Below are 140,722 nucleotides of genomic sequence, written 5' to 3'. Positions count from 1 at the left end.
AGTGCCTTCCTAGTCTAAGGACGGCTCCCACGCCTACTGACTGAGCTAGGTACACAAGATGGGAGGGAACATAATCAGGACAGCCAGCCCAGATGGCTAATGGGGTATTCCATACCATGTGACGTCATGCTCAGTATATGAATGGTAGGCGTGATCCAGGAAGTACCGATCGCTACTTCGTTATCGGTCAGTGCGGGTGGTGAGCAATTGCATTGTGCATCACTCATTTTGTATATTTTATCATTATTATTTTCCCTTTTTCTGTTCTATTAAACTGTCTTTATCTCAACCCACGAGTTTTTCTCACTCTTACCCTTCCGATTCTCTCCCCATCCCCCCGGCGGTGTGGGGGGAGTGAGTGAGTGGCTGCGTGGTATTTGGCTGCCTGCCAGGTTAAACCATGACAGAACGTTAACATAAGACCAAGGAGCATGTATCAACTGAAGTTTCCTTGAAAGCAAGGCCCTGTCCTGGAGGAGGAACTAGATGAGAAAAGGGGTTCCAACTCACCTGGTTCCCAAGGAGAAGGAGGTGACAGGAGGGGTTGAGAGAGTGACCAGTTGAACTGGCTTTTATACTGGCCTCAGGGCCCAAAGGCAGCTTCTGCACAAGCCACAATTTTCCTGCATGCTCCTAATGAATGGAAACATCTCAGGGATGTGTTGCTCTTTCCCTCTATGCTGCCTTTGCATTTCCTCCTTTATGTCATGCCCATTCCATCAGGACGCTTCCTTTGAATGCTGGGATGAGAGGCCCCATGATTTCGGGGACAAGGATGCGTCAGTGCAGGCAGAAGACCCGGACTAATTGCCAGAGGGGTCCAGTGGAGGCAGGTGATCTCCGCGTGGGGCACTCTGGTGGGTGTTTTTTCTGATCCTGCTGACAGGAAGGGCCCCAGCTGCTCCCAGTCCTGCAATCCTTGGCTCATGACCCAAGGGCTCCTGTGAGTGTGTGCCCTGTCCTCCTCTTTCCTTCCCTCCCGGCTCACTCCAACAGTCAGTGGCTGTTGTCTTCCCAGGCAGGCGTGCTGCACTTCAGCTTTTCAACTCTCTTTTTCACCTTAAGCTGCCCTCAGGAGGAAGTTGCCAACCTCTTTGGTCTCCTCCTTTCTCTGGGCAGTCCCTGAGACTCCTCTAACAATGCTGCCCGTGCATCTGTCCTGCTTAGAGTCCCCCCGTTCCTGCTCTAGCAGGGAGGTCCCCAGCAGCCCCTCGTTCACACCCCTTCCTATCGCCTCTGCTCCCACGTGCTTATCTGCAATAATGTGCGTGGGAGCGTGATTGTGTACCAGCCTGGGTGATTATGTGCATGCGCATCTATGTGCTTGTATGCTTGTATGTACGCACACCTGTGTGCCTCTGGTGAGACCACGTTTCCGTGTACACGTGTATTTTTTTGCACAGGTATGGGTACTTGTATGCAACCACACATATCTGTTGTCTGAGGGGACACGGACAGGGCCACAGCACTCAGGTCTCACTGAGGACAACCTTGAACACAGGCCAACTCCTTTCATGCTGCCTCCAGGCAGCCTCGAGGGGCTGAGCTGTTTCCCAGGGTTCTCACTCCTGCCTCATGTAAAAGCTTTGAGGCTACAGGGTTCTGCTGGCTCTGGGGGGATGGGAGAGCCCTCTCCCCCGACTGACCCTTGGCCAGAGCCAGGAGCTAAGGGAAAAAGAATGAGAGCCTGGGGAAACTGAGAGGAGGAAGGTGGTGAACATCAGGGCTGGAGCCAATGACACCCAAAAACAGCACCTACACGGCATGAGGTGTTGCCAGCATCACCTGGCATCTCCAAACAGGGGAAGTCACCCACTGGCTCTGCTCTGAAAAGCTTTTCCTTAAAAGCAAGCACCCTGGCAAAATAGTTTGGCATTTGCCCAATGAAGCCTTTCATCTGGAGAAGCTGCAGCCGCATGCTCTGACTCCTCCAGTGTGATTCCTGCCACGCCCAGCTGGCTGTGTTTCCAGTCAGTGTTTCCAGGCTGCCCCAGCTTCCCTTTCCCAGGAGGCTTACTTTCCTGGAGACACCACTGCCTACATTTGTTGCATCCTGTCCCTAGCTCTTCACCACCTCAACAGCTTCCTCCTGCAGGGAGAGAGCAAGAGAAGCTGCACCCCGTCTGGGTCCTGGCAGACACCTACCCTGGCAAGGGCAGGTGAGACACCGTGGTGCCTTGGCTGCTCCCCTCAGCTAGACGGAGGAGCAGAAACCCCTCAGGTTCCTGAGAGGCGTAGGGAAGCAGCCGTGTGGCATCAGCCTGGGGCCATGTGCATAGGGGATTCTCTTCCTCTGCCAGTCAGATTCCTCCATGATGCCTTCAGTCTGCCATCCCAAGCTCTCTGACATTCCTGTTGATGTTTCCCCTCCTAACCGGGCAGCAGGGGGACCAGGAAGTGGAGACCTTCTGGCTTGTCTGGCCACGGGTCAGCAGGGGACTGCGGTGGACACAAGGCTGCCATGCCTGCCCCAGTCCCCAGGTTGCCTGTGCAACAGAGAGGCACATAGAAAGAAGGCTCAAGGGGGAGCTCACCAACGTGCGTAAATACTGGATGGCTGGGAATGAAGAAGAGGGAGCCAGACTCTTCTCAGTAGTGCCCACTGGGAGGATGAGAGGCAATGGGCAAAAATTAAACCACATAACATTCCATCTGAACACAAAGAAAAACCTTTTCACTTTAAGGGTGGTCAAATACTGGAACAGGTTGTTCAGAGAGGTCATGGAGTCTTCATCTGTAGAGACAGTCAAAACCTCTCTGGACATAGCTCTAGACAACATGCTCTAGCTGACCCTGCTTGAGCAGGGGCATTGGACTAGGTGATCTCCAGAGGTGCCTTCCAGCCTCAGCAGGTCTGTGATTCTGTGAAATGCTTACCTCAGGGCACAGCAGCAACACGAGCCCCTGGCCACCAGGAAATTCAGGTTTCCTTCAGGGCCAGCACACAGCAACCCTGAACTCAATTTCCCCCCATCACCCCAATGGCCTTCTGCCCATACCCTCCCCAGGGCTGTGCTGCAGTCCAGTGCAACCCCTGTGTCCGCCCCTTCAGGAGGCACTGCTCCAGCACTGCCCAACATGTCTTTCCAGAGCAGCTCTCACTTCTTAGCCAAGCACCCTTGACAGGGCACTCCGGGCACTGTGACTTCTCTCCCCTCCTTTCTCCCAAAGATGTTTGGGAAATACCTCTCCCCCTCAGAGAGGACAGACACCATCTTCATGGCCATCCAGGGCTCCGCACCGTTGGCAGCATCCTCAGCTGTGATGGAGTGCCCATCAACTGCTGGGTGCTGTGACCTCTCCTGCATTTACAGCCACTACTGTGGCAGCAGAAGGTGCCCCTCCTGCTAAAGCCCAGGCAAGGGGGCTTGTGACAGCCCAGACAAGGACCCCCGGGAACCCAGAAGATGAAGCCAGACTGAACGACAGAGATTGTGGTCATTGCTTTGAGAGAGGCTGGGTATGCCCTGCTCCTCCTGCTAAGGGTGTCAGCCCTTTGGAAGGAGCCAGCTGGGCTCTCTGAAAACATGGTCAATGCCTCTCACTCCCTTCCTCCATTCTCTCCTTCCCCTCCTTTTCCTCAGTTGTCTTCTGCTCCCCTGGGCCATGAGGCCCACCAAAGCCAGCTTAGGGTGGACCTGACTGCCCCTCTCCCTCTGTGGGGCTCTTGGCTGCCCATGGAGATCCTTTCACTGTGGCCTCCTCTCGGAGACATCTTGTTTCCCTCTTTAGATTCATTAAACTCTGCTGCATGCCAGCCTCTGGCTCTGTGTGGTCCTTTCCTCTCTGGGTGCTCTCTAAAGCTGTACAGGGAGAAAAAAGATACGGTGGGGAGGAGCAAATGGGTGAGCAAGTGGACCCTTTCTGATTCCTAGAGGAAGGGGAGGGCAGGACATGCTGCCTGTGGGCCTCCTTCAATCACGGTCCCTTGGAGCTGGGAATGACATCTCTGGCTCCTGCACAGCCAGTGACCATCAGCCCTTCCCTTGCTGCATCTCTGCCCAGAAATATTCACCTTGGCCTCACAGATGGTGATCCCAACTTGTGCTGTCTTCATGGGAGGACCCCAGTGCTGCAGGAGGTCCTGGGAGGTCAGCAGCCCCACAAACACTCAAGGCAGTTCCTCTTGCTCTGGAAGGAGCTGTGCTGGGGGAGACGGCTCAGACCCAAGATGGCCATGAGGAAGGAAGGAGGGCATGGTAGGAGAAATCGCTTTGGTTAGAGCCCAGAGCCTCCTCCTCCTCACCTTCCCACCCATCTCCAGAAGGAGGGGGCATGGCATGCACCCAAGGGCAAGGATAGCTAGGGCAAGCCTCCTATTCTTCCGTCACACCCATACGGTGCTCCGTGCAGCCCAGCGGTTGGTTACACAGGTTTGCAGGACTGAGGTGTCTTGCAGACTGCTCCCATCCCCAACTCCCATCAGACAGAGCAGCTCCAGGACAGACAGGTTATTTGCATGGGCCTGCAAGATGACACAGATGAGCGTCTGACAGTTCCTCCCATGGTACTGTAGAGAGAGCACCGATCAGAACAGCCCATGCTCGCTCTCTGCAGTTCATGGCAAGTGCAATCCCATCCGGGGGTGAAGGGGAAGAACAGTTCCATGGCAGAAGCTCTCTCACCACCTTCCCCTTTTCCCTCAGGCCACTACCCCCAACCCCTCACAGAAAGAGCCTCTGTGGATCTGCAGTGGAAATAGGGGTGCCAGGGGAGAACGGAGGGCCCTTTCCCCAGAGCTCAGCCTTGCCCAGAAGGGCCTCCTGCCAGCATGCCAAGAGAGGAGAACTCTACTGGGTTTCTCCTCCTAGCTCCCTCCTCTCCCAAAGCCTAGAGCTCATGGGGAACAGCTTTGGTGCTTGAACCGCGGAAATTTGGTTCTACAAAGACAGCCGACATCTTCTGCACTGACCTATCTGTGAAACATTGAGAGGGAATGGGCTGGAAAAGAGAGGTGATAAGGGATGGATGGTTGGGGAAAGAAATGCAGGTGAACGGGGTCTAAGACAACCAAGGGAGCAGGTGTTTCTTCTCTGTCATCAGTTCTCATGCAGGACCCTTGCTAACAGAGGCAGAAAGAGCTGAAGCAAGCAGGTCATCAGCACAGTAGCTCCCATTCACAGCTTTCCTCCCACATGGTCTTTGGGGTCTCCTTGTTCACTGGAGGCTACGGCAGGAGGGTTGGTGGGCTGTGCTCTGCCCATGGCTGTAAACCTGCCACTAGTTCCCAGGTACACAAGCACAAAGGCCAATTGACATCATTGCCCACCACCCTCTGAGGGGAACAACAGTGGGAGAAAGAGACTGCTCCTGATGGCACAGATACAAGCAGAAAAAAAGCATGTAAATGACAAATGCTCATGGCACTTCTGATTACCATAGTTGTTGCAAAACCAAAAAGACCTTGGCTGGCTTCTAGACACCCACCCAGCTGCTTGCTCTCTATTTCTCCCTCCTCTATGGGACAGCACGAGAAAGTAAGATTGTCGTGGTTCAACCCCAGTTGGCGAGGAAGTACCACACAGCTGCTCCCTCTCCTTCCCCCTGATCCCGGTGGGACGGGAGAGAGAATCGGGAAAAAAATGTAAAATCCGTGGGCTGAGATAAAGACAGTTTAATAGGACAGCAAAGGAAAATAAAATAATAATAATGATGATGATGATAAAAGAATACACAAAAAGTGATGCACAATGCAATTGCTCACCACCCGCCGACCGATGCCCAGCCCATCCCCGAGCAGCAATCGCTGCCCTCTGGCCAACTCCCCGCAGTGTATATAGTGAGCATGATGTCATATGGCATGGAATATCCCTTTGGCCAGCTTGGATTATCTGCCCTGGCTATGGTCCCTCCCAGCTTCTTGTGCACCTGGCAGAGCATGGGAAGCAGAAAAGTCCTTGACTACTCAAGCACTACTTAGCCACAACTAAAACACCAGGGTGTTATCAACATTATTCTCATACTAAATCCAAAATAGAGCGCTACACCGGCTACTAGGAAGAAAATTAATTCTATCCCAGCCAAAACTAGGACAAAGGTGAGAAAGGTTGTGGGTCGAGATAACGATAGGGGGTTTACTGGCCAATTACCGTCACAAGCAAAACAGACCTCACTTGCGGAAGATTCATTTAAATTATTACCAATGAAAAACAGAACAGGATGGTGAGAAACAGCAAAAAAAAAACCTAAAATACCTTTACTCCATCCCCATCTCACAGTCCCAACTTCCCTCCTTCATTCACTGCTCTTCTATTTCCTCAACCCATAAGCAGCGTGGTGGGATGCAGAATTGGGGGTTGCGGTCAGTACACAACAGTTCATTTCCGCACAAAGAGGGACTTGTCCCGATCTGCTCATGAAAAAGCAGCAGAGTTTTAGTGATTTGCCCTAAATCACATGTCCCTGCCTTCACAGACACCGTTGCTGGGCACTCAGATTCATTTTTTTATGGGGGACATGGAAGTCCTGGTGCTGGAACACCAAAGGAGTTTGACCCAAAGCTGTTTGACTCCCCCTGTGCCGTGCAGAAAGTCTGTCCTATATCTCACAGCAGAGCAACATCTGCACCCCGGTCCCTTTAGTCCAATACCCATTTGGTGCAAGGTCTCAGCCTCTGCTTCTGCCTCAGCACCAGGCTGATGAGCTCTAGAGGTGCATCTGGCATTGGCATGGACATAAGGAGCCTTAGTCCCATCCCAGTCACCAGCAACACTGCATTATAAGGGAATACATTCAGGGATGATGGCCTGCATAGGTGGGCAGGCTTTCTTGGCCTTTCTCCGTGTACATAAAGCAAGAAAGGGAGGGCACAGGAGGCAGAGACTACAGTTCAGTTCTCTGGGCACCTCTCTGCCAGGCCAAAGGCTCCACCATTCAGCTGTAGATGGGCTCCTTCTGGCAAGGGCAACGTGCTACTCTGCGGTGCTCATGGACACACCAGGGCAAAGTCCCCCTCCTATGACCTGCCCATGCCCTCATGATGAGGCTCACCCAAGTACAGACTGACACACGTGTGCTCATGCATGCCTGCATGGAACCATGCAAAACTCTGTATGCTCACCTAAAGCCAGGAAAATATCAGCAACTGTGGACACTGCTGAGGAGATGCTGGGGACCACAGTGGCAGAACAGGACTCAAGTACCGCAGGGAAGGACCGGGCCCCAGACATGCTCATGGTGTTGCCTGAGGAGCCACAGAGGCTGCACAGAGAGGGATGAGGCAAATGGGCCCAGCAAAATTGTCCTGAAACTACTAGTGTTAGTGTTGCAGCAGTGTCAAACCATCCCAGCAGAAGCCCACCTGCGTGAGTGACCTTCACAGAGAGATGGGGGGAGCAAGAGAAGAGGATATGGCATCTCCTCTCACATGGCAGTCCGTGGGCATCTGGACGAGCAATATGAGAGCGGTGCCCATTTCTTGACAACTTGGTCACAAACAAGCCCACAGGAATGACCCAGGTGCACATCACCTGCCTGCATGGGATGTCATCAGGACTTGAGCTGAGTCTTCTGCCTGCGCTGACGTGTTTCTGCCCCGGAAATCCTCGGGCCTCTCATCCCGACACTTACGGAAGCCTTCATATGGGAAAGCATGTGGCATGAGCTGGTCAGAAAATTATTACTTCCACAAAGGGTGCCTCTGGGCCTGAGGCAGTGCAGGACTACTATAAAAGGCAGCCCTGCTCTCTGCTCTCTCATCCACTTCTCTCGCCTCCTTCTCCTTGGGAATCAGGTGAGTGTGAAGCCTCTTCTCCTCCTCCTTCAAGACCAGGTCTTTCCTCCCTGTGTGTCTCAGCTGACAGGGGCTGTCCTAGCCCAGGGCTGGGAGCTGCTTCTCATGGGAGAGGGAAGGGGAGAGCAGGTCTTCCGCAGAGAGAGGCTGGGACTTAGTGAGGAGTCTCCGGGGCTTTGAGCTGGGCAGCGTATGCTGGGCCAGGAGGTATCTTGACTCCGCTGTGGTTGGATGCAGTGCTGCTCCCCATGTGTCCTCATTTTCTGCTTCTCCCTGCCCTCTCTCCCAGGTGCTCCTCTGACCCAGAGACATGTCCTGCTACGAGAAGTGCCAGCCCTGCGACCCCTGCAAGTCCTGCCAACCCTGCGAGCCCTGCAAGTCCTGCCAACCCTGCCAGCCCTGCGAGCCCTGCCAGCCCTGCCAACCCTGCCAACCTTGCCAGCCCTGCCAGCCCTGTGGCCCGACCCCGCTGGCCAACAGCTGCAATGAGCCCTGTGTCAGGCAGTGCCAGAACTCCAACGTCGTCATCCAGCCCCCTCTCGTGGTGGTGACCCTGCCCGGCCCCATCCTCAGCTCCTACCCACAGAACACTGTTGTGGGATCCTCCACCTCTGCTGCTGTTGGCAGCATCCTCAGCTGTGATGGAGTGCCCATCAACACTCCGTGCTGTGACCTCTCCTGCATTTACAGCCGCTACTGCGGCAACAGATGTCGGCCCTGCTAGAGCTGCTGGCAACATCCTTGGGCAAGAACCTCCAAGACCTCAGAACATGGTGCTGGACAGGAGATAGAGTTTCAGGGCATTGTATTTAGAGCTTTGGGACTTTGTTTCCTTCTTCTACTCTCTTCTCTCTCTTCCTTACCTTTCCTGTTGCCACCTCCCAACGCTAGCCTTGTGGGGACCTGTTGGTCTCCCTCCCTCTGCAGGGCAGGACACCCTGCAGGAGTTCCACCGCATCTTAGTGGCTGCCCCTCGTGCTCCCTGTGAGCCACCTCCTTTTCTTCTTTAGACTCATTAAAGTTGTGCTGCATTCAAGCCTGGGCCTCCGAGTCCTCCTTCCTTCTGTGGCAACTCTTCCAGTCTGCTGAGGGAAAAAGGGGGAGGAAGGGGAGGGTGGGACTCCCTGCAGTGGATTTTGGTTTGTGCCCTTGCCCTTGGAGCTGAGGAAGACACCCCTGGCTGCTCCACATCTAACGGCCATCAGTGAGAGGCTGGCTCCAAAGGATGGCAGGAGTGGGGATGGGGACACAATAATGCCTGGGGACAGTCCACAGCCTCATCTCTGCTCCCCTCCGTTACCCGATCTAGTGTCCCTGGCCAGCACAGATGGGCACAGGCAGATGAGATAGGTACCTCATACAGTCCTTCAGTACCTGGCAGGGCCCAGGAGCTCTCCAGATATGCAGGGCTGAGGTAATTCACAAGTTAGGACTGCTATCAGCCACACTCAGGCTACACAATGGAGTCCCCACTCCCTGTCAACCCAACACCCCCATGGGCCACTGCAGCTCCAGGATAGCACCCAGTGACCAAAGACCCACTTTCTGGCCACCACCCCATTTACAGTCGGATGGTGACTGGGCAGATGGCAACAGTGCACAGAGCATCCCCACAGCGACTTGGGCTCTATGCGGTCCAATGACCCCTGCCTTCTCATGGCTTGTTTCAGGTGTCCATTTTCCTTATCCAAATGACTTGTGGCTTCACTATTAATGTCAACATTTAGGTATGCTTTTCATAAGCATACTTGAAAATTTCTTTTTAGACCTTGGCCTTCAGCCCTGGGCAATGCTCTAAATCCTGGCCTCCCTTGGGTATCGGTGGTCTTCTGGGTGCAGAAAAGGAACTTCTGAAGGCACTGCTGGGCTCAGTATAAAGGCTCAGGCACACAGCACCCTGTGAACCACGTGAGGTTCCCTTCATGCTCTTCCTGCCCATTGTTTGGGGCAAAGACACCATCGTTCTCCATCTCACTGGGTGCTGGGTTCCTTCGGTGGTACAGAACAGGCACCAACCCAAGGATAGCACAAATTCTGAGGATGACCCTGCCCGTAGTCATCTTCCCTGGCTCCCCAAGTGCTCTGAGGCAGGGCCAACCTGAGCTCTGCTCACACCACCACTGCTCCTCACTTGCAGGCCAGGTTCTTCCTAGCACTGCAGTCCCTGGCCGTTGGAGATCTGTCCTCCAACAGACCCTGCACATCACTGGGAACCACACGGGCACACCGAAGGGCAGGGCTGTGCCCTCACAGTAGGACACCTCTTCCCATGCTGCGCTCTGCAGGGAACAGGACCAGTCTGGGCAGTTACGCTGGGGGAAGGAGTACTGCTTCTAAGCCCAGGAAGGCACAGCCCCAGCATGGGTCCAAGGCCACGCTCTGCCCTGGGCCCAGGCAATGGACCCCAGGATGGAGCCCTTCAACACACAACAGAGCTATCACCTAGAACACCCAGATGATCAATGCACTCCTCTGGGTACCTGTATCTGCCACCTTAGAGAGAAGTCTAATATGGACCTGCTGACTCACCCTTTGGGGGTTCTCATTTCTCTTGGTTGTAACAAAAGCCTTCTAGAGAAGAAGTTCACATGTTCATGTCCCGCTTTGCTCTTCCCTGCCTGCAGTCTAGGTCTCTTTAGGTGAACAAGTGTAAGAAATGAAGAGGATATTAGCCATGCAGCATGTCATTGTCTCGGCAAATAATGCTAGTCTCAATTGCAATCAACTCTTTTGGAATGCAGATTTTCATTCACATGACAGTGGTGCAGTGGAGCAGTTTGCATACGGTGACACCACGATTGCAGGACATCACTGAGAGGATCATAGAACCATAGAATAGTCCAGGTTGGAAGGGAACTTGAAAGACCATCTGGTCCAACCTTTCATGGGAAAGGGAGCCTAGGTGACATTATCCACCACCTTGTCCAATCGCACCTTGAAAACCTCCAGCAATGGGGACTCTACCACGTCCCTGGGGAAGTTGTTCCAGTGAATTATTGTTCTTCCTGTAAAAAATGTATTTCTTCTGTTGAGATGAAACCTCTCCCAGTGCAACTTGTACTCATAGCCCTTCTCTTCTCCATGTGGCTCCTTGGGATGAGAGAGCCTCCATCCTCTTTGTAGACACCCTTTAAGTACTGGAATACTGTGATGAGGTCCCCCTCAAGCCTTGTGTTCTCCAGGGAGAAAACATCTAACTCCTTCAGTCTTTCTTCATAGGACAGGTTCTCCAGCCCTTTGGTCATCTTTGACACGTACAAGGTGTACATGGCAAGAGGTGCTGGGTGAGGGTCAGCAGAGGCTGAGTCGGGGGACGTGGATCCTAGCGGTGGCTTTCTTGATGGAGAACGGCCAGTCAGCAATAGAGCCACCTGGGTGAAGGTGACCACAAACCCAATGCCCACGCTACCAGCGCTTGCAGGAAGCAAATTTTCTTTTTCGTCAGAGTGGTGTAATGGAGCAGTTTGCATATGGTGACGTCACGATTAAAGGACATCACTGAGAGGATCATGACCTCGGTGATAGCCAGGAAGAAGGGCAAAACTGACTGTGCCAGCCAGCAGGCAACACAAATGGTTTTCCTGATGACAAGGAAAGTCATCATCATTTTTGACACAATGGTGGTGGTGTACCAGATCTCCCCAAAGGAAACCTGATGAGGAAGAAGAAATGCAGCAAGGTCTGCAGGTGCCGATTGCTCCACGCAGTGACAATGAGGAGCCATTCCCCACCAGGGTAAGAGGATACATGGAGAACATAATGGCACATGGGACCATGTGCCCACCTGGTGAGGTCTGGGAAGCCCAGGGGAATGAGATCAGTTACAGGTGTCTTGTTCTCCTTTGCCGTGGCCCAGTACATGACCAAAAGGAATCAGCTGCCCAGACAAGAGTGAAGGAAGAAAGCTGTGGTGAGTTGAATCTCCTATTTCTCCTGCTGTCAGAGGGACAAACCAGCCCCTGTTGCCGACTGACAGAACCCATTTACCCCAGAAGAAGGTCTGACCATGCCTGGTAGTAGACAAGAGCACAGAGGACCTGGCAGATTTCTGACCGACATTTCTGGTTTGCTGGAACAGACCATTGCCATGAAATGCTACCACAGTAGCAGCTGGTGATACAGGAGAGGTCACAGCACCCAGAGGTGATGGGCACTCCATCACAGCTGAGGATGCTGCCAACAGCAGCAGAGGTGGAGGATCCCACAACAGTGTTCTGCGGGTAGGAGCTGAGGATGGGGCCGGGCAGGGTCACCACCACGGGGGAGGGCTGGATGACAACGGTGGAGTCCTGGCACTGCCTGACACAGGGCTCATTGCAGCTGTTGGCCAGCGGGGTTGGGCAGCAGGGCTGGCAGGGCTCGCAGGGCTGGCAGGGCTGGCACTTGTTGGAGCAGGACATGTCTCGGGGCTGGTGCTGCACCTGGGAGAGAGGGCAGGGAGGAAGCAGAGCACAGGGACACCTGAGGAACAGCCTGCAACCCCACCAAAAGCAAGCCAGACACCTGCTGGGTGGGGAAGTGGTGGCTGTGAAGGCGGGAACAAGGGCTTCTTTGCCCAAGCCCAGAAGGATCATTCAGATAACAGCCAGGCCAAGGATGCTCCTGCCTAGCCTGTAGTCAAAAAGCTACCTCAGCCCAGCCTCAGCCTCTTTCCATGACAGACCATCTCTCCTCTGTTCTCTCCCATGACCATGATCTCAGAACGTGTCCTGGTTTCGGCTGGGATAGGGTTAAATTTCTTCCTAGTGCTGTGTTTTGGATTTAGTATGAGGAGAATATTGATAACACACTGATGTTTTCAGTTGTTGCTAAGTGCCTTCCTAGTCTAAGGACGGCTCCCACGCCTACTGACTGAGCTAGGTACACAAGATGGGAGGGAACATAATCAGGACAGCCAGCCCAGATGGCTAATGGGGTATTCCATACCATGTGACGTCATGCTCAGTATATGAATGGTAGGCGTGATCCAGGAAGTACCGATCGCTACTTCGTTATCGGTCAGTGCGGGTGGCGAGCAATTGCATTGTGCATCACTCATTTTGTATATTTTATCATTATTATTTTCCCTTTTTCTGTTCTATTAAACTGTCTTTATCTCAACCCACGAGTTTTTCTCACTCTTACCCTTCCGATTCTCTCCCCATCCCCCCGGCGGTGTGGGGGGAGTGAGTGAGTGGCTGCGTGGTATTTGGCTGCCTGCCAGGTTAAACCATGACAGAACGTTAACATAAGACCAAGGAGCATGTATCAACTGAAGTTTCCTTGAAAGCAAGGCCCTGTCCTGGAGGAGGAACTAGATGAGAAAAGGGGTTCCAACTCACCTGGTTCCCAAGGAGAAGGAGGTGACAGGAGGGGTTGAGAGAGTGACCAGTTGAACTGGCTTTTATACTGGCCTCAGGGCCCAAAGGCAGCTTCTGCACAAGCCACAATTTTCCTGCATGCTCCTAATGAATGGAAACATCTCAGGGATGTGTTGCTCTTTCCCTCTATGCTGCCTTTGCATTTCCTCCTTTATGTCATGCCCATTCCATCAGGACGCTTCCTTTGAATGCTGGGATGAGAGGCCCCATGATTTCGGGGACAAGGATGCGTCAGTGCAGGCAGAAGACCCGGACTAATTGCCAGAGGGGTCCAGTGGAGGCAGGTGATCTCCGCGTGGGGCACTCTGGTGGGTGTTTTTTCTGATCCTGCTGACAGGAAGGGCCCCAGCTGCTCCCAGTCCTGCAATCCTTGGTTCATGACCCAAGGGCTCCTGTGAGTGTGTGCCCTGTCCTCCTCTTTCCTTCCCTCCCGGCTCACTCCAACAGTCAGTGGCTGTTGTCTTCCCAGGCAGGCGTGCTGCACTTCAGCTTTTCAACTCTCTTTTTCACCTTAAGCTGCCCTCAGGAGGAAGTTGCCAACCTCTTTGGTCTCCTCCTTTCTCTGGGCAGTCCCTGAGACTCCTCTAACAATGCTGCCCGTGCATCTGTCCTGCTTAGAGTCCCCCCGTTCCTGCTCTAGCAGGGAGGTCCCCAGCAGCCCCTCGTTCACACCCCTTCCTATCGCCTCTGCTCCCACGTGCTTATCTGCAATAATGTGCGTGGGAGCGTGATTGTGTACCAGCCTGGGTGATTATGTGCATGCGCATCTATGTGCTTGTATGCTTGTATGTACGCACACCTGTGTGCCTCTGGTGAGACCACGTTTCCGTGTACACGTGTATTTTTTTGCACAGGTATGGGTACTTGTATGCAACCACACATATCTGTTGTCTGAGGGGACACGGACAGGGCCACAGCACTCAGGTCTCACTGAGGACAACCTTGAACACAGGCCAACTCCTTTCATGCTGCCTCCAGGCAGCCTCGAGGGGCTGAGCTGTTTCCCAGGGTTCTCACTCCTGCCTCATGTAAAAGCTTTGAGGCTACAGGGTTCTGCTGGCTCTGGGGGGATGGGAGAGCCCTCTCCCCCGACTGACCCTTGGCCAGAGCCAGGAGCTAAGGGAAAAAGAATGAGAGCCTGGGGAAACTGAGAGGAGGAAGGTGGTGAACATCAGGGCTGGAGCCAATGACACCCAAAAACAGCACCTACACGGCATGAGGTGTTGCCAGCATCACCTGGCATCTCCAAACAGGGGAAGTCACCCACTGGCTCTGCTCTGAAAAGCTTTTCCTTAAAAGCAAGCACCCTGGCAAAATAGTTTGGCATTTGCCCAATGAAGCCTTTCATCTGGAGAAGCTGCAGCCGCATGCTCTGACTCCTCCAGTGTGATTCCTGCCACGCCCAGTTGGCTGTGTTTCCAGTCAGTGTTTCCAGGCTGCCCCAGCTTCCCTTTCCCAGGAGGCTTACTTTCCTGGAGACACCACTGCCTACATTTGTTGCATCCTGTCCCTAGCTCTTCACCACCTCAACAGCTTCCTCCTGCAGGGAGAGAGCAAGAGAAGCTGCACCCCGTCTGGGTCCTGGCAGACACCTACCCTGGCAAGGGCAGGTGAGACACCGTGGTGCCTTGGCTGCTCCCCTCAGCTAGACGGAGGAGCAGAAACCCCTCAGGTTCCTGAGAGGCGTAGGGAAGCAGCCGTGTGGCATCAGCCTGGGGCCATGTGCATAGGGGATTCTCTTCCTCTGCCAGTCAGATTCCTCCATGATGCCTTCAGTCTGCCATCCCAAGCTCTCTGACATTCCTGTTGATGTTTCCCCTCCTAACCGGGCAGCAGGGGGACCAGGAAGTGGAGACCTTCTGGCTTGTCTGGCCACGGGTCAGCAGGGGACTGCGGTGGACACAAGGCTGCCATGCCTGCCCCAGTCCCCAGGTTGCCTGTGCAACAGAGAGGCACATAGAAAGAAGGCTCAAGGGGGAGCTCACCAACGTGCGTAAATACTGGATGGCTGGGAATGAAGAAGAGGGAGCCAGACTCTTCTCAGTAGTGCCCACTGGGAGGATGAGAGGCAATGGGCAAAAATTAAACCACATAACATTCCATCTGAACACAAAGAAAAACCTTTTCACTTTAAGGGTGGTCAAATACTGGAACAGGTTGTTCAGAGAGGTCATGGAGTCTTCATCTGTAGAGACAGTCAAAACCTCTCTGGACATAGCTCTAGACAACATGCTCTAGCTGACCCTGCTTGAGCAGGGGCATTGGACTAGGTGATCTCCAGAGGTGCCTTCCAGCCTCAGCAGGTCTGTGATTCTGTGAAATGCTTACCTCAGGGCACAGCAGCAACACGAGCCCCTGGCCACCAGGAAATTCAGGTTTCCTTCAGGGCCAGCACACAGCAACCCTGAACTCAATTTCCCCCCATCACCCCAATGGCCTTCTGCCCATACCCTCCCCAGGGCTGTGCTGCAGTCCAGTGCAACCCCTGTGTCCGCCCCTTCAGGAGGCACTGCTCCAGCACTGCCCAACATGTCTTTCCAGAGCAGCTCTCACTTCTTAGCCAAGCACCCTTGACAGGGCACTCCGGGCACTGTGACTTCTCTCCCCTCCTTTCTCCCAAAGATGTTTGGGAAATACCTCTCCCCCTCAGAGAGGACAGACACCATCTTCATGGCCATCCAGGGCTCCGCACCGTTGGCAGCATCCTCAGCTGTGATGGAGTGCCCATCAACTGCTGGGTGCTGTGACCTCTCCTGCATTTACAGCCACTACTGTGGCAGCAGAAGGTGCCCCTCCTGCTAAAGCCCAGGCAAGGGGGCTTGTGACAGCCCAGACAAGGACCCCCGGGAACCCAGAAGATGAAGCCAGACTGAACGACAGAGATTGTGGTCATTGCTTTGAGAGAGGCTGGGTATGCCCTGCTCCTCCTGCTAAGGGTGTCAGCCCTTTGGAAGGAGCCAGCTGGGCTCTCTGAAAACATGGTCAATGCCTCTCACTCCCTTCCTCCATTCTCTCCTTCCCCTCCTTTTCCTCAGTTGTCTTCTGCTCCCCTGGGCCATGAGGCCCACCAAAGCCAGCTTAGGGTGGACCTGACTGCCCCTCTCCCTCTGTGGGGCTCTTGGCTGCCCATGGAGATCCTTTCACTGTGGCCTCCTCTCGGAGACATCTTGTTTCCCTCTTTAGATTCATTAAACTCTGCTGCATGCCAGCCTCTGGCTCTGTGTGGTCCTTTCCTCTCTGGGTGCTCTCTAAAGCTGTACAGGGAGAAAAAAGATACGGTGGGGAGGAGCAAATGGGTGAGCAAGTGGACCCTTTCTGATTCCTAGAGGAATGGGAGGGCAGGACACGCTGCCTGTGGGCCTCCTTCAATCACGGTCCCTTGGAGCTGGGAATGACATCTCTGGCTCCTGCACAGCCAGTGACCATCAGCCCTTCCCTTGCTGCATCTCTGCCCAGAAATATTCACCTTGGCCTCACAGATGGTGATCCCAACTTGTGCTGTCTTCATGGGAGGACCCCAGTGCTGCAGGAGGTCCTGGGAGGTCAGCAGCCCCACAAACACTCAAGGCAGTTCCTCTTGCTCTGGAAGGAGCTGTGCTGAGGGAGACGGCTCAGACCCAAGATGGCCGTGAGGAAGGAAGGAGGGCATGGTAGGAGAAATCGCTTTGGTCAGAGCCCAGAGCCTCCTCCTCCTCACCTTCCCACCCATCTCCAGAAGGAGGGGGCATGGCATGCACCCAAGGGCAAGGATAGCTAGGGCAAGCCTCCTATTCTTCCGTCACACCCATACGGTGCTCCGTGCAGCCCAGCGGTTGGTTACACAGGTTTGCAGGACTGAGGTGTCTTGCAGACTGCTCCCATCCCCAACTCCCATCAGACAGAGCAGCTCCAGGACAGACAGGTTATTTGCATGGGCCTGCAAGATGACACAGATGAGCGTCTGACAGTTCCTCCCATGGTACTGTAGAGAGAGCACCGATCAGAACAGCCCATGCTCGCTCTCTGCAGTTCATGGCAAGTGCAATCCCATCCGGGGGTGAAGGGGAAGAACAGTTCCATGGCAGAAGCTCTCTCACCACCTTCCCCTTTTCCCTCAGGCCACTACCCCCAACCCCTCACAGAAAGAGCCTCTGTGGATCTGCAGTGGAAATAGGGGTGCCAGGGGAGAACGGAGGGCCCTTTCCCCAGAGCTCAGCCTTGCCCAGAAGGGCCTCCTGCCAGCATGCCAAGAGAGGAGAACTCTACTGGGTTTCTCCTCCTAGCTCCCTCCTCTCCCAAAGCCTAGAGCTCATGGGGAACAGCCTTTGGCTTCCAGACAGCCACCAGGCTGCTTGCTCTCTCTCTCTCTCCCGCTCCTCAACAGGACAGGACGAGAAAGTAAGGGGAAAAAGGTTGTTGCTCGAGGTAAAGACGAGGGATTACTTACCAATTACCGTCACAGGCAAACCAGACTTGACGACGGGAAGATTCATTTAACATATTGCCAATTAAAAGTAGAGGAGGATGGTGAGAAACAGCCAAAAAACCCCTAAAATACCTTCACTCCCTCTCCACCTCTTTTTTCACCTTCCCTCCTTCATTCACAGCTCTTCTACTTCCTCCTTGGTAGATCCTTTAGGAAGTGGACCAGATGGAGCTTGTTATGGTGATTTCCTTAACGTTATTACCATCAGATCTTAACTGCTGTATTTCACATTCCCCCTGGGCTTCTTTGACCCCCCAGGGCACTTTCCCAAAGGATTCTGCCTGGCAGGACCCTGAGGGGACAAAAATCTGCTCTTATGGAGGGCAGGGTTGCAATCTTGCCTTCTGTTTTGCAGAGCCACTGCACGCTCCAGACATGAGAGCTATCTGTCCTGGTTTTGACTGGGATAGGGTTAAATTTCTTCCTAGTGCTGTGTTTTGGATTTAGTATGAGGAGAATGTTGATAACACACTGATGTTTTCAGTTGTTGCTAAGTACCCTCCTAGTCCAAGAACATCTCCCGTGCCTACTGACTGAGCTAGGTACACAAGATGGGAGGGAACATAATCAGGACAGCCAGCCCAGATGGCTAATGGGGTATTCCATACCATGTGATGTCATGCTCAGTATATGAAGGGTAGGCGTGATCCAGGAAGTACCGATCGCTACTTGGTTATCGGTCAGCGCAGGTGGTGAGCAATTGCATTGTGCATCACTCATTTTGTATATTTTATCATTATCATTATTGTTTTCCCTTTTTTTTCCCCTGTTCTGTTAAACTATCTTTATCTCAACCCACGAGTTTTTCTCACTCTTATTCTTCCGATTCTCTCCCCGTCCCGCTGGGGGTGGGGGGAGTGAGTGAGCGGCTGCGTGGTATTTGGCTGCCTGCCAGGTTAAACCACGACACTATCCCAGCTTTTCTCCAAAACCCCAGTAAGATCATAGGGCTGCAAGTGTGCACAGACTTTTAGGCTGTCCTGCTCGTGTTCTGGCTCAGGCTCTTGTCTTACACATGTCTGGGGTCAAGCTGGAAAGGCAAGTCAGTGAGTGGACTGGTTTTGCCTGGGACAGAGTTAAGTTTCTTCATAGTAGCTTCTATGGGGTTATGTTTTGGATTTGTGCTGAAAATAGTTTTGATAATACAGGGATGGTTTTTTGTTGTTGCTGAGCAGTGCTTGCACAGCATCAAGGCCTTTTCTGTTGCTCAGACTGCCCTGCCCTGCCCTCAGTGGGTAGGCTGGGGGTGCACAAGAAGTTGGGAGGAGACACAGCTGGCACAGCTGACCCCAACTGACCAAAGGGATATTCCATACCGTATAACGTCATGCTCCACAATAAAACTGGAGGGGTGAAGTTGGCAGGGGCTGTCGTTGCTCGGGGACTGGCTGAGCACCTGTCGGTTGGTGGTAAGCAACTGTTTCCTTTTGCATCACTTCTTTGTCTTGGTTTTTGGTGGTGTGGTTTTTTTTCTCTTGCAATTGTTTTTTAATTACTAAACTGTCTTTATCTCAACCCATGATTCTTCTCACTTTTACCCTTCCGATTCTCGCCCCCATCCCACTTAGGGGGAGTGAGTGAGGGGCTGTGTGGTGCTTAGCTGCCAGCCGGAGTTAAACAACAACAACAACAGTGCGTCAGGGAGGCATGGGAAGGGGAGTTGGCTGAAGCCTCCCAGCAGCACCATCTGGCAATGATCCCAGCAAGGCCAACAAAAAGAAGGGGGCAGCCCTCAGCTACGCTACCTCTAGGTTGGGTTGGTCCAACTATCCTACCTCTCACAGCGCAGCAACATCTGGACCCCAGTCCCTTTAGTCCAATACCCATTTGGTGCAAGGTCTTGGCCCCTGCCACACTCAGCACCAGGCTGATGAGCTCTAGAGGTGCATCTGGCATTGTCAGGGACATGAGGAGCCTTAGTCCCATCCCAGTCACCAGCAACACTGCATCATAAGGGAATACATTCAGGGATGATGGCCCGCATAGGTGGGCAGGCTTTCTTGGCCTTTCTCCCTGTACATAAAGCAAGAAAGGGAGGGCACAGGAGGCAGAGACTGCAGTTCAGTTCTCTGGGCACCTCTCTGCCAGGCCAAAGGCTCCACCATTCAGCTGTAGATGGGCTCCTTCTGGCAAGGGCAACGTGCTACTCTGCGGTGCTCATGGACACACCAGGGCAGAGTCCCCCTCCTATGACCTGCACGTGCCCTCATGATGAGGCTCACCCAAGTACAGACTGACACACGTGTGCTCATGCGTGCCTGCGTGGAACCATGCAAAACTCTGTATGTTCACCTAAAGCCAGGAAAAGAGCAGCAACTGTGGACTCTGCTGAGGAGATGCTGGGGACCACAGTGGCAGAACAGGACTCAAGTACCGCAGGGAAGGACTGGGCTCCAGACATGCTCATGGTGTTGCCTGAGGAGCCGCAGAGTCTACACAGAGAGGGATGAGGCAAATGAGCTAAGCAGAATTGTCCTGAGAGCCCCGTTAGTGTTGCAGCGGTGTCAAACCCTCCCAGCAGAAGCCCACCTGCGTGCAACAGTGGGTGACTATCAGAGAGAGATGGGGGAAGCAAGAGAAGAGGGTATGGCATCTCCTTTCACATGGCAGTCTGTGGACATCTGGATGAGAAGCATGAGAATGGTGCCCATTTCCTTGTTTCCTTGACAACTGGGTCACAAGCAAGCCCACAGGAATGACCCAGGTGCACATCACGTGCCTGCATGGGATGCCACCAGCACTTGAGCTGAGTCTTCTGCATGCGCTGATGTGTTTCTGCCCCGGAAATCCTCAGACCTCTCATCCCGGCACTTACGGAAGCCTTCATATGGGAAAGCACGTGGCCTAAACCAGGAAATGAAAAGGCAGCAGTGTGGGAAACCAGAAAACAGCCCATACCATTAGCTGGGATGTTTTGCATTTGACATGAGCTGGTCAGAAAATTGTTACTTCCACAAAGGGTGCTTCTGGGCCTGAGGAAGTGCAGGACTACTATAAAAAGCAGCCCCACTCTCTGCTCTCTCATCCACTTCTCTCGCCTCCTTCTCCTTGGGAATCAGGTGAGTGTGAAGCCTCTTCTCCTCCTCCTTCAAGACCAGGTCTTTCCTCCCTGTGTGTCTCAGCTGACAGGGGCTGTCCTAGCCCAGGGCTGGGAGCTGCTTCTCATGGGAGAGGGAAGGGGAGAGCAGGTCTTCCGCAGAGAGAGGCTGGGACTTAGTTGAGGTGTCTCCTGGGCTTTGAGCTGGGCAGCGTATGCTGGGCCAGGAGGTACCTTGACTCCACTGTGGTTGGATGCAGTGCTGCTCCCCATGTGTCCTCATTTCCTGCTTCTCCCTGCCCTCTCTCCCAGGTGCTCCTCTGACCCAGAGACATGTCCTGCTACGAGAAGTGCCAGCCCTGCGACCCCTGCAAGTCCTGCCAACCCTGCCAACCCTGTGAACCCTGCCAACCCTGCCAGCCCTGCCAGCCCTGTGAATCCTGCCAGCCCTGCGAACCCTGCCAGCCCTGCCAACCCTGCCAACCTTGCCAGCCCTGCCAGCCCTGTGGCCCGACCCCGCTGGCCAACAGCTGCAATGAGCCCTGTGTCAGGCAGTGCCAGAACTCCAACGTCGTCATCCAGCCCCCTCTCGTGGTGGTGACCCTGCCCGGCCCCATCCTCAGCTCCTACCCACAGAACACTGTTGTGGGATCCTCCACCTCTGCTGCTGTTGGCAGCATCCTCAGCTGTGATGGAGTGCCCATCAACACTCCGTGCTGTGACCTCTCCTGCATTTACAGCCGCTACTGTGGCAACAGATGTCGGCCCTGCTAGACCTGCTGGCAACATCCTTGGGCAAGAACCTCCAAGACCTCAGAACATGGTGCTGGACAGGAGATAGAGTTTCAGGGCATTGTATTTAGAGCTTTGGGACTTTGTTTCCTTCTTCTACTCTCTTCTCTCTCTTCCTTACCTTTCCTGTTGCCACCTCCCAACGCTAGCCTTGTGGGGACCTGTTGGTCTCCCTCCCTCTGCAGGGCAGGACACCCTGCAGGAGTTCCACCGCATCTTAGTGGCTGCCCCTCATGCTCCCTGTGAGCCACCTCCTTTTCTTCTTTACACTCATTAAAGTTGTGCTGCATTCAAGCCTGGGCCTCCGAGTCCTCCTTCCTTCTGTGGCAACTCTTCCAGTCTGCTGAGGGAAAAAGGGGGAGGAAGGGGAGGATGGGACTCCCTGCAGTGGTTTTTGGTTTGTGCCCTTGCCCTTGGAGCTGAGGAAGACACCCCTGGCTGCTCCACAGCTAACAGCCAGCTCTCACCAAGCGTTCTCCCCTCTTCCCAATCACACTTGATGAAATCTCCGCTCACAGTCTATATTATAGGTGCAACGGGAGTCAGCCATTTCATGGCAATGGTCTGTTCCAGCAAACCAGAAATGTCGGTCAGAAATCTGCCAGGTCCTCTGTGCTCTGGTCTACTACCAGCCATGGTCAGACCTTCTTCTGGGGTAAATGGGTTCTGTCAGTCGGCAACAGGGGCTGGTTTGTCCCTCTGACAGCAAGAGAAATAGGAGATTCAACTCACCACAGCTTTCTTCCTTCACTCTTGTCTGGGCAGCTGATTCCTTTTGGTCATGTACTGGGCCACAGCAAAGGAGAACAAGACACCTGTAACTGATCTCATTCCCCTGGGCTTCCCAGACCTCACCAGGTGGGCACATGGTCCCATGTGCCATTATGTTCTCCATGTATCCTCTTACCCTGGTGGGGAATGGCTCCTCATTGTCACTGCGTGGAGCAATCGGCACCTGCAGACCTTGCTGCATTTCTTCTTCCTCATCAGGTTTCCTTTGGGGAGATCTGGTACACCACCACCATTGTGTCAAAAATGATGATGACTTTCCTTGTCATCAGGAAAACCATTTGTGTTGCCTGCTGGCTGGCACAGTCAGTTTTGCCCTTCTTCCTGGCTATCACCGAGGTCATGATCCTCTCAGTGATGTCCTTTAATCGTGACGTCACCATATGCCAACTGCTCCATTACACCACTCTGACGAAAAAGAAAATTTGCTTCCTGCAAGCTCTGGTAGCGTGGGCATTGGGTTTGTGGTCACCTTCACCCAGGTGGCTCTATTGCTGACTGGCCGTTCTCCATCAAGAAAGCCACCGCTAGGATCCACGTCCCCTGACTCGGCCTCTGCTGACCCTCACCCAGCACCTCTTGCCATGTACACCTTGTACGTTTCAAAGATGACCAAAGGGCTGGAGAACCTGTCCTATGAAGAAAGACTGAAGGAGTTAGATGTTTTCTCCCTGGAGAACACAAGGCTTGAGGGGGACCTCATCACAGTATTCCAGTACTTAAAGGGTGTCTACAAAGAGGATGGAGGCTCTCTCATCCCAAGGAGCCACATGGAGAAGAGAAGGGCAATGAGAACAAGTTGCACCGGGAGAGGTTTAATCTCAACAGAAGAAATACATTTTTTACAGGAAGAACAATCATTCACTGGAACAACTTCCCCAGGGACGTGGTAGAGTCCCCATTGCTGGAGGTTTTCAAGGTGCGATTGGACAAGGTGGTGGATAATGTCACCTAGGCTCCCTTTCCCATGAAAGGTTGGACCAGATGGTCTTTCAAGTTCCCTTCCAACCTGGACTATTCTATGGTTCTATGATCCTCTCAGTGATGTCCTGCAATCGTGGTGTCACCGTATGCAAACTGCTCCACTGCACCACTGTCATGTGAATGAAAATCTGCATTCCAAAAGAGTTGATTGCAATTGAGACTAGCATTATTTGCCGAGACAATGACATGCTGCATGGCTAATATCCTCTTCATTTCTTACACTTGTTCACCTAAAGAGACCTAGACTGCAGGCAGGGAAGAGCAAAGCGGGACATGAACATGTGAACTTCTTCTCTAGAAGGCTTTTGTTACAACCAAGAGAAATGAGAACCCCCAAAGGGTGAGTCAGCAGGTCCATATTAGACTTCTCTCTAAGGTGGCAGATACAGGTACCCAGAGGAGTGCATTGATCATCTGGGTGTTCTAGGTGATAGCTCTGTTGTGTGTTGAAGGGCTCCATCCTGGGGTCCATTGCCTGGGCCCAGGGCAGAGCGTGGCCTTGGACCCATGCTGGGGCTGTGCCTTCCTGGGCTTAGAAGCAGTACTCCTTCCCCCAGCGTAACTGCCCAGACTGGTCCTGTTCCCTGCAGAGCGCAGCATGGGAAGAGGCGTCCTACTGTGAGGGCACAGCCCTGCCCTTCGGTGTGCCTGTGTGGTTCTCAGTGATGTGCATGGTCTGTTGGAGGACAGATCTCCAACAGCCAGGGACTGCAGTGCTAGGAAGAACCTGGCCTGCAAGTGAGGAGCAGTGGTGGTGTGAGCAGAGCTCAGGTTGGCCCTGCCTCAGAGCACTTGGGGAGCCAGGGAAGATGACTACGGGCAGGGTCATCCTCAGAATTTGTGCTATCCTTGGGTTGGTGCCTGTTCTGTACCACCGAAGGAACCCAGCACCCAGTGAGATGGAGAACGATGGTGTCTTTGCCCCAAACAATGGGCAGGAAGAGCAAGAAGGGAACCTCACGTGGTTCACAGGGTGCTGTGTGCCTGAGCCTTTATACTGAGCCCAGCAGTGCCTTCAGAAGTTCCTTTTCTGCACCCAGAAGACCACCGATACCCAAGGGAGGCCAGGATTTAGAGCATTGCCCAGGGCTGAAGGCCAAGGTCTAAAAAGAAATTTTCAAGTATGCTTATGAAAAGCATACCTAAATGTTGACATTAATAGTGAAGCCACAAGTCATTTGGATAAGGAAAATGGACACCTGAAACAAGCCATGAGAAGGCAGGGGTCATTGGACCGCATAGAGCCCAAGTCGCTGTGGGGATGCTCTGTGCACTGTTGCCATCTGCCCAGTCACCATCCGACTGTAAATGGGGTGGTGGCCAGAAAGTGGGTCTTTGGTCACTGGGTGCTATCCTGGAGCTGCAGTGGTCCATGGGGGTGTTGGGTTGACAGGGAGTGGGGACTCCATTGTGTAGCCTGAGTGTGGCTGATAGCAGTCCTAACTTGTGAATTACCTCAGCCCTGCATATCTGGAGAGCTCCTGGGCCCTGCCAGGTACTGAAGGACTGTATGAGGTACCTATCTCATCTGCCTGTGCCCATCTGTGCTGGCCAGGGACACTAGATCGGGTAACGGAGGGGAGCAGAGATGAGGCTGTGGACTGTCCCCAGGCATTATTGGGTCCCCATCCCCACTCCTGCCATCCTTTGGAGCCAGCCTCTCACTGATGGCCGTTAGATGTGGAGCAGCCAGGGGTGTCTTCCTCAGCTCCAAGGGCAAGGGCACAAACCAAAATCCACTGCAGGGAGTCCCACCCTCCCCTTCCTCCCCCTTTTTCCCTCAGCAGACTGGAAGAGTTGCCACAGAAGGAAGGAGGACTCGGAGGCCCAGGCTTGAATGCAGCACAACTTTAATGAGTGTAAAGAAGAAAAGGAGGTGGCTCACAGGGAGCACGAGGGGCAGCCACTAAGATGCGGTGGAACTCCTGCAGGGTGTCCTGCCCTGCAGAGGGAGGGAGACCAACAGGTCCCCACAAGGCTGGCGTTGGGAGGTGGCAACAGGAAAGGTAAGGAAGAGAGAGAAGAGAGTAGAAGAAGGAAACAAAGTCCCAACGCTCTAAATACAATGCCCTGAAACTCTATCTCCTGTCCAGCACCATGTTCTGAGGTCTTGGAGGTTCTTGCCCAAGGATGTTGCCAGCAGGTCTAGCAGGGCCGACATCTGTTGCCGCAGTAGCGGCTGTAAATGCAGGAGAGGTCACAGCACGGAGTGTTGATGGGCACTCCATCACAGCTGAGGATGCTGCCAACAGCAGCAGAGGTGGAGGATCCCACAACAGTGTTCTGTGGGTAGGAGCTGAGGATGGGGCCGGGCAGGGTCACCACCACGAGAGGGGGCTGGATGACGACGTTGGAGTTCTGGCACTGCCTGACACAGGGCTCATTGCAGCTGTTGGCCAGCGGGGTCGGGCCACAGGGCTGGCAGGGCTGGCAAGGTTGGCAGGGTTGGCAGGGCTGGCAGGGTTGGCAGGGCTGGCAGGGCTGGCAAGGTTGGCAGGGTTGGCAGGGCTGGCAGGGCTCGCAGGGCTGGCAGGGTTGGCAGGACTTGCAGGGCTCGCAGGGTTGGCAGGACTTGCAGGGGTCGCAGGGCTGGCACTTCTCGTAGCAGGACATGTCTCTGGGTCAGAGGAGCACCTGGGAGAGAGGGCAGGGAGAAGCAGAAAATGAGGACACATGGGGAGCAGCACTGCATCCAACCACAGCGGAGTCAAGATACCTCCTAGCCCAGCATACGCTGCCTAGCTCAAAGCCCCGGAGACTCCTCACTAAGTCCCAGCCTCTCTCTGCGGAAGACCTGCTCTCCCCTTCCCTCTCCCATGAGAAGCAGCTCCCAGCCCTGGGCTAGGACAGCCCCTGTCAGCTGAGACACACAGGGAGGAAAGACCTGGTCTTGAAGGAGGAGGAGAAGAGGCTTCACACTCACCTGATTCCCAAGGAGAAGGAGGCGAGAGAAGTGGATGAGAGAGCAGAGAGCAGGGCTGCCTTTTATAGTAGTCCTGCACTGCCTCAGGCCCAGAGGCACCCTTTGTGGAAGTAATAATTTTCTGACCAGCTCATGCCACATGCTTTCCCATATGAAGGCTTCCGTAAGTGTCGGGATGAGAGGCCCGAGGATTTCCGGGGCAGAAACACGTCAGCGCAGGCAGAAGACTCAGCTCAAGTCCTGATGACATCCCATGCAGGCAGGTGATGTGCACCTGGGTCATTCCTGTGGGCTTGTTTGTGACCAAGTTGTCAAGAAATGGGCACCGCTCTCATATTGCTCGTCCAGATGCCCACGGACTGCCATGTGAGAGGAGATGCCATATCCTCTTCTCTTGCTCCCCCCATCTCTCTGTGAAGGTCACTCACGCAGGTGGGCTTCTGCTGGGATGGTTGACACTGCTGCAACACTAACACTAGTAGTTTCAGGACAATTTTGCTGGGCCCATTTGCCTCATCCCTCTCTGTGCAGCCTCTGCGGCTCCTCAGGCAACACCATGAGCATGTCTGGGGCCCGGTCCTTCCCTGCGGTACTTGAGTCCTGTTCTGCCAATGTGGTCCCCAGCATCTCCTCAGCAGTGTCCACAGTTGCTGATATTTTCCTGGCTTTAGGTGAGCATACAGAGTTTTGCATGGTTCCATGCAGGCATACATGAGCACACGTGTGTCAGTCTGTACTTGGGTGAGCCTCATCATGAGGGCATGGGCAGGTCATAGGAGGGGGACTTTGCCCTGGTGTGTCCATGAGCACCGCAGAGTAGCACGTTGCCCTTGCCAGAAGGAGCCCATCTACAGCTGAATGGTGGAGCCTTTGGCCTGGCAGAGAGGTGCCCAGAGAACTGAACTGTAGTCTCTGCCTCCTGTGCCCTCCCTTTCTTGCTTTATGTACAGGGAGAAAGGCCAAGAAAGCCTGCCCACCTATGCGGGCCATCATCCCTGAATGTATTCCCTTATGATGCAGTGTTGCTGGTGACTGGGATGGGACTAAGGCTCCTTATGTCCATGCCAATGCCAGATGCACCTCTAGAGCTCATCAGCCTGGTGCTGAGGCAGAAGCAGAGGCTGAGACCTTGCACCAAATGGGTATTGGACTAAAGGGACTGGGGTGCAGATGTTGCTCTGCTGTGAGATATAGGACAGACTTTCTGCACGGCACAGGGGGAGTCACAGCTTTGGGTCAAACTCCTTTGGTGTTCCAGCACCAGGACTTCCATGTCCCCCATAAAAAAATGAATCTGAGTGCCCAGCAACTGTGTCTGTGAAGGCAGGGACATGTGATTTAGGGCAAATCACTAAAACTCTGCTGCTTTTTCATGAGCAGATCGGGACAAGTCCCTCTTTGTGCGGAAATGAACTGTTGTGTACTGACCGCAACCCCCAATTCTGCATCCCACCACGCTGCTTATGGGTTGAGGAAATAGAAGAGCAGTGAATGAAGGAGGGAAGTTGGGACTGTGAGATGGGGATGGAGTAAAGGTATTTTAGTTTTTTTTTTTGCTGTTTCTCACCATCCTGTTCTATTTTTCATTGGTAATAATTTAAATGAATCTTCCGCAAGTGAGGTCTGTTTTGCTTGTGACGGTAATTGGCCAGTAAACCCCCTATCGTTATCTCGACCCACAACCTTTCTCACCTTTGTCCTAGTTTTGGCTGGGATAGAATTAATTTTCTTCCTAGTAGCCGGTGTAGCGCTCTATTTTGGATTTAGTATGAGAATAATGTTGATAACACCCTGGTGTTTTAGTTGTGGCTAAGTAGTGCTTGAGTAGTCAAGGACTTTTCTGCTTCCCATGCTCTGCCAGGTGCACAAGAAGCTGGGAGGGATCATAGCCAGGGCAGATAATCCAAGCTGGCCAAAGGGATATTCCATGCCATATGACATCATGCTCACTATATACACTGCGGGGAGTTGGCCAGAGGGCAGCGATTGCTGCTCGGGGATGGGCTGGGCATCGGTCGGCGGGTGGTGAGCAATTGCATTGTGCATCGCTTTTTGTGTATTCTTTTATCATCATCATCATTATTATTATGTTATTTTCCTTTGCTGTCCTATTAAACTGTCTTTATCTCAGCCCACGGATTTTACATTTTTTTCCCGATTCTCTCTCCCATCCCACCGGGATCAGGGGGAAGGAGAGGGAGCAGCTGTGTGGTACTTCCTTGTCAACTGGGGTTGAACCACGACAATCTTACTTTCTCGTGCTGTCCCATAGAGGAGGGAGAAATAGAGAGCAAGCAGCTGGGTGGGTGTCTGGAAGCCAGCCAAGGTCTTTTTGGTTTTGCAACAACTATGGTAATCAGAAGTGCCATGAGCATTTGTCATTTACATGCTTTTTTTCTGCTTGTATCTGTGCCATCAGGAGCAGTCTCTTTCTCCCACTGTTGTTCCCCTCAGAGGGTGGTGGGCAATGATGCCAACTGGCCTTTGTGCTTGTGTACCTGGGAACTAGTGGCAGGTTTACAGCCATGGGAAGAGCACAGCCCACCAACCCTCCTGCCGTAGCCTCCAGTGAACAAGGAGACCCCAAAGACCATGTGGGAGGAAAGCTGTGAATGGGAGCTACTGTGCTGATGACCTGCTTGCTTCAGCTCTTTCTGCCTCTGTTAGCAAGGGTCCTGCATGAGAACTGATGACAGAGAAGAAACACCTGCTCCCTTGGTTGTCTTAGACCCCGTTCACCTGCATTTCTTTCCCCAACCATCCATCCCTTATCACCTCTCTTTTCCAGCCCATTCCCTCTCAATGTTTCACAGATAGGTCAGTGCAGAAGATGTCGGCTGTCTTTGTAGAACCAAATTTCCGCGGTTCAAGCACCAAAGCTGTTCCCCATGAGCTCTAGGCTTCGGGAGAGGAGGGAGCTAGGAGGAGAAACCCAGTAGAGTTCTCCTCTCTTGGCATGCTGGCAGGAGGCCCTTCTGGGCAAGGCTGAGTTCTGGGGAAAGGGCCCTCCGTTCTCCCCTGGCACCCCTATTTCCACTGCAGATCCACAGAGGCTCTTTCTGTGAGGGGTTGGGGGTAGTGGCCTGAGGGAAAAGGGGAAGGTGGTGAGAGAGCTTCTGCCATGGAACTGTTCTTCCCCTGCACCCCCGGATGGGATTGCACTTGCCATGAGCTGCAGAGAGCGAGCATGGGCTGTTCTGATCGGTGCTCTCTCTACAGTACCATGGGAGGAACTGTCAGACGCTCATCTGTGTCATCTTGCAGGCCCATGCAAATAACCTGTCTGTCCTGGAGCTGCTCTGTCTGATGGGAGTTGGGGATGGGAGCAGTCTGCAAGACACCTCAGTCCTGCAAACCTGTGTAACCAACCGCTGGGCTGCACGGAGCACCGTATGGGTGTGACGGAAGAATAGGAGGCTTGCCCTAGCTATCTTTGCCCTTGGGTGCATGCCATGCCCCCTCCTTCTGGAGATGGGTGGGAAGGTGAGGAGGAGGAGGCTCTGGGCTCTGACCAAAGCAATTTCTCCTACCATGCCCTCCTTCCTTCCTCACGGCCATCTTGGGTCTGAGCCGTCTCCCTCAGCACAGCTCCTTCCAGAGCAAGAGGAACTGCCTTGAGTGTTTGTGGGGCTGCTGACCTCCCAGGACCTCCTGCAGCACTGGGGTCCTCCCATGAAGACAGCACAAGTTGGGATCACCATCTGTGAAGCCAAGGGGAATATTTCTGGGCAGAGATGCAGCAAGGGAAGGGCTGATGGTCACTGGCTGTGCAGGAGCCAGAGATGTCATTCCCAGCTCCAAGGGACCGTGATTGAAGGAGGCCCACAGGCAGCGTGTCCTGCCCTCCCATTCCTCTAGGAATCAGAAAGGGTCCACTTGCTCACCCATTTGCTCCTCCCCACCGTATCTTTTTTCTCCCTGTACAGCTTTAGAGAGCACCCAGAGAGGAAAGGACCACACAGAGCCAGAGGCTGGCATGCAGCAGAGTTTAATGAATCTAAAGAGGGAAACAAGATGTCTCCGAGAGGAGGCCACAGTGAAAGGATCTCCATGGGCAGCCAAGAGCCCCACAGAGGGAGAGGGGCAGGCAGGTCCACCCTAAGCTGGCTTTGGTGGGCCTCATGGCCCAGGGGAGCAGAAGACAACTGAGGAAAAGGAGGGGAAGGAGAGAATGGAGGAAGGGAGTGAGAGGCATCGACCATGTTTTCAGAGAGCCCAGCTGGCTCCTTCCAAAGGGCTGACACCCTTAGCAGGAGGAGCAGGGCATACCCAGCCTCTCTCAAAGCAATGACCACAATCTCTGTCGTTCAGTCTGGCATCATCTTCTGGGTTCCTGGGGGTCCTTGTCTGGGCTGTCACAAGCCCCCTTGTCTGGGCTTTAGCAGGAGGGGCACCTTCTGCTGCCACAGTAGTGGCTGTAAATGCAGGAGAGGTCACAGCACCCGCAGTTGATGGGCACTCCATCACAGCTGAGGATGCTGCCAACGGTGCGGAGCCCTGGATGGCCATGAAGATGGTGTCTGTCCTCTCTGAGGGGGAGAGGTATTTCCCAAACATCTTTGGGAGAAAGGAGGGAAGAGAAGTCACAGTGCCCGGAGTGCCCCGTCAAGGGTGCTTGGCTAAGAAGTGAGAGCTGCTCTGGAAAGACATGTTGGGCAGTGCTGGAGCAGTGCCTCCTGAAGGGGCGGACACAGGGGTTGCACTGGACTGCAGCACAGCCCTGGGGAGGGTATGGGCAGAAGGCCATTGGGGTGATGGGGGGAAATTGAGTTCAGGGTTGCTGTGTGCTGGCCCTGAAGGAAACCTGAATTTCCTGGTGGCCAGGGGCTCATGTTGCTGCTGTGCCCTGAGGTAAGCATTTCACAGAATCACAGACCTGCTGAGGCTGGAAGGCACCTCTGGAGATCACCTAGTCCAATGCCCCTGCTCAAGCAGGGTCAGCTAGAGCATGTTGTCTAGAGCTATGTCCAGAGAGGTTTTGACTGTCTCTACAGATGAAGACTCCATGACCTCTCTGAACAACCTGTTCCAGTATTTGACCACCCTTAAAGTGAAAAGGTTTTTCTTTGTGTTCAGATGGAATGTTATGTGGTTTAATTTTTGCCCATTGCCTCTCATCCTCCCAGTGGGCACTACTGAGAAGAGTCTGGCTCCCTCTTCTTCATTCCCAGCCATCCAGTATTTACGCACGTTGGTGAGCTCCCCCTTGAGCCTTCTTTCTATGTGCCTCTCTGTTGCACAGGCAACCTGGGGACTGGGGCAGGCATGGCAGCCTTGTGTCCACCGCAGTCCCCTGCTGACCCGTGGCCAGACAAGCCAGAAGGTCTCCACTTCCTGGTCCCCCTGCTGCCCGGTTAGGAGGGGAAACATCAACAGGAATGTCGGAGAGCTTGGGATGGCAGACTGAAGGCATCATGGAGGAATCTGACTGGCAGAGGAAGAGAATCCCCTATGCACATGGCCCCAGGCTGATGCCACACGGCTGCTTCCCTACGCCTCTCAGGAACCTGAGGGGTTTCTGCTCCTCCGTCTAGCTGAGGGGAGCAGCCAAGGCACCACGGTGTCTCACCTGCCCTTGCCAGGGTAGGTGTCTGCCAGGACCCAGACGGGGTGCAGCTTCTCTTGCTCTCTCCCTGCAGGAGGAAGCTGTTGAGGTGGTGAAGAGCTAGGGACAGGATGCAACAAATGTAGGCAGTGGTGTCTCCAGGAAAGTAAGCCTCCTGGGAAAGGGAAGCTGGGGCAGCCTGGAAACACTGACTGGAAACACAGCCAGCTGGGCGTGGCAGGAATCACACTGGAGGAGTCAGAGCATGCGGCTGCAGCTTCTCCAGATGAAAGGCTTCATTGGGCAAATGCCAAACCATTTTGCCAGGGTGCTTGCTTTTAAGGAAAAGCTTTTCAGAGCAGAGCCAGTGGGTGACTTCCCCTGTTTGGAGATGCCAGGTGATGCTGGCAACACCTCATGCCGTGTAGGTGCTGTTTTTGGGTGTCATTGGCTCCAGCCCTGATGTTCACCACCTTCCTCCTCTCAGTTTCCCCAGGCTCTCATTCTTTTTCCCTTAGCTCCTGGCTCTGGCCAAGGGTCAGTCGGGGGAGAGGGCTCTCCCATCCCCCCAGAGCCAGCAGAACCCTGTAGCCTCAAAGCTTTTACATGAGGCAGGAGTGAGAACCCTGGGAAACAGCTCAGCCCCTCGAGGCTGCCTGGAGGCAGCATGAAAGGAGTTGGCCTGTGTTCAAGGTTGTCCTCAGTGAGACCTGAGTGCTGTGGCCCTGTCCGTGTCCCCTCAGACAACAGATATGTGTGGTTGCATACAAGTACCCATACCTGTGCAAAAAAATACACGTGTACACGGAAACGTGGTCTCACCAGAGGCACACAGGTGTGCGTACATACAAGCATACAAGCACATAGATGCGCATGCACATAATCACCCAGGCTGGTACACAATCACGCTCCCACGCACATTATTGCAGATAAGCACGTGGGAGCAGAGGCGATAGGAAGGGGTGTGAACGAGGGGCTGCTGGGGACCTCCCTGCTAGAGCAGGAACGGGGGGACTCTAAGCAGGACAGATGCACGGGCAGCATTGTTAGAGGAGTCTCAGGGACTGCCCAGAGAAAGGAGGAGACCAAAGAGGTTGGCAACTTCCTCCTGAGGGCAGCTTAAGGTGAAAAAGAGAGTTGAAAAGCTGAAGTGCAGCACGCCTGCCTGGGAAGACAACAGCCACTGACTGTTGGAGTGAGCCGGGAGGGAAGGAAAGAGGAGGACAGGGCACACACTCACAGGAGCCCTTGGGTCATGAGCCAAGGATTGCAGGACTGGGAGCAGCTGGGGCCCTTCCTGTCAGCAGGATCAGAAAAAACACCCACCAGAGTGCCCCACGCGGAGATCACCTGCCTCCACTGGACCCCTCTGGCAATTAGTCCGGGTCTTCTGCCTGCACTGACGCATCCTTGTCCCCGAAATCATGGGGCCTCTCATCCCAGCATTCAAAGGAAGCGTCCTGATGGAATGGGCATGACATAAAGGAGGAAATGCAAAGGCAGCATAGAGGGAAAGAGCAACACATCCCTGAGATGTTTCCATTCATTAGGAGCATGCAGGAAAATTGTGGCTTGTGCAGAAGCTGCCTTTGGGCCCTGAGGCCAGTATAAAAGCCAGTTCAACTGGTCACTCTCTCAACCCCTCCTGTCACCTCCTTCTCCTTGGGAACCAGGTGAGTTGGAACCCCTTTTCTCATCTAGTTCCTCCTCCAGGACAGGGCCTTGCTTTCAAGGAAACTTCAGTTGATACATGCTCCTTGGTCTTATGTTAACGTTCTGTCATGGTTTAACCTGGCAGGCAGCCAAATACCACGCAGCCACTCACTCACTCCCCCCACACCGCCGGGGGGATGGGGAGAGAATCGGAAGGGTAAGAGTGAGAAAAACTCGTGGGTTGAGATAAAGACAGTTTAATAGAACAGAAAAAGGGAAAATAATAATGATAAAATATACAAAATGAGTGATGCACAATGCAATTGCTCACCACCCGCACTGACCGATAACGAAGTAGCGATCGGTACTTCCTGGATCACGCCTACCATTCATATACTGAGCATGACGTCACATGGTATGGAATACCCCATTAGCCATCTGGGCTGGCTGTCCTGATTATGTTCCCTCCCACCTTGTGTACCTAGCTCAGTCAGTAGGCGTGGGAGCCGTCCTTAGACTAGGAAGGCACTTAGCAACAACTGAAAACATCAGTGTGTTATCAACATTCTCCTCATACTAAATCCAAAACACAGCACTAGGAAGAAATTTAACCCTATCCCAGCCGAAACCAGGACACGTTCTGAGATCATGGTCATGGGAGAGAACAGAGGAGAGATGGTCTGTCATGGAAAGAGGCTGAGGCTGGGCTGAGGTAGCTTTTTGACTACAGGCTAGGCAGGAGCATCCTTGGCCTGGCTGTTATCTGAATGATCCTTCTGGGCTTGGGCAAAGAAGCCCTTGTTCCCGCCTGCACAGCCACCACTTCCCCACCCAGCAGGTGTCTGGCTTGCTTTTGGTGGGGTTGCAGGCTGTTCCTCAGGTGTCCCTGTGCTCTGCTTCCTCCCTGCCCTCTCTCCCAGGTGCAGCACCAGCCCCGAGACATGTCCTGCTCCAACAAGTGCCAGCCCTGCCAGCCCTGCGAGCCCTGCCAGCCCTGCTGCCCAACCCCGCTGGCCAACAGCTGCAATGAGCCCTGTGTCAGGCAGTGCCAGAACTCCAGCGTTGTCATCCAGCCCTCCCCCGTGGTGGTGACCCTGCCCGGCCCCATCCTCAGCTCCTACCCGCAGAACACTGTTGTGGGATCCTCCACCTCTGCTGCTGTTGGCAGCATCCTCAGCTGTGATGGAGTGCCCATCACCTCTGGGTGCTGTGACCTCTCCTGTATCACCAGCTGCTACTGTGGCAGCAAAAGGTGCCACCCCTGCTAAAGCCACTGCTGACAGCCTAGACAAGGACCCCCGGGAACCCAGAAGATGATGCCAAACTGAACAACGGAGATAGTGGCCATTGCTTTGAGAAGGTCTGAGCATGGCCTGCACCTCCTGCAAAGGGTGTCAGCCCTTGGAAGGGGCCAGCTGGGCTCCCTGAAAACATGGCCAATGCCTCCCATTCCCTTCCTCCATTCTCTCCTTTCCTTCCTTTTCCTTAGTGGTTTTCTGCTCCCTGGGCCATGAAGCCCACCAAAGTCAGCTTGGGAGTGACCTGCCTGCCCCTCTCCCTCTGTTGGGGAATACCAGCCAGAGGAATATCCAGTGGGAACTCTCCCTTGATCATGGGGCACTGACTCTTGGCTGCCCATAGGGATCCTTTCACTGTGGCATCCCCTCAGAGACATCTTGTTTCCCTCTTTAGACTCATTAAACTCCACTGCATCCCAGCATCTGGCTCTATGTGGTCCTTTCCCCTCTGGATGTTTGAGGGATGCTAGCGAGGTCCTTCAGTGTGCCATCTCAGTGAAGGCAGGGGATGGAGATTCATGTGGCAGCAAAGATGCAAGGGTTATTGATGTGTTAGAAACCATGGAAGCGCCTGAGAATGGTTGTGGCGAACGAGGGCACGGACTCCGTCTGAGAGGGCACAAAGACGAAGACGAAATTCCGTTATTATACAGCACAAGTGCCTTTTTATACCTCACATTATGCCACGTATACACTTCAAAGAATTCCCTAGTACATCCCCTAAGCAAAGGTCATCTTGACACTCTTCCGCTGATCTCCTTATCTTTGTCACGCCCTCAGAACCGTTAACTGCCACCTCTTATCTCCCTTTTTCCCACGGCTTCTTTCACTTCCCATCTTCCCATGGCTTCTTGTTTACCAACGCCAGGATACTGCTTGTACTCTCAGACATTGATTCCTCCACAAATGGTTAGGTAGGAATTAGGACTTCTCCCCCAAAAAAGGTGGCAGGATCAATAGCCCAACTGAAGTGCAACAAACAGGAGGTGCTGGAAGCCATTGTACAGCAGGAAAACTATGATATAGTTGCCATCATGGAAACATGGTGGGATGACTCGCACAACTGAAGTGCTGCAATGGATGGCTACAAACTCTTCAGAAGGGATAGGCAAGGATGGAAAGGCAGTGGTATGTATGTTAGGGAGTGTTTGACTGTCTAGAGCTTAAGGATAGTGACGATAGGGTTGAGTGCTTATGGGTAAGAATCAGGGGGAAGGCAGATATCATGGTGGGAGTCTGTTATAGAGCACCCAACCAGGATGAAGACAAAATATTCTATAAGCAACTGGGGGAAGTCTCAGAATCTCTAGCCCTTGTTCTCGTGGGGGACTTCAACTTACTAGATGTCTGCTGGAACTACAATACAGCAGAGAGGAAACAGTCTAGGAGGTTCCTGGGGTGTGTGGAAAATAACTCCTTGACACAGCTGCTGGGGGAGCCAAGTAGGAAAGGCGCCCCACTGGACCTGTTGTTTGCAAAACAACTGGTGTTCAGTGTACAGTACTGGTGTGCTCGCACCTCGAGTACCGTGTTCAGTTTTGAGCCCCTCACTACAGGAAAGACATTGAGGCACTGGAGCCTGTCCAAAGATGGGCAACGAAGCTGGTGAAGAGTCTAGAGCACAAGTCTTATGAGGAGCTGCAGAAGGAACTGGGATTGTTTAGCCTGGAGAAAAGGAGGCTCAGGGGACACCTTATTGCTATCACTCTCTACAACTACCTGAAAGGAGGTTGTAGCGAGGTGGGTGTCGGTCTCTTCTCCCAAGCAACAAGTGATAGGACAGGAGGACATGACCTCAAGTGCCCCAGGGGAAGTTTAGATTGGATATTAGGAAAAATTTCTTCAGTGAAAGGCTTGTCAAGTGCTGGAACAGGCTGCCCAGGCAAGTGGTGGAGTCACCATCCCTGGAGGTACTTAAAAGACTTATAGATGGGGTGCTCAGGGACATGGCTTAGTGGTGGACTTGGCAGGGCTAGATTAATGGTTGGACTTGATGATCTTAAAGGTCTTGTCCAACCTAAACGACTCTATGACTCTAAGATTCTACAGGTGTCCAGAGAGAAAGAAGATGAGCTGGGAGGGAACAAATGGGTGAGCAAGTGGACCCTTTCTCATTCCTAGAGGATTGGGAGGGCAGGACACACTGCATGTGGGCCTCTTTCAATCACGGTCCCTTGGAGTTGAGGACAGCACTGCTGGCTACTCCACAGCCAGTGATCATCAGCCCTTCCCTTGCTGCATCTCTGCCCAGAAATATTCACCTTGGCTTCACAGATGGTGATCCCAACTTGTGCTGTTTTCATGGGAGGACCCCAGTGCTGCAGGAGGTCCTGGGAGGTCAGTAGCCCCACAAACACTCAAGGCAGTTCCTCTTGCTCTGGAAGGAGCTGTGCTGGGACAGACGGCTCAGACCCAAGATGGCCGTGAGGATGGAAGGAGGGCATGGTAGGAGGAATTGCTTTGGTCAGAGCCCAGAGCCTCCTCCTCCTCACCTTCCCACCCATCTCCAGAAGGAGGGGGCATGGCATGCACCCAAGGGCAAGGATAGCTAGGGCAAGCCTCCTATTCTTCCGTCACACCCATACGGTGCTCCATGCAGCCCAGCGGTTGGTTACACAGGTTTGCAGGGCTGAGGTGTCTTGCAGACTGCACATCCCCAACTCCCTTCAGACAGAGCAGCTCCAGGACAGACAGGTTATTTGCATGGGCCTGCAAGATGACACAGATGAGCGTCTGACAGTTCCTCCCATGGTACTGTAGAGAGAGCACCGATCAGAACAGCCCATGCTCACTCTCTGCAGCTCATGGCAAGTGCAATCCCATCCGGGGGTGCAGGTGCTTCCATGGCAGAAGCTCTCTCACCACCTTCCCCTTTTCCCTCAGGCCACTACCCCCAACCCCTCACAGAAAGAGCCTCTGTGGATCTGCAGTGGAAATAGGGGTGCCAGGGGAGAACGGAGGGCCCTTTCCCCAGAGCTCAGCCTTGCCCAGAAGGGCCTCCTGCCAGCATGCCAAGAGAGGAGAACTCTACTGGGTTTCTCCTCCTAGCTCCCTCCTCTCCCAAAGCCTAGAGCTCATGGGGAACAGCTTTGGTGCTTGAACCGCGGAAATTTGGTTCTACAAAGACAGCCGATATCTTCTGCACTGACCTATCTGTGAAACATTGAGAGGGAATGGGCTGGAAAAGAGAGGTGATAAGGGATGGATGGTTGGGGAAAGAAATGCAGGTGAACGGGGTCTGAGACAACCAAGGGAGCAGGTGTTTCTTCTCTGTCATCAGTTCTCATGCAGGACCCTTGCTAACAGAGGCAGAAAGAGCTGAAGCAAGCAGGTCATCAGCACAGTAGCTCCCATTCACAGCTTTCCTCCCACATGGTCTTTGGGGTCTCCTTGTTCACTGGAGACTACAGCAGGAGGGTTGGTGGGCTGTGCTCTGCCCATGGCTGTAAACCTGCCACTAGTTCCCAGGTACACAAGCACAAAGGCCAATTGACATCATTGCCCACCACCCTCTGAGGGGAACAACAGTGGGAGAAAGAGACTGCTCCTGATGGCACAGATACAAGCAGAAAAAAAGCATGTAAATGACAAATGCTCATGGCACTTCTGATTACCATAGTTGTTGCAAAACCAAAAAGACCTTGGCTGGCTTCCAGACACCCACCCAGCTGCTTGCTCTCTATTTCTCCCTCCTCTATGGGACAGCACGAGAAAGTAAGATTGTCGTGGTTCAACCCCAGTTGGCAAGGAAGTACCACACAGCTGCTCCCTCTCCTTCCCCCTGATCCCGGTGGGATGGGAGAGAGAATCGGGAAAAAAATGTAAAATCCGTGGGCTGAGATAAAGACAGTTTAATAGGACAGCAAAGGAAAATAAAATAATAATAATGATGATGATGATAAAAGAATACACAAAAAGTGATGCACAATGCAATTGCTCACCACCCGCCGACCGATGCCCAGCCCATCCCCGAGCAGCAATCGCTGCCCTCTGGCCAACTCCCCGCAGTGTATATAGTGAGCATGATGTCATATGGCATGGAATATCCCTTTGGCCAGCTTGGATTATCTGCCCTGGCTATGATCCCTCCCAGCTTCTTGTGCACCTGGCAGAGCATGGGAAGCAGAAAAGTCCTTGACTACTCAAGCACTACTTAGCCACAACTAAAACACCAGGGTGTTATCAACATTATTCTCATACTAAATCCAAAATAGAGCGCTACACCGGCTACTAGGAAGAAAATTAATTCTATCCCAGCCAAAACTAGGACAAAGGTGAGAAAGGTTGTGGGTCGAGATAACGATAGGGGGTTTACTGGCCAATTACCGTCACAAGCAAAACAGACCTCACTTGCGGAAGATTCATTTAAATTATTACCAATGAAAAATAGAACAGGATGGTGAGAAACAGCAAAAAAAAAAACTAAAATACCTTTACTCCATCCCCATCTCACAGTCCCAACTTCCCTCCTTCATTCACTGCTCTTCTATTCCCTCAACCCATAAGCAGCGTGGTGGGATGCAGAATTGGGGGTTGCGGTCAGTACACAACAGTTCATTTCCACACAAAGAGGGACTTGTCCTGATCTGCTCATGAAAAAGCACCAGGGTTTTAGTGATTTGCCCTAAATCACATGTCCCTGCCTTCACAGACACCGTTGCTGGGCACTCAGATTCATTTTTTTATGGGGGACATGGAAGCCCTGGTGCTGGAACACCAAAGGAGTTTGACCCAAAGCTGTTTGACTCCCCCTGTGCCGTGCAGAAAGTCTGTCCTATATCTCACAGCAGAGCAACATCTGCACCCCGGTCCCTTTAGTCCAATACCCATTTGGTGCAAGGTCTCAGCCTCTGCTTCTGCCTCAGCACCAGGCTGATGAGCTCCAGAAGTGCATTTGGATTGTCATGGACATGAGGAGCCTTAGTCCCATCCCAGTCACCAGCAACACTACATCATAAGGGAATACATTCAGGGATGATGGCCCGCATAGGTGGGCAGGCTTTCTTGGCCTTTCTCCCTGTACATAAAGCAAGAAAGGGAGGGCACAGGAGGCAGAGACTGCATTCAGTTCTCTGGGCACCTCTCTGCCAGGCCAAAGGCTCCACCATTCAGCTGTAGATGGGCTCCTTCTGGCAAGGGCAACCTGATACTCTGCGGTGCTCATGGACACACCAGGGCAGAGTCCCCCTGCCATGGCCTGCACATGCCCTCATGATGAGGCTCACCCAAGTACAGACTGACACACGTGTGCTCAGGCGTGCCTGCATGGAACCATGCAAAACTCTGTATGCTCACCTAAAACCAGGAAAACAGCAGCAACTGTGGACTCTGCTGAGGAGATGCTGGGGACCACATTGGCAGAACAGGACTCAAGTACCGCAGGGAAGGACCGGGCCCCAGACATGCTCATGGTGATGCCTGAGGAGCCGCAGAGTCTACACAGAGAGGGATGAGGCAAATGAGCTCAGCAAAATTGTCCTGAAACCACTAGTGTTAGCGTTGCAGCAGTGTCAAACCCTCCCAGCAGAAGCCCACCTGCGTGCAAGAGTGAGCGACCACCAGAGAGAGATGGAGGGAGCAAGAGAAGAGGATATGGCATCTCCTCTCACATGACAGTCCTTGGGCATCTGGACAAGAAGCATGAGAGCGGTGCCCATTTCCTGACAACTTGGCCACAAACAAGCCCACAGGAATGACCCAGGTGCACATCACCTGCCTGCACGGGATGCCATCAGGACTTGAGCTGAGTCTTCTGCCTGCACTGATGTGTTTCTGCCCTGGAAATCCTCGGGCCTCTCATCCCAGCACTTACGGAAGCCTTCATATGGGAAAGCACGTGACATAAGGCAGGAAATGAACAGGTAGGAAAACCAGAAGCAGGAAACCAGAACACAGCCCATACCATTAGCTGGGATGTTTTGCATTTGACATGAGCTGGTCAGAAAATTATTACTTCCACAAAGGGTGCTTCTGGGCCTGAGGCAGTGCAGGACTACTATAAAAGGCAGCCCTGCTCTCTGCTCTCTCATCCACTTCTCTCGCCTCCTTCTCCTTGGGAGTCTGGTGAGTGTGAAGCCTCTTCTCCTCCTCCTTCAAGACCAGGTCTTTCCTCCCTGTGTGTCTCAGCTGACAGGGGCTGTCCTAGCCCAGGGCTGGGAGCTGCTTCTCATGGGAGAGGGAAGGGGAGAGCAGGTCTTCCGCAGAGAGAGGCTGGGACTTAGTGAGGTGTCTCCGGGGCTTTGAGCTGGGCAGCGTATGCTGGGCCAGGAGGTACCTTGACTCCACTGTGATTGGATGCAGTGCTGCTCCCCATGTGTCCTCGTTTTCTGCTTCCCCCTGCCCTCTCTCCCAGGTGCTCCTCTGACCCAGAGACATGTCCTGCTACGAGAAGTGCCAGCCCTGCGAACCCTGCCAGCCCTGTGAACCCTGCCAACCCTGCCAGCCTTGCCAACCCTGCCAGCCCTGTGGCCCGACCCCGCTGGCCAACAGCTGCAATGAGCCCTGTGTCAGGCAGTGCCAGAGCTCCACTGTCGTCATCCAGCCCCCTCTCGTGGTGGTGACCCTGCCCGGCCCCATCCTCAGCTCCTACCCACAAAACACCGTTGTGGGATCCTCCACCTCTGCTGCTGTTGGCAGCATCCTCAGCTGTGATGGAGTGCCCATCAACACTCCGTGCTGTGACCTCTCCTGCATTTACAGCCGCTACTGCGGCAACAGATGTCGGCCCTGCTAGACCTGCTGGCAACATCCTTGGGCAAGAACCTCCAAGACCTCAGAACATGGTGCTGGACAGGAGATAGAGTTTCAGGGCATTGTATTTAGAGCTTTGGGACTTTGTTTCCTTCTTCTACTCTCTTCTCTCTCTTCCTTACCTTTCCTGTTGCCACCTCCCAACGCCAGCCTTGTGGGGACATCTTGGCCTCCCTCCCTCTGCAGGGCAGGACACCCTGCAGGAGTTCCACCGCATCTTAGTGGCTGCCCCTCGTGCTCCCTGTGAGCCACCTCCTTTTCTTCTTTAGACTCATTAAAGTTGTGCTGCATTCAAGCCTGGGCCTCCGAGTCCTCCTTCCTTCTGTGGCAACTCTTCCAGTCTGCTGAGGGAAAAAGGGGGAGGAAGGGGAGGGTGGGACTCCCTGCAGTGGATTTTGGTTTGTGCCCTTGCCCTTGGAGCTGAGGAAGACACCACTGGTTGCTCCACAGCTAACGGCCATCAGTGAGAGGATGGCTCCAAAGGATGGCAGGAGTGGGGAATGGAGACACAATAATGCCTGGGGACAGTCCACAGCCTCATCTCTGCTCCCCTCCGTTACCCGATCTAGTGTCCATGGCCAGCACACATGGGACAGGCAGACAAGATGGGTACCTCACACAGTCTGCTTCGAGGAAGCGGAGGGTGGGACTCCCTGCAGTGGATTTTGTCACTTGGGAACATGGTAAATTAATTTCATGTTTTTGTGAATAAAGTGATCGTAATTGCTTCCGAGGAATGTTCAGCTTAGTAGGTGTCCTACCATAGTTTATCTTCCTTGGGCAAAGGCAATGGCTGCTCTCACCCAGTGTTCTCCCCTCTTCCCAATCACACTTGATGAAATCTCCGCTCATGGTCTATATTATAGCTAAGAGGCACCTGGAGCATCTGAAGTAGGCAATTAAGAATGAGGCAATTAAGAAACCAATGCACCCAGGAATTACCACACATACAATGAGGTGCAACGGGAGTCAGCCATTTCATGGAAATGGTCAGTTCCAGCAAAACAGAAATGTTGGTCAGAAATCTGCCAGGTCCTCTGTGCTCTGGTCTACTACCAGGCATGGTCAGACCTTCTTCTGGGGTAAATGGGTTCTGTCAGTCGGCAACAGGGGTTGGTTTGTCCCTCTGACAGCAAGAGAAATAGGAGATTCAACTCACCACAGCTTTCTTCCTTCACTCTTGTCTGGGCAGCTGATTCCTTTGGTCATGTAGTGGGCCACGGCAAAGGAGAACAAGACACCTGTAACTGATCTCATTGCCCTGGGCTTCCCAGACCTCCCCAGGTGGGCACATGGTCCCATGTGCCATTATGTTCTCCATGTATCCTCTTACCCTGGTGGGGATGGGGACACAATAATGGGACCCCCTGGTGGGGATGGGGACACATCCCTGGTGGGGATGGGGACACAATAATGCCTGGGGACAGTCCACAGCCTCATCTCTGCCTTGCGCTCCCCTCCGTTACCCGATCTAGGGTCCATGGCCAGCACAGATGGGCACAGGCAGATGAGATAGGTACCTCATACAGTCCTTCAGTACCTGGCAGGGCCCAGGAGCTCTCCAGATATGCAGGGCTGAGGTAATTCACAAGTTAGGACTGCTATCAGCCACACTCAGGCTACACAATGGAGTCCCCACTCCCTGTCAACCCAACACCCCCATGGGCCACTGCAGCTCCAGGAGAGCACCCAGTGACCAAAGACCCATTTTCTGGCCACCACCCCATTTACAGGCGGATGGTGACTGGGCAGATGGCAACAGTGCACAGAGCATCCCCACAGCGACTTGGGCTCTATGCGGTCCAATGACCCCTGCCTTCTCATGGCTTGTTTCAGGTGTCCATCTTCCTTATCCAAATGACTTGTGGCTTCACTATTAATGTCAACATTTAGGTATGCTTTTCATAAGCATACTTGAAAATTTCTTTTTAGACCTTGGCCTTCAGCCCTGGGCAAACAGGTATCGGTGGTCTCCTGGGTGAGAAAAGGAACTTCTGAAGGCACTGCTGGGGTCAGTATAAAGGCTCAGGCACACAGCACCCTGTGAACCACGTGAGGTTCCCTTCATGCTCTTCCTGCCCATAGTTTGGGGCAAAGACACCATCGTCCCTGGCCATTGGAGATCTCTCCTCCAACAGACCTTGCACATCACTGGGAACCACACGGGCACACCGAAGGGCAGGGCTGTGCGCTCTTCCCATGCTGCGCTCTGCAGGGAACAGGACCAGTCTGGGCAGTTACGCTGGGGGAAGGAGTACTGCTTCTAAGCCCAGGAAGGCACAGCCCCAGCATGGGTCCAAGGCCACGCTCTGCCCTGGGCCCAGGCAATGGACCCCAGGATGGAGCCCTTCAACACACAACAGAGCTATCACCTAGAACACCCAGATGATCAATGCACTCCTCTGGGTACCTGTACCTGCCACCTTAGAGAGAAGTCTAATATGGACCTGCTGACTCACCCTTTGGGGGTTCTCATTTCTCTTGGTTGTAACAAAAGCCTTCTAGAGAAGAAGTTCACATGTTCATGTCCCGCTTTGCTCTTCCCTGCCTGCAGTCTAGGTCTCTTTAGGTGAACAAGTGTAAGAAATGAAGAGGATATTAGCCATGCAGCATGTCATTGTCTTGGCAAAAAATGCTAGTCTCAATTGCAATCAACTCTTTTGGAATGCAGATTTTCATTCACTTGACAGTGGTGCAGTGGAGCAGTTTGCATACGGTGACACCACAATTGCAGGACATCACTGAGAGGATCATAGAACCATAGAATAGTCCAGGTTGGAAGGGAACTTGAAAGACCATCTGGTCCAACCTTTCATGGGAAAGGGAGCCTAGGTGACATTATCCACCACCTTGTCCAATCGCACCTTGAAAACCTCCAGCAATGGGGACTCTACCACGTCCCTGGGGAAGTTGTTCCAGTGAATGATTGTTCTTCCTGTAAAAAATGTATTTCTTCTGTTGAGATGAAACCTCTCCCGGTGCAACTTGTACTCATAGCCCTTCTCTTCTCCATGTGGCTCCTTGGGATGAGAGAGCCTCCATCCTCTTTGTAGACACCCTTTAAGTACTGGAATACTGTGATGAGGTCCCCCTCAAGCCTTGTGTTCTCCAGGGAGAAAACATCTAACTCATTCAGTCTTTCCTCATAGGGCAGGTTCTCCAGCCCTTTGGTCATCTTCGACACGTACAAGGTGTACATGGCAAGAGGTGCTGGGTGAGGGTCAGCAGAGGCTGAGTCGGGGGACGTGGATCCTAGCGGTGGCTTTCTTGATGCAGAACGGCCAGTCAGCAATAGAGCCACCTGGGTGAAGGTGACCACAAACCCAATGCCCACGCTACCAGAACTTGCAGGAAGCAAATTTTCTTTTTCGTCAAAGTGGTGTAACGGAGCGGTTTGCATATGGTGACGTCACGATTAAAGAACATCACTGAGAGGATCACAACCTCGGTGATAGCCAGGAAGAAGGGCAAAACTGACTGTGCCAGCCAGCAGGCAACACAAATGGTTTTCCTGATGACAAGAAAGACTTCATCATTTTTGACACAACGGTGGTGGTGTACCAGATCTCCCCAAAGGAAACCTGATGAGGAAGAAGAAATGCAGCAAGGTCTGCAGGTGCCGATTGCTCCACGCAGTGACAATGAGGAGCCATTCCCCACCAGGGTAAGAGGATACATGGAGAACATAATGGCACATGGGACCATGTGCCCACCTGGGGAGGTCTGGGAAGCCCAGGGCAATGAGATCAGTTACAGGTGTCTTGTTCTCCTTTGCCGTGGCCCACTACATGACCAAAGGAATCAGCTGCCCAGACAAGAGTGAAGGAAGAAAGCTGTGGTGAGTTGAATCTCCTATTTCTCTTGCTGTCAGAGGGACAAACCAACCCCTGTTGCCGACTGACAGAACCCATTTACCCCAGAAGAAGGTCTGACCATGCCTGGTAGTAGACCAGAGCACAGAGGACCTGGCAGATTTCTGACCAACATTTCTGTTTTGCTGGAACTGACCATTTCCATGAAATGGCTGACTCCCGTTGCACCTCATTGTATGTGTGGTAATTCCTGGGTGCATTGGTTTCTTAATTGCCTCATTCTTAATTGCCTACTTCAGATGCTCCAGGTGCCTCTTAGCTATAATATAGACCATGAGCGGAGATTTCATCAAGTGTGATTGGGAAGAGGGGAGAACACTGGGTGAGAGCAGCCATTGCCTTTGCCCAAGGAAGATAAACTATGGTAGGACACCTACTAAGCTGAACATTCCTCGGAAGCAATTACGATCACTTTATTCACAAAAACATGAAATTAATTTACCATGTTCCCAAGTGACAAAATCCACTGCAGGGAGTCCCACCCTCCGCTTCCTCGAAGCAGACTGTGTGAGGTACCCATCTTGTCTGCCTGTCCCATGTGTGCTGGCCATGGACACTAGATCGGGTAACGGAGGGGAGCAGAGATGAGGCTGTGGACTGTCCCCAGGCATTATTGTGTCTCCATTCCCCACTCCTGCCATCCTTTGGAGCCATCCTCTCACTGATGGCCGTTAGCTGTGGAGCAACCAGTGGTGTCTTCCTCAGCTCCAAGGGCAAGGGCACAAACCAAAATCCACTGCAGGGAGTCCCACCCTCCCCTTCCTCCCCCTTTTTCCCTCAGCAGACTGGAAGAGTTGCCACAGAAGGAAGGAGGACTCGGAGGCCCAGGCTTGAATGCAGCACAACTTTAATGAGTCTAAAGAAGAAAAGGAGGTGGCTCACAGGGAGCACGAGGGGCAGCCACTAAGATGCGGTGGAACTCCTGCAGGGTGTCCTGCCCTGCAGAGGGAGGGAGGCCAAGATGTCCCCACAAGGCTGGCGTTGGGAGGTGGCAACAGGAAAGGTAAGGAAGAGAGAGAAGAGAGTAGAAGAAGGAAACAAAGTCCCAAAGCTCTAAATACAATGCCCTGAAACTCTATCTCCTGTCCAGCACCATGTTCTGAGGTCTTGGAGGTTCTTGCCCAAGGATGTTGCCAGCAGGTCTAGCAGGGCCGACATCTGTTGCCGCAGTAGCGGCTGTAAATGCAGGAGAGGTCACAGCACGGAGTGTTGATGGGCACTCCATCACAGCTGAGGATGCTGCCAACAGCAGCAGAGGTGGAGGATCCCACAACGGTGTTTTGTGGGTAGGAGCTGAGGATGGGGCCGGGCAGGGTCACCACCACGAGAGGGGGCTGGATGACGACAGTGGAGCTCTGGCACTGCCTGACACAGGGCTCATTGCAGCTGTTGGCCAGCGGGGTCGGGCCACAGGGCTGGCAGGGTTGGCAAGGCTGGCAGGGTTGGCAGGGTTCACAGGGCTGGCAGGGTTCGCAGGGCTGGCACTTCTCGTAGCAGGACATGTCTCTGGGTCAGAGGAGCACCTGGGAGAGAGGGCAGGGGGAAGCAGAAAACGAGGACACATGGGGAGCAGCACTGCATCCAATCACAGTGGAGTCAAGGTACCTCCTGGCCCAGCATACGCTGCCCAGCTCAAAGCCCCGGAGACACCTCACTAAGTCCCAGCCTCTCTCTGCGGAAGACCTGCTCTCCCCTTCCCTCTCCCATGAGAAGCAGCTCCCAGCCCTGGGCTAGGACAGCCCCTGTCAGCTGAGACACACAGGGAGGAAAGACCTGGTCTTGAAGGAGGAGGAGAAGAGGCTTCACACTCACCAGACTCCCAAGGAGAAGGAGGCGAGAGAAGTGGATGAGAGAGCAGAGAGCAGGGCTGCCTTTTATAGTAGTCCTGCACTGCCTCAGGCCCAGAAGCACCCTTTGTGGAAGTAATAATTTTCTGACCAGCTCATGTCAAATGCAAAACATCCCAGCTAATGGTATGGGCTGTGTTCTGGTTTCCTGCTTCTGGTTTTCCTACCTGTTCATTTCCTGCCTTATGTCACATGCTTTCCCATATGAAGGCTTCCGTAAGTGCTGGGATGAGAGGCCCGAGGATTTCCAGGGCAGAAACACATCAGCGCAGGCAGAAGACTCAGCTCAAGTGCTGGTGGCATCCCATGCAGGCACGTGATGTGCACCTGGGTCATTCCTGTGGGCTTGCTTGTGACCCAGTTGTCAAGGAAACAAGGAAATGGGCACCGCTCTCATGCTTCTTGTCCAGATGCCCAAGGACTGTCATGTGAGAGGAGATGCCATATCCTCTTCTCTTGCTCCCTCGATCTCTCTCTGGTGGTCGCTCACTCTTGCACGCAGGTGGGCTTCTGCTGGGAGGGTTTGACACTGCTGCAACGCTAACACTAGTGGTTTCAGGACAATTTTGCTGAGCTCATTTGCCTCATCCCTCTCTGTGTAGACTCTGCGGCTCCTCAGGCATCACCATGAGCATGTCTGGGGCCCGGTCCTTCCCTGCGGTACTTGAGTCCTGTTCTGCCAATGTGGTCCCCAGCATCTCCTCAGCAGAGTCCACAGTTGCTGCTGTTTTCCTGGTTTTAGGTGAGCATACAGAGTTTTGCATGGTTCCATGCAGGCACGCCTGAGCACACGTGTGTCAGTCTGTACTTGGGTGAGCCTCATCATGAGGGCATGTGCAGGCCATGGCAGGGGGACTCTGCCCTGGTGTGTCCATGAGCACCGCAGAGTAGCAGGTTGCCCTTGCCAGAAGGAGCCCATCTACAGCTGAATGGTGGAGCCTTTGGCCTGGCAGAGAGGTGCCCAGAGAACTGAATGCAGTCTCTGCCTCCTGTGCCCTCCCTTTCTTGCTTTATGTACAGGGAGAAAGGCCAAGAAAGCCTGCCCACCTATGCGGGCCATCATCCCTGAATGTATTCCCTTATGATGTAGTGTTGCTGGTGACTGGGATGGGACTAAGGCTCCTCATGTCCATGACAATCCAAATGCACTTCTGGAGCTCATCAGCCTGGTGCTGAGGCAGAAGCAGAGGCTGAGACCTTGCACCAAATGGGTATTGGACTAAAGGGACCGGGGTGCAGATGTTGCTCTGCTGTGAGATATAGGACAGACTTTCTGCACGGCACAGGGGGAGTCAAACAGCTTTGGGTCAAACTCCTTTGGTGTTCCAGCACCAGGGCTTCCATGTCCCCCATAAAAAAATGAATCTGAGTGCCCAGCAACGGTGTCTGTGAAGGCAGGGACATGTGATTTAGGGCAAATCACTAAAACCCTGGTGCTTTTTCATGAGCAGATCAGGACAAGTCCCTCTTTGTGTGGAAATGAACTGTTGTGTACTGACCGCAACCCCCAATTCTGCATCCCACCACGCTGCTTATGGGTTGAGGGAATAGAAGAGCAGTGAATGAAGGAGGGAAGTTGGGACTGTGAGATGGGGATGGAGTAAAGGTATTTTAGTTTTTTTTTTTGCTGTTTCTCACCATCCTGTTCTATTTTTCATTGGTAATAATTTAAATGAATCTTCCGCAAGTGAGGTCTGTTTTGCTTGTGACGGTAATTGGCCAGTAAACCCCCTATCGTTATCTCGACCCACAACCTTTCTCACCTTTGTCCTAGTTTTGGCTGGGATAGAATTAATTTTCTTCCTAGTAGCCGGTGTAGCGCTCTATTTTGGATTTAGTATGAGAATAATGTTGATAACACCCTGGTGTTTTAGTTGTGGCTAAGTAGTGCTTGAGTAGTCAAGGACTTTTCTGCTTCCCATGCTCTGCCAGGTGCACAAGAAGCTGGGAGGGATCATAGCCAGGGCAGATAATCCAAGCTGGCCAAAGGGATATTCCATGCCATATGACATCATGCTCACTATATACACTGCGGGGAGTTGGCCAGAGGGCAGCGATTGCTGCTCGGGGATGGGCTGGGCATCGGTCGGCGGGTGGTGAGCAATTGCATTGTGCATCACTTTTTGTGTATTCTTTTATCATCATCATCATTATTATTATTTTATTTTCCTTTGCTGTCCTATTAAACTGTCTTTATCTCAGCCCACGGATTTTACATTTTTTTCCCGATTCTCTCTCCCATCCCACCGGGATCAGGGGGAAGGAGAGGGAGCAGCTGTGTGGTACTTCCTTGCCAACTGGGGTTGAACCACGACAATCTTACTTTCTCGTGCTGTCCCATAGAGGAGGGAGAAATAGAGAGCAAGCAGCTGGGTGGGTGTCTGGAAGCCAGCCAAGGTCTTTTTGGTTTTGCAACAACTATGGTAATCAGAAGTGCCATGAGCATTTGTCATTTACATGCTTTTTTTCTGCTTGTATCTGTGCCATCAGGAGCAGTCTCTTTCTCCCACTGTTGTTCCCCTCAGAGGGTGGTGGGCAATGATGTCAATTGGCCTTTGTGCTTGTGTACCTGGGAACTAGTGGCAGGTTTACAGCCATGGGCAGAGCACAGCCCACCAACCCTCCTGCTGTAGTCTCCAGTGAACAAGGAGACCCCAAAGACCATGTGGGAGGAAAGCTGTGAATGGGAGCTACTGTGCTGATGACCTGCTTGCTTCAGCTCTTTCTGCCTCTGTTAGCAAGGGTCCTGCATGAGAACTGATGACAGAGAAGAAACACCTGCTCCCTTGGTTGTCTCAGACCCCGTTCACCTGCATTTCTTTCCCCAACCATCCATCCCTTATCACCTCTCTTTTCCAGCCCATTCCCTCTCAATGTTTCACAGATAGGTCAGTGCAGAAGATATCGGCTGTCTTTGTAGAACCAAATTTCCGCGGTTCAAGCACCAAAGCTGTTCCCCATGAGCTCTAGGCTTTGGGAGAGGAGGGAGCTAGGAGGAGAAACCCAGTACAGTTCTCCTCTCTTGGCATGCTGGCAGGAGGCCCTTCTGGGCAAGGCTGAGCTCTGAATCACTTTATTCACAAAAACATGAAATTAATTTACCATGTTCCCAAGTGACAAAATGTGGAGAAGAATTGTGGAGTTGGGAGTTTCGGCCAAGATAAGACAGGAATTCGGCCTGTGCGCTGAGAACTAGCAGACGCGCACATAAGCCTGAGATAAGACCTGAACACCTGGCTTAGTTGTCTCCTCTGTAAGGAAACTGAAAAACATCAAGAGAATTATGTAACTGGTTAACCGTGAGAATAAGCGGATCTGAGAGCAGTCGTGTGGATCTTTGCCAAAAGGAAGAGAGACTGTTTTTCTTAGTTAATAAGGGATACGAATTGGGTGATGATTGGGGGAGACAGCGGGACCTCCCCGTTATGGTAAAGGATATATTCTCCTGTATTGTAACAATAAATGATTCTGTGCATGTTTATGTGAGAGTCCGTGCAACCATACACCACAAATGGCGCCCAACGTGGGGCACGATTGAGAGAGAAAAGAAAAAAGGAGACAACGACCTGAAGAAAGAAGGTCTTGAAGAAAGGAAATAGAAATATCCGGTGGTGTACCCCTGTTGAGCTGGACGGAGGATAAACGGAGGATCAACATATCGAGCTCGATTCATCACCGGTCGCAGGACGATTCAGGTGAGCAGCCGCGGGGAAGTTATACGAACTTTATACATTGGTCATGGGGCAGTCGGCATCTCAGTCACAAAAGCTTCAACTTGAAATATTTCAACGTATTTTAAAGGAACAAGGTTTTAAGGTCGCTCCAATACAATTGGTGAGACTCCTTGCGTGGGTCCGGGATCACTGCCCTTGGTTCCCTTCTGTAGGAACGGCTGGGTGTTATGATTTAAAGCAATGGCAAAAAGTGGGTGAGGAATTACAGACTAAACAGATTTTGCAACTAGAAGTTCCAGAGGGAATATTGATTACCTGGCGAGTTGTGTATACGGCTCTGCAAAAGTTATGCCCTGCCGAACAGGTGTTGCAAAATGTGACTGATCCAGCAATACCGGGGGGAGAATCAAAAGATGGGGGAGATTCGTTTGAACTGTTGGCTCCTGATGAAACTGTAATGCCTCACGCGGAGCCCCCGCCTCTGAAGGATGATTCGGAGCCAGACGATCCCCTTGACACGGGCTCGATAGACCCCGAACGAGAGCCTGATTTATACCCTCCACTTTCACCAGTTAAAGCAATGGCTGCATCTGCACCAACGGCGGATGAAATCTTACATCGACAGAGACAAAAGACACTTTCTCGGTTGTCCGTCATGAAACCGCCACCATTTGCCCCCTCCCCCCCACCCGAGGAGATCCGCTGCAGGGATCCGCGCACCCCCCCCACATATCAGCCTTTAGGTACGGTAGCGCCAAGGCTGTCCTTTGATGAGTGTCGTACAGAGGCATTAAAAAAGGGGGATATAACGCTTCTCCAGGCAATGCCTGTAATTTATCAACCTGGCAGAGCACCAGAGTATGCTCATTTACCATATGAGGTGATTAAGGAGGTGCGCAAATCGATAAAGGAGTACGGGTTACAGGCTTCATTTACTATAAACTTACTGCAAGCAATAGGGGAATCTTATACGATGACTCCTTTAGATTGGAAGTCTGTATTACGCCTTGTTTTGTCAGCGGTGCAGTATTCTGTGTGGTTTTTTGAGTATCGTGAACTTGTTATTGCAAAGGTAGTAGACAATTTGGACAATTTGCAACTACCCTATGGGCGAGATCAAATGTTAGGTGAAGGGAATTGGGCGTCACCTGCTGCACAAGCCACCTTACCCCGTGAACTGCTTATACAGGCGGCTGATTTGGCTATGAAAGCATTAAGGCGAGTGCCGGATTCTGGCAAGCCGGAATCATCATTTGCTACGATCCGGCAAGGGGCACAAGAACCCTATGTGCAATTTTTAGATCGATTACAAACTGCAATACAACGTCAGATAGAGTCTCCTGAAGCCGCCGAGTTGTTGCTTTTTCAGCTTGCAATTGAGAATGCTAATTCTGATTGTAGAAAAGCTATAGATCCCATTCGGAATCGGGCAAAGACTTTAACTGATTTGATCAGAGCTTGTCAAAATGTGGGGTCAGAACAGTTTAAAGCGGAGATATTAGCAGCGGCGTTGGCTCAACAACTAACGGTGGCTCGAGCGGCGACTAAGTGTTTTGTATGTGGCCAGGAAGGTCATATTAAAAAAGATTGCCCCAGAGCAAGACGAGGAACAAAGGGCCAAATTAAAGGTCCCGCTCAGCTGTGTCCTCGTTGTCAGAAGGGATATCACTGGGGTAACCAATGTCGATCCAAATTTGATAAGAATGGTAACCTGCTCCCAGGACTGATGCAGGGAAACGGGAGGAGGGGCGCGAGGTCCGGCGCCCCGAGAACCTTCAACAGGACCCCGATTTCAAGGCCGGTGGCTCAAGCCTCAACCTGGGCGGTGAATTCACACGAAGCAAATGTCAACAATTGCCAACCGTCCATGCCCTTAAGCCAGCTACACTCGGAAGCGCCGGGTTGGATCTGGCCACCAGCCAATCAACAGTAATACGAGATCAATCTGTTAACATACTCCCCACTGGAGTGTACGGCCCTTTACCAGCAGGGTTTTGTGCCTTATTGATAGGACGTTCCTCAACCTCCAAGGCAGGACTTTTTGTCCTTCCTGGGGTGATTGATACTGATTATACTGGGGAAATTAAAATTATGGCTTGGACTCCTACTCCTCCGTGTACTATTCCCGCAGGGGAGCGCATTGCTCAGCTAATTTTGTTACCTAATGTTCAAAGGGAGAAGGGAGATCCTATATCAGGCCAGCAGAGGGGGTCAGCAGGATTTGGAAGCACAGGTTTGCCTCGAATATTCTGGACTCAAAAGATAACTACGGGTCAGCCTATGTTGATGTGTAAAGTAAATGGCCGTGCTTTTACTGGACTGGTGGATACAGGGGCGGATGTCTCGATAATTCAGAGATCTGAATGGCCCTCTGATTGGCCATTAGTACAAGTTTTTGCTGCCGTTACCGGAGTTGGTGGTACCCAAATACCATGGCAGAGCTTGCATTCTTTACTGGTGGAAGGTCCGGAAAATAAACATGCCATGCTGAAACCCTATGTTTTAAATGTCCCATGTACCCTATGGGGACGTGATCTGTTGCAACAATGGAATGTAGCACTTACGACACATTTTTAATGAAGGCCACTGAAGTACAGCCGCGCCTGAAACTGACTTGGCTTACAGACAAGCCAGTGTGGGTTGATCAGTGGCCTTTGAAAGGTGAGCGGCTAGAAAAAGCTTGGGAATTAGTACAGGAGCAATTACAATTAGGACACATAGTGCCATCCACCAGTCCTTGGAACACGCCTATTTTTGTCATACCTAAAAAATCAGGAAAATGGAGATTGTTACAGGATTTGCGAGCTATTAATGCCGTTATGGTATCCATGGGGGCCTTGCAGCCCGGGACCCCAAATCCTACCATGATCCCTGATGAATGGCATTTAAAAGTTATTGATCTCAAAGATTGTTTTTTTACAATTTATCTACACCCAGAGGATTGTATTAGGTTTGCTTTTTCTGTTCCTACAATTAACAATGATCGACCTATGCAACGGTTCCATTGGGTTGTTTTACCTCAAGGCATGAAGAATAGTCCTACCATTTGTCAAATAGTGGTGGGAGAGGCACTTTTGTCAATTCGTCAACGGTATAAAAATATTGTATTGTATCATTATATGGATGATATCTTGTTGGCAGCTGAGACGGAATCATATCTCTCTCAAATTTTTGAGTGTTTGTCCACAGAATTACATCGATATGGATTTCAGATAGCAGCAGAGAAGGTACAGTCAGTTTCTCCTTGGAAATACCTAGGCTGGAAACTCTTCGAGTCGCATGTGTGTCCACAAGCCTTATGGCTTGCCACTACTGTAAGTACTCTGAACGATCTCCAGAAGTTGTTGGGCACAATCAATTGGGTGTGACCTCTATTGGGAATTACCACTCATGAACTGTCACCCTTGTTCTCGTTGCTGAAAGGGGATCCTGATTTGGCATCCCCCAGATCTCTTTCGGAACCAGGCCAAGAAGCATTGCAACAGGTAATGGATAAAATTAATGATACCTTCGCACATCGAATCCGGCTATCGTTGCCAGTTCGATTGTTCCTTATTTACCACTCTTTTCAGCCGTTTGCCTTACTGGGACAATGGGATGCTAGGGCACAAACTGAAAAGGATGCCTTACGCATTCTGGAATGGCTGTTTTTACCTCACTCATTTAGTAAGACGTTGACCACTGCAATTGAAATGATCTCTCGTTTGATATCACAAGGCCGACTACGATGTCAACAATTGACAGGTCGAGATCCAGATGTTATGCATTTGCCTTTCACAGGAGATGAATTTTGGACACTATTACAAAACAGCCTGAGTTTTCAGATTGCAATGGCGGATTACGTTAACTCCATAGAACACAACTTACCACGCCATCGACTTTTGAATTCCTTACAGTCTCTACCACTACAGCCACGCATACTATTAAGTTCTGTGCCTATTCCACAGGCACAAACTGTTTTCATTGATGGATCTGGAAAAACAGGTAAAGCTGTAGTGGCGTGGAAGACGCCGGGAGGACGGAAAACGTCTGAACACCAAGTGGAGGAAGCAGATCAGGCCCCCTGGTCTTCGGATGTTACTTCTCTACCTGGATCTACGCAGGTAGTTGAATTAGCAGCTGCTGTTCGCGCTTTTGAATTGTTTTCTCAAATACCACTTAATATAGTGGCAGACTCAGCTTATGTCACAGGCATAGTACAGCGCATAGAGACTGCATTTATTCGAGAAGTAGATAATAAGCAACTATTTTCTTTACTAATACAGTTAGCACAGCTGCTGCGTGTTAGACGATTTCCGTATTTTATTATGCATATCCGATCTCATACTAATTTACCAGGACCGCTCATTTCCGGTAATGCTGCTGCAGATGCACTCACTCTGATGGCAGTCCTACCTCGCCGTTTGGAACAAGCAAAATTATCCCATGAATTTTTTCATCAGAATGCTCGCTCCTTACGGAAGCAGTTTTCTCTTACAGCTGAACAGGCCCAGGACATCGTTCGTGCTTGCCCAGATTGTCAGCGGCTCACGCCAATGCCAGTAGTATCTGCTGTGAATCCCAGGGGACTGACTTCCAATGAACTATGGCAGATGGATGTTACTCATGTTTCCTCCTTTGGTCGTTTGCGCTTTGTTCATGTGTCTGTTGATACCTTTTCTGGGTTTTTGGTCGCAACGGCTCATACGGGTGAACGTGTTCGTGATGTTATCAAACATCTTCTTCGATGCTTTGCAGTATTGGGGGTCCCCCGTAAACTCAAAACAGATAATGGACCTGCCTATGTCTCTAAACGGTTGTTATTATTCCTACAGGCATGGGGCGTGTATCATGTTACAGGTATTCCGCATTCCCCCACAGGTCAAGCAATTGTGGAACGTGCTCACTCTTCCTTAAAGCTGATTCTTGAAAAACAAAAAAGGGGGAATCCGCTGGGAACTACCCCTCAAGAGATGTTAGATAAAGCCACATATGTATTAAATTTTTTAAATTTGTCAGGGACAAAGCAGCAATATCATTCAGCTGCTGACCGGCATTTTCGAACAGGAGAGGTTACTGAAGTGTATCCGAAGGTATTTTATAAACACTTAGAATCTGGTCTATGGAAAGGTCCGGTTCCCTTGCTTACCTGGGGACGGGGATACGCTTGTGTTTCTCTTCCTACAGGCCCATATTGGGTCCCTGCGAAGAATGTCAAGCCAGCGCAAGTGTTGGCAGATGGCCCAGAAAAAGGACCCGAGGAAAAACAACACGAGGATGCTGCTCCTACGACGGTTCGGTAATGCAATCAGGTCAACATCAGTAATATGGTCTATAGTGCTGTTTTCTGTTCAATCTTGTCCCACGATAATGCTATGGGGAATTGGCACTACCATGATGTTTCAACCTGTGGAAGCTCACGTTTATTGGGCACATGTGGTGGACCCTCCTTTTTTCCGACCTTTGACATGGTGGGACGCGTCATTACCGATTAGCAATAGTGATACTTTATGGTCAGGTGGCATTTGGGTTCCCCCATCTCTAGATGGGAAAGATGATACATATTATGCTAATGACACAATGTTTGTTTCTGATTTTCCTTCATTATGTCTTACCGTAGATAATAAGTCAGAGTATTGTGTGATCGTTGAAACACAGCAACACTTAGTAGCAGTGTCACATGGAAAATGGGTGAACCTTACTATGGTCACCATTCCTGGGTTGGAATCAAAAAATACTATTAATAATGATATGTTAATTGGTGACTTTGTTCCTGATTTTCCGCAATGCATTTTGCACAAACTCTCATCGATCACACAATTTGGTTGGAAGCCATGCTTGGGAGAACGGCCTCGAGAGCAAAATTTAACCGTTGGTCGTATTATAGATTGGGGCCCTTATGGGTCATTTTGGGATCCATCTTTGAATCAATCTGTTTTGCCTTTTCAGAAAGCCAATCATTCAATAGTCTGGCACAATGGTGGGTCCGCAGGACCCATCCTGCAGATGGAGTATAATGATTCATTTTCTCCTCCACAACCGAATGTGTGGCGTTTAGCTTTGCCTTTTTTTACGAGGCAACTATCTCAAGTATGGATTGTCAACAAAACACAAGCTAATCTGAGTATAATACATGAAATTAACGTGACTGTATGTACTACTCATCCTTATCTTTTTGCTATGACTCCGCGTGTAAACATTACTCGATGTAATCACTCCTTTTGTATTCAGCTTTATTCTCCTTCTTTTAGAAGTTGTATATCTAAACATGATTTTAATGAAACTGCTTATATTTTTCCCCTTCGACGTCGGGCAGAACTATGGATACCAGTTAATTTAACCAGACAGTGGGAAGGGGAGGATGGTTTGGGTAGATTTGTTAGAATTCTAGTAGAAGATATAGATAAGTCTAAGAAAAGAGCAAAACGATTCTTAGGTTGGTTAATTTTTGCAATTATTTCTGCTGTTATTATTTTAGCAAGTGCCACTGCAGCTATCGCTTCCTTGACACAATCTGTAAAAACTGCACATGAGGTAAGTGAGGCATTGACCAATGTTACTAAAGAATTCCAAATTCAAGAGAAAGTTGATGAGGAGGTATTATCTCGGCTACAAGCCCTAGAGGCTACTGTGATGTGGTTGGGGGATCGGCAGGAAGCGTTAAAAACGAGAATTAGTCTGCCGTGTGATTGGGAACACGTACACAAATCTTTATGTGTAACCCCCTTACCATGGAATTCATCACAACACGATTGGACTTTTATTAAGCGACATTTGATGGGAGCATTCGATTTGTCATTGCAGCGAAATATTCAATCTTTACATGATCAGCTGCAGCATCAGATTCACAGATTACAGGAATTGACTAGCCAAAGTGTGTTTGACAGGTTACATCAAGACTTGTCTTGGATAAATCCAAAAAATTGGTTTAATGGCCTCAATCTACGCATGTGGGTGTTTATTGGCATAGGGGCAGGAATGTTTATTTTGTTCTAGTGTTCCTGCAGGTCCTTCGGTCTGCGATCCGCAACGTGCGCAAAATGGAAGCTCGCATCATGGTGACCTTACTTACCAATGGGGTGGTGATAAACAAAAAAGGGGGAGATGTGGAGAAGAATTGTGGAGTTGGGAGTTTCGGCCAAGATAAGACAGGAATTCGGCCTGTGCGCTGAGAACTAGCAGACGCGCACATAAGCCTGAGATAAGACCTGAACACCTGGCTTAGTTGTCTCCTCTGTAAGGAAACTGAAAAACATCAAGAGAATTATGTAACTGGTTAACCGTGAGAATAAGCGGATCTGAGAGCAGTCGTGTGGATCTTTGCCAAAAGGAAGAGAGACTGTTTTTCTTAGTTAATAAGGGATACGAATTGGGTGATGATTGGGGGAGACAGCGGGACCTCCCCGTTATGGTAAAGGATATATTCTCCTGTATTGTAACAATAAATGATTCTGTGCATGCTTATGTGAGAGTCCGTGCAACCATACACCACAACAAAATCCACTGCAGGGAGTCCCACCCTCCGCTTCCTTGAAGCAGACTGTGTGAGGTACCCATCTTGTCTGCCTGTCCCATGTGTGCTGGCCATGGACACTAGATCGGGTAACGGAGGGGAGCAGAGATGAGGCTGTGGACTGTCCCCAGGCATTATTGTGTCTCCATTCCCCACTCCTGCCATCCTTTGGAGCCATCCTCTCACTGATGGCCGTTAGCTGTGGAGCAACCAGTGGTGTCTTCCTCAGCTCCAAGGGCAAGGGCACAAACCAAAATCCACTGCAGGGAGTCCCATCCTCCCCTTCCTCCCCCTTTTTCCCTCAGCAGACTGGAAGAGTTGCCACAGAAGGAAGGAGGACTCGGAGGCCCAGGCTTGAATGCAGCACAACTTTAATGAGTCTAAAGAAGAAAAGGAGGTGGCTCACAGGGAGCACGAGGGGCAGCCACTAAGATGCGGTGGAACTCCTGCAGGGTGTCCTGCCCTGCAGAGGGAGGGAGGCCAAGATGTCCCCACAAGGCTGGCGTTGGGAGGTGGCAACAGGAAAGGTAAGGAAGAGAGAGAAGAGAGTAGAAGAAGGAAACAAAGTCCCAAAGCTCTAAATACAATGCCCTGAAACTCTATCTCCTGTCCAGCACCATGTTCTGAGGTCTTGGAGGTTCTTGCCCAAGGATGTTGCCAGCAGCTCTAGCAGGGCCGACATCTGTTGCCACAGTAGCGGCTGTAAATGCAGGAGAGGTCACAGCACGGAGTGTTGATGGGCACTCCATCACAGCTGAGGATGCTGCCAACAGCAGCAGAGGTGGAGGATCCCACAACAGTGTTCTGTGGGTAGGAGCTGAGGATGGGGCCGGGCAGAGTCACCACGACGGGAGAGGGCTCAATGACAATGATGGAGCTCTGGCACTGCCTGACACAGGGCTCATTGCAGCTGTTGGCCAGCGGGGTCGGGCCACAGGGCTGGCAGGGCTGGCAGGGCTGGCAGGGCTCACAGGGCTGGCACTTCTCGTAACAGGACATGTCTCTGGGTCAGAGGAGCACCTGGGAGAGAGGGCAGGGAGAAGCAGAAAATGAGGACACATGGGGAGCAGCACTGCATCCAATCACAGTGGAGTCAAGGTACCTCCTGGCCCAGCATACGCTGCCCAGCTCAAAGCCCCGGAGACACCTCACTAAGTCCCAGCCTTTCTCTGCGGAAGACCTGCTCTCCCCTTCCCTCTCCCATGAGAAGCAGCTCCCAGCCCTGGGCTAGGACAGCCCCTGTCAGCTGAGACACACAGGGAGGAAAGACCTGGTCTTGAAGGAGGAGGAGAAGAGGCTTCACACTCACCAGACTCCCAAGGAGAAGGAGGCGAGAGAAGTGGATGAGAGAGCAGAGAGCAGGGCTGCCTTTTATAGTAGTCCTGCACTGCCTCAGGCCCAGAAGCACCCTTTGTGGAAGTAACAATTTTCTGACCAGCTCATGTCAAATGCAAAACATCCCAGCTAATGGTATGGGCTGTGTTCTGGTTTCCTGCTTCTGGTTTTCCTACCTGTTCATTTCCTGCCTTATGTCACGTGCTTTCCCATATGAAGGCTTCCGTAAGTGCTGGGATGAGAGGCCCGAGGATTTCCAGGGCAGAAACACATCAGTGCAGGCAGAAGACTCAGCTTAAGTGCTGATGGCATCCCGTGCAGGCAGGTGATGTGCACCTGGGTCATTCCTGTGGGCTTGTTTGTGGCCAAGTTGTCAGGAAATGGGCACCGTTCTCATGCTTCTTGTCCAGATGCCCAAGGACTGTCATGTGAGAGGAGATGCCATATCCTCTTCTCTTGCTCCCTCCATCTCTCTCTGATCGTTGCTCACTGTTACACGTAGGTGGGCTTCTGCTGGGACGGTTTGACACTGCTGCAATGCTAACACTAGTGGTTTCAGGACAATTTTGCTGAGCTCATTTGCCTCATCCCTCTCTGTGCAGCCTCTGTGGCTCCTCAGGCAACACCATGAGCATGTCTGGGGCCCGGTCCTTCCCTGCAGTACTTGAGTCCTGTTCTGCCACTGTGGTCCCCAGCATCTCCTCAGCAGAGTCCACAGTTGCTGCTGTTTTCCTGGTTTAAGGTGAGCATACAGAGTTTTGCATGGTTCCATGCAGGCACGCCTGAGCACACGTGTGTCAGTCTGTACTTGGGTGAGCCTCATCATGAGGGCATGTGCAGGTCGTAGGAGGGGGACTCTGCCCTGGTGTGTCCATGAGCACCGCAGAGTAGCAGGTTGCCCTTGCCAGAAGGAGCCCATCTACAGCTGAATGGTGGAGCCTTTGGCCTGGCAGAGAGGTGCCCAGAGAACTGAACTGCAGTCTCTGCCTCCTGTGCCCTCCCTTTCTTGCTTTATGTACAGGGAGAAAGGCCAAGAAAGCCTGCCCACCTATGCGGGCCATCATCCCTGAATGTATTCCCTTATGATGCAGTGTTGCTGGTGACTGGGATGGGACTAAGGCTCCTCATGTCCCTGACAATGCCAGATGCACTCTAGAGCTCATCAGCCTGGTGCTGAGTGTGGCAGGGGCCAAGACCTTGCACCAAATGGGTATTGGACTAAAGGTACCGGGGTCCAGAGGTTGCTCCACTGTGTGACTAGGATAGTTGGACCAACCCAACTTAGAGGTAGCGTAGCTGAGGGCTGCCCCCTTCCTTTTGTTGGCCTTGCTGGGATCATTGCCTGATGGTGCTGGTGGGAGGCTTCAGCCAGAGCCAACTCCCCTTCCCATGGGAGCAGCTTTCAAGCTTAAGTTCTAGTGCTTGGCCCCGACCTAGTTACATTTCCAGGGGTGACACATTTGTCCCTGTGTCTGGACATGGACCCCACTGATCTCAGTTTGGATCCTGATGTGCGGGTGACTTCCCAGCTTGGCCTGAGATCTACCTCGTCTCTATGAACACACCTGGCCATCACTGGACTTTGTTCAACCCTGATTATTGTCATGAGACCTCATCCTGACCTTGGCTCACTGACGCACTGTTGTTGTTTAACTCCAGCTAGCAGTTAAGAACCCCACAGCCCCTCACTCACTCCCCCCAAGTGGTATGGGTGGACGAATCGGAAGGGTAAAAGTGAGAAGAATCATGGGTTGAGATAAAGACAGTTTAGTAATTAAAAAACAATTGCAAGAGAAAAACGCCACCAAGAAGAAAGGAAAATAAAACCAAGACAAAGAAGTGATGCAAAAGGAAACAGTTGCTCACTACCAACCGACGGGTGCTCAGCCAGTCCCCGAGCAATGACAGCCCCCGCCAACTTCATCCCTCCAGTTTTATTGTGGAGCATGACGTTATACGGTATGGAATATCCCTTTGTTCAGTTGGGGTCAGCTGTGCCAGCTGTGTCTCCTCCCAACTTCTTGTGCACTCCCAGCCTACTCACTGGCAGGGCAGTCTGAGCAACAGAAAAGGCCTTGATGCTGTGCAAGCACTGCTCAGCAACAACAAAAAACCATCCCTGTATTATCAAAACTATTTTCAGCACAAATCCAAAACATAACCCCATAGAAGCTACTATGAAGAAACTTAACTCTGTCCCAGGCAAAACCAGTCCACTCACTGACTTGCCTTTCCAGCTTGACCCCAGACATGTGTAAGACAAGAGCCTGAGCCAGAACACGAGCAGGACAGCCTAAAAGTCTGTGCACACTTGCAGCCCTATGATCTTACTGGGGTTTTGGAGAAAAGCTGGGATAGCTCTCATGTCTGGAGTGTGCAGTGGCTCTGCAAAACAGAAGGCAAGATTGCAACCCTGCCCTCCATAAGAGCAGATTTTTGTCCCCTCAGGGACCTGCCAGGCAGAATCCTTTGGGAAAGTGTCCTGGGGGGTCAAAGAGGCCCAGGGGGGATGTGAAATACAGCAGTTAAGATCTGATGATAATAACGTCAAGGAAATCACCATAACAAGCTCCATCTGGTCCACTTCCTAAAACATCTACCAAGGACATTAGACGGCTGTATTTTTGGAGCATTTATTCCAAATCTTTAAGCGTGATTAATACTACCATTTTTCTTAAGATTATTCAAAGTTACACCTGTCCCTTAATGAAGCCTGGACGGGTTCTTTCTGTTGAAATTGTTATTAATCTCCTTGTGCCTTATACTCTGTTGGACCCACTCTATTGGGTTTATGTGGCAAGGCTGTGGTAGCTGGGGGAAGGAAAGTTGCAGGGGTTGTCTCTGTGAGAAGAATCCAGCGGCTGCCCCCATCATCTGATAGAGTCAGTTCCAGCTGGCTCCAAAACGGACTCACTGCTGCCCAACGCTGAGCCCACTGACAATGCTGGTGGCGCCTCCGAGAAAATATATTTGAGAAAGGGCAAAACACTGTACAGGAAATGAGGAATGAACTAAAAAAAGGATGTGAGAAACAATCCTGCAAACACCAAGGCCGGAGAAGAGGGAGGAGGAGAAGGTGCTCCAGGCAATGGTTCAGAGATTCCCGGGCACCTGTAGGAAAGACCACGGAGGAGCAGATATCCACACTGCAGCCCATGGAGGATCCCACGCCAGATCAGGTGGATATCCCCTGCAGGAGCTGTGGCCTGTGCAGAGCCCATGCTGAAGCAGGCTCCTGGCAGAACTGTGGCCCCTGGAGGACCCACGCTGGAGCAGTTTTATCCGGAACGACTGCAGCCCGTGGACAGGATCCATGCTGGAGCCGATCTTGAAAGACTGCAGCCTAAGGGAAGGGCTCACGCTGGAGGAGAGGAAAAGTGTGAGGAGGAAACAGTGGCAGAAAGGAACTGTTGTGTACTGACCACAACCCCCCATTCCACATCCCACTGTGCTGCTTGGGGGTGGAGGAAGTAGAAGAGCTGTGAATGAAGGAGGGAAGGTGAAAAAAGAGGTGGGGAGGGAGTGAAGGTATTTTAGGGGTTTTTTGGCTGTTTCTCACCATCCTGCTCTACTTTTAGTTGGCAATATGTTAAATGAATCTTCCCCACGTCAAGTCTGATTTACCTCTGACGGTAATTGGTAAGTAATCCCTCTGTCTTTATCTCGAGCAACAACCTTTTTCCCTTTACTTTCTCGTCCCGTCCTGTTGAGGAGGGGGGGAGAGAGAGAGATAGAGAGCAAGCAGCCTGGTGGGTGTCTGGAAGCCAAAGGCTGTTCCCCATGAGCTCTAGGCTCAGTACAGTTCTCCTCTCTTGGCATGGTGGCAGGAGGCCCTTCTGGGCAAGGCTGAGCTCTGGGGAAAGGGCCCTCCGTTCTCCCCTGGCACCCCTATTTCCACTGCAGATCCACAGAGGCTCTTTCTGTGAGGGGTTGGGGGTAGTGGCCTGAGGGAAAAGGGGAAGGTGATGAGAGAGCTTCTGCCATGGAACTGTTCTTCCCCTGCACCCCTGGATGGGATTGCACTTGCCATGAGCTGCAGAGAGCGAGCATGGGCTGTTCTGATCGGTGCTCTCTCTACAGTACCATGGGAGGAACTGTCAGACGCTCATCTGTGTCATCTTGCAGGCCCATGCAAATAACCTGTCTGTCCTGGAGCTGCTCTGTCTGATGGGAGTTGGGGATGTGCAGTCTGCAAGACACCTCAGCCCTGCAAACCTGTGTAACCAACCGCTGGGCTGCACGGAGCACAGTATGGGTGTGACGGAAGAATAGGAGGCTTGCCCTAGCTATCCTTGCCCTTGGGTGCATGCCATGCCCCCTCCTTCTGGAGATGGGTGGGAAGGTGAGGAGGAGGAGGCTCTGGGCTCTAACCAAAGCGATTTCTCCTACCATGCCCTCCTTCCTTCCTCATGGCCATCTTGGGTCTGAGCCGTCTGTCCCAGCACAGCTCCTTCCAGAGCAAGAGGAACTGCCTTGAGTGTTTGTGGGGCTACTGACCTCCCAGGACCTCCTGCAGCACTGGGGTCCTCCCGTGAAGACAGCACAAGTTGGGATCATCATCTGTGAGACCAAGGGGAATATTTCTGGGCAGAGATGCAGCAAGGAAGGGCTGATGGTCACTGGCTGTGCAGGAGCCAGCAGTGCTGTCCTCAGCTCCAAGGGACCGTGATTGAAGGAGGCCCACAGGCAGTGTGTCCTGCCCTCTCATTCCTCTAGGAATCAGAAAGGGTCCACTTGCTCACCCATTTGCTCCTCCCCACCGTATCTTTTTTCTCCCTGTACAGCTTTAGAGAGCACCCAGAGAGGAAAGGACCACACAGAGCCAGAGGCTGGCATGCAGCAGAGTTTAATGAATCTAAAGAGGGAAACAAGATGTCTCCGAGAGGAGGCCACAGTGAAAGGATCTCCATGGGCAGCCAAGAGCCCCACAGAGGGAGAGGGGCAGTCAGGTCCACCCTAAGCTGGCTTTGGTGGGCCTCATGGCCCAGGGGAGCAGAAGACAACTGAGGAAAAGGAGGGGAAGGAGAGAATGGAGGAAGGGAGTGAGAGGCATCGACCACGTTTTCAGAGAGCCCAGCTGGCTCCTTCCAAAGGGCTGACACCCTTAGCAGTAGGAGCAGGGCATACCCAGCCTCTCTCAAAGCAATGACCACAATCTCTGTCGTTCAGTCTGGCATCATCTTCTGGGTTCCCGGGGGTCCTTGTCTGGGCTGTCACAAGCCCCCTTGTCTGGGCTTTAGCAGGGGGGGCACCTTCTGCTGCCACAGTAGCAGCTGGTGATACAGGAGAGGTCACAGCACCCAGAGGTGATGGGCACTCCATCACAGCTGAGGATGCTGCCAATAGCAGCAGAGGTGGAGGATCCCACAACAGTGTTCTGCGGGTAGGAGCTGAGGATGGGGCCGGGCAGGGTCACCACCACGGGGGAGGGCTGGATGACAACGGTGGAGCTCTGGCACTGCCTGACACAGGGCTCATTGCAACTGTTGGCCAGCGGGGTTGGGCAGCAGGGCTGGCAGGGCTCGCAGGGCTGGCAGGGCTGGCACTTGTTGGAGCAGGACATGTCTCGGGGCTGGTGCTGCACCTGGGAGAGAGGGCAGGGAGGAAGCAGAGCACAGGGACACCTGAGGAACAGCCTGCAACCCCACCAAAAGCAAGCCAAGACACCTGCTGGGTGGGGAGGTGGTGGCTGTGCAGGCGGGAACAAGGGCTTCTTTGCCTGAGCCCAGCAGGATCCTTCAGATAGCAGCCAGGCCAAGGATGCTCCTGCCTATTCTGTAGCCAAAAAGCTACCTCAGCCCAGCCTCAGCCTCTTTCCATGACAGACCATCTCTCCTCTGTTCTCTCCCACGACCATGGTCTCAGAACATTAACATAAGACCAAGCAGCAGGTATCAACTAAGGTGTCCTTGAAAGCAAGACCCTGTCCTGGAGGAGGAACTAGATGAGAAAAGGGGTTCCAACTCACCTGGTTCCCAAGGAGAAGGAGGTGACAGGAGGGGTTGAGAGAGTGACCAGTTGAACTGGCTTTTATACTGGCCTCAGGGCCCAAAGGCAGCTTCTGCACAAGCCACAATTTTCCTGCATGCTCCTAATGAATGGAAACATCTCAGGGATGTGTTGCTCTTTCCCTCTATGCTGCCTTTGCATTTCCTCCTTTATGTCATGCCCATTCCATCAGGATGCTTCCTTTGAATGCTGGGATGAGAGGCCCCATGATTTCCGGGACAAGGATGCGTCAGTGCAGGCAGAAGACCCGGACTAATTGCTAGAGGGGTCCAGTGGAGGCAGGTGATGTCCGCGTGGGGCACTCTGGTGGGTGTTTTTTCTGATCCTGCTGACAGGAAGGGCCCCAGCTGCTCCCAGCCCTGCAATCCTTGGCTCATGACCCAAGGGCTCCTGTGAGTGTGTGCCCTGTCCTCCTCTTTCCTTCCCTCCCGGCTCACTCCAACAGTCAGTGGCTGTTCTCTTCCCAGGCAGGCGTGCTGCACTTCAGTTTTTCAACGCTCTTTTTCACCTTAAGCTGACTTCAGGAGGAAGTTGCCAACCTCTAATGAAAGCTATCCCTTCCCATGGCCATGCTTATGACTCCTCGAGCCCAGGATTCATCACTCTGTGGGCTGTGCTGTCCCATCATCCATTCTTGCCTCTAGATTTTATAATAATTTATAATCATTAGTCCAAGCACTTTTTCCTTTTCTTCTTCCTTATCCTCTAACATATTCAACTTCACTGTTCTGGCCTCTGAGTAGTCACAGAGAAGTGCAGGCAGAAGGCATGAAATAAGCTGCTCAGTTAACGTGCTCACTGTTCACTGTGTTTCTTTGACCACAATTGGGGTTGGAGAGCTGGAAGCAGTCTGTGGCTGCAGGGCCTCAGAGAGGAGTTTTTTACATGCTCATCGGCATGACTTCTGGCATAGCCTCATGCCATGAATGGCTCATCTTGCCAGGACCTTACCCCAGGTCAGGAGAGAAAATTGCTAGCCCATTGCTGCCTCTGCCCTGGTCTTCAAAGAACGGGAGAGACTGCTTACCATGGGATCTTCCTCCTAAGTCAGGAGCAGTCAGTTCATCTGGGGACAGACACCTTTCAGCTTCTTGATGTAGCTTGGACCATGCTGAAGGAACCCATGAAGGCAAGGGATGCCTGGTGGCCAATGGCTGAAGGTGAGTCAGCAGTGTGCCCTTGTGGCAAAGCAGACCTACTGCACTCTGAGATGTCTTAACAAAAGCGTAACCAGCAGAGCCAGAGAAGGGATTGTTCTCCTCTATTTGTCACTCATGAGTCCATGCCTGGCATCCTGTGTTCAGTTCGGGGCTCCTCAGTATGTAGGAAAGGTACTGACATGTGGGACCGAGTCCAGTGGAAGTCCCCAAGGCAGTCAGGGGGCTTGAGGACATGATATGCTGAAAGCCTGAGGGAACGGGACCTTAGGAAAAGGAGGTTCAAGAGAGACCTTATGGGTGTCTATGTGCTCCAAGGATGTGGAAAAGATGGAGCCAGGCTCTTCACAAAGTGCACAGTGGTTGGACGAGAGGCAATGGACACAGTTTGGAACCTGGGAAATTCTATTCAGATACTAGAATCTTTTTTTACTTTTTTTTTTTTTGACCTTGAAAATTCTCAAGTACTGGAATGGATTCTCTAGAGATGTTGTGCAGGCTCCGACCTTGGAAATTTTCAGGGTTTGGGCACAGATCTGACCAGCCTGATCTAATGAGACCTGCTCTAATGAGACCTGCTCTGAGCAGAGACTTGGAATAGGTGATCTGCAGAGGTCCTGTCCAACCTAAATTATTCTATGATTTTATGGAAAAAGTGAAAATAGTTTGTTTGGTTTGTTTCTTAAAAGATAGAAGTAAGGAAAGGATAAACACAAAACAAATTTGTTTTGAAGAAACTGAGAATGGAAGGGATATGGTCAAGTGGAAAGGCTGGTTTTGCTTTTGCTTTTGGTTTTGTTTTTGTTTTTTCCAATGAGCTTTAAGAAACTGATTTATGAGATGGAATGGGACAGTGTGGCAGGAAACTTCATTTATTGAATCCTGAGATATCTCCTTTTGGACAGAAGAGGAAGTCCACAGTGCCTGGGGGGCTGAATGGGACAGCTGGTGCTAGCAGAATTTGGTGGTGTTGACCATTGTGTTTGTGAGAGCTGCAGCCTTGGGGTGTGCTGACAGGAGTTTGGGGCTAGACATTGTGCAGGAGCCAGGAGAGGCCAATCCCATCAAGGGCTTGAGGTCGGTGGGAGAGGAGACACAAGCATCAAGGAAGGAGAGACTTCCAAGATCTTGCACAGAACGATGTGCCAGAGAGGCTGGTCTATCCCTCTTTTAGCCCTGTTGTGGTTTAACCTGGCAGGCAGCCAAACACCACAGAGCTGCTCGCTCACTCCCCCCACCCCTGGCAGTGGTATGGGGGAGGAAATTGGAAAAAAAAAAGTAAAATTCGTGGATTAAGGTAAAGACAGTTTAATGGAACAGAAAAGGAAGGGATAATAGTAATAATAATGGTAGAATAGACAAAGTGAATGACACACAATGCAATTGCTCACCACCCATCGACCGATAACCAAGTAGCGATCACTACTTCCTGGATCACGCCTGCTTTTTATATACTGAGCATGACATCATATGGTATGGAATACTCCATTGGCCAGTTGGTTTAGCTGTCCTGGCTATGCTTCCGCCCAGCTTCTTGTGGACCTGGCAGAGCATGGGAAGCAGAAAAGTCCTTGACCAGCAGGGTACTTAGCAACAATTAAAAACATCAGTGTGTTATCAACATTCTTCTCACAGCACTAGGAAGAAATTTAACTCTGTCCCAGCTGAAACAACCTCTCACTTTGGAAAGGCAGAAGTCTTAATCTTTCTGCATTTGCTTTTCCTCTGTTGTGTAGCCTAGGATGGGAGAGTGTTATGGTCCCTTCCTGTCCAGCTGTGGTGCATGGAAGGACAAGCTGCAGCCAGCTCTGCAGTGATGGACTCCTAGAAGACTCCCAAGAGAGAACTGCCTTGTCTGGGTGAGGTTGAGTACATCTTGGAACTGTCCATACCTTGTGGGATCCCCTTTTCTCTCTGAGGGTCTGCAGTGCCCTTATTTCTTAGGAAATAAGGAAAATACAAATGATGCTGCTGCTGCTGCTGCTGAAGATGATGATGATGATGATGATGATGATTATTATTATTATTGCAGATATTTGATGAAAGCTCTTTTAGACTCTAAAGTTGTTGTTGGAGCCTGGTTCCTCTTTGGGGTTGCATGTTTTCCTGCCGGAACAGGACACACAGCCAGATTCTAGAGTCTGCTGCAGAACCGGGTTCCTCATGTATTTCTGGGGATATGGGGGACAGATGTTGTTCTTAGAGGAAGGAAAGGGGAGAAGTGGTAGAAACATAGGGCCCATCTGTTCCCAGAAGAAATAGCAATGTCCCCAGAGAGATGGTGTAAAACCTCAGTGGGGCAAAATTAAAAATCTTAAATGGTCCATCAGGGGTGTGCAGAAGAGCAGGCATTTCTCACTGTGGATGGGAGGACTCCACTGGGATATTGGACCAGGAAAAGACCCTTCCCACCATGGGGAATCCAGAGCCATCATGTTTACTCACTGTAAAGATCTTGGCTGCAGGAGCAACACATGTCGCTGCTGGAGGAGGGAGAACCACAACACAGGCATTTCAGGCATTCTAAGAACAAGCTTTTTCTCCTCCCCATTTCATTCTTTGTTTCCTTTGCAGAGTCATTTCTGGCAGCTCTGCTCTCTTGGAATTATTAGTGGGGGCATGTGGTTTTTTGAGTCTCTCACACATACAGGAGGATTTGTCTCAACATGCACCTTGGGTATTTCATCCTCCTGCCTTCCTGAGGCAACCACTGGGTAAGCATTGGCTTTGACTGTCGGTATGATTCCTCTTCTTCCCAGGGGACCTTCATCTGCACAGCAGTTCTCTGCAGGGAGCTGCTCTTGAATTATGGGCAAATGTTGGGAAACATCAGATCACACGGGTGGTTTTGCACCTGTTTTCTCAAGGTGCTGTAACTGCTTGAAAAGAAAAGATGAGACAGAGAAAAAATACCTCCTCTCCTGATCATCTCAAACACTTTCTCTTGTTTTTTCTCCAGTCCTCCATTTCTTCCTGCTTCTCTCTGATGATCTGTCTGGGCCCAGTGTTTCACAGACATATAATTGCAGAAGCTCTTTTCTATCTCAGCACTACAGAGTTTCTGACCAGGCAATCCAAATGCACAGGACTTTCGAAAGCTGATGCAGGGAAATGAGAGCTCTCTCATCCCACTCACATTCTTAGGGTGTCCCAGTCTCTCTCCTGGCTGGCACGTGTCATGCAGCGTGCCCTGGCTGTGCGTTCCTCCTGCATTTCTGCACTGCAAGGGCTCCCTCCCATGACCTTGGAAACTTCTGAGAGGACAGGGAATGAAGAGTAGGATGAAATGTCATGCAGGAGTTCCCAGGTCCCTCACCCTGCTGGAGGTGTCCTGGAGCCAGCACAGGAGGGCCAGGCACTACAGACTGTTCCCTGGAGACTCCGGGCAGCACAAGAGTGGGGATGGAAGACCTGGCTCTCTCTGGGGGTATCCCTGTGGGATGTAATTGGCATTATTGTGCTGTGGGATCCACGCTGAATTGAAGTCTCAGACCTCCTGCCCAAAGACACCCACCTCCTTGCTGTTTCCATCCATGGGGCTTTTGCTGCAGAGAAAGGCACAGCGAGCCTTCTCCTCCAACACTTTGCATCCCCTCTTGTTTTGCATCTCAGAGCTTTTCCCTGCACAGCCACTGTCCCTTGCTTTCTTCCAGGCACCATGGGGCAGACCACCATCACTCAGCAAGGACAAGTCACAGTAGAGGAGAGAGACACCTTCCAGTCCACCTGTGCCTACCAGACCGCTAACTTTTATGGCTTGTTCTGATACCACTAGAAGAAAGGCCAAGCCCCACAGCTGGCCTCGTATCAAGCATCAGCTGGCCCCAAGCCAGCTGGCGGCCATCTCACCATGTTGCTGAACACCATGGGGAAATACAGCCTCCTGCAGCTGGAGGAAGTCTAAGTCTCCAACAGCGCCTTGTACCTCTGTGCTGTGCAAGACACCCTGGTGCAGGGAGCTTCCTTGGCTGTGCAACAACCCAGGGGAGGGAGGGGATGTGTGTGGGCAAGGCTGAGCTTGGGGGAAGGGGCCCTGAGGTGTCCCCTGGCAGCGCTGCTTCCCTTGTGCACCCAGGGATCTGCAGGCTGAGATCCTTTTCCAGGAGAATGTCAGTGGCTTGAGAGGCAGGAGAAAGTGGTGAAAGAACCCCTGCCCTGGAACTGATTTCCCTGTACACCCCAGGACAGAAGAATATTTGCCATGGGCTGTGCAGAGAGCACTTGTCCATTCTCATCTGTGTGCTCCTCACAACACCAAGAGCTGGAAGGAACCAGTCAGATACTCTCCTGAGCCTTGCAGTCAGTCCCTTGCTAAAAGCTTCTCTTTTTCTCTGCAAAAAAAAGCTTCATTGTGTTCTCTGAGTTTTCCTCAAAACCCCATCAGGGTGCACCTTTCCAGAGTAGGCATTTCTTGAGAAGATAAAGGTGCCAACACACAGTTTCAGCAAGAACTGGATCCCCCAGTCCCAAAGAAAATGGAAATCCCTGAGTGGGGAGGAACACAAGCAATGAACCAAGATTTCCTAGTGCATTTGACAACCCCTGTGAGTTTCCCCGACTCTGCTCAGTTCAGGTTGACCACAGGAGGGCATTCATGCGAAAATCCATCTTGCAGCAGATATATTTTTGCTCAGGTCATTGTGGAGGCTGAATCCAGCAGTGTGGGATGATTTGAGCTCTGGTTGAACTTGCAATTCTCCTTTTGAATCCTTGTAGGTCTGCAAAGGACAAATGTTCATCAGATATTGGTGTTTTCAGCCTGGCAGGATCAGGACACACGTGCACACATCAGGTTTCACTGAACTGGGGAGCTCCTCTGTGCACAGGGACAGGCCTCAGCCAAGCAGGGGTATTTTGCTGACAGATCAGGAGATACGCAGAGGAGAGTGTGGCAGGATCAGGAGCCTTGAACACCACCAGGAGAGTATTGCCTCCCCTGCTCTGCCTGTGTAGGGGCAAGACCCTTCTCCCATCTCTCCTGGGGCTGCTTTTACTTTTGTGTCCCTCCTTCGCACCTCCCCAGACACTTCCCATGCACTCTTGTTTGCCCTTCTCTTGATGCTTCTTGGACTTGAACCTTTAGGGAGAGCTCAGTCTCCCATTGCTCTTGCTGCATCCCCAGCTTTTCCTGCTTCTGCACCTCATCGATGAGGACAGGGGGAGGATCTGGGTCAAGTCTAGTGATAGCATGAGGTCTGCAGCCACAGTGAGTGGTACCAATAGCCCAATCTCAGCCAGGGGCCACCTGCCCTCCTTTGGAGATGTTTTGATGTCTCATCTGATGTCTTCAGGAAGGTGAGCATGAGATCTTACCCCTCCCTGGTGGCCTGGTCATCTTTTCAGGGGTGAAATGATGTTCTGGCACCAGTCTCAGCTCCCATGCAGGCAGCAGCGCTGCAGTGACATGTTCCTGTGGCTGGACCTGGGACAAGCTAGGCTCCCCATGAGCTGCTAACGTTGATATTGGGGCATTAGTCTGTAATGTGTTCATCACAACCACAATTGATAATAGGTGGCATATTGAGTCTCACCAATACAAACTGGGTTGCTCTTGTTTGGAGAGGGAGCACTTTCAAAATTGGATTAATTTCAGTGTCTTGTCTTCCCATTTCCTGCAACTTCAGTCAGGGCAGCCTAAGAGGAACCTGTCATGTTTTTTCCATCTCATGTTTTTATGCATAGCAATAAAATAGAGGAAAACAAAACAAAAGCAAAGTTAAGCATGACACTCTTTCCAGTGTTTGTGGGTGGAGGGGGTCAAGCATACTTCTGTGCTCACTGTAAAAGACAAAACCAGTCCAAGACCATTATTGGCAGTTATCTGCTGGCCTGGTGCAGTGTTTTTGGCCTGGGAGAACTCAAAAGACAGGGCCAAAAAGAAATGCAAGAAACACACAAACTAAGATCCATGGATGTATGGACCAGGTATGACTCGACTGCCAGAACTGAAGTTCACCCACACTTTCTCCAACACACTGCTCTCTGCCATGCTGATCTGTCACCTCTCCCTGACCAAGAAAAATCTTTCTCCCTTTTACTCACTCTTTCAAGATATACCATACCTCTTCTGTAGGTCTCTGTAAAACACGCATAAGGTTTAGTGGTGTGGGCCAGTGGGGCTGTGGCTGCAGAGTCAGAGCTGGGGGCAGGAAACCCTCACACCACCCGGAGGAGTAGGAAAAACATTTTCAAGTACCTGCCACGGGCAAAGCAGTCTCAGCTTGGAGAATTCTATGCAATTTAATTTCCTGCCAATCAACACAAATTTGTGGTCACTGAGGTTGGGGCATTCAAGGGGAGCGAGGGCCCTACTGTGTGGTCTGGCCAGGCTGATTTCTACATCAATCTGTGAGTCGCCTCAGCCCTGCACATCTGTGCAACTGCTGGGCTGTGCAGGGAATTGTTTGGGGGGCGGAGGGTTTATAGGTGACTTGCCCTTGCTATCCTTGCCCTTGGGTGCAGACGATAGCCCATCCTTCTGGGGACAGGGAGGATGATGAGAAGAAGGTCTGGGGCTGTTGTAAAAACTGTTTCCATCCCCACTCCTGCATCTTTTGGGACCATCTTCTGACTGAGCTTCTTTTCCCAGCAAAGGGCTATCCAGAGCATGAGGAACTCCCTTCTGCACAAGCTTCTGAGCTGCTGACCTCTCAGAACCTCCAGCAGCACCAGGCTTCTCGCTGGGGGATAGCAGTACTTGGGCTCCCTGTCTGCAGGACGTGCTCTAAGGCCATGGGGCCGTATCTGAGCAAAGATCATAGAATCATAGCATCATAGAATCATAGAGTAGTTTGGGTTGGAAGGGACCTTTAAAGGTCATCTAGTCCAACCCCCCTGCAATGAGCAGGGACATCTTCAACTAGATCAGGTTGCTCAGAGCCCTATCCAACCTGACCTTGAATATTTCCAGGGATGGGGCATCTACCATGTCTCTGGGCAACCTGTTCCAGTGTTTCACCACCCTCATTGTGAAAAATTTCTTCCTTATACCTAGTCTAAATCTATCCTCTTTTAGTTTAAAACGATTCCTCCCTGTCCTATCGCAACAGGCCCTGCTAAAAAGTTTGTACCCATCTTTTTTACAAGCCCCCTTTAAGTACTGATAGGCCACAATAAGGTCTCCCTGAAGCCTTCTCCAGGCTGAACAACCCCAATTCTCTCAGCCCTTCTTCATAGGAGAGGTGTGCCATCCCTCTGATAATTTTTGTGGCCCTCCTCTGGACTCATTTCAACAGGTCCATGTCTTTCCTGTGCTGAGGGTTCCAGAGCTGGATGCAGTACTGCAGGTGGGGTCTCACCAGAGCAGAGTAAAGGGGCAGAATCACCTCCCTTGACCTGCTGGCCATAGTTTTTTTGATGCAGCCCAGGATATGGTTGCCTTCTGGGCTGTGAGCGAATATTGTCAGCTCATATCCCACTTTTTATCCACCAGTACCTCCAAGTCCTTCTCGGCAGGGCTGCTTTCAATCCCTTCATCCCCCAGCCTGTATTGATACCAGGGGTTGCCCCAACCCAGGTGCAGGACCGTGCACTTGGCTATGTTAAACCTCACAAGGTTCACACGGGCCCACTTTTTGAGCTTGTCCAGGTCCCTCTGGATGGCATCCCATCCCCAGGCATGTCAAATGCACCACTCAGCTTGGTGTCATCTGCAAACTTGCTGAGGATGCACTCGATCCCACTGTCCATGTCATCGATGAAGATATTAAACTGTACTGGTCCCAGTACGGACCCCTGAGGGACACCACTTGTCACTGATCTCCATCTGGACGTTGAGTTGTTGACCACTACCCTCTGGATGTGACAATCCAACCAATTCCTCATCCACCGAACACTCCATGCATCAAATCCATATCTCTCCAATTTAGAGAGAAGGATGTTGTGGGGGACCGGGTCAAAAGCCTGATGCAGGGCCTGATCGCCACTGGCTTAGGAGGAGTTGAGTATGTCTTCCTTAGCTTCAAGAGACAGTGACTGGAAGGAGTGCATTGTCCTGTGTCCCATCCTCCCATTACTCTGGGAATAATGAAAGGTCCGCTTGAGCCCCCACCTTACCCCCCACCACCCAGGACAATGCCTTTCTTCCTTGACAACTCGAGACGACACCAAAAAAGGATTACATGGAGGCAGAAGTTGAAATGCAGAATACTGTAATGACTGTGAAGAGGGAAATGAGATCACTTCCAGAGGAGAGGGCCAGAGCAGGGAGAGCACTAGCAGCTGTCAAAAGTCTGCACCCATTGCCCACAGTGGAGATCCCACAGGCCATCCATCTGCCTGCTACATGGAGGAAGAGTGGTCAGCAGATCCCCCAGTTTGGCTCTGGGGGTCTTACAGCCCAGAAGACAAGAAAGAGATGGGAGAGAGTGGAAGGCAAGGAAGTTAGACTTTGGCCATGTGTCGTGGTTTAACCTGGCAGGCAGCCAAATACCACTCAGCCGCTCACTTACTCCCCCCACCCCCCCAGTGGGACGGGGAGAGAATCGGAAGGGTAAGAGTGAGAAAAACTCGTGGGTTGAGATAAAGACAGTTTAATAGAACAGAAAAGAGAAAATAATGATAATAAATAATGATAGAACATACAAAATGAGTGATGCACAATGCAATTGCTCACCACCCGCGCTGACCGATAACCAAGTAGCGATCGGTACTTCCTGGATCACGCCTACCATTCATATACTGAGCATGATGTCACATGGTATGGAATACCCCATTAGCCATCTGGGCTGGCTGTCCTGATTACGTTCCCTCCCATCTCGTGTACCTAGCTCAGTCAGTAGGCATGGGAGATGTCCTTGGATTAGGAGGGCACTTAGCAACAACTGAAAACATCTCTGTGTTATCAACATTCTTCTCATACTAAATCCAAAACACAGCACTAGGAAGAAATTTAACTCTATCCCAGCCGAAACCGGGACACCATGTTTTCAGAAAGGCCCAGCTGCCCTTCTTTGGAAGGGCAGCACTGGATGCTCAGCCTCTCTCAAATCAATGGCCAGAAGCTCTGTCCTCAGTCCAGAATCTAGGTCTGGATTCCTGGATTCCTTGTCTGGGCTGTCACAAGTGGCTTTAGCAAGGGGGATACCTTCTGCCACAGTAATGGCTGGAAATGCCAGAGACGTCACAGCACCCAGAGGTGATGGGCACTCCATCACAGCTGAGGATGCTGCCAACAGCAGCGGAGGTGGAGGATCCCACAACGGTGTTCTGTGGGTAGGAGCTGAGGATGGGGCCAGGCAGGGCCGCCACCACGGGGGAGGGCTCGATGACAACAGTGGAGTTCTGGCACTGCCTGACACAGGGCTCATTGCAGCTGTTGGCCAGTGGGGTCGAGCCACAGGGTCGGCACAGCAGGCATTGGTCGTAGCAAGACATTCTGTAAGGGTCTGGAGGTGCACCTGGGAGAGAGGGTCAGGAAGAATCAGAACGCAGGCACAGGTAAGGACCATCCCACCATAAGTCTGTCACCCTGCCATGAGTGTTTCAAAGGCACCTGCTGAGCCAGGAGGTAGAAACTGGGCAGTGAGGCCAAAGGGTTTCTTGGCCTCATCCTGACACAGTACTGCAAAGTGTTGCCAGGCCCAAAGAGGCTGCTGCCTATTTCTTCAATGAAGAGCCTCCTCAGTCAAATTCTGCATACTTTCTGAGTCAGACCTTTGTCCTTCTTCCCTCTCCCATGACAAGCAACACCATGACCCAGCATAGGATGGAGGAGCACGCATCTCATGAACAGGAAAAGGTTGTGGGGAAAAGGCTTCAGACTCACCTCGTTTGCAAGGAGAAAGAGACAAGAGGAGTGGACGAGATAGCGAGGATTTGAGCTGCCTTTTATGGTGGTCCTGACCTGCCCCAGACCGAGACGTAGCTTCTACGGAAGGTGCAATTTTCTAAGGTTCTCATGATGAATGGAAAACATCCCAGCTAATGACATGGGCTGGGTGGTTGTTTTCCGCAACACTACTCATTCATTTCCTGGCTTATCCCATACCCATTCCCTCACAGAGGCTTCATCTGAGTGCTGGGATTGAGAGGCTCCAGGATTTATGGGGCAGGAATGTGAAGTGCAGAAGACTCAGCTCAAGTGCGGGATGGGTGCAGTGCAGGGAAATGATTTTGGCCTGGGGCACACTGGTGGGGTTGCCTGTGGCCGCCTTGACAGGAAAGGGCCCAGCTTCTCCCAGCCCTACAATCCTTGGCTGGTCACCCATGGGCTTTCCTTGCGTGAGGACATGCTGTGTCTTTCTCTTTCCCTCTCTCGCTCCCTTCCAGCACAATGAGGATGTTTCCTTGTGGAGGCTGCCTGCTGCAATCCTGAGGGAGCCTTTGAGAGTCCATTTTGGTCCCCACCCTCAAATACAGAAGGGTCGGAGGAAGCATCAGTCCACCTCATGGCTTCCATGGAGCACATCAGGAAATGGGACTGGCTGATCCAGAGGTTTGGAGCTAAACAATATCTAGAAGGATACAGAGTTATTAATTTACATCAGGCATTGCTCACAACATGAAACTTGTTGAAACTTGTAACCTGACAGGCAGAAAGATGTCATTTTGAGGCTTGAACATAGTAAGAAAAACCCCGCGATATGCCAAATGACAAAATCTTGTTTTAAATTCTCTGGGGAAAATTTGGACAGAGATCCAACCTACTCAACATCAACATTGTAAGACAACCAGATGAGTTCTGTGGTTACCTCTTTTCTCTAGCTTATGAGACGTCCTCTTGTGTTTTTATTGATGAGGATGCAGCTACTGTCTCATGGAACCACATCAAAAGGTACATGACCCTGGAGTACAATACTAACATTTCTATAGCTCGCTTCACAGCAGCACATGCACACCTAGAGCTTTACAGTCTCTCAGGTGCCCTGCAAGACCATTGCCTTTATCTTGACACAGCCTCTGTGATATCTGTGAGTCATCCAGGGAACTGGGACCCTCCTGCTCAGTAAGTTGACAGGCAAGTGTCTGCCAGATGAGCATATCATGGAATTTGTGTCACCAGGCCCTAAATCCTAGTTTCTTGCACTCTGGAGAAGTGTAATTTAGAGGTTAAAGGCATCACTCTAAATGCAACGCACAGCAGAAAGATCAATTTTGAGGCACTGAGGGATCTCATGTTGGATTACAGTGTAAATCTAGACAGTGACAACCCTAAGAAGATGATGATAGAGCAGCGCTGTATCACCAGGAACAAGCAAAAGTGGGCAATAGAAACCAAGGCCCTTTTGGAAGATGCAGATGGTGATCTATGACAAAAGAATACTAACTAAAAATGTAAAATCCTCCTTTATGGCTTTTGATCACGGGCATGCACTGGAAGCAGCCCTCTTCGGCTATCCTGGAAGGGCATAACAACTGTGGGAAAAGTTATTTTGTAAAAAGTCTCTTGGAGAATCACAGAATGGTTGAGGCTGGAAGGGACCACCAGAAGTGACCTCGTCCAACCATCCTTCTGAAGCAGGGTCACCTGGAGCAGGTTGCCCAGAACTATATGCTGGTGGCTCTTGAATATCTCCAAGGAGGGAGACTCCACAACCTCTCTGGGCAACCTGTTCCAGTGCACAGTCACCCTTACAGTAAAAAAGTGTTTCCTGATGTTTCTGACCAGCCTCCTGTGTTTCAGCCTGTGCCCATTGCCTTTGGTCCTGTCATTTGGCACCACTGAGAAGAGTCGTCTTTGCACCTTCCCTGTCTTCTTTGCACTTTCCCTTCAGTTATTTTTATATATAATGTCTTGGGTTTACTTTTGGTAGTGGAGGAGGTTCCAGGGGTGGCTTCTATGAGAAGATGACAGAAGCTGCCCCTATGTCAGAACTATGCCAGTTCCAGCTGGCTCCAAGACAGACCCAACACTGGCCAAAGCTGAGCCAACCAGCCACGTTGGTAGTGCTTCTCTGATAACATATTTAAGAAGAGGTAAAAAGCTGCTGTGCAACAAGCAGCTGGGAGAGAGGAGTGAGAATATGTGAGAGAAAACAACTCTGCAGACACCAAGGTCAGTGAAGAAGGAGGGGGAGGTGGCATGGGAGCTTCAGGCAGTGGAGCAGAGATTCCCCTGCAGCCCATGGTGAAGACCATAGTGACACAGGTTGTCTCCCTGCAGCCCATGGAGGTCCAGAGTGGAGCAGATATCCACCCTGCAGCCTGTGGAGGACCCCATGATGGAGGAGGGATGGATGTGTCCTGAAGGAAGCTGTGACCTCATGGAAAGCTGGAACAGGTTCCTGGAAGAAACTGTGGTCCTGTGGAGGGGAGCCCATGCTGGAGCAGGTTTTGTAGCAGAACCTGTGGCACCCTGGGGGACCCAAGCTGGAGCAGTCTGTTGCTGAAAGAATGCACTCTATGGAAAGGACCCATGCTGGAGCAGTTCGTGAAGAACTGCAGCTTGTGGGATGGACCCACGTTAGAGAAGTTTGTGAAGGGCTGTCTCCCATGGGTGGAACCCCATGCTGGAGCTTCGGAAAAGCATGAAGAGGAAGGAGCGGCAGAGACAACATGTGATGAACTGACTGCAACACCCATTCCCCCACCCCCTGCGCCACTCGAGGGGAGGAGGTAGAGAAATCGGGAACGAAGTTGCGCCCAGGAAGAAGGGAGGGGTGGGGAGAATGTGGTTTTAGATTTATTCTTATTTTTCATTATCCTGCTGTGATTTTGATTGGCAATAAATTAAATTAATTTCCCCAAGTTGAGTCTGTTTTGTGTGTGGAAGTAATTGCTGATTTCCTTGTCCTTATCTCGACCTATGAACCTTTCATCATATTTTCTCTCCCTGTCCAGTTGAGGAGGGGGAGTGATAGAGTATATTGGTGGGCACCTGGCAGCCAGGCAAGGTCATCCCACCACACATTGGTAAAATCCCCCCTGAGCCTTCTCCTCTCTAGAGTAACCAGTTCCAGTTCTGTCAGCCTTACCTCATAGGAGAGACGCTCCAGGCCCTTAATTATCTTTGTGACTTTTCATTGGACTCTTCCAACTACATCCATATCTCCCTTGTACTAAGGAGCCCAGAACTGGAATGAGTACTGCAGGTGTCACGTCACCAGTGCTGAGTAGAGGGAAAGGATCACCTCCCTCTACATACTGGTAACACTCCTCTTAATGTAGCCCAGGTCAGCGATAGCTTTCTTTGAGAAAAGGGCATATTTCTGCCTCATGATCAACTTGGTGTCCATCAGGACAACCCAGGTCATTTTCTGCAAAACTGCTTTCCAGCTGAGCAGCCGCCAGCACAAAGGAATGACCCTGTCCTCCATCCTGGTCCTGTGGCTTGGGCAGTGTGTGGGGTGTCTGTGAGGGCAAAGTGCCCACACCACAGGGCCCCAGAGTCTGCAGTTGTGGGAAGGACCTGGCCTGTGTGTGGGGAGCAGGGCTCTGGGAATGCTGAAGGAGCATGGTGCCTGCGGGAAGGCACTCCAATGTCTGCTCTATGGTTGGGCTGCTGCATGCCCTGTGCCATTCAGGGACAGCTCACGGATCCTGCTGAGTGCAGAATCAAACCCCACTGTCAGTGCCATGTCTCCGAGGAGCTGGGCGTATCTCCTCTCACACAGCACTTTTCCAGACCAGAGTTGCGTTGTGGCACTTGTGGGCCTGTAGGGTTCCTGGGCCTCAGGAAAGCTGTGCTTGAGGAAGACAAGGCAGCACAGAGCAGTGTTGCATGTTTGGGCACCAGTCACTGTCCTGGGCCTGCCTTCACTCCAGGGGGTGACAGGGGACTCCAGCATGTGGCCTGCTGTAGCTGATACCAATACTAACTTGTCAACACCTCAGCCATCAGGTTGGAAATGGAAACAGGTGGGCCATGGCAGATGCTGTGCTGAAGGGTGATAGGGCTGCATGGGGAAGCTGTCCCTGCAGCCCATTGGCAAGAGTGCTGGCCATGGCCCCTAGATCGGGTGATGGAGGGGAGGGACAGGTGGAGGAGGGACTGTGGGCCATCCCCAAGGCTATTTACCCATTCCCAATTCCAGCCATCCTTTGGCAATGTCTTTTTCTGAGTCTCCTTGCCCAGTACACCTCCAGCCAGAGCAAGAGGAGCACTCTTCCCCAAGAGCCTGTGGGACTGCTGACCTCCCCGGGACCTCCCACACGCCCACAGTTCCTCTCTTGAGGACAGCAGCTGTCAGGATTCCTCTTCACATGATGTGCTGCAGGGCCAAGGGGGTATTTCTGAGCAGAGTTGCAGCAAGGCAAGGACTGATGGCCATTGGCTGTGTCGTGACTCGGGTTGTCTTCCTCAGCTTCAAAAAGCAGTGCCTGAAAGAGGACTTGCTGCAATGTGTCCCACCCTCCAATACCTCTAGGAGTGATGAAGGGTTCCCCTGTGCCCCCACCTCATTCCCCTCCAAAGCAATGGTTATCTTCATCAGCAGTCAGGATGCAGACAGAAAGACCACCTAAGGGACACAGGCAGGGTTGCAGCAAATTTTTAATGAGTCTCAAGAGGGAAATGAGGTCACTCCAAGGGTGGGGAGGAGCAGGAGCAGCCAAGAATCTGTTCCCCTTTTCCTGTGGCAGAGTTCCCACAGGGCATCTGTTGACCTGCCCATAAAAGAGAGACAGGGTAGCAGGTCACTCCAGGCTGTTTTCTGAGCTCCTCACAGCAGGTTTTGAGGGGAGCACAAGACAACAAAGAAAAGAGAAAAAGAGTAACTAGAAGACAGAAAAGGTAGACATTGGCCATGTTTGCAGAGACCCCAGGTTGGCCTCTTCCAGTCTGCCAGTTTGATCCTCAGTCCAGCATCACGTTCGGAGTTCCTGGGGGTCCTTATCCGAGGCCATTGCCAGCATCTTTAGCAGGGGGGGCATCTGCTGCCACAGTAGCGGCTGGTAATGCAGGAGAGGTCACAGCACCCAGAGGTGATGGGCACTCCATCACAGCTGAGGATGCTGCCAACAGCAGCAGAGGTGGAGGATCCCACAACAGTGTTCTGCGGGTAGGAGCTGAGGATGGGGCCGGGCAGGGTCACCACCACGGGAGAGGGCTCGATAACGACGGTGGAGTTCTGGCACTGCCTGACACAGGGCTCATTGCAGCTGTTGGCCAGCGGGGTCGGGCCGCAGGGCTGGCAGGGCAGGCACGGCTGGCACTGGTTGTAGCAGGACATGTTGTGGGGCCTGAGGTGCACCTGGGAGAGAGGGCAGGGAGGAAGCAAAACATGGGGATGCATGAGGTGCAGCCTATCACCACACCATGAGGGAGCCAAAGAACATGCAGGGCTGGGAGGTGGAGGCTGTGCAAAGATGTACAAGGGCTTCTTGAGCTCATCCTGACAGGGCCAAAAAGAGCCATCATCTCCTATGCGGTTACTCATTAGTCCCTGAGTCCAGAAGCCACCTCAGTACAGTCCCAGCCTCCCTCCATGCCTAACCTCCTCCCCACTTCCCTCTCTCCTAACAAGCAGCCCCATGATCTGGCATAGAAGAAAGCTGGTGTCAGCTGAGAGGTCCACTGAAGTGAGACCTCCTTTTCGAGAAAGCGGAGAAGGAGAAGGGGCTTCAGACTCACCTGGTTCCCTCGGAGAAGGAGGCAAGAGAAGTGGATGAGCGAGTGAGGAGTTGGGCTGGCTTTTATCATGGACCTCTACTGCCCCAGGCTGCCAGAGGCATCCCTTGGAGAGGTGCTTATTTCCTGACAAGCTCATCGTGAATGCAAAACATCCCAGCTAATGCTATGGGCTGTGTTTTGGTTTCCTGAATCGCTGCCTTTTCATTTCCTGCTTTATGCCAGGCACATTCCCCAGTGGAGGCATCTTTTGTGTGACAGGATGAGAGGCCCAAGCATTTCTGCTGCAAAACATGTCAGTGTGGGCAGAGGACTCATCTCACATGCTGGAGGAGTCCAGGAAAGGCAAATGATGTCAGGCTGCGTCACTCCTCTGGGGCTTTTTGTGGCCCTGTTGGCAAGAAGTGGATCAGCTCCTGGGTTTGATCTTATCCTGCCTAACAATGATCCCAGGAAAATTCTGCTAGCCCGTTTTGCCTCCTCCTTTTCTGCACCAGGGAGAGGGGTGTGGACCCTTGTTCTTCCCCAGAGTGTTCTAGCCCTGCCGCAGTCGTCCCCAGGTATCCACAGCAGAGTTCACAGTTGGTTGTGTTCCTACGTGTGTTCCTGTCTTGTGTGCACTTTTGTGCAGCTGGGTTTGTGTGAATGCACATGGGTGCAAAAATTTGTGCATGATTCCATGCTTATGGGCATGAGTGTGTGTGTGTGTGAGGGATTGTTCTGCTCATGGCAGCAGCACTCTCCACTGCTCTGTCAATGAGCTCCACAGAGCAGCCAGAGTCAGAAGGAGCCTGAGTGCAGCTGAACAACAACAGAACAAACCTAGCAGAGAATTGTCCTCAGCACAGGCACTGAAATGCAATATTCTGTATCTTCAGTCCTCCTTTTCCTACTCCTCCAAAGCTCACACTCTGCTGCTGCTGATTCCAGGCCCCAAGAAGGACTGTTTCACACCAGTTTGGATCCTTAGTTTTATTCAGTGTAAACAATATTGGGAATGCCTCAGCATGGCTGGCAGTCCCCACGGCTGTTCTCCAGGCCAGGACACAGTTCTGCCCAGATCTAGGGAGTTTAAAAGGATGGGTTTTGCTTTATGGACAGGGAGAAAGGCTGAGAATTCCTGCCAACCTCATTCAGGCTATGTGGATCTGCTTCCACTGCAGTGTCAGTGTTGTCTGGTGTGAGACACGGCCCTGCCTCGTGTTCAAGTCAATGTCAGATGTACCTGTGCAACCCATCAGCCTGGTGGTGTGTCAGGCAGGGGCTGAGACCTTGGACCTAACAGGTACTGAACTAAAGGAACATGGCATAGGGAAAAGACTGAAGTGCTCTACTGGTATTTGGCCTCAGTTTTTACTGGTATGGCTTCTCCTCAAACCCATCGCATACCTGAGCCTCCCAGTAGACTCTCTGGGAATGAAGCAGCACCCACAGCAGAAGAAAGAAGTAAGGAGCTCTTACTGCCATTTGGACATAGATAAATCCTTGGGACCAGCTGGGATACATCCAAGGGTGTTCAAGGAATTGGCTGATCAGTCTCCACTCAGTCCCTGAAAAGAAGCTCTCAGAAGCCTTTTCTAAACTCATGAAAGACAATAAAGTGACTGGAAGCAGCTCACATGGGTTTACTGAGGGCAAATCATGCCTGACTGACCTCATTGCTCTCTATGAGGAGGTGAGTGGCACTGTGGAGTGGGTGTGGTATGTCTTGATTTTAGCAAGACTTTTGACTCTCTCTTCTATAGTATGTTACTTACCAAACAAGTGAGATATGGCTAGATAGGTGGACAAGAAGGGGGACAGAAAATTAGCTGACTTGTTGAGCTCAGGGAGTTGTGATCAGTGGCGCAAAGTCCAGCTGCAGCCAATAACCACAGTATGAATTCTCAGGGGTCAATACTGGGAGCAACAACATTTAATATTTTCATTAATGACCTGAATGGTGGGAAGGAGTGCACTCTCAGCAAGTTTGTGGAGGACCCCTAATTGTGGGGAGTTGTCAATACAATATAGGGCAGGGGTGCTAGTCAGAGGGATCTGGGCAGGTTGGAGAAATGGGCTAACAAGAACCACAAAAAGTACAACAAGAGCAAGTACGAACCACCCCATGCACCAGTACGAACCACCTAGCAGCAGGCTAGGAAGCAGCTCAGCAGAAAAAGATGTGAGGTTCTAGTGGGCACCCAGCTGAACATGAGCCAACAATGTGCCCTTGCAGCAAAGAAGGTACACTGCATCCTGAGCTGTATTAGCATGTAGCCAGCAAGTCCAGGGAAGTGATCTTGCTCCTCTGTTTGGGACTTGTGAGACTGTATCATCTAGTGCAGTGCACCAAGTTTGGAGCTCCCCAGTCCAGGAAGGATATTGCTTAACAGGCGTGAGTCTTGAGGAGGCCACCAAGACGGTCAGGTAGCCAGACTCATGATGTGCAAGGAGAGGATGTGAGATCTGGGTCTGCTCATCTTGGAGAAAAGAAGGCTAAGGGAAGATATACTTGCTGCTTACTACCACTTCACTGGAGGATACGGAGAAGATTGAGATAGACTCTGAAGATAAACCATGATTAGAGTAGGGCCAATGGACACAAGTGTAATAATGGGTAATTCTGATTAGATACCAGGGAAAAAACTTTTTCCATGAAAGTGGTGAAGTGCTGGAGTACATTGTGCAGAGACATTATGGGATCTCTGTCATTGGAAGTGTTCAGAACTTGCCTGAGTAATCTGTTCTATTGAGACCCTCTCTGAACACAGGGTTGGACTAGGTGGCTGCTGAAGGCCCCTTCTCCACTCTGTTATCCCTCAGAGTGTTTCTCAGATGACCTCTGGCAGGAACAGTTCAACATTCATGCGGCAACCTGCACAGTCACCGCATATCATCCTCGGCGGGATGCCTGTGACAGATCACTGTTTCAATACAATGCCCAGCTTGCCCCTTGATGGCATAATGAGATCACTCATGACATCAAAAGTGAGTGAAGAGAATTGCACACCCACCCACATCTCATCCTTGATGAGATGCCTGTGACAGATCACTGTTTCAATACAATGCCCAGCTTGCTCCTTGATGGCATAATGAGATCACTCATGACGTCAAAAGTGAGTGAAGAGAACTGCACACCCACCCACATAGGCTCATCCAAAAAGGTGCGTACATGCACCCCTCATGGGTGCACACACATGCACACCTATATGCACACAGAGGTATGCACACTCACAGGCATGCACACACACGTGGTCCCACGCACATGGGCACAACCACACATGTGAGTTTGCATGCAGCAAAAAGCAACTTATATGTGTGCACACATAGAGGTGTGTGTACATGTTTCCAAAGGAGTCCATGCGCAGACACATGCACAGCCACCCCATCATACAAATGTGTATGCACAGATACTCAAACACACGTGGTTACACATGCATGCTTCTGCATGTGTACATTTGCATAAATATATGTGTACACTTCTGTACACAAGTGATAATACATAAAAGCACACATCCACACGCACCTATGCCCACACACATATATATATGCAGATCAATGTCACACACATCCATGCTCACCTGCATGAAGGCACATGCATGTGAGAAAACGCATACACACGCATGAACAGGTGTGCCCAAACACACACACGGTATTTGTACACAATCATGTTTGCATGTGCATCACCCCAGGCACACACAGGTACATGTGAATGCACACATGAGTACAGCCAAATGAACATGCATGTGACCATGAACATGCACACACAACACTGAGAACCAGGGCATCAGACACCAGCTCTCAACCTCTTGGGATCATTCTAGCAAGTCCTTCAGACCCTACAGTTAAGGCAATGAATAAGGCGCTAGACAACCCCATCAGCTTTAGTGAGCTCAAGGGTTTGACAGTGGTTCAGTCAGCTATTTTCCCGAGAGAAAACACAGAGAGAAACCGACAGAGAGAAACCACAGCAGAGTCCAAGCTGTCATGGCCTTTGCAGACATTGAACATGTCCAAGTCCCAAGTCTGCACGTGAAGGACAATTTAAAAACTATAAAGTATCCCTATTGCTGTAGCCACCCAAATGCCCATTTTACAAGAAAAAAAAATTCAAAAAAACCTTACAGCCTTAGAAGCTCCCATCTGTCTTAGTGATCTCCTCCAGGGTCTGGGACCAGCCCCTGCCCTTGCAAAGGGAGCAGCAGTGACACAATCATGTGGCAGCAGAGGGTTGTGTGTCTGGGATAAACCAGACTCCCCTCAGGCTACAGACGCTGAGTCTGGGACATCAGAAGTGATTTGTAGTAGTGAGGCTTTCTCTAGACTCCCTTTAGGATAAATATCTTCAAAAGGCAGAGAAATGCAGAAGCAACATGAATTTAGAGAGCAGCTGAAAAAAATGGTTTGGCTACCCTGTGAATGTTCATGTAGTCTTTTTTGATGTTGTTTTCCTGGCTTTAGTTCATGTGCTAGTCTTTTCCCTCTTGTGTTTTGCATGCAGGTGCAGGTGGTGTAATTGCCTGTAGGAAGATGGAGCTGCCTGCAGCCTCCTCTGTTACCACTAGCTGGCTGAGTTTATCCTGCAGCCAAAGTTCTTACAGATAAAACAGTTTCTGCACATAATATCATAAGAGTAAAGACAGTGTATTAGATTTACGTGGCAAGGTTTTCATCATGGGGGGCCTGCAGGAATGGCTTCTGGGAGAAGACACCAGAAGCTTCCCCCAGGTCAGACAAAGCTACTTCCAGCTGGCTCCAAGATGTACCCACTGCTGGCCAAAGCTGAGCCAATCAGTGAAGCTGGCTGCTCCTGAAAACATATTTGAGAAAGCAGTGGTGAGAAAGGAGTGAGAAAATGTGAGAGAAACAACTATGCAGACACCAAGATCAGTGAAGAAGGAGGGGGAGGAGGTGTTCCAGGTGCCAGAGCAGAGATTCCCTGCAGCTTGTGGTGAAGACTGTGGTGATGCAAGTTGTCTCCCTGCAGCCCATGGCAGACCATGGTGGAGTAGATATCCACCCTGCAGCCCATGGAGGACCCCATGATGGAGGAGGTGGATGTGTCCTGAAGGAAGCTGCAGCCCATGGAGAAGCTGCCCTGGAGCAGGATCCTGGCAGGAACTGTGGCCCATGGAGAGGAACCACACTGGAGCAGTCTGTCCCTGAAGAACTGCAGCCTGTGGGAAGGACCCCATGCTGGAGAAGTTCGTGAAGGACTGTATCCCGTGGGTGAGACAAAATGCTACAGCAGGAGAAGAGCATGAGGAGAAAGGAGCAGCAGAGAAGCAGCATTATGAATGTGTTATGAATCTCTATGTCCTTATGTTCGCCCATGAGGTTTTCATTGTATTTTCTCCTCTTATCTTGTTGATGGAGGGGGTGTGATAGAGTGGCTTGGTAAATACCTGACAGCCAGCCAAGGTCAACCCACCACAGGCAGTTTAAACAAACATTACTGGTGAGAGCATGTGTAAAATAGCAGTGGTTCTGAGATAAGCTTCATTAGCCAAAATTCCCTTTTGGTGGAGGACAGTGATGTGGGGATTTCTGTTCTTCCACTCCTACACTTTTGTCAAGACATCTGAATTGTCATGCATGAAAAAATCGGATATGAGACTGTAGTAGCTGCCAAGAGACGTTACCACTGATCAGAAGGGATGAGATTTACATGTAAAAGACACCTCTCCCTCCAGAATGGCAGCCAATTCCTGAGCACAAAATCTCTCTGAGCCTGCCTGCAGCTCTCTTGGGAAGTGCACCCAGCACCCTCATCCTTCCTGATCTTCAGGTTCTCCTGCATGCTCTGTAACAGAGCAATTTCATCTCCCTCAGAAAGACACCATTTCACTCACGCCCTGACTGCCCTCAGCTTCCACACACTTAGCTCCAATCTCCAGCCTCAATGCACTCAGCAGCTACTCCTTGTAATAGCATGTCCCTGCGACTCCTGCCCATGCTTGCCTGGCATGGCCCCTAGATTGGGTGGTGGAGGGGAGATGAAGGTGGAGTAGCAGCTATGGGCCATCCCAAGGGCTCTTCCCTGCTTTACCACCCTTGCCATTCTGCAAAGCAAATCACCTTCTGCAGCCCCACACCCACCCCCTGCCACCCTGGCCATAGCAAGAGGAACGCCCTTCCTCAAGAGCTCATGGGGCTGCTGACCCCTCAGGGCCTCCTGCCTCTCTGGGCATTTGTGGGCAGAGACACAGCAAGGCAAGGCCTGATGGTCCCAGCCAGGGATGACTTCCTCAGCTCCAAGGGATGGTGCCCAAAAGAGGAGCCTCTGCAGGGGGTCCCAACCTCCCATTCCTCTCCCAATGGAGAAGGGTCTCCTTGTGCCCTCACCCCTTTCCACCCCAGAGCAACACCTTTCTCCTTTGGCAGCTTGGGGAGCATCCACAGAGGGAAGGAGCACATGGAGGCCAGGCTTGAATGCAGCAGAACTTTAATGAGACAAAAGAGGGAAACAAAGTCACTCCAAGTGGAGGACAGCAGTGCAGGGAGCCCTGGGGGCAGTCAAGAGTCTGCAGTCCTTGGCTGTGGAGATGTTCCTGCATGATGTTTGTCTGCCTGTTCCACAAAGGTGGAGAAGCCAGATGGTTCTCATCAGGCTGGGCTTGGGGGAACGTTGCGGCCCTGGGGAACTAAAGGAATCAAGGAAAATGGAAAGAAAGGCAAAGCCATTCAGCTATCCTGAAAACAACATCCAAAAGATCGATCCTCTGCCCAGCACCATGTTCTGAGTTCCTTGAGGTGTCTCCCTGAAGTTTTCCCAGCATCTTTATCAGGGGAGGCACCTTCTGCCATAGTAGCGGCTGGAAATGCCAGAGAGGTCACAGCACCCAGAGGTGATGGGCACTCCCTGACAGCTGAGGATGCTGCCAACAGCAGCAGAGGTGGAGGATCCCACAACAGTGTTCTGTGGGTAGGAGCTGAGGATGGGGCCGGGCAGGGTCACCACCACGGGGGAGGGCTCGATGATGACGGTGGAGTTCTGGCACTGCCTGACACAGGGCTCATTGCAGCTGTTGGCCAGCGGGGTCGGGCCGCAGGGTCGGCATGGCAGGCACGGGTTGTAACAGGACATGTCTTAACTCCGGAGGTGCACCTGGGAAAAAGGACAAAGAGGAGGTAGAGCACAAGTGTAGGTGAGGAGCAGCCAGGTTACCCTTTCAGAAAGGAACCAAGGCCACCAATGAGTGGGAAGATGGAGACTGTGCCAGGAGGCACACTGTCTTCATTGCTTCATCTGGCCAGGGCCCTACGAAGAACAGCTTGTCCCAAGATGACTCTCTCCTAGTCAATAAACCAAAAGCCGCCACAGTCACGTCCCAGACTCTCTCTAAGCAGACCTCTTCCCCGCTTCCCTCTTTCATGACAAGGCGCTCCCCATCACAGGACAGAGCCAACATCAGCTGAGATGTCCATAGAATGGAGATCTCACCTTTGACGAGGAGGAGAAGGGGCTTCAGACTCACCTGCTTCCCAAGGAGGAGGAGGCAAGAGAAGGGGATGAGAGAGCATGGACTTGGGCTGGCTTTTATACCTGCCCTTCACTGCCGCAGGATCAGAGGCATCCTTTGCAGAGGTAACAATTTTCTGACAAGCTCATCTTGAATGCAAACCATCGCAGCTAATGATATGGGCTTTGCTTTGGTTTCCAACACTGCTGCCTTTTCATTTCCAGGTTTGTGCCATGCCCATTCTCAAATGAAGGCTTCTTCTGAGCACTCACATGAAAGGCCCCAGGATTTGGAGGGCAGGAATGCAGCAGTGCAGGCAAAAGACTCAGCTCAAGAGCTGGAGGGGTCCAGAGCAGTCAAGTGATGTCAGCCTGGGTCACTCTGGTGGGTCTGTTTGAAGTGCTGTTCTCAGGAAGAAGGTCCAGTGTTCCTCAGTTAGACACCCAAGGGCTCCTATGCATGATGACATATCCTATCCTTTTCTTTCCCTCCCGATGGTTACTTGTTGCCTTCCTAGGTGTGTGCATTGGGCTGCTAGGTTTTGACCCCATCCTGCCTAACACTGTCGTCAGGAAAAATTTCCGGCTTGTTTTGACTCGTCCCCACTCTGTGCAGTCTGTGAGTACACAAACAATGACATTGGCATTCCTGGAGCCTTGTTCTTCCCCAGAATGCTGTAGCCGTGCCACAGTTGTCCCTGGCTGTCCTCAGCAGAGTCCACAGCTTGTTGTGTTCCTACAACCTTGACCTTGACAGGCTAGAAAGGTGGGCCAGTGCGAACTTTATGAAGTTCAACAAGGCGAAATACAAGGTCCTACACCTGGGTCGGTGGAATCCGAAACATGGATACAGGCTGGGTGATGTGTGGATTGAGAGCAGCCTGCGGAGAAGGACTTGGGGGTATTGGTGGATGAAAAACTGAATATGGGCCAGCAATGTGCACTTGCAGCCCAGAAAGCCAATTGTACCGTTGGCTGCATCAAAAGAAGTGTGGCCAGCAAGTCGAGGGAGGTGATTCTCCCCCTCTGCTCTGCTGTCATGAGAGCCCGTCGGGAGTACTGTGTTCAGCTCTGGGGCCCCCAGCATAAGAAAGACATGGACCTGCTTGAGCAGGTCCAGAGGAGGACTACAAAGTTGATTAGGAGGCTGGAGCACCTCTCCTATGAGGACAAGCTGAGAGAGTTGGGGTTGTTTAGTCTAAAGAAGAGAAGGCTCCACAAGATCTTATAGTGGCCTTCCAGTAGTTAAAGGGTGCCTACAGGAAAGATTGGGAGGGACTCTGTATCAGGGAGTGTAATGATAGGACGAGGGGTAACGGTTTTAAACAGAAAGAGAGTAGATTTAGATTAGATATTAGGAAGAAATTCTTTACTGTGAGAGTGGTGAGACATGAACAGATTGTCCAGAGAAGTTGTGGATGCCCCTTCCCTGGAACTATTCAAGGCCAGGTTGGATGGTAGCATCTGCCCCTGGGAGGGGAAGGACGTTGGATTTGAGGTCACACCCCACAAACACTGCTGCTATCACACAGGGGTATCCAGAAGAAGTCCTCTTTCTGACAAGGGCAGTGCACAGTGTGTGGAGTTCCTGAGACATCTCCCTGCCTGAATGTTTGCATGTCTGGGCTCAAGTCCCACTTGGAGTGAGTGCAGACAACAGTTTCCCTCTTCCCTTTAGTGACCTTGGTGTGATCACTGCCAGGGAGCTCTGCTGGGAGAGCTCAGCCAGGGCAGTTTCCCCTCTACATGGAGCTGCTGTTTCTGAGCTGATGCTCTAGTGTAGCCAAGGGCCAACCTCATTGCTTTCTCATGAGATGATGGACACTGTGGACAAGGGAAGGGCAGGGGATGTATACACCTAGAGTTTAGTAAAACACCTTTGACAGCCTCTCCCATACTTCCTTTATGACCAAATTGGAGAGGAATGGGTTCAGTTAGAGGATGATAAGGTAGGTGGAAAATTGGCTGGACGACCAGGCACAAAGAGTTGTAACCATGGAGGAATGGCCTGACCAGACAGCAGACATCAGAAGACATTAAAATCAAGTAGATCTTTTGCTTGCCTGGATATTGAGGTTCTGGGGCCCAGGGTGGGACAAGCAGCTGGAGGTTGTGGGTAATGTGGGTAGGTGAAGGGATAGAGGGACTGCCTGTACAACAGAGGGCTGTGCTGCATTGTCTTCCCCCTGCCAGAGTGAGGGAGTGTGTCTGTCCCTGTGCGGCTGGTTTCTGCAGCAGATGCTCTTTACAGAGATGTTTCTCTTCAGGTGCCTCCTCTATGGCCAGAGGCAAAGGTAGAGAGTGTGCCACAGCCGGGTCCAGGCACTTCAGTGTGTGCCTGGTCCTATCTCCATCCAGAGAGTCCCAGGAACAGGGTGGACATGGGAAGGTGCAAGGGTGCCTTCTCCACCTCCTGCAGAGCTGGGTGCAGGCCTGTACAGCTGGCAAGGTGGTTGATGTCAGGAGAAGTCCATGAGGGATGCCTCTCCCTTTGACTGACAGTACTTAAACCATGAGTTTGTTATCTCTCTAGAGAGCCTTCCTGTAGTAGAGGTGGGACACAGACCCAAGAAGGGTCCCTGGCAGAGATTGGGGGACAGACCCAAAGAAGCCTGCCTGGAGCAGCAGGGAGAAAGTTTTGCTCCACCCTCTGGGCTGTGGTTTGGAGGCTTCTTTGGTCTGACAGAGGCAGAAGAAGAGGTGAATTTGCAAGCATCAGGTCCCTCATGCTGGCAGGTCCTTGCCACCGCATGAAGGGAGAGTGTGACATGGCCCTGATTTTCCTGGCTGCCCTGGTGGGACTGGCAGACTTCGGTGAGATGCAACTTTCAGGTTGGGGAGAACGAGGCAAGAGTTTGCACAGCTGGTGGTGGAAGGGAGGAGACGCGAGGTCTGACTCCCCGGGGAAACTGGGAATGTTTCTGTACGGAGAGCAGGAACTGCAGATGGGTACAGCAAATAATCTGGGAGATGTCAGGAGTAATGGGCATCAAAGGATGAATAAGACCTCACCCTAAATTTGCAGGTACTGAAAATTCTTAAATGTACTACTAATACATACGTAGCCTCAAAGAGGGAAAGATGCTAGGGAATGGAGCGATGCAGCATATAGGAGCTTCTCTCCTAGATGTACTGGATACAATGCTACCAATCTCTGTAGGGATGGTCATAAACCTTGGGGGACAAACAGAGCAGGCTAATTCGAAGCAAGAAGAGCTGAAATGCTGTGAAAGGACAGGGCAAGGGCAGAGGATGCGGTGTGCCATATGGAGGAACTGTTATAGCAAGAAGATATAGTCAGAGGTGGGAGAGGAACAGCTCATGTCTGCTGCTGCTGAAGGAGAGACCAGCAGTTAACACAGCTCAGAGGCAGATATGGAGAGAATCAGTGGACTGAAAGACCTGTGAGTACTGCTGAAAAGCAGGATGATCTGGGGCGTGAGGAGTGGCAAGATCCTGCAGAAAGAAGTGTGCAGGGACAAACAGCTCAGCATTTCAGAGGCTAGGAAAAGTGAGGTGGGAAGTGGGGACAGTGAGCAAGCTGATGAAGTGATAGATGGACAGGTACACGGGCAAGCAAAGCTGAAAGCTCTTTCTGGCTTTACAGGTCATGCCCAAAAGGACTCTGTGCTCCAGTTCCCAGCAGAAATGACCATCCAGGTGGGACACAGCGCAACTCTGCACTGCAATTTCTCCACCAGTGATTCCAATCCCTACCTCTACTGGTACCAGCAGCTCCCAAACCAGTCCCCTCAGATGCTGCTGTGAGTGATCAAGTACAAAGTTCGCAAGGATTCGGGGAGGATCTCCTCTGCATTGTCTGTGGAGACCTCCCAGGTGCTTCTGCATGTGCGGGGTGCCGAGCTCCAGGACAGCGCTGCCTATTTCTGTGCACTGAGCCCACACTGGTGCCCAGAGCTTGCAGCACTGCACAGAAAGGTGGGGGGTGCTCTGAGGAGCGGTTCCCTCCCTGCCACCGCTTGCATGTAGCTCTGAGCCCAGCCTGCCCAGCAGTGGCACCTGGGGCTGTGGGGAGGCTGGGCCTCTGCCTCCCCAGCCTGTGCTGCTGTGAAGCACGTGCCAGCATGAGTTTTACAGCTGTATCCAGAGCCAGTGTCTTTGATGATGAAAAGGGTCCAAGAAACCTGACTTGGGGCAGACCCATTGGAGGCTACACCACAAACAAGCCAAACCAGGCTTGTAAATGCCCCCTGCTTAAAATGGCTGGTAGACTGGAGTGAGTGCTCAGGGCAAGTAACCTCTCAGCTTGTCTTCTTCTTCCCTTTCCCTGTGCCTCCACTGATGGCCACAGCTGGAGAGCGAGGCTTTTGGTAGGAGGCACAGCTGTTCTTATGGTTTTGCCATGGGGCCATAGTAGCCCAAGGAGGGAAGAGCCCTTCCTTGTCCTGCATCTGGGGGTCAGCAAGTGAAAAAGACCCATCAGCCAGACGTTGGACAAGATTCTCTGTTCAAACCCTTCCTGCACTCACCCACTGCCGGAGAGTGGTCCCACTCTTTGTCATGTCTCTTCTCCTTCTCAGGGAAATCACCAGTGCTCGGCTGGGTGGAGCCCCTATGTCCCTGAGTCCATGCTGGTTCCTGTGTCCCACAGCTGGTAACCACATCTCAGTGATCTTGTTTCCTCCCATAGGCAACATAGGAATGGTTCTGGGGACCATTACTGCTCAAGCAAAATGATAAAACAGTTGAGTGAGGCAATCCCACCTCAGCATTGCATGTGGAAACTCAGCTGGAGGGTGCTAACTTTCCAGCTGGATCCCACCCTGTGAATTGGAGTCTGTTGCTCATGAAGTGTCATCCACTTCACCTGAGAAAGCCCAGGGTACTTGGTTGTTGTCCTGCTGTTGTTCCAGGATGGCCTGCCTCTCCCAAGTGACGTGGGTCTGCTCTGCCAGCCCTGTTGGAGGCTTTGCATGTCCCTATTTATCTCAGGGGCCTTTGGGCAGCGTTGATGGGGAATTGATGGCAGCCCTCAGTATCCTGCACTCTGCTGTGTCTCGGGTCCCTTGGACATTTCAGGTCCTGCTTTTGGCTGAGCTCCAGGGCTGCAGAGGGCTTCAACACTCCACAGACACAATTGTCCCCCAAAACCAAGGATTGACAAACAGAGGTGGCTACCTGAGGACAGATCCAGGGTCAGGATCTTTCTCCAGTCTCAGTGGGCTGTCCCAAATTTGTCCCAGGGATTTTCCCAAATACCAATGAGAAAGAGAGCACGGCTGACAAGGGTGGGCATCAGCCTGTCCTTGGGCACTGGTGCCTGGGCCTGGTTGCAGGTCTAAGAGCCAAATGCCCAGGACAGGTGGATGCAGGAGAATTACCTCCAGAAGCACCACTGCTTCCACAAGGGAGAAGTAGACGTTCAGTCCGGACTCAATCATCTCACTTGGAGAGCTCTACACCCAGGTGAAATCAATCCCGCTCTGTTCATAAAAGTTTATCTGCCGAGTTGGTGCCTCCTCCTTATGAAGTGGTTACATGGACGCCCTTCACTGTCAGTGTGCAGAAAGAAGATCTTTGAGAACATGATTCACCTGTTCAGAAATGAAAATTGGAACAGGAAAAGCAAGTGCCCTTTGGAAGTGTTAATGTCCTCCCAATAAGTGTAAAGAGAGACTTGCTACCCAGACAGCCTTTCACAACTCCGCAGTTTGGGGACTTTGCAAATCACATTAAAGAGTTTCCACAACAAAGCCCAAAATGGGTGGAATGATGCACTGCTAAAAACTGATCTGGAGTTTTAGATGTGGAAATGCCCTGACACATCTAGTGTGAAACATAATGATTTCATATTTTATAAAAGAATTAAACAGTACTTTCAGATTCTGGCTAGAGAGAAGGAAGTGGAGTATAAATTTTGTTGACTGTCTTATGCTAGGAATAATGGCTATAGGTAGAGATGCCAGACATTGCCAAATTTTATCTTGAACCAGAGCATGATTCAGCCACAAGAATGGGGCATAGAGGCATCCAGAAAATGTCAGACTAAATGGAGAAGTACATTCCCATTTTCTAAAGCAGTAAGCCAGCTGCTGGGACTTCTTTAGGGGATTCAGGTGAATCCCTGACAAAGTGAAGCACTTAGCAAACTGGAATACAAACTTGTGCGAGGACAGCTCCTCCAGTATTCTGTCAGAGAACAGTTTCTGGATGGTGTTTGTGACCCTTTCCAAGCACTGGTCTTTAGAGCACTGTAAGTTTACCCAGAAGTGAATAGAGGGATGTGGGAGCATTAGAATCAAGGCTTAGCCCAGCATAAGATGGCTGTAAGGTGAGTGAGACGAGCTCACTGGGGAAATGGCGGCTTCTCACTACCTGTGGTGCCCAGGTGCATTTACACTTTGGTGAGGAAATTCTGCAGGGTAGAAGTCGTGGGAGAGAGGGGATGAATCTGTTTACTCCTGCTGAGGCCCTTTGAAAAGCCAGTTCATTTCTTCTGGAAAGCCCACTCCAGAGCGTGCTTCACTTCTTTGTTCCTGAGTGTGAAATGAAGGGGTTCAACAAAGGAGTTACAACTGTGTGAAAGGTAATCACAAGTTTGTTCAGATCCAGGGAGTTCTGGGCCAATGGCTTGACATACAGGAACATGGTGGATCCATACCAGATTGTGATGATGCTGAGATGGGCAGAACAAATGGAAAAGGCCTTTTACTGGCCATGGGCTGACTGGATTCTCAGCATGGAAGAGGTGATGTACACGTAGGAGACCATGGTGATTACACAGGAGGCCACTAGAACAATTATTATGGAAGGTTGCTAGCTCCATGGGCCACATGCCACTGCAGAAGAGAGCAAGGCAGGAATCTGTATAACAGAGGAAATGATTGATGACATCTGGCCCACAGAATGTCAGCCTGGATGTCAGAAAGGCCAGCAGCGATATGGCCAGAAAGCCTCCCAGCCAGGAGCTGAGCACCTGCTGAGCAGAGAGGACACTGTTCATGAGGGAGCTGTATCCCAAGGGGTAGCGTGTGGCTGGGTAGCCATGGGCAGGCCATGAGAGAGAGGAGAAAACACTCAGTGGAGCCGAGGGAGAGAAGAAAGAACAACTGGAGGATGCAGACACCGAAGGAGATGGTCTGGCTAGTCCCTAGCATGACTCCCATGGCTTTTGGAACAACACCCGTAGTGTACCAGATCTCCAGAAAGGAGAGATTACAGAGGAAAAAGTACACTGGGGTAGGGAGGATGCTGTTCATCCACACGAGGGCTATGATGGATGCATTGCCCATGGCTGTCAGGGAGTACATCAGCGCAAATACCACCACAGGGGAGACCCAGGAATGCCACATGCCTGGGAAGCCAAGAGGGATGAATTCTTCCACACTTGTCCCATTTGCAGTGTGCCCCGAAGTGTTGAGGTTCATCTGCAAAGACAGGAAAGTCTCTGTGAGAGTTCGCATGCCTGTGCTGGTCCTTCAGATGCTACTAGTAGTGAAACAAAGCCATCATCCCTGAAAAAGTAGTTGGTGCAGAGCACGCGAGAACAGCATCTGCCCTAAGTTAAAATTGTCAGGGAAATCCTTTGCTGCAGAAACACGTTTGGACAACTAGATCTGACCCTGAAGGACAGGCCTACATCATCAAATGAGCATGGAGAATTATTTATTGGATCAAGCGCAGGCATCTCCTTTAGAACATGTTGAATGCAATTGGTTCTGTGAGATGAAAATTCCATTTAGGACACTGTGGATGGCAGGCTGAGGGTCAAAAAGGTCAGCAGTGAGATGGCTGCATACATCAGAGAGTCACCAGCATCATTAGCATAAGAACATCCCCACACCCACCTCATTAACACACTGAAGCTCAAACCGGCCACATTGAGGAGGCGGTTTTCTGATTCCACTCTGTGTGCCACAGGGAGTTTGATCTCTGGGGGATCTCATGGGTTTGTTGGAGATGGATAATGCTCTCTCTTCACACCGGCCAATTAAAGAACAGCAACACAGTTCTCTAAAATGTACCCACTTGCTGACAGGCAGGAGACATCTGAAATAGCCGTGTCCCAAGAGACTGGAGATGTCAAATATTTGGTACTAGATATTAATGTGGTCTTGAAACCTCCAGGGTGGGAGATAACTAAAGGCAACTATGGACACTTGAATACAGAAAGAGTAAGGTAAGGGATTCACTTACCTCATTTCCAAGCCTTTAACCGCAGTTAAGGCCTAAGTCTTCAGTCTTCCTTGAAGTGAAGATCTAAGTAAAGATCTAAGTGCAAAGTCAGACAAGACACGAGTCGGGGGAAATTGATCTCCCTTGCCTCCAGAGCAGGTGTCCCCAGGTGAGCTACTCATCTTTGCTCCATTGATCATCAGCAGAGAGATAGATACTGTCAAGCCTCAGTTCACCCTGTCTCATACAGATCAGGCAATCCATGCCTTAGAAGCATCTATTTTCCTTCTGTTCACACTCAAGGTAGACTAGACAGCTGGCTTGAACAACACACACACATGCACACACATACGTGCGCGCGCACACACGTCTCGGCCTCTAGGCATCTAGAGTTAGTTGAGAAGACTCATGCCCAAAGAGAGACTGTGTACACTATCCAGGTCCACCACACAGGTGTTGGACTTGACAGAGTCATCTTCTGCAAGTCCTGTGTCCAAGGCTTCAATGTGGTTGAGGGGAGACTGATCTGCACTTGGTATGAAGGACATATGCAGCTGATGAGAGTAATGTGCCCCGCTTGAGCCCATTCACCCCCACAATAACCCTCTCCCTGTTATCCATCTGTCCTTGAGTACCTTGGACATGGGTATGGGGTTTAACCATGGAATGGAGGTGCTTGAAAGGCTAAGTACATGTGGGTTCATTGCTCAGCGAGGAAGAGGACCTGGTGACAAAATGACAGGGAAAAGGTAGAAGTACACAATACCTACTCCTCCTTAGTTTTTACTTATATGGTTTCTCCTCAGGCCTACCACATCCCTGCGCCTCCCCGCAGACTCCATGGGAATGAAGCAGCACTCACAGTAGTGGAAGAAAGAACTAAGGAGCTCTTCCTACCATTTGGACATACACAAGTTCACGGGACCACTTGGGATGCATCCAAGGGTGTTCAAGGAGCTGACTGGACAGTCCCTACTCAGTCCCTGGAAAGAAGATGGAGGAAATGCTCTCAGAAGCCCTTCCTAAACTCATGAAAGACAGGAAGGGGATTGAGAGCATCTCACATGAGTTTACTGAGGGCAAATGATTCCTCACCAACCGCATTGCTTTCTGTGAGGAGGTGACTGGCACTGTGGGGAAGGGGAGGGCACTGGCTGTGGTGTACCTTGACTTTAGCAAGACCTTTGCCATACCCTCATGGGTGCACACACAGGAACACCCATATGCACGCAGAGGTATGCACACTCACAGGCATGCACACACACAAATATGTGTGATGTTGGGGAATTTTTATTGTACCCCTTGAGGCAAATTAAGTACATGCTTTTGCTTAGATATGAAAAAAAAACCCACACCAAACTATCAATGTATTGGACAGAGTTGTACCCCCACAAGCAGATCTACAAGGAGTCTGCAAAGATGCGTCACGAGGTGATTCCTTATATATACTGGCACCAGCACCGATCCTGTGAGCATTGGGATGGGGCACTTCAGCCTGGCATTGGGTCTATCCTCCAGCACCAGCTCTGCTGCCCAAAGGTGGCCACTGAGCATTCACATTCCAGATTGCTACAAGACAATGTGCAGCTGTTTCTTATCTCATCACCAAGGGAAACTGCACCCCCTCACAGGGAATCCTTCTGTCTCTGGCATTCCTGCTGCCAGCCACTTCAACCCCTTCTGCATTTGGGCCTTCTTGTTCTCTGCAGCAGATCATTCCTTGGTCACCAATTACCACTGCTGAGCAGTTACAATTTGAACTTCCCCTTCAGTGCACACACAAATTCACACACGGGCACAACAACACGCATGATCTTACACGCACCCAAAGAACAACTCATACTCATCGTGCACTTATAAAGAGGTGTGTGCACACACGGGTCAAAAGGAGCCCATGTGCATACCAACATGCACAGCCACGCCCCATACCAACATGTACGCACAGATACTCAAACATACATGCTTACACACATGCATGTTCCTGCACGCATGTATTTGCATACAGATATACATGCATGCTCCTCTACACAGATTTACACACACAAAAGCACACATCTACACGCACCTATGCCCACACAATTACAAATATGCAGACCAGTCACACACATTCATGCTCTCCTGCATGAAGGCACGTGCGTGGGCTAAAACACATACACACTCATGGACACAATTGCCCAAACACATAAACACACATAGAACATTTGTGCACACCCACGTTTGCATATGCATTACCACAGGCTCACACATGTACGTGCAAATGCACACCTGAACACAGGCAGATGGACACGTACGTGAGCAATCATGCACACACCACTGAGAACCAGGAATCCTGACACCAGCCCTTCTAGACGACTCTAGCCAGGTCCTTCAGACCCTACAGTTAAGGCAATAAATCAGTCACTGGCCAGTCCCATCAGCTTTCGTGAGCTCAAGGGTTTGGCAGTGGTTCAGTCAGCAGTTTTCTCACTGTAAGACAGAGAGAAACCACAGCGGAGTTGAAGCTATCACGGCCTTTCCAGACATTGAGCTTCTCCATGTCTCAAGTCTGTGTGTGAGGGATAATACAAAAACTAGAGAACATCTCTATTCCTGCAGCCCTCCAAAGAATTCCCATATTACAAGGAAAAGAAAAAAAACCCTGCAACATCAGAAGTTCCCACCTGACTTAGTGGTCTCCTCAAGGGTCTGGGACCAGCCCCTGCCCTTGCAAAGGGAGCGCTGCCACGGCGACACACCATGTGGCAGCAGAAGGGTGTGTCTGGGACAAGCCAGACTCCACTTAGTCTGCAGACACTGAGGCTGGGACATCAGAAGTGATATAGTAGTGAACCTGTCTCTAGACTCACTTGAAGGTAAACACCCTCTCTTCAAAAGGCAAAGAAATGCAGAAGTGACAGTAGTTTACAGAGCAGCTGAAAAAATGATTTGGCTACCCTGTGAATATTCATGCATTCTTTTTATTTTTTCTCCAGTTTTAATTGATGTGCTGGCCTTTTTTCTTCTTGTGTTTTCCATGCAGGTGCAGGTGGTGTAATTGCCTGTAGGAAGAGGGAGCTGCCTGTATGGATCCTCTGTCACCATGAGCTGGCTGAGTTTATCTTGCAGCCAAGGTTCCTATATCCAAAATGGTTTTTGCACATAATAATACAAGAGTAACGACAATGTATTTCGTTTACCTGGCAAGGTTTTGGTAGTGAAGGGGGGTTGCAGGGATGGCTTCTGTGAGAAGACACCAGAAGCTGCCCCCATGTCAGAAGAGCCAGTAACAGCCAGCTCCATGATGGACCCGCTGCTGGCCAAAGCTGAGCCAATCAGCAACATTGGTTAGAGCCTCTATGGTAAGATATTTAAGAAAGGGTAAAAAACGGTGTGCAGCAGCTGCAAGAGAGGAGTGAGAAAGTGTGAGAGAAACAACTATGCTGACAGCAATGTCAGGAAAGAAAAATGGGGAGGAGCTCCTCCAGGTGCTGGAGCAGATATTACCCTGCAGCTGTGGAGAAGACCATGGTGACACAGGTTGTCCCCTTGCAGCCCATGGAAGTCCATGGTGGAGTGGATATGAACCCTGCAGCCCATGGAGGACCTCATGCGGCAGCAGCTGGAGATGCTTTGAAGGAAGCTGCAGCATGTGGAGAACTCACACTGGAGCAGGCTCCTGACAGAAACTGTGCCCCATGGAGAGGAGCCCACACAGGAGCAGGTTTTCTAGCAGGACCTGTGGCCCCATGGGGACCCACACTGGAGCAGTCAGTTCCTGAAGCACTGCAGCCTGGTGAAAGGACTCATGCTGGAGCAGTTCATGAAGAACTGCAGCCCATGGGAAAGACCCACACTGGAAAAGTTTGTGAAGGACTGTCTCCCATGAGAGAGACCCCATGCCCTAGCAGGGGAAGAGTATGAGGAGGAAGCAGCAGCAGAGATGAAGCGTTATGAACTGACTGCAACTCCCATTCCTGGTCTCCCTCTGCTGTTTGGGAGGAGAAGTAGCAGATTTAGGAGCGAAGCTGAGCTGGGAAGAAGAGCGGGGAGGGGGAAGGTGTTTTAGTTTTATTTTGTTCTTCACTATCCTACTCTCTTGCAGTTAATTGGCAATAAAATAAATTAATTTCGCTGTCGAGTCTGTTTTGCCCGTGACAGTAATTGGTAAGTATTCTCCTTGTCCTTATCTTGACCCTCGAGCTTTTAATTGGATTTTTCTCTCCCTGTCCTGTTGATGGAGGGGGAGTAATAGAGTGGTTTGGTGGGCACCTGGTGGCCAGTCAAGGTCAATACATCACAGGCAAATAATGCAAAGAGAGCAAGAGTAGAATAGCAGTGACATTATGTCTGGAAGTACCAGAGATGTCCTGTCCCCCTGGTCCCATGCCCCATAAAACAGTGGTGGCACAGAGATCACTAAACAGTCCAGTTCCTTGTGTGTTGTAGAAGACAAGGAGCAGCTTTGGTGTGGCTGGAGGGCAGGGCCTCCAGCACTTCATGCTTGTTGCTGCATGGCATGTGGTGAGAGGAAGCAGTCGTGTGAGGCTCCACATAATGGCTCTGCATGAGATAAAACAAACGAATGATTATCACAGACAATTTGGAAGTGGGGGTGTCTCCTCTAGTAACCTGAATACAGCCATTAGCTCTGCATGCTGACTGCTGTCCCCACCCATTTTGCTAAGCTGGATGAAAGGTTGCAGCCTTCTACCTCCCCCCTCCCTTAACATATCTGGCTGATCTAGGTCTGTGAACTAGGCACAGTGTGGCTGCTCAGGGCTGGGATGTTCATGTGGTGGGGCTTTCTGAGCCCAGGCAGTGCTTAAGAGCTCCAGGTGAGGGTTAGTCATGTCTGCCAATCCTATTTGGGCTGTTTTCTCCTGCACTGATTTTGTGGGGACATGGTTTTGCCTGCATGGAAACACAGCATTCTCATTTTGCAGTGCTGGATCGTTGTGCTTTCTATGGATTCATTTCTCAGCTGTGCTCCCTTGTAGTGTCCACAGCATTCCCCTGTGCCTCCTCAACATCCTGCTGGTAGGTGCAGTCAGCAGGTTGTCGCCAGCATAAGGGGACAGCTCACACCTTGGGGACAGGCTGCACTCCTCCTAGTGCTGGGCCACAGTCCCATGGGAAGGCTGTGCCTGTACCCCTGAGGCAGCACAGCAAACACACATCAGTGGACCCTGCCTGCTCTGGCAGGGTGACGCTATGGGAGCAACCACAGCCCCATGGAGATGGGGCTCAACAGCCAGTAACCTACAGTCCTATGCCAGAACCAGGCCACTTTCTTTAGAGGCCAGAAAGGGTTCTTAAAAAGCAAAGGTGTCTGCTGGAAAACCCCAGCTTCTAACAACATTTTACTAGTTGGAGAGGTGTCAGCACGTCCCAGGGCAGCCAGTCCTGCTCTGAGGCTACAATCCTGGAGGGAGGGGCCCGCACAATGTGAGGGGCACAATGCTCCCCACTGCGAGCTGAGCAGATACGGAAGGAACAGGTTAACATAATCACTGGCACCGAGCAGGAGCTGCCTACAGGCTCATCGATTACAATGGACGAGCAAGAGTTTTGCCTCTGGCCAAGGGATTTCTGCAGCACAACACAGGCCTGAAGGCCAATCTCTGCATGTAGCACAGCACAGGTTATCTGTCACATGGATCACTAACTCCTTCATGTACTGTTGATGTAGTAGGTATAGTTTGTTTGTTTTGTAATTTCGAACATTGTATACTGTTCTCTTCGTTTCTGTAATTTTAAAACAATGAAGATGTGATGCTTAAAAAATTAGGTATTGTGTTTGCAGGTGTGTAGTATTGTTAGACTCTAGTAAAGATTAACCTTAAAATCAAGAACCATAAATGAACGTGATCCAGACGTGGCTCGGAGGCAAACCTCGACCTTATAAGGGAAGAAAGGAACAGGTTCACGAAGAGTTCACTACCCTGCCGACCACCAGAGACCACCCGAGACCCTCAAGAAGACCCCAAAGACTTTAGTGCACATGTGTCTAGGATGATGTAATATTATAATTAGTTCTTGGAAATTTAATGAATATGTAAAAGAGAATCTTAAAATATGTATGAGAAGCATGGATATAAACAGAAAGGTGATTAGACCAGGTGTGCTTGATTTGTGGCAAGTCCACCGAGCACCCAGGCCTGAATAAAACAATATCTCTCCTGAGCGTGTGGAATTGGTTACTTGCATGCCGGGCACGAATCCGCTTTTCGGACAACACAGTGATCTTCGGGTGAGGGTGACAGCACCCTGCCAGTTGTTTCCTTCATGTGAACAAATACCAGCTCCTGAACCTGCTGAGAGCAGCTTTCGCATTCTTCTTTCTCAGGGGTTGAGCAGGGGAGTAAGAACGACGTAAAGAACAGCCGCTGCTCTGTCTAGTGACCCATTTGAGGGGTCTCCCATGTAGGTGAAGACACATGGGCCATAGAAACAGGCCACAGCAGTGAAATGGGAAGCACAGGCTGAGACAGCTCAGTGCCTGCCCCTGCATACTGGAGTCACAGCATGATTTAAATCACCATTAAAAAGAAAACCCACCACTGGCAACAAGGCCCTTAGATGGAATTGTAAAACCCACATGCATTTTCTGCCTTTTTCCTACCTTGCCAAGACCTCCTCAGTTGTGCTGCCAAACTAGAGGTCATGCCAAGAGCCAGTAGCAGTGCCTGCTTGGGCCAAAGGACTTGCTCGTCTGTCAGAAGAAATGCCATCCCTCCCTCTTCTACAAGGACACCTGCAGATGGTATCATCATTGTGAAGGACCTGAGGTACCTTCTGCTTCTTACAAGGTTTAGTGTGGGAGAGTTAGGAAGTCCAACTGTGCTGCTCTTGATGATGGTTATTAAGAGTATGATGAGGGAAACGAGATTTCAGACATGCATGTGAAACGCCCTTATAAAGCTTTTGGCCTTTGGTCATTCTGAGATACGTTTCATGAGCCATAATTCCCTCTTGATGGAGGACATAGGTGTGGGGATTTCCATTCTTCCACTTGTACACTTTTGTCAAGACATCTGAATTGTCATGCAGGAAATAGGATATGAGATTGTAGTAGCTGCCAAGAGACGTTACCACTGATCAGAAGGGATGAGATTTACACATAAAAACCCCCCTCTCCCCACAGAATGGCAGCCAATTCCTGAGCACAAAATCTCTCTGAGCCTGCCTGCAGCTCTCTTGGGAAGTGCACCCAAGAGCATCCTTGCTGACCTTCACGTTCTCCTGCATGCTCTGTAACAGAGCAATTTGATCTCCCTCAGAAAGACACCGTTTCCCTGCCTCATTTCTGTTCTGACTGCCCTCAGCTCCCACATGTTTAGCTCCAATCTCCAGCTTCAACGCTTTCAGTAACATGGGCGACTTTTCCCTGTGACTCCTGCCCGTGCTTGCCTGGCATGGCCCCTAGATTGGGTGGTGGAGGGGAGATGAAGGTGGAGTAGCAGCTATGGGCCATCCCAAGGGCTCTTCCCTGCTTTACCACCCTTGCCATTCTGCAAAGCAAATCACCTTCTGCAGCCCCACACCCACTCCCTGCCACCCTGGCCATAGCAAGAGGAACGCCCTTCCTCAAGAGCTCATGGGGCTGCTGACCCCTCAGGGCCTCCCGCCTCTCTGGGCATTTGTGGGCAGAGACACAGCAAGGCAAGGCCTGGTGGTCCCAGCCAGGGATGACTTCCTCAGCTCCAAGGGATGGTGCCCAAAAGAGGAGCCTCTGCAGGGGGTCCCAACCTCCCATTCCTCTCCCAATGGAGAAGGGTCTCCTTGTGCCCTCACCCCTTTCCACCCCAGAGCAACACCTTTCTCCTTTGGCAGCTTGGGGAGCATCCACAGAGGGAAGGAGCACATGGAGGCCAGGCTTGAATGCAGCAGAACTTTAATGAGACAAAAGAGGGAAACAAAGTCACTCCAAGTGGAGGACAGCAGTGCAGGGAGCCCTGGGGGCAGTCAAGAGTCTGTGGTCCTTGGCTGTGAAGAAGTTCTTGCATGATGTCAGTCTGCCTGCCCCATAGAGGGAGAGGAGCCAAATCGTCCCCCCTAGGCTGGCCCTGGGGGGACCTTGCTGCCCAGGAGAACTGAAGCAAAAAAAGAAAATGGAAAGAAAGGCAAAGCCATTCAGCTGTACTGAAAACTCGTGCAAAATCTTGATGCCCTGCCCAGCACCATGCCCTGAGTTCCTCAAGGTGTCTTCTTGGGGCTTTCCCAGCATCTTCAGCAGGGAAGGCACCTTCTGCCACAGTAGCGGCTGGAAATGCCAGAGAGGTCACAGCACCCAGAGGTGATGGGCACTCCATCACAGCTGAGGATGCTGCCAACAGCAGCGGAGGTGGAGGATCCCACAACGGTGTTCTGTGGGTAGGAGCTGAGGATGGGGCCGGGCAGAGTCACCACCACGGGAGGGGGCTCGATGACAACAGTGGAGTTCTGGCACTGCCTGACACAGGGCTCATTGCAGCTGTTGGCCAGCGGGGTCGGGCCGCAGGGTCGGCATGGCAGGCACGGGTTGTAGCAGGACATGTCTTGAGGCTGGAGGTGCACCTGGGAGAGAGGGCAGGGAGGAAGCCCAAGGGGGGTGAGGAACAGCCTGGTTTCCTTTTCACAAAGGAACCAAGGCCACTACTTAATGGGCAGATGGAAACTGTGCCAGGAGACACACAGTATTCATCACCCTATGAAGAGCAGCCTGGCCCAGGGAGACTCGGTCCTAACTTGTAAACCAAAAGCCCCCCCAGCCACATCCCAGCCTCTCTCTAAGCAGAGCTTCTGCCTGCTTCCCTCTGTCATGACGAGAACATGCAAACCCCAGCACAGGACAGAGCCAATATCAGCTGTGATGTCCATCGAGACAAGATCTCATTTTGGAAAAGGAGGAGAAGGGGCTTCAGACTCACCTGCTGCCCAAGGAGAAGGAGGCAAGAGAAGGGGGATGAGAAAACACGGACTTCAGCTGGCTTTTATACCTGCCCTTCATTGCCGCAGGACCAGAGGCACCCTTTGCAGAGGTAACAATTTTCTGAGAAGCTCATCTTGAATGCAAACCATCGCAGCTAATGATATGGGCTTTGCTTTGGTTTCCAACACTGCTGCCTTTTCATTTCCAGATTTGTGCCATGCCCATTCTCAAATGAAGGCTTCTTCTGAACATTCACATGAAAGGCCCCAGGATTTCGAGGGCAGGAATGCAGCAGTGCAGGTACAAGACTCAGCTCAAGAGCTGGAGGGGTCCAGAGCAGGCAAGTGACGTCAGCCTGGGTCACTCTGGTGGGGCTGTTTGAAGTGCCGTGCTCAGGAAGAAGCTCCAGCCTTTTTCAGCTGGAAGCCCAAAGGTTACCGTGATTAAGGACATGCTATGTCCTTGTCTTTCCTTCCTCCTCAGCTTGCCCCAATGTCCACTTGTTGCCTCTGCAGATGTGTGCGTTGTGCTCCTAGGTATTGACCCTATCCTGCCTAACACTGCCCAGTCCCCAGGGGTCCTCAGCAGAGTCCATGGTTCGTTGTCTTCCTTGTGTGTTCTTTACCTGTGTGGACTTGTGATCACCCAGGTTTGTGCAAATGCATGTGGGAGCACAAATTTGTGCAGGATTCCATGCCAGTGTGCATGAGCCTGTGTGTGTGTGTCCTTGTGTGTCACTCCTGACAGGCCAATACACAGCTGCCCTGGAGAGCAGCACTAGAGAGTTGAAAAGGGTGGGCTTTGCTTTATGGGCAAGGAGAAAGGCTGAGGAATGCTGCCAACCATGTGCTGGCCATCCCTGAGTGGATCTGCTTCCAATGCAGTGTTGGGGGTGTCTGGGGTGGGACACAGCTCGCTCTCATGTCCATGTCAAGGTCAAATGTACTTGTGCATCCCATCGACTTGGTGCCATTTGAGGCAGGGACTGAGACCTTGGATCAAACAGGTACTGAATGAAAGGAACATGAAGCCTGACATCACTGTGCTGTGAGTGGAAGAACAGACTCAATGGCTTGCACAGGAAAGCCAAGGAACTGATGACTGCTTTGGACTTGAGCCCACAAGGACCTTCATGCCTCACATTGGAATCTCAATCCGACTGCCCAGCAACTGCCCCTGGGAGGGAAAGGACATTGGAATCAAGACTGCATCCCCCAAAGCCAGCTGCTGTCCAAAAGCGGTGTCCAATATAGACCCTCAGCCTCCTCACTCCCAACTGGAGGAAATCAGTGGCTGCTCTTTCCAGACCCTGAGCTGAAAGACAGCTCTAGGAAGCTGGTCCTTCTCCTGGGTCAAGGCCCTGCAGCTGTTCCAGGCTGCACCTGGTGCTGTGCATGCTTGTTCTTGTTGGGGTGTCCTTGCTGGAGGAGGGGAAGAGTCCAGTCCCCAGGAGACAACCTTCTGCCCATGCAGAGCCACTGAGTACTCTTAGCCTGGCTAAGACCCTGAGTGGCAGTAGCAGAGCAGTGGAATGTTACAGTACCATGGTACAGGGCTGGCAGAATTCGCTGTGGTGCTCCTGGGTGCATGGGGCTGGCTCTGGGCTTCTTTGGTGGTCAAGGGGAGACCTATTTAATCTGGGGAGGGAGTAGAGGGTAGATTTAGTTTGGACATAAGGAAGAAATTTTTTACGATAAGGGTGGTGAGACATTGGAAGAGGTTGGCCAGAGAGGTTGTGGAGGCCCCATCATTGGAAGTTGGATGGAGTTTTGAGCAACCTGATCTAGTGAGAGATGTCCCTGCCCATGGCAGGGGGTTGGACTAGATTGTCTTTCAAGGTCTCTTCCAACCCAAACTGTTCTATCATTCTACAATCCTGTGACAGCCCTTGTCCTGCCCACCAGGGGGCGCTGCTGCTCTGCTCGCCGGGGCCACCTTGCCCCACCCAACCCCACCCGGCCACGGGCCCCAGGGTGGTTCCCCGGCTGCCAGGCATTGTCATCAGCATCAGCACTGCCACTGACATCAAGCATCAGCATCGGAATTGGCATTGGGCTTCTTCCGAGCCTCTCCATCGTTTCCCCCGGGGGATCTCTTCTGGTACTTGGAAGCCATCCCGCAGGGTCAGGTGTTTGAGCTCAACACAGACATGACACAATGATGTAGAGGTGACTGAAACCTTCAGGCTTTCTCCATAGGTTCCAGACCATGTGGTTGTTGTAGAGGATTTCCCTCCACATCAAATGTAGAACGTTTTGGTGTGCAGGTGAAGTGCCAGAGTTAAGATGAAAGCTTGGACACGCCTTGTAAAGATACATTTGGGTCTCAAGGGTTGCCAAAGTCATGTCTCAGAGGCAGTCAGAAAGAGAATTGCTCTGTTGCCTAAAGGGCTTGAAGGTCTGAGATTTGCTGAAGCTGAATGCCACCCCCTGAGGGGAGAGTTCTCTGTACAGCTGGTCCCCAGGGAAGCCTGCATGGCTCTAGTAGCTCACTCAACTGTTCAAAGTCCATGTTCCTGGGCTTCAGAAGCAGAGAGGGACACCGGGTTTCGGCACAGCAGAGGCCATTGTCTTTGAACTGGCAAAGGATCCCTTCACCAGGCATTCCTTGGATGGGCTTCCAACTGGCCAGACAGCATGCTTCCCTTAGTGGCGGAGTCTTGGAACCCAGGGCAGAACAAGCAGCCAGGAGTTCTCCGTGTGAGGAGTTGAAGCCTGTCTGTAAAGCAGAGGGCAACATCATGCTGTGGGTTGTGGTTAGTCTGGGTCTGTGCCTCCCCAGCCTGCATGCCTATGAGGAAAGCTGTTGAGATATGTAAGGGTGTGGCATTTTCAGACAAGTCCAGGCCCAGGGACTTGGGACACAGGAGTGGATACTCAGCAGAAGTATCCTGCTTGCTCTTCTTGCTCCTATGCTTCCCTCAGCATAGGCTGTGGTGGGAAAGAATGGCTCTTGGCTGGAGACATGATTGCTCCTGTGATTTATTCCTTGCCCAAACTAGTCCAAGGAGGGAAAATCTCATTCTTGCCTTGCATCTAGGAATTGGCTGAACCTTGAGCCTGCAATATCAGACTGTTCAGACACATGGATCAGCCTTTGGTTACTTACAGAAAGTGAGATGGAGAATGAGCCCAGTGAGAAAGCTGATGAAGGGATAGATAGATAGACATGGAGTCAGGCAAAGTTGAAATACCTTTCTGGCTTTACAGATCATGCGCAGAAGAAATTTGTGCTGCAGTTCCCACAGAAACAACCACCCAGGTAGGACACAACAAAACAGGACTTTTCTCCAAAGGCCCGAGACAGGAGCAACCAGTTCCTCTGGGACAGGCACCTTTCAGCTTCTTGATGTAGCTCGGACTGTGCTGTAGAGAGAAGTTATAGGTCAGACAGCTGGGAAGGCAGGGGATGCCCAGCGGCCAATGGCTGAAGGTGTCAGCAGTGTGCCCTTGTGGCAAAGCAGACCTACTGCACTCTGAGATGTCAGCAAAAGTGTGGCCAGCACACCCAGGGAAGTGATCCTTCGCCTCTATTTGGCACTTATGAGACTGTGCCTGGGGTCCTGTGTTCAGTTTGGGGCTCCTCAGTGCGTAGGAAAGGTACTGACATGTGGGAGCGAGTCCAGCAGAAGACCCCAAGATAGTCAAGGGACTTGAGGACAAACACGCTGAGCCTGAGGGAACAAGGCCTTAGGAAAAGAAGACTCAAGGGAGACCGTATGGCTGTCTACAACTGCATGCTGCAAGGATGTGGAAAAGATGGAGCCAGGCTCTTATCAAAGGTGCACAGTTATAGGACGAGAGCCGAGAGGCACAATTTTGAATCTGCAAAATTCTATTTAGAAATTAGAAACTCCCTTTATTTTAAATTTTTTCTTGACCCTGAAAATTCTCAAGTACTGGAATGCACTGCCCACAGATGTTATGCAGGCTCTGTCCCTGGATGTTCTCAAGACTTGACAGGCACAGCCCTGACCAGCCTGCTCTAATGAGACCTGCTCTGAGCAGGAACTTGGAATGGGTGATCTGCAGAGGTCCTGTCCAACCTAAAGTATGCCATGGAAAGAGTAAAAATAGTATGGCAGGTTTGTTTCTTAAAGGCTAGAAGTAAGGAGAGGACAAATGCAGATCCAAGTGGTTTTGAGGAAACTGAGAGTGGAAGGGTTATGGGCAAGTGGAAAGGTTGTTTAGTTGGTTTTGAGTGAGCTTTTCAGAAGCCGATCTATGAGATGGGATGAGCAGTGTGGCAAGGAAACTTCATTGATTAGTTCCTGAGATAGCTTTTTTAGGTAGAGGGAGAAAGTCCACGGTGCCTGGGGAGCTGAGTGGGGCAGTTGGTGTCTGCAGGGTTTCGGGTTGTTGACCAGTATGTTTGTGAGAGCTGCAGCCTTGGGGTGTGCTGACAGGAGCTTGGGGCTAGACACCGTGCAGGAGGCAGGAGAGGCCAACCCAGCCAAGGGCTTGAGGATGGAGAGAGAGGACACAGGCATCAAGGAAGGAGAAACTCCCAAGGTGTTGCACAGGAGGGTGTGTCAGGGAGGTTGGGCACCAGGTGCAGGCCTAGCCCCCTTCTAACCCTCACCTTGGAAAGGCAGAAGGTGTTGGCTGCAAGAGCAACACGTGTCACTGCTGGAGGAGAGAAGACCACAGCAGGGGCGTTTCAGGCGTGCTAAGAACAAGCATTTCCTCCTCCCCACGTCACTCTTTGTTCCCCTTGCAGAGTCATTCCCAGGAGCTCTGCTCTCTCGGGTCTCTTGGTGGGGATGTGTGGGCTTTTCGAGTCTCTTTCACCATGCAGGAGGATCGTTCTCAGCATGCACCTTGGGTGTCTCGTCCTTGCTGCCTTCCAGTGGAAACCACTGGGTAAGCATTGGCTTTGACTATCGGTATGATTCCTCTTCTTCCCAGGAGAGCCTCACTCCCTCCACAGTTCTCTGCAGGGAGCTGCTCTTGAATTATGGGCAAATGTTGGGAAACATCAGATCACACGGGTGGTTTTGCACCGGCCTTCTCAAGACACTGTTACTGGTGGCAGAAAAAAGATGAGACTGAGAAGAAACATCTCCTCTCCTGATCACCTGAGACCACTTGCCTTCCTTTTCTCTTGCCAACCATTGACCTCTCTCTGCTGATCTGTCTGGGCCCAGTGTTACACAGCTATATGACTGCAGAAGCTCTTTTTGATCTCGGCAGTACACATTTTCTGACCTTACAACCCAAACACACAGGGCTTTTGAAAGCTGATGCAGGGACACGAAAGCTCCCCCATCCTTCTCACATTCTTGGGGTATCCCAGGCTCTCTCCTGGCTGGCACGTGTCATGCAGCATGCCCCGGCTGTGCGTTCCTCCTGCATTTCTGCACTGCAAGGGCTTCCTTTTCCCTCCCTTGATCTCAGAGCCTTCTGAGAGGACAGGGAATGTGGAGCAGGATGAAACATCTTTGCCGGAGTTCCCAGGTCCCTCACCCTGCTGGAGGTGTCCTGGAGCCAGCACAGGAGGGCCAGGCACTGCAGACTGTTCCCTGGAGACTCCAGGCAGCACAAGAGTGGAGACCAAAGCCCTGGGTGAAAGCACAGCTTTCCTCTGGGGGTATCCCTGTGGGAGGTAATTGGCATTATTGTGCTGTGGGATCCATGCTGAGCTGAGGTCTCAGACCTGCCCAAAGACACCCACCGCCTTGCTGTTCCCATCGACGTGGCTCTGGCTGCAGCACAAGGGACAGGGAGCCTTCTCCTCCAACACTTTGCATCCCCTCTTGTTTTGCATGTCAGAGCCTTTCCCTGCACAGTCACTGACCCTTGCTTTCTTCCAGGCACCATGGGGCAGACCACCATCACCCAGCAAGAAGGACAAGTCACAGTAGAGGAGAGAGACACCTTCCAGACCACCTGCACCTACCAGGTCTCTGGCTTTGATGCCTTGTTTTGGTACCAGCAGAGGAAAGGCCAAGCCCCACAGCGTATCTCATACCATGCAGCAGCTGCCCCCAAGCGCAATGGCCGTCTCACCACGCTGCTGACCACCACGGGGAAATACAGCCTCCTGCGGCTGGAGGAAGTTGAGGTCTCTGACAGTGCCTTGTACCTCTGTGCTGTGCAAGACACCCTGGGGCAGGGAGCTTCCTTGGCTGTGCAACAGCCCAGGGGAGGGAGGGGATGTGTCTGGGCAAGGCTGAGCTTGGGGGAAGGGGCCCTGAGGTGTCCCCTGGCAGCGCTGCTTCCCCTCTGCACCCAGGGATCTGCAGGCCGAGATCCTCTTCCAGGAGAGGACAGTGTCAGTGGCTTGAGAGGAAGAAGGTGGTGGTGAAAGTCTCAGGTTCCCTCATTTTCACCATGGGTTATGTGGTTATTCTGCCCAATGGCTTTGGAGACATGAGGGGCAATGCAGGAGGTTGGCACTGCTTGTACAAAGGTTCCTTGCTGCTGCTCTTTGCTTTATGGTTTTCTCTACTGCACATTGCTTCTTCAGATATTCCTGCAGGCCTGCCTCTTAGAGTACCTGCTCCAGGATGTGTCCCTCCAAAGTCACAGTTCAAAGGAAGATGAAAAACATAAATAACATGCCATGTGGCAATGCTCTTTCCTGGAATTACACGATTACAACAATTTTGGAAAATACTCAGAACTACTCTGTGAACCTTCCAGTTGCTGCATGGCCGTGTGCTGGGATCCAGAGGACCTGCTCTCCCCAGTGCACTCTGCCAGTCCTTGGAGCCCTTCCCATGCCCTATCTAATGGGCTTCCTCCATTTCTTCTGCAATGGGATCAGGCTGTACAATTCTATCCAAGAGTTGTACCATTGTACAATGGGGGAGCAGACCACCAGGCAAAGGTGTACCTGCTGGGCTGTGCAGGAAACTGTTCGGGGTGTGGAGGGTGTATAGGTGCCCCGTCCTTGCTGTCCTTGCCCTTCGGTGTAGGCCATGCTCTTTCATTCTGGAGGTAGGAGGATGAAGAGGAGAAGGTCTGGGGCTCTTATGAAGGCTTTCTCTCACACCATCTGCACTCCTGCATCATTTTAGGGTCATCTTCTGATGGAGCCTCTTTTCCCAGCACAGGGCTAACCAAAGCAAGAGGAACTCCCTTCAGCACAAGCTTGTGAGCTGCTGAGCTCTCAGAGGCTCCAGCAGCACTAGGCTTCTCTCTAGGGGATAGCAGTGGTCAGCCTCCCCATCTGCAGGACATGCTCTGAGGCCAAGAGCCCATATCTGAGCAGAGATGCTGGAATGTAGGGCCTGAACACCAGTGGCTTTGGAGGAGCTGAGTGTGTCTTCCTCACCTCCAAGAGACAGTGCCTGGAAGGGACCCATTGCCCTCTGTCCCATCTTCCCATTCCTCTGGGAATGATGGAAAGTCCACTTGTGTCCTCACCTTCGCCCCAAACTACCAAAGCCAACACATTTCATCCTCGGCAACACAAGACAATGTCCACCAAGAAAAGGATTATGTGGAGGCAGAGGCTGGGATGCAGAAAACTTTAATGACTCTGAAGAAGGCAACGAGTTTGCTTGTAGAGGAAGCAGCCAGAGCAGGGAGAGCACCACCAGCTGCAGAAAGTCTGTGCCCAACACGCACACTGGAGATCCCACAGGCCATCCATCTGCCTGCCCCACAGAGGGAGCAGATACCTCAGGTTGGCTCTGGGGCTCTTATGGCCCAGAAGAACAGAAGACAAGAAAGAGATGGGAGAGAGTGGAAGGGAAGGAAGTCAGACTTTGGCCATGTTTTCAGAGAGCCCCAGCTGCCCTCCTTTGGAAGGGCAGCACTGGAATCTCAGGCTCTCTGAAATGGATGGCCGGGAGCTCTGTCCTCAGTCTGGCATCAGCTGTTGGTTTCCTGGGGATCCTTGTCCGGGCTGTCACCAGTGGCTCTAGCAGGGGGGACACCTTCTGCCATAGTAGCGGCTGGAAATGCCAGAGAGGTCGCAGCACCCAGAGGTGATGGGCACTCCATCACAGCTGAGGATGCTGCCAACAGCAGCAGAGGTGGAGGATCCCACAATGGTGTTCTGTGGGTAGGAGCTGAGGATGGGACCGGGCAGGGCCACCACCACGGGGGAGGGCTCGATGACAACAGTGGAGTTCTGGCACTGCCTGACACAGGGCTCATTGCAGCTGTTGGCCAGCGGGGTCGGGCCGCAGGGTCGGCACGGCAGGCATTGGTCGTAGCAGGACATTCTGTAAGGGTCTGGAGGTGCACCTGGGAGAGAGGGTCAGGAAGAATCAGAACACAGGCACAGGTAAGGACCATCCCACCACAAGTCGGTCACCCTGCCATGAGTGTTTCAAAGGCACCTGCTGAGCCAGGAGGTAGAAACTGGGCAGTGAGGCCAAAGGGTTTCTTGGCCTCATCCTGACACAGTACTGCAAAGTGTTGCCAGGCCCAAAGAGGCTGCTGACCATCTCCTAAAAGAAGCACCCTCTCCGCCAACTTCTGGACACTCTCTGAGTCAGAGCTTTGCCCTTCTTCCCCCTCTCAAGCAACACCATGACCCAGCATAGGATGGAGGAGCACGCATCTCATGAACAGAAAAAGGTTGTGGGGAAAAGGCATCAGACTCACCTGGTTCCCAAGGAGAAGGAGGCGAGAGAAGTGGATGAGACAGCGAGGAGTTGGGCTGGCTTTTATGGTGGCCCTGACCTGCCCCAGGCCCAGACGTAGCTTCTATGGAAGCGGTAATTTTCTAAGGTTCCCATGATGAATGGAAAACATCCCAGCTATTGACATGGGCTGCGTGGTTGTTTTCCCTGGTGCTGCCTTTTCATTTCCTGCCTTATGCCATACCCATTCCCTCATGCGCAACTTCTGAGTGCTGGGTTTGAGAGGCTCCAGGATTTATGGGGCAGGAATGTGTCTGTGCCTGCAGAAGACTCAGCTCAAGTGCCGCATGGGTGTAGCGCAGCCAAGGGATGTTGGCCTGGGGCACACTGGTGGGGTTGCCTGTGGCCGCATGGACAGGAAGGGGCCCTGCAATCCTTGGCTGGTCACCCAAGGGCTTCCTTGCGTGCGGACGTGCCATGTCTTTCTCTTTCTTTCCCTCCCAACAGGGTCACTCCAGCCATCACTTGTGGGGTGTGGGGGGGCTGCACTGCTGGCTTTCGTAGACTTTTAATCTTTTACCCAGGATACTAAGCAGACTTCCCCAGGCTTTGGATATTGAGGGCTGCAAAGATGAGTTCCCCCATTATTTCAGCACTGCTCAAAATCAAATTTTGCGGGCCCTCCTCTACCACTGGGATGTTATGGGGTGGACAGCATGATGCTTGAGAAGAAAAATCACTTCTGGGCATGGCACACAGAAAATCGAGGGAAAACTTTTCCTTGTAAAACACCTGAGTTACCATGGCCTACAAGATGTCAAAATTTTGAGGGAGGTCTCTAGTTTGCTTAAGTATTGCCTACCTGATCTTCTCCTGGCAAGAGTACATCTCCCTTGCTCTAAACTTCCTCCCTGGTTTCAAGGACCTAGGATTCCTAAAGATTGATTATGCTCGTAAAGACTGAGGCAAAGAAGGCATTCAGCACCTCAGCCTTTTGCAAGTCCTGTGTTGTCAGGCTGTGTGGCATCAGAGAAGGCCCACTCATTCAGCTGTGGGACCACATTTCCCCTGGCCTTCCTTTTGTCACCTGTGTCCTTACAGATTCCCTTCTTGTTGCCATTGACACCCCTCGCCAGATTCAGTTCCACTTGGGCTTTGGCTTTTCTAACCTCATCCCTGCATGCTTGGACAGCATCTCTGTATTCCTCCCAGTTTATCTGTCTTTGCTTCCACCTCCTGTATGCTTCCTTCTTGTCTTTTGGTTTTGCCGGGAGCTCCTTGTCCATCCATGCTGGCCTCCAGGCACGCTTGCCTGACTTCCTCCTCATTGGGATGGTTTGCTCTTGAGCTTGGAGGATGTGGTCCTTGTATATTTGTCAAGTTTCTTGGTCCCCTCTTGCCTCCAGGGCCCTATGCCAGGGGACTCTCCCAAGCAGCCTTTCAAAGAGAACAAAGTCTGCTCTCCTGAAATCCAGGGTGGTAAGCTTGCTATTTACCTGCCTTACTCCCCTCCGGAACTCCACCATTTCATGGTCACTGCAGCCCAGGTTGCCTTTGATCTTCACAGCCCCACCCCCTTCTTGGTGTGTATGAGGTCCAGCAGAACACTTGTCCTCATTGGATCCTCTATCACTTGGGTGATGAAGTTGTCATCCATGCACTGCAGGAACCTCCTGGCTTGCTTATGGCCTGCTGCGTGGTCCCTCAGGCAGATATCGTGGTGGTTGAAGTTCCCCAGGAGGACCAGGGCCTGTGAATGTGTGGCTGCTCCTATCTGTCTCTAGAGGGCCTCATCCGCTGGTTCTGCTGGTCAGTTGGCCTGTAGCAGACACCCACTGCAATGTCACCCTTACCTGTCTTCTCTTTCTTCCTTACCCATAAGCCCTCTGTTGCCTCATCGTCCATCCCCGGGCAGAGCTCCATGCACTCCAACTGCTCTCACACAGGAAGGGCAAGTCCCCCTCCTCGTCTTCTCAGCCTGTCCTTCCAAAGGGGCCTGTATTCCTCCATTGCAACACTCCACACACAGGAGCCATCCCACCCTGTTTCTGTGATTCCAACAAGTTCGTAGCCCTGCAACTGCACACAGATCTCTAACTCATTGTGTTTATTCCCCATACTGCGTGCACTAGTGCCGGGATATAGCAGCTGAAGGCACCATGAGCAAGTTTGCTGATGATACCAAACTGGGAGGTGCTGTTGACTCTCTTGAGGGACAAGAGGCCTCGCAGAGGCATCTACATAAATGGGATCACTAGACAATCATTAATGGCATGAAATTAATCAAGTCCAAATGCCGCATTCTGCATCTGGGGTGGAGTAACATCAGACACAAGTTTAAATTGGGAGAGGAGTGGCTGGAGAGCAGCCCTGTAGAAAGGGAGCTGGGGGTGCTGGTTGACAGCAGGCTCAATGGGAGTCAGCAGTGTGCCCTGGCAGCCCAGAGAGCAAACCGCATCCTGGGGTGCATCAACTCAGTACAATGAGCCAGTCAAGAGAGGGGATTATCGCGTTGTATTTAGCCTTGGTGAGGCCTCACCTTGGGTACCGTGTGTAGTTCTGGGCCCCACAATTTAAAAAGGATGTGAAGGTACTCAAACGCATCCATAGGAGGGCAACAAAGCTGGTGAAAGGGCTGGAAGGAATGTCCTATGAGGAGTGGGTGAGGACTTTGGGTTTGTCTAGACTGCAGAAAAGGAGGCTGAAGTGCGACCTCATTGCTCCCTACAGCTTCCTGAGAGGGAGGTGCTGATCTCTTCTCCCTGGTATCCAGTGACAGGATGCGTGGGAAAGGTTCAAAGCTGTGTCAGGGGAGGTTCAAACTCAACATTAGGAAGCATTTCTTTACAGAGAGAGTGTTCAAACACTGGAACAGGCTTCCTGGAGAGGTGGTTGGTGCCCCGTGCCTGTCAGTGTTTAAGAGGCATTTGCCCTTAATAACATGCTTTAACTTTTGTTCAGCCCTGAAGTGGTCAGGAAGTTGGACTAGGTGATCATTGTATGTCCCTTCCATCTGAAATTTCCCTTCCCTTCCCTTCCCTTCCCTTCCCTTCCCTTCCCTTCCCTTCCCTTCCCTTCCCTTCCCTTCCTTTCCCTTCCCTTCCCTTCCCTTCCCTTCCCTTCCCTTCCCTTCCCTTCCCTTCCCCTTGCTCAATGATTGCACTTATCTTAATACTAGGGGAAGACACTGCCTGCTTCTCCACTGCATTTGGGTCTGGGGCTCATCAAGCTGTCAGAGAAAATCCTGTCTATCTCCCTTTCACCTGCTCTGATGCTGCACAGCTGACTCACTTGCAACTGCTCGCCAACTGACTAATGCTGACCGCTTGCTGTCTGTTATGCCTGAGAATATTCTGTGGTGCTACAGGCAACCGCTGTAAGAGGAAGTGCTCTGGAAATATCACTTTATCAAATTTGTGGAGGACTTGAGTTTTGCTCTTCTGCTCATTACAGGGTTTTGGTAAAGCAGGAATGGACTACGTTGAAGAAATGTAACTGATGCCTGGAAATCAGCTGGAGCAGCTATGGGTGCTGCCATTACCCAATGAGGGAAAACATGAGGGCTGATACAGTCTACTCTTTGAATGCTGAAACAAGGGACATTCTCCAGAAAGCAGGTTTGGTGGCCTACAAGCAAGCAAAGGGGTGTACGGCTGCTCTTCAAAAGTGCTCATCCCATGAGAAGCAGAGCGATCAGAAAAAGGGGAAAATAACTCCTAGTTTTCCAGAAGAAAAGAAGTCAGAGGCGGAAAAGCCGCTGCAGACTCCTGAGGACTTCAGCCCATTTATGAAAATTGCTACAAGAGATGCTGGTCTGGGTCTTCTGAAAGATATTTTGAGCAGCTGTGGTCATGGGGAAAGCACCATCTTCGTATTTTACAAAACGCATCAGCATCTATGAGGCCTGAGCTCCATAGAGACCCTGGGCAAGGGGCCAAGCCAGAGCTGGGACCCATGGTTGCACTGGGTCTAGGTGGGCTTGGTCCTGATGCTCATTGTCCCTGTGTTGCCACCTGACTGAGCACTGACTCCCACAGAACCTGGGCTGAGGAGACGTGCACCCCCATCCTCACGCCATGCGGAAATCCCTCTGTCCTCCATCCTGGTGCTGTGGTGCTGGCAGTGTGTGGAGTCTGTGTGAGGGCAAACCCCCACACCACAGGGTCCCAGACTCTGCAGATGTGGGAAGGACCCGGCCTGTGTGTGGGGAGCAGCGGTGGTGCACAGAGCACAAGGGCCACTTCAGCCCCAGGGCTCTGGGAATGCTGAAGGAGCTTGGTGCCTGCGGGAAGGCACTCCAACATGTGCCCTATGGTTGGGCTGCTGCATGCCCTGTGCCATTCAGGGACAGCTCACGGATCCTGCTGAGTGCAGAATCAAACCCCACTGTCAGTGCCATGTCTCCGAGGAGCTGGGCGTATCTCCTCTCACACAGCACTTTTCCAGACCAGAGTTGCGTTGTGGCACTTGTGGGGCTGTAGGGTTCCTGGGCCTCAGGAAAGCTGTGCTTGAGGAAGACAAGGCAGCACAGAGCAGTGTTGCATGTTTGGGCACCAGTCACTGTCCTGGGCCTGCCTTCACTCCAGGGGGTGACAGGGGACTCCAGCATGTGGCCTGCTGTAGCTGATACCAATACTAACTTGTCAACACCTCAGCCATCAGGTTGGAAATGGAAACAGGTGGGCCATGGCAGATGTGCTGAAGGGTGATAGGGCTGCATGGGGAAGCTGCCCCTGCAGCCCATTGGCAATCGTGCTGGCCATGGCCCCTAGATCGGGTGATGGAGGGGAGGGACAGGTGGAGTAGGCACTGTGGGCCATCCCCAAGGCTATTTACCCATGCCCAATTCCAGCCATCCTTTGGCAATGTCTTTTTCTGATTCCTCTTCACATGACGTGCTGCAGGGCCAAGGGGGTATTTCTGAGCAGAGTTGCAGCAAGGCAAGGACTGATGGCCATTGGCTGTGTCGTGACTCGGGTTGTCTTCCTCAGCTTCAAAAAGCAGTGCCTGAAAGAGGACTTGCTGCAGTGTGTCCCACCCTCCAATACCTCTAGGAGTGATGAAGGGTTCCCCTGTGCCCCCACCTCATTCCCCTCCAAAGCAATGGTTATCTTCATCAGCAGTCAGGATGCAGACGGAAAGACCACCTAAGGGACACAGGCAGGGTTGCAGCAAATTTTTAATGAGTCTCAAGAGGGAAATGAGGTCACTCCAAGGGTGGGGAGGAGCAGGAGCAGCCAAGAATCTGTTCCCCTTTTCCTGTGGCTGAGTTCCCACAGGGCATCTGTCGACCTGCCCGGCAAAGGGCAAGCAGATCACTCCAGGCTGGTTTCCTGGGTCCTCCCAGCAGGTTTGATGGGAGCACAAGACAACAAAGAAAAGAGAGAAAAAGGGTGAGTGGAAGACAGGAAAGGTAGACATTGGCTGTGTTTTCCGAGAGCCCATGCTGGCCCCTTCCATCTTGTCCTTGCAGAGCAAGCCAGAGATGGTCAGTTGCTCTTAAAACAGCAGCACAAAGTTTGATTCTCCATCCAGCAGCATGTTCTGAGTTCCTAGGTGTCCTTATCCGAGGCCATTGCCAGCATCTTTAGCAGGGAGGGCATCTGCTGCCACAGTAGCGGCTGGTAATGCAGGAGAGGTCACAGCACCCAGAGTTGATGGGCACTCCATCACAGCTGAGGATGCTGCCAACAGCAGCGGAGGTGGAGGATCCCACAATGGTGTTCTGTGGGTAGGAGCTGAGGATGGGGCCGGGCAGGGTCACCACGACGGGAGAGGGCTCAATAACAACGGTGGAGTTCTGGCACTGCCTGACACAGGGCTCATTGCAGCTGTTGGCCAGCGGGGTCGGGCCACAGGGCTGGCAGGGCAGGCACGGCTGGCACTGGTTGTAGCAGGACATGTCGTGGGGCCTGAGATGCACCTGGGAGAGGGGGTAGGGAGGAAGCAAAACATGGGGATGCATGAGGAGCAGCCTGTCACCACACCATGAGGGAGCCAAAGAACATGCAGGGCTGGGAGGTGGAGGCTCTGCAAAGATGTACAAGGGCTTCTTGAGTTCATCCTGACAGGGCCAAAAAGAGCCATCATCTCCTATGCGGTTACTGATTAGTCCCTGAGTCCAGAAGCCACCTCAGTACAGTCCCAGCCTCCCTCCATGCCTAACCTCCTCCCCACTTCCCTCTCTCCTAAAAAGCAGCCCCATGATCTGGCATAGGAGAAAACTGGTGTCAGCTGAGAGGTCCACTGAAGTGAGACCTCCTTTTCGAGAAAGCAGAGAAGGAGAAGGGGCTTCAGACTCACCTGGTTCCCACGGAGAAGGAGGCAAGAGAAGTGGATGAGCGAGTGAGGAGTTGGGCTGGCTTTTATCATGGACCTCTACTGCCCCAGGCTGCCAGAGGCATCCCTTGGAGAGGTGCTTATTTTCTGACAAGCTCATCGTGAATGCAAAACATCCCAGCTAATGCTATGGGCTGTGTTTTGGTTTCCTGAATCGCTGCCTTTTCATTTCCTGCTTTATGCCAGGCACATTCCCCAGTGGAGGCATCTTTTGTGTGACAGGATGAGAGGCCCAAGCATTTCCGCTGCAAAACATGTCAGTGTGGGCAGAGGACTCATCTCACATGCTGGAGGAGTCCAGGAAAGGACACTCGAGATACACTAAACAGCTGGCTTAAACGACACACATACACACACAAATTTAGACTTCTAGGCATCTAGAATTAATTGAGAAGACTAAAGACACAGGAAGAGAGGCTGTCTACACTGTGCAGGGCCACCGCATAGGTGTTGGACTTGACGGAGTCATCTTCTGCAAGTCCTGTGTCCAAGGGTTCAGCGTGGCTGAGGGAAGACTCATGTGCGCTCGGTGAGAGCGGGAGATGCAGCTGGTGAGAGTAAGGTGCCCCGCTTGAGCCCTTTCACCCACACAAAAGCCGTTTCCCTGCTCTCTCTCTGTCCCTGAGTACCGTGGACAGGGATATGGGCTTTAGCCTTGGGACGGAGGTGCTTGTAGGCTCTGGTGGGACAGCCTCTGGGTTCACTTCAGATCACATGATGAAGCAAACCATGCACACGTGACCAGGTATGCAGGCCCTGCTGTGAGCTTATGCTAGCTGGGGCGTTCAGAGGCCACGACTGGTCAATTGCTGGATCAGTGTGTCCAGAGAGATGATTTGTCCCATTTACCGTGCACGTCTTCTTTGGGATGGGGTAAGTCCCGTCTGTGAGCTGATGTCTCTTCACTGAGAGTGGGAAGAGTCTGTAGCGTCTGTTAGAGGTGTAGGGTCCACGAAAATGGTCAGAGCATTGGAACGCCTCTCCTATGAAGAAAGGCTGAGAGAGGTGGGGTTGTTCAGCCTGGAGAGAAGGCGGCTCTGGGGGGACCTTCCTGCAGCCTTTCAATACTTAAAGGGGGCTAATAAGAAAGAGAGAGAAAGACGTTTTCCCAGAGCCAGTAGTGGCAGGACAAGGGGCAATGGCTTGAAACTGAAAGAGTGTAGACTTTGGTTGGACATAAGGAAGGAATTTTTTACAATGAGGGTGGTGAGACACTGGAAGAGGTTGGCCAGAGATGTTGCAGATGCCCCACCATTGGAAGTGATGGGGCAACCTGATCGAGCGAGAGATGTCCCTGTCCATGGCAGGGGGATTGAACTAGATGGTCTTTCAAGGTCCCTTCCAACCCAAACCATTCTATGATTCTATGAATTATGCTGGGAACAAAGACGGCTCTGTGAGAGGCTCACTTGCCTCCAGGGCAGTGAGCTTGGGCTGAAAGAGTCTCTACACGAGGATGTCTTTGGCATCTGAGTTGGTCCCACAGGGCTGGAAGGACGTATCCCCTGAAGGGATCTTGATCCATTTCATTCAAATCCCCTTAATTAGCTATATTTACTAAGACTGAGATGCAAAGCATGGCACAGAAGTCAGAAGAGAATCCCTCTCCCTTGAGAGATCATTTGGGCAGCGTGCATGGCAGGAGCGGGGTGCGGCAGCACGCAGCAGCTTTGGCTTCTGTCCCCAGGGGACCCTCTTGGAAGAGTGAGGACTACTGCTCAGGAGTGGAATGTGTTTGGCAAGGTGAGGCAAGAGTGTTTTTGCCAACACCTGCTAAACGGGGAAGGAGGAGTTTAAAGTAGGTATGGAGGGGGAGGTCTCCCAGAGACTGAAGAGAAGGGAGAGCACAAGGGGTAGAAGCGGTATGCATGGGGGACAACACAACAGGGGAGATTCTCATACTTCCCCTGTGGCACAGGTGGTGGTGGAGTTACATGCCTGCTACACACCTCGTGCTCAAGAGGAGGAGGCAGATGACGCCTTCTTCAGGTGGTTGGGGAAAACTCCACAGTCGCAGGCCCTGGTACCCATGGGTGACTTTTACCACCTCAGTATCTGCTGCAGGAGGAAAATGGCTGGGCACAAGCAAACCAGGACATGGCTGGGGCATATGGAAGACAAATTTTTGATGCGGGCAATCCATGCACAGACTCGGAGAGAGGTTCGGTTAGACCTGCTACTCACAAATGAGGAAGAACTCTCGGATGATGTAAAGTTCAAGGGCAGCCTTGCCTGCAGTGACCATGAGACTGTGGACCTTAAGATCCTCAGAGGACTGACCAAGACAAACAGGATGACTACTGCCCCCGACTTCAGAAGAGCACATCGTAGTCTTGTCAGGGACCTACCTGCTTGGCAGGATGCCATGGGAAACTGCCCTAGAGTTCAGAGGTTCCCAGGAGAGCTGGAGAACCTTCAAGGAGAGCCTCCTCAGAGCACAAGGATGGTCCTCTGCAATGTGCGGAAAGGTGAGTCAGGAAAAGCCAGAGCACAGCTGGAGTGGAACCTTGGAAGGGAGGGAATGAGGAAAGGTACCTCTGAGCCTACTGGCAGCAAAAGGAAGGCTAAGTAGATGTGGTCTCATTGCTCGGTGAGGAAGAGGACCTGGTGACAAATGATGGAGAAAAGGCTGATGCACTTGATGCCTATTTCTCCTCAGTTTTTAGTGATATGGCTTCTCCTCAGGCCTACCACTTCCCTGCGCCTGCCCACAGACTCCATGGAAATGAATTTGGGATGCATCCAAGGGTGTTCAAGGAGCTGACTGGACAGTCCCTACTCAGTCCCTGGAAAGGAGATGGAGGAAATGCTCTCAGAAGCTCTTCCTAAACTCATGAAAGGCAGGAAGGGGATTGAGAGCATCTCACATGAGTTTACTGAGGGCAAATAATTCATCACAAACCGCATTGCTTTCTGTGAGGACGTGACTGGCACTGTGGGGAAGGGGAGGGCACTGGCTGTGGTGTACCTTGACTTTAGCAAGACCTTTGCCATACCCTCATGGGTGCACACACATGAACACCCATATGCACGCAGAGGTATGCGCACTCACAGGAATGCACACACAGAAATATGTGTGATGTTGGGGAATTTTTATTGTACCCCTTGAGGCAAATTAAATACACGCTTTTGCTTAGATATGAAGAAAAACCCCACCAAACTATCAATGTATTGGACAGAGTTGTACCCCCATAAGCAGATCTTCAAGGAGTCTGCAAAGATGTGTCAGGAGCCAATTCCTTATGTGCACTGGCACCAGCACCGATCCTGTGAGCATTGGGATGGGGCACTTCAGCCTGGCATTGGGTCTATCCTCCAGCACCAGCTCTGCTGCCCAAAGGTGGCCACTGAGCATTCACATTCCAGATTGCTACAAGACAATGTGCAGCTGTTTCTTATCTCATCACCAAGGGAAACTGCACCCCCTCACAGGGAATCCTTCTGTCTCTGGCATTCCTGCTGCCAGCCATTTTAACCCCTTCTGCATTTGGGCCTTCTTGCTCTCTGCGGCAGATCACCAATTACCACTGCTGAGCAGTTACAATTTGAATTTCCCCTTCAGTGCACAAGCAAATTCATACACAGGCACAACCACATGCGTGATCTTACACGCACCCAAAGAACAACTCATACAAGTGTGCACTTGTAAGGAGGTGTGCGCACACATGATTCAAAAGGAGCCCATGTGCATACCAACATGCACATCCATGCCCCATACCAACATGTACGCACAGATATTCAAACACACGTGCTTACACATGTGCATGCTCTTGCACACATGCATTTGCATACAGATATACACGCACGCTCCTCCACACAGAGGCACACACACATAAGCACACACCTGCACACACCTATGCCCACACAATTGCATATATGTAGACCAGTCACACACATTCATGCTCTCCTGCATGAAGGCACGTGTGTGGGCTAAAACACATACACACACATGGACACAATTTCCCAAAGACACAGAGAACATATGTGCACACCCATGTTTGCATGTGCATTACACAGGCTCACACATGTACAGGCAGATGGACATGTACGTGAGCACAATCATGCACACACCACTGAGAACCAAGAATCCCGACAACAGCCCCTCTAGATGACTCTAGGCAAGTCCTTCAGACCCTACAGTTAAGGCAATAAATCAGTCACTGGCCAGTCCCATCAGCTTTCGTGAGCTCAAGGGTTTGGCAGTGGTTCAGTCAGCAGTTTTCTCACTGCAGACAGAGAGAAACTACAGCGGAGTCAAAACTATCATGGCCTTTCCAGACATTGAGCTTCTCCGTGTCTCAAGTCTGTGGGTGAGAGATAATACAAAAACTAGAGAACATCTCTATTCCTGCAGCCTCCCAAAGAATTCCCATATTACATGGAAAAGAAAAAAAATGCTGCAGCGTTAGAAGCTCCTGCCTGATCTTAGTGGTCTCCTCAAGGGTCTGGGACCAGCCCCGCCCTTGCAAAGGGTGCGTTGCCATGTGGCAGCAGAAGGGTGTGTCTGGGACAAGCCAGACTTCACTTAGGCTACAGACACTGGGGCTGGGACATCAGAAGTGATATAGTAGTGAACTGTCTCCAGAGTCACTTGAAGGTAAACACCCTCTCTTCAAAAGACAAAGAAATGCAGAAGCGACATTCGTTTACAGAGCAGCTGAAAAAATGGTTTGGCTACCCTGTGATTGTTCATGCATTCTTTTTATTTTTTCCCCAGTTTGAATTGATGTGCTGGCCTTTTTTCTTCTTGTGTTTTCCATGCAGGTGCAGGTGGTGTAATTACCTGTAGGAAGAGGGAGCTGCCTGGATGGATCCTGGTGCCTTTTTCCTACCTTGCCAAGACCTCCTCAGTTGTGCTGCCAAACTAGAGGTCATGCCAAGAGCCAGTAGCAGTGCCCTGGCAGTGCTTTGGCCAAAGGGCTTGCTCGTCTGTCAGAAGAAATGCCATCCCTCCCTCTTCTACAAGGACACCTGCAGATGGTATCATCATTGTGAAGGACCTGAGGTACCTTCTGCTTCTTACAAGGTTTAGTGTGGGAGAGTTAGGAAGTCCAGCTGTGCTGCTCTTGATGATGGTTATTAAGAGTATGACGAGGGAAACGAGATTTCAGACATGCAAGTGAAACGCCCTTATAAAGCTTTTGGCTTTTGGTCATTCTGAGATATGTTTCATGAGCCATAATTCCCTCTTGATGGAGGACATAAGTGTGGGGATTTCCATTCTTCCACTTGTACACTTTTGTCAAGACATCTGAATTGTCATGCAGGAAATAGGATATGAGACTGTAGTAGCTGCCAAGAGACGTTACCACTGATCAGAAGGGATGAGATTTACACATAAAACCCCCCTCTCCCCACAGAATGGCAGCCAATTCCTGAGCACAAAATCTCTCTGAGCCTGCCTGCAGCTCTCTTGGGAAGTGCACCCAGCACCCTCATCCTCGCTGATCTTCAGGTTCTCCTGCATGCTCTGTAACAGAGCAATTTGATCTCCCTCAGAAAGACACTGTTTCACTGCCTCCATTTCTGTGCTGACTGCCCTCAGCTCCCACATGTTTAGCTCCAATCTTGAGACAAGGGATTAAGGAATTTTAGTAGTTGAATGATTAATAGTAGTTAGAAGATTGAATCAGTAGGTAGGGGCTTGATACTTTGTTCCTCACAAGGCCAGCTCAGCCTGATAAGGCCGACTTAGCTATGGTGTAAATTAACTGAGGCGCCTCACAAGGACAGCTCCTGATAAAGACTAAAAACTTGTCTCAAGAAGCCAGCTAAAACTGACCCTGCGGTATGGACAAAAGTAAGAAGACAACTGAGCCTGCGCAAGAACAAAAGGTTACTAGCGGTGACGAAGAGGAACTATCAGCCTTCATCCCCACGACCCCCAACGACCACCACTAGGAGGCAATGCGCAAGCACAGATGGGAGGGGTCTATGGAAATGACTTCTTAGAACTCATTTTAATACAAAGCGGGGACAGGTCATGCATATGTATAGGCGTACTACAAAACTTTATGAATATGTAATATTTTACTGTATATATTTATGGTGAGTGCCGCACTGAGGCACGCATGATTTTGATCGGATACTCCCCCGTGCCGCCCAGCGCTGAATAAACATAGCTACTTTACAATCTCATAGATTGTGGAGTCCGGTTTCCGCAAGTCAATCTACAGCCTCAATGCATTCAGCAGCATCGGCGACATTTTCCTGCTGCTCCTGCCCATGCGTGCTGGGCATGACCCCTCGATTGGGTGGTGGAGGGGAGATGAAGCTGGAGTAGCAGCTATGGGCCATCCCAAGGGCTCTTCCCTGCTTTACCACTCTTGCCATTCTGCAAAGCAAATCACCTTCTGCAGCCCCACACCCACCCCCTGCCACCCCGGCCATAGCAAGAGGAACGCCCTTCCTCAAGAGCTCATGGGGCTGCTGACCCCTCAGGGCCTCCCGCCTCTCTGGGCATTTGTGGGCAGAGACACAGCAATGCAAGGCCTGATGGTCCCTGGCAGCAGAACAGCCAGGGATTACTTCCTCAGCTCCAAGGGATGGTGCCCAAAAGAGGAGCCTCTGCAGGGGGTCCCAACCTCCCATTCCTCTCCCAATGGAGAAGGGTCTCCTTGTGCCCTCACCCCTTTCCACCCCAGAGCAACACCTTTCTCCTTTGGCAGCTTGAGGAGCGTCCGCAGAGGGAAGGAGCACATGGAAGCCAGGCTTGAATGCAGCAGAACTTTAATGAGACAAAAGAGGGAAACAAAGTCACTCCAAGTGGAGGACAGCAGTGCAGGGAGCCCTGGGGGCAGCCAAGAGTCTGCGGTCCTTGGCTGTGAAAAAGTTCTTGCATGATGTCAGTCTACCTGCCCCATAGAGGGACAGGAGCCAAATCGTCCCCCCTAGGCTGGCCCTGGGGGGACCTTGCTGCCCAGGGGAACTGAAGCAAACAAAGCAAAGAAAAAGAAAGGCAAAGCCATTCAGCTGTACTGAAAACTCATGCAAAATCTTGATGCCCTGCCCAGCACCATGCCCTGAGTTCCTCAAGGTGTCTTCTTGGGGCTTTCCCAGCATCTTTAGCAGGGGAGGCACCTTCTGCCACAGTAGCGGCTGGAAATGCCAGAGAGGTCACAGCACCCAGAGGTGATGGGCACTCCATCACAGCTGAGGATGCTGCCAACAGCAGCAGAGGTGGAGGATCCCACAACGGTGTTCTGCGGGTAGGAGCTGAGGATGGGGCCGGGCAGGGTCACCACCACGGGAGGGGGCTCGATAACGACAGTGGAGTTCTGGCACTGCCTGACACAGGGCTCATTGCAGCTGTTGGCCAGCGGGGTCGGGCCGCAGGGTCGGCATGGCAGGCATGGGTTGGAGCAGGACATATCTCGGGGCTGGAGCTGCACCTGGGAGAGAAACAGGGACAAAGCAGAGCACAAGCATGGGTGAAGAACAGCCTGGTTAAACTATGACAAAGGAGCCAAGGCTAATACTGAGTGGGGAGCTGAAAGCTATGCCAGAAGCCACACGGTATTCATCACCCAATAAAAAGCAGCCTCGCCCACGGAGACTTGGTCCTAACTTGTAAACCAAAAGCCCCCCCAGCCACATCCCAGCCTCTCTCTAAGCAGAGCTTCTCCCCGCTTCCCTCTGTCATGACGAGAACATGCAAACCCCAGCACAGGACAGAGCCAATATCAGCTGAGATGTCCATCAAGGAGAGATCTCGCTTTGAAGAGGAGGAGAAGGGGCTTCAGACTCACCTGCTTCCCAAGGAGGAGGAGGCAAGAGAAGGGGATGAGAGAGCACGGACTTGGGCTGGCTTTTATACTTGCCCTTCATTGCCAAAGAGGCAGAGGCACCCTTTGCAGAGGTAACAATTTTCTGACAAGCTCATCTTGAATGCAAACCATCGCAGCTAATGATATGGGCTGTGCTTTGATTTCCAACACTGTTGCCTTTTCATTTCCAGGTTTGTGCCATGCCCATTCTCCAATGAAGACTTCGTCTGAGCACTCACATGAAAGGCCCCAGGATTTGGAGGGCAGGAATGCAGCAGTGCAGGCAGAAGACTCAGCCCAAGTGCTGGAGGGGTCCAGAGCAGGCAAGTGACGTCAGCCTGGGTCACTCTGGTGGGGCTGTTTGAAGTGGTGTTCTCAGGAAGAAGGTCCAGTGTTCCTCAGCTGGATGCCATGGGCTCCCACGCATGAGGACATGCCATGCCCTTGTCTTTCCCTCCCTTCTCAGCTCACCCGCACGGTCATTTCTTGTTGCCTCCCCAGGTGTGTGCCTTGTACTCCTAGGTATTGACCCTACCCTGCCTAACACTGCCCAGTCCCCAGGGGTCCTCAGCAGAGTGCATGGTTCGTTGTCTTCCTTGTGTGTTCTTTACTTGTGTGGACTTGTAAGCAGCCACGTTTGTGAGGATGCTCTGGGAGCACAAATTTGTGCAGGATTCCATGCCAGTGTGCATGAGCCTGTGTGTGTGTGTCCATGTGTGTCACTCATGAGGGGGGAATGTGCTGCCCATGGCAGGGACACTCTCCACTGCTCTCTCCATGAGCACTGCAGAGCAGCAGTTTCCCAGGGTGAGAAGGAGCCTGAGTGCAGCCAAATGGTGATGGCACCAGCCTGCTAGAGATCTGTCCAGGGAAGAGGCCCTGAAATGCAGCCCCTGTCTCCTGAGCCCTCCTTTTACTTCCCCTGCAGAGCTCACGCACTGCCGCTGCCTATTTCAGGCCCCAACAAGGATGGTTTCACTCCAGTTTGGATCTTTAGTTTAATTCAGTGTAACGATATTGGAAGTGTCTCAGCATGGCTGGCAGTCCCCCCTCCTTGCCTGTCCAGGCCAATACACATCTGTTGTCTCCAGCACTAGAGAGTTGAAAAGGGTGGGCTTTGCTTTATGGGCAAGGAGAAAGGCTGAGGAATGCTGCCGACCATGTGCTGGCCATCCCTGAGTGAATCTGCTTCCAATGCAGTGTTGGGGGTGTCTGGGGTGGGACACAGGCCCCCCTGTATCCAAGCCGCTGTCAAATGTACTTGTGCAGCTCATTGACCTGGTGGTGTGTGAGGCAGGGACTGAGACCTTGGATCAAACAGGTACTGAATGAAAGGAACATGAAGCCTGACATCACTGTGCTGGGAGTAGAAGAAGAGACTCTATGGCTTGCACAGGAAAGCCAAAGAACTGATGACTGCTTTGGACTTGAGCCCACAAGGACCTTCATGCCCCACATTGGAATCTCAGTCTGACTGCCCAGCAACTGCCCCTGGGAGGGAAAGGACATTGGATTCAAGACCGCATCCCCCAAAGCCAGCTGCTGTCTTACAGGGGTGTCCACTATAGACCCTCTTTCTGACGTGGGCTGTGCACAGTGGGTCTAAAGCATCTCCCCTGCTGAATGTCTGTCAGCCTGAGCTCAGGTCCTACTTGCAGGCAGTGGACCCAAGGGTTTCCCCCCTTCCCTTAGGGACCTTTGGTGAGATCAGTGCCAGGGAGCTCTGCTGGGAGAGCTCAGCCAGGGCTGATTCCCCTCTCCATGAAGCTGCTTCTGAGCTGAGGCTCCAGTGTAGCCAAAGGGCAACCTCATTGCTTTCTCAGGAGGTACAGGTACTGTGGAGAAGGGAAGGGCAGGAGAAGTGTGTACGTGGAGTTTAAAAGGATGTTTAACACCCTCTCCCGTACTTCCTAGGATGAATGGGTTCATGAGGAGGCTGATAAGCCTGGTAGTCCAGGCTGAAAAAATTGGCTGGACTACCAGATTCCAAGAGTTGTGACCATGAAGAAATGGGCTGACTCGAACCTCATGAAGGTCAAAAAGAGCAAGGGCAAGGTTTTGCGTCTGGGGTAGAAAACAGACCATGCAGTCACACATGTTGGGGAGTCACTGTCTAGGAAGCAAATCCACAGAAAAGGCTGCGTGGTTTTAGGAGATCCTTAGCTGAACCTAAGAGAGCAGCGTGCCCTTTTGGCAAAGAAGACCAACCGCATCCTGAGCTGTGACAGCCAAAGTGTTGCCAGCAGGTGCAGGAAAGTGTCCCTGGCCCTCTCGTCCTTGTGAGACCACATCTGGATCCCTGCTTCCACATTGGGGCTCTCGGGTCCACAAAGAGTATTGACATACTGAAGCAAGTCCAAAAACGGCCACCAAGGGCGTTAGGGTACTGTCAAACATGGCAAGTGAGGAGAAGCTGAGAGAACTGGGCCTGCCCATCTTGGAGAAGAGATGTCTCAGGGAAGACTTTCTTGCTTTCTACAACTACTTAATCAGAGGAGGCAGAGAAGATGGACCAAGACACTGGAAGTGCTCAGCAATAGGAGTAGAGGCAAAGGACAAGCAACTGAGGCATGGAGAAATCCGATTAAGCAACAGGCTAAAAGAAATAAGAACTGGAGCGGGTATCCCAGGGACATCGTGCAATGTCCATCCTGGGAGGTGTTCAAGGATGGACTGAATGGGATCTTGTGCAACCTGGTCTACTGGGATCTGTTGTGAGCAGGGGATTGATCTAGATGACCTCTGGAGGTCCCTTCTCACCTACATTCTGACTGTGTAATTCCCACCTCACCCCTGCCCTCCCTGACCCCTGCACACCCATGGGCACGTTTGTCCTCACACCCCCTTTGCCTCAACACAACTTTTAGGCATGTTGCTGGGACTGCAGAGGGGCAGCTGAAGGGAGGCTCTCACCCTCCTCACTCCTACCCGCAGCACATCAGTGGCTGCTGTTTCCAGTCCTTGAGCTCGGAGACAGCTCTGGGAAGCTGGTCCATCTCCTGGGCCAGGGCCCTGCTTCTGCCCCCGGCGCTGTGCAGCCTTATTCTTGCTGGGGAGTCCTTGCTGGAGGAGGGGAGACCCCATTCCCCGGGAGAGCAACTTGTGCCCCGGCAGAGCCACTGAGCCCTCTCAGCCCAGGCGAGACCCCGAGCGGCCCCGGCGCAGGGCTCAGCCCCGGGGCGGAGCTGGCGGCGGCGGAGAGGAGAGGAGGCGGCAGAGAGGAGGCACCGCGGCCGGAGCAGAGAGCCGGGGCTGGCGGGGGGCAGCGAGGCGCGGGGGGCGGAGCGGCGGGATGTGGCGGTGCCGGGGCGCAGGGCTGGCGGGGCTGGCCGCGGTGCTCCTGGGTGCGCGGGGCTGGCGGTGGTGGATGGGGCCGGGGCTGTGCCCGGACTGTTCCCCTTGGTGGCCGTTGTTGGACTTGCTTCAGTATGTCAATAGTATTTGTAGACCTGAGAGCCCCAATGTGGAAGCAGTACTCCAGATGTGGTCTCACAAGGACGAGAGGGGCAGGGACACTTTCCTGCACCTGCTGGCAACACTTTGGCTGTCACAGCTCAGGATGCGGTTGGTCTTCTTTGCCAAAAGGGCACGCTGCTCTCTTAGGTTCAGCTAAGGATCTCCTAAAATTGTTCCCAACTGTCCTGCCCATCAACTCTTCCCAATCATTTTTCTTTCTGCCATCTCTCATCCCCATTTCCCAGCTCTCTTGCATCCCCTCTCGGTAGTCTCCATCATTCCCATCATCTCTAGCATTACCAGTTTGCTTGCATGTACGCCTGCCTTTCCATGTACCCACTCTTTTCTTGTGAATTCAGCAGTTATTATTGCCCTGATTTCAGCCCTCTTTCACTGTAACACCCACTCTCGCTCTCCACTCTTCCACTCTTCCCCTCTTCATCCGTCCGTCCACCCCTCTTTTTACCCATCTCTCCAGGACCCTACCAGTTCTAACCCCTCTGAGACCCTTCTCTCATCTCTCCCTCTGCTTTCTTCGTATCTGTAGGCACAAGATTGCTTTCCTGCACCTCTACATTATTCCATACATCCACTCATCCCCATGTGCGTTCAGCATTTCTTCTTGTTCTGAATTCAGCCCTCCGTACTTCCCTGTAACACACCCATTCTCCTCTCTCCTCATCCAGTCTTCATCCATCCATCCATGAATCCGACATTCATCCCGTTTCTGCATGCATCCATTCCAAATTCCCCGCAGCCTTCTCCCCTCACTCCACACACTCACACCACGATCACCACTCTCCATCCCTGGTCATGGGCACATCTACCCATCCGTTCCCGTCCGGCTCTGTCTCACTGCCGCTCTTCCTAACCATTTCTCTGGGAAAATCAGAACTGCGTGACCTTTGGTGATCTTTCTCGTTTCCTTCTCCTTTCTCGGCAGTGGCTGCGGGCAGAGCCCAGGTGCAGCAGGAGCCATTGGCAGAGACCTCTGAGGGCACCGGCATCGCCATCAACTGCTCACACCTCAACATACAGTCAAACGAGGTCATCCTCTGGTACCATCAACTCCTGGGCCAAGGCCCCGAACTCCTCCTGAGAGGTCTTAAAGGGTCCAAGGAGCTGCAGGAGCCGCCGGGGCAGCTGTCGGTGGCGGCAGACCACCAGTCCAGCGCCCTGTGGCTCGCCTGGCCCCGGCGCGGGGACGCGGCGGTGTATTACTGCGCCGTGGGAGACACGGGGAGAGGAGCCAGGGCTGTGGCTGGGCACGAACCGCCGCGGGCGGGGCTGGGCGTGTGTGTTGGGTGCGGGGGGGCAGTCCCGGGCGGGCCCGCCAGGGGGCCGCTTCCCCCCGCCCCGCCCTGCCCCGCACCGCCCAGCCCCAGGCCCCGGGGTTCTTTCCCCGCCCCACCGGCACCAGCATCGGCACCAGCACCGACTTCAGCATCAACACGTGCACCGGGATCACCAGGGCCTGCTTGGAGTCGAGGCCTGGGCTCAGCACCTCTCCTCATCGATGGCTGCTGTGGATCTGTGCTCCTGAAGGCAGCCAAGAGCCACGCTTGGAGTGTGGCTCCGTCTGGAGACTGAGACGGCCTGTGCAAGGCAGGGAGGGGAGTAGGGTGTTTCCCACAAGGCTCTTTTGCTTCCCCAGAAAGGGCTCAGACCATTCTGGGTAACATGGCCTCCCCTGGGCTGTCTGTAAAGGCCTGCCAGCATTGTCTCAGAAATGCATCACAGAGAACACAGATTCCCATCCAGCCCATGTCAAGCTGGTTCTCCGCTTGCCTCTGTCCTCCTCTTGCCAAGGATGCTGAGCTCTTCCTGCCTTTTATGAAGGCAAAGTGACAGTTGTAGGTCCTTCACATGAGGACATGGCACAGGGACTTCATGGTGACACGAATAAGCTGATCCCAAATGCTCCAGAGAGATGCTCAGCTTAGTGGGTGTCTCACCGTAGCTTAGCTCCCTTGTGCCAACACATCAGCAGCTCCCACCCAGTGTTTTTTCCCTTCCCAAGGACAAGCGCAAAGTTCTCAACCCCAGGTTGTTATTAACACTAACAGGCTCCTTGGGCATCCAAATTATGCAATTAGGAATGGTGCAATTAAGAAACCAATGCACCCAGGAAGTACCAGACATAGAAGGAGTTGCAACGGGTGTCAGCCCTTACGTGGCAAAGGTCCATTCCAACAAACCAAAAATGTTTGTCAGAGCTCTGCCAAGTTCTCTTTACTGTGGCCTAACACCTGCTCCTCAGCCCTGGCAGGGCTAAAGCTTCGTCTGGGGTAAAGTGGTTACCTTGCCTTGCAGCAGCGGTTGATTTTATTCCTCTGACACCAACAGAGACAAAGGATTTACCCCAGCACACCTTTGGTTCCTTCCTCTTGCCTGGGTAGCTGATTCCTTCTGGACATGACAAAGGTGTTCCAAACAGGGCAGTACGTTGCCCCGAAGGAAACACAAACATGGTGTCCTGGTTTTGACTGGGATGGAGTTGATTTTCTTCCTATTAACTGGTATAGTGCTGTGTTTTGGATGTAGTATGAGAATAATGTTGATGACACACTGCTGTTTTGGTTGTTGCTAGGTATTGTTTACGCTAGTCAAGGACTTTTGATCTTCCCATGCCCTGCCAGATGTGCAGGGGGCTGGGAGGGAGCGTGGCCAGGAAGGCTGGCCCAGCTGACCAATGGGCTATTCCATACCATATGACGTCATGCTCAGCATATAAGGCTGGGTGAAGAAGAAGGAGGGGGCGTTCGGAGTGATGGCGTTTGTCTTCCCAAGTAACCGTTAGGCGTGATGAAGCCCTGCTTTCCTGGCGATGGCTGAACACCCGCCTGCCGATGGGAAGGAGTGAATGAATTCCTTGTTTTGCTTTGCTTGCGTGCGCGGCTTTTGCTTTCCCTGTTAAACTGTCTTTATCTCAACCCGCGAGTTTTCTCACTTTTACCCTTCTGATTCTCTCCCCCATCCCACCTGGCGGGGGGGTGAGCAAGCGGCTGCGTGGTGCTCAGTGGCCGGCTGGGGTTAAACCATTACACATGGTCAAGCAGGGTGGCCTCCCCAGGTGGCACGTGGCCCTGCTTGTCTTTGTCTTCTCCATGTGTCTCCTAACCATGGTGGGAATAGCCTCATCCTTGTCACTGTGGGGAGTGAGCAGCCCCTGAGGATCCCAATGTAGTTCTTCCTTGTCAGACTGTCCTTCTTGGAGATCTGCTGTGCCACCACCATTGTCCCCAAAACACTGGAGCTTTTCCTTGTCACCAGGACTACATTTATGTTTCCCGCTTTCATTTTTCCACTTCTTCCTGGGCGTGACTGAGTTCCTGATCCTCTCGTCCATGTCCTTTGGTCATTATGTCGCCATATGCAAACCACTCTGTAAAACACGCTATCTTGACAAAGAAAGTCTACTTCCTCCCAGTGCTGGAAGCATGGGCAGTGGGCTTTGTGGTCATCTTCTGCCAGGTGTCTCTGCTGCTGCAGCATCCTTTCTGCACCAAGAAGGTTGTTGAGCATTTCTACTGTGATGCTGGGCTAGCGTGAGCGTGGCCTGTTGGGGCTGGGTTGACCTTGGCTGGTTGCCAGATGCCCACCAAGCTGCTCGATCACTCCCCCACCATCAGCAGGACCGGGGGAGAAAATACAACGAAAGACTCGTGGGTCCAGATAACAACAGGGAGATCTCTCATCAATTACCGTCACAGGCAGAACAGACTCGACTTGGGGAAATTAATTTAATTCATTACCAATCAAATCAGAGAAGGATAATGAGAAATAAGAACCAATCCAAAACCACCTTCCCCCCACCCCTCCCTTCTTCCCGGTCCCAGCCACTTCCCTATGTGCGCTACGGGCACCTTCTCTCCTCCCACAGCATGTAGGGGTTGGTTTGGGCAGGACCAGGATGCTGAGCAGATCCTCTGGTGTTCACCAGCCAAGTGGTTTCTGTCAACCCACCACACCTGTGCTGGGACAAGTGTGCCGCAAGCAGAGCTCTAGCCCGGCCTGGCTCAGAGGTGCTGGGGGCGCTGGGCAGCTGGGTGCTGGTGGGGGATGCCCCAGCGTGTGCTCTGTGATTGGGCTGGTGCCTGCAGGTGCCACTGCGTCCCCAGGGCAGGACTGGTGCTTGTGCCCTGGGGCTGCTCGTGGGGCAGGGAGAGAGTGGAGGACTCTGGCAGTCCCAGGCAGGGTGAGGAGCTGGATTGCCCAGATACTGGCAATTCACTCCAGTGGTAGTTGTGCGGGTGTCGTGTGGGAGGAGGTGAGGCCTTGTCTCTGGGCATGGCAAGAACATGTCCAGTGGCCAAAGAGATGGAGGTGGCTGGTGGTTCTGTGCCAAGCCTCAAGCAGGAGGAAAGTGCAGGGAACCGTGCCTGGTCTGCAGGGCCCTGTGTGCCTGAGCCCCTGTTTGGAGCTCAGCAGGCTGTGGGACCCTGGACAGCCAACTTTCGGTAGGGACACCATCTGGAAACTGTGGAGGGTTGGCTGAAAATTGGGGACTTGCTGCAGGGGTGCGCAGGGGACAGACATTTTGTGGCACCGAGGCTTGCAGAGCTTGACTTACAGAGCCCTCATCCACCTTGCTTGCAAGGGAGATGACGTCAGCGCCTTGACACCTCTGCCACCCTGCTTCATTGTTAAGCAGTCAGGCAAGAGGAGGCGATGTTGATGAAGGACTTGGCAACCGGAATCTCCAGAAGAAAAGGACCTCTGCCTGTATTTCAACATACCGGCTGGGGAAAGGGCAATTTCCAGAGGCCCCTGTGTGGATGGATGGATGGATGGATGGATGGATGAATGGATGGATGGATGGATGGATGGATGGATGGATGGGTGGGTGGATGGATGGATGTGTTCTGTTCATCAGGTTCTTCCTGACTGAGGCCTCTGATGTGCTTTTGATCAAACCAGTGTCCAAGAGCACCAGTCAAAGGAAGAGGGACCCTCGTGAACAGAAGTCGCCTGCCATAGACAGCTCACAGATGCTGCTGAGTGTGTCCCATTGTCACCTCCACATCTCAGGGGGACTAGGGCAATCACATCTTGCACAGAGCTTTTCTGGAGCAGAGCTAGTCCTGACATAGCAGAGTCTTAGAGGTCCTGGGCCCGAGCGAAGCGGCTCCATCCATGCTTGGGGATGACAAGGCACCACAAAGCAGTGATGGGCCTGTGGGCACTGGTTACTGTCCTTGGACTGCCCTGGCCCATGGAGGTGTTGGGTTCCCAGGGGCTCTGTTGTGTGGCCCAGTGTGGTTATTCCCAATACTGACTCGTGAATGACATCAGCCCTGCATGCCTGCCAAAACCTGGGCCCTGCCAAGTGCTGTAGGAGTGGTGGTAGGGCTGCATGGGGGACTGATCCCTGCTGCCCATGCCCATGCTTGCTGGCCACGGCTCTAGATCAATCGATGGAGGGGAGGAGGCCGTGGGCCACCCCTGAGGCTATTCCACCTATGCACACTCCTGCCGTCCTTTGGGGACGTCTTCGGTCCTCCTCCTTCCCCAGCACAGCACTGACCAGAGCAAGAGGTGCCCCATTCCCATGAGCGTACAGGGTGGCTTGCCTCCAGGGCCTTCCACAGAGTCCTAGCTTCTCACTTGGGGATAGCAGAGGTTGTGCTCCTTGTTTGCAGGACCTGTGGGGGTATATCTGGGCAGAGACACTGCAAGGCAAGGGCTGATTGCCACTTGCTCTGGGATAGCTAGGCTTGTTTTGCATGCTGCCACAGGATAGTGCCCCAAAAAGGACCCTCTGCAGTGTGTCCCAACCTCCCATTCTTCTGGGAGTCGTGAAGGGTCTCTTTATACCCCCATCCTATCCCCTGCCAAGAGCAAAGCCATTTTCCCTGAGCAGCTTGGGAGGGCATACATGGAGGAAAGGACCACTCGGAGGCCCAGGCCAGGATGCAGAAATCTTTAATGAGTCTGAAGAGGGAATCGAGGTCACTCCAAGCAGAGGCCCTTGATGCAGGGAGCACTGGGGGCGAGCGAGAGTCTGCGCCCCTTCGCCGTGTTGAAGTTCATGCAGGGCATCTGTCTGCCTTTCCCGCAGAGTGCAGGCTGGCTTTGGAGAGCCTTGCAGCCCAGGGGAGCAGAGGAAAAGAACAAAAAGAGAAAGAAAGAAGTAGGTGGAAGAATGGATGCAGAGACATGGGCCATGTTTTCGGCTAAACACAGGCTGCCCCTTCCTGAGAGCATTTGCAGGAGGAGTTGAGGGTGGTGAATTCCTGTGAAGGCAATGGCCTGAAGATTCATTCTTTGCCCAGCACTACGTCTGTACTTCCTGGGGAGCCTTCCCAAGAGCTATGTCCAGTAGCTTTAGCAGGGGAGGCACCTTCTGCCACAGTAGCGGCTGGAAATGCCAGAGAGGTCACAGCACCCAGAGGTGATGGGCACTCCATCACAGCTGAGGATGCTGCCAACAGCAGCGGAGGTGGAGGATCCCACAATGGTGTTCTGTGGGTAGGAGCTGAGGATGGGGCCGGGCAGGGTCACCACGACGGGGGAGGGCTCGATGACAACAGTGGAGTTCTGGCACTGCCTGACACAGGGCTCATTGCAGCTGTTGGCCAGCGGGGTCGGGCCGCAGGGTCGGCATGGCAGGCATGGGTTGGAGCAGGACATGTCTCGGGCCTGGAGCTGCACCTGGGAGAGAAACAGGGACAAAGCAGAGCAGAAGCATGGGTGAAGAACAGCCTGGTTAAACTATGACAAAGGAGCCAAGGCTAATACTGAGTGGGGAGCTGAAAGCTATGCCAGAAGCCACACGGTATTCATCACCCAATAAAAAGCAGCCTGGCCCACGGAGACTTGGTCCTAACTTGTAAACCAAAAGCCGCCCCAGCCACATCCCAGCCTCTCTCTAAGCAGACCTTCTCCACACTTCCCTCTGTCATGACAAGAACATGCAAACCCCAGCACAGGACAGAGCCAATATCAGCTGAGATGTCCATCAAGGAGAGATCTCGCTTTGAAGAGGAGGAGAAGGGGCTTCAGACTCACCTGCTTCCCAAGGAGGAGGAGGCAAGAGAAGGGGATGAGAGACCACGGACTTGGGCTGGCTTTTATACCTGCCCTTCACTGCCGCAGGACCAGAGGCATCCTTTGCAGAGGTAACAATTTTCTGACAAGCTCATCTTGAATGCAAACCATCGCAGCTAATGATATGGGCTGTGCTTTGATTTCCAACACTGCTGCCTTTTCATTTCCAGATTTGTGCCATGCCCATTCCCCAATGAAGGCTTCTTCTGAGCACTCACATGAAAGGCCCCAGGATTTGGAGGGCAGGAATGCAGCAGTGCAGGCAGAAGACTCAGCTCAAGAGCTGGAGGGGTCCAGAGCAGGCAAGTGACGTCAGCCTGGGTCACTCTGGTGGGGCTGTTTGAAGTGGTGTTCTCAGGAAGAAGGTCCAGTGTTCCTCAGCTGGATGCCATGGGCTCCCACGCATGAGGACATGCCATACCCTTGTCTTTCCCTCCCTCCTCAGCTCACCCCCATGCTCATTTCTTGTTGCCTCCCCAGGTGTGTGCCTTGTGCTCCTAGGTATTGACCCTACCCTGCCTAACACTGCCCAGTCCCCAGGGGTCCTCAGCAGAGTGCATGGTTCGTTGTCTTCCTTGTGTGTTCTTTACTTGTGTGGACTTGTAAGCAGCCACGTTTGTGAGGATGCTCTGGGAGCACAAATTTGTGCAGGATTCCATGCCAGTGTGCATGAGCCTGTGTGTGTGTGTCCTTGTGTGTCACTCATCAGGGGGGAATGTGCTGCCCATGGCAGGGACACTCTCCATTGCTCTCTCCATGAGCACTGCAGAGCAGCAGTTTCCCAGGGTGAGAAGGAGCCTGAGTGCAGCCAAATGGTGATGGCACCAGCCTGCTAGAGATTTGTCCAGGGAAGAGGCCCTGAAATGCAGCCCCTGTCTCC

The 140,722-nt window shown here is 52.0% G+C and overlaps 5 protein-coding genes and 8 pseudogenes across 5 annotated transcripts; 3 read left to right on the top strand and 10 right to left on the bottom strand.

Moving 5' to 3' along the window:
* The first annotated feature begins 7,598 nt into the window (after positions 1–7,598).
* Positions 7,599–8,456, top strand: LOC142092119 (feather keratin Cos1-1/Cos1-3/Cos2-1-like; annotated as a pseudogene).
* Positions 8,457–20,482: 12,026 nt separating this feature from the next.
* LOC142092106 (feather keratin Cos1-1/Cos1-3/Cos2-1-like) lies at positions 20,483–21,368 on the top strand (annotated as a pseudogene).
* A 19,139-nt stretch (positions 21,369–40,507) lies between these two features.
* Positions 40,508–41,311, top strand: LOC142091780 (feather keratin Cos1-1/Cos1-3/Cos2-1-like; annotated as a pseudogene).
* Positions 41,312–46,342: 5,031 nt separating this feature from the next.
* Positions 46,343–47,146, bottom strand: LOC142091779 (feather keratin Cos1-1/Cos1-3/Cos2-1-like; annotated as a pseudogene).
* Positions 47,147–58,879: 11,733 nt separating this feature from the next.
* LOC142092105 (feather keratin Cos2-3-like) lies at positions 58,880–59,656 on the bottom strand (annotated as a pseudogene).
* A 21,471-nt stretch (positions 59,657–81,127) lies between these two features.
* On the bottom strand, positions 81,128–82,364 carry LOC142092103 (feather keratin Cos1-1/Cos1-3/Cos2-1-like). The gene is made up of 2 exons (XM_075171837.1): positions 82,226–82,364; positions 81,128–81,845 (listed from the first exon to the last, which is right to left on the bottom strand). The coding sequence occupies exons 1-2, from the start codon at positions 82,292–82,294 to the stop codon at positions 81,510–81,512; spliced, it is 405 nt and encodes a 134-aa protein (XP_075027938.1). The 5' UTR covers positions 82,295–82,364; the 3' UTR covers positions 81,128–81,509.
* A 6,624-nt stretch (positions 82,365–88,988) lies between these two features.
* Positions 88,989–89,781, bottom strand: LOC142092104 (feather keratin Cos2-3-like; annotated as a pseudogene).
* Positions 89,782–96,114: 6,333 nt separating this feature from the next.
* LOC142092102 (olfactory receptor 6F1-like) lies at positions 96,115–97,236 on the bottom strand (annotated as a pseudogene).
* An 8,774-nt stretch (positions 97,237–106,010) lies between these two features.
* LOC142091795 (feather keratin Cos2-3-like) lies at positions 106,011–121,780 on the bottom strand. Its single transcript, XM_075171150.1, has 2 exons — positions 121,535–121,780; positions 106,011–106,337 (listed from the first exon to the last, which is right to left on the bottom strand). The coding sequence occupies exons 1-2, from the start codon at positions 121,601–121,603 to the stop codon at positions 106,011–106,013; spliced, it is 396 nt and encodes a 131-aa protein (XP_075027251.1). The 5' UTR covers positions 121,604–121,780.
* LOC142091798 (feather keratin Cos2-3-like) lies at positions 114,562–114,867 on the bottom strand. The gene has a single exon (XM_075171152.1). It carries the CDS (start codon positions 114,865–114,867, stop codon positions 114,562–114,564), a length of 306 nt encoding a protein of 101 aa, XP_075027253.1.
* Positions 120,393–129,338, bottom strand: LOC142091797 (feather keratin Cos1-1/Cos1-3/Cos2-1-like). Its single transcript, XM_075171151.1, has 2 exons — positions 129,319–129,338; positions 120,393–121,154 (listed from the first exon to the last, which is right to left on the bottom strand). The coding sequence occupies exon 2, from the start codon at positions 121,131–121,133 to the stop codon at positions 120,819–120,821; it is 315 nt and encodes a 104-aa protein (XP_075027252.1). The 5' UTR covers positions 121,134–121,154; positions 129,319–129,338; the 3' UTR covers positions 120,393–120,818.
* On the bottom strand, positions 128,635–129,397 carry LOC142091794 (feather keratin Cos1-1/Cos1-3/Cos2-1-like). Its single transcript, XM_075171149.1, has 2 exons — positions 129,323–129,397; positions 128,635–128,961 (listed from the first exon to the last, which is right to left on the bottom strand). The coding sequence occupies exons 1-2, from the start codon at positions 129,395–129,397 to the stop codon at positions 128,635–128,637; spliced, it is 402 nt and encodes a 133-aa protein (XP_075027250.1).
* Positions 129,398–139,119: 9,722 nt separating this feature from the next.
* On the bottom strand, positions 139,120–139,937 carry LOC142092101 (feather keratin Cos1-1/Cos1-3/Cos2-1-like; annotated as a pseudogene).
* Between the last annotated feature and the right edge of the window lie 785 nt (positions 139,938–140,722).

This window comes from Calonectris borealis, chromosome 22, assembly GCF_964195595.1.
Source record: "Calonectris borealis chromosome 22, bCalBor7.hap1.2, whole genome shotgun sequence".
Taxonomy (NCBI): domain Eukaryota; kingdom Metazoa; phylum Chordata; class Aves; order Procellariiformes; family Procellariidae; genus Calonectris; species Calonectris borealis.
This window is presented reverse-complemented; position numbering and strand designations above follow the sequence as displayed.

Coding starts and splice junctions, on each gene's coding strand:
- LOC142092103 (XM_075171837.1), bottom strand. CDS start 82,294: ATGATAAAAGCCAGCCCAACTCCTCACTCGCTCATCCACTTCTCTTGC. Junction 81,846..82,225: donor TCCTTCTCCGAGGGAACCAG/GTGAGTCTGAAG, acceptor CCTCTCTCCCAG/GTGCACCTCAGGCCCCACAA.
- LOC142091798 (XM_075171152.1), bottom strand. CDS start 114,867: ATGTCCTGCTACGACCAATGCCTGCCGTGCCGACCCTGCGGCCCGACC.
- LOC142091797 (XM_075171151.1), bottom strand. CDS start 121,133: ATGTCCTGCTACAACCAGTGCCAGCCGTGCCTGCCCTGCCAGCCCTGT.
- LOC142091795 (XM_075171150.1), bottom strand. CDS start 121,603: ATGATAAAAGCCAGCCCAACTCCTCACTCGCTCATCCACTTCTCTTGC. Junction 106,338..121,534: donor TCCTTCTCCGTGGGAACCAG/GTGAGTCTGAAG, acceptor CCTCTCTCCCAG/GTGCACCTCCAGCCTCAAGA.
- LOC142091794 (XM_075171149.1), bottom strand. CDS start 129,397: ATGAAGGGCAAGTATAAAAGCCAGCCCAAGTCCGTGCTCTCTCATCCC. Junction 128,962..129,322: donor TGCCTCCTCCTCCTTGGGAA/GCAGGTGAGTCT, acceptor TTTCTCTCCCAG/GTGCAGCTCCAGCCCCGAGA.